Source organism: Tachyglossus aculeatus, chromosome X4, assembly GCF_015852505.1.
Source record: "Tachyglossus aculeatus isolate mTacAcu1 chromosome X4, mTacAcu1.pri, whole genome shotgun sequence".
NCBI lineage: Eukaryota > Metazoa > Chordata > Mammalia > Monotremata > Tachyglossidae > Tachyglossus > Tachyglossus aculeatus.
In genome coordinates, this window is record NC_052098.1 from 57,386,534 (window position 1) to 57,529,652 (window position 143,119).

Consider the following 143,119-nt stretch of genomic DNA (forward strand, 5'->3'; position numbering starts at 1 on the left):
ATAGTTTGCTCACTAAACCAGTCTCTCCCCTGAATCTGGGAACCACATCTTTCAGCAGTTGTTCTGTCACCTAACCTAAAGCTCTAAATAAACACCCTCCAGTGGGGGGAAAAAAAAAACTTCCTGGTTTTTCTTGGAATTAGACAAGCATCCGTCTTAGGGTGGGGCCAGGTCCAACCCTATTTACCCGGAAAATCGTACATCAGTGAATGTCCTGTTGTGCTGGGTGTTCCAGAGACACACTGAAAATGAACTCTTCATGGTTCCCGGGGAAAGTCATGGAAATAAAATGTTACTTTTTTATATAAATTTCAACAGAGAACATTCCTATGTTCAGCTTACTTTCAAGAAAAAAAACATCTGAGTCAGAGTTGATGCATATCTTCATTTAAAACTGGTGAGGCTTTTGTTCCTCAAGGCTCTCCATTTGACTTTAAATCTCCTTGATCTAGGTTCTCCCACAGGGACTGAGCTAATTGCAAGTTTCACAAACTTCTAAACCACACAATTCCTTTTTTAAAAACTGGATTTGGCTACTCAACTTTTCCCCCTCATCCTCCTCTCTTGGAGAGGAGAGACATGAAGGGGGTTTCTCTGTCCAGTCAACCATTCAAACAGTCAGTGGCATTTACTAAGTGCTTCACCCCACAGCACCCTCCTGTTAGCCCCCCATCTCCCTCCAAACTCCTTGAATGAGTTGTCTACACCCACTGTTTTACTTCCTCTCCTCCAATTTCCTCCTTGACCCCCTCCAATCTGGCTTTCACCCTCTCCACTCCGTGGAAGCTGCCCCCTCTAAGGTCACCAGTGACCTCTTTCTTGCCAAATCCAACAGCCTCTATTCCGTCCTGATCCTCCTCAACCTCTCAGTTGCCTGTGGCACTGTGGACCCCCCTACCCCTTCTTCTAGAAAGGTTATCTAACCTTGACTTCACTGACACTGGCTTCTCCTGGTTCTCTGCCTATCTCATCGGTCCCTCCTTCTCAGTCTCTTTCACAGGCTCCTCCTCTGCCTCCCACTCCTTACCTGTGGGAGTCCCTCAAGGCTCAGTTCTGGGTCCTCTTTTATTCTCCATCTACACCTGCTCCACTTCCTAGGAGAGCTCATTCGCTCCCACAGCTTCAACTACCGTCTTTGCATTGATGATTCTCAAATTTACCTCTCCAGCTCCAACCTCTCTCCTTCTCTGCAGTCTCACATTTCCTCCTGCCTTCAGGACATCTCTACTTCATGTCCTGCCTTCAGGACATCTCTATGCCCAAAACATATCTTCCTGCCCTTCCCCAGGATTTAATTGTGGTATTTGTGAAGAACTTACTATGTGCCAAGTACTGTACTAAGCACTGGGGTAGATACAAGATAGGTGTCCCACATGGGGCTCACAGTCTAAGTAGGAGGGAGAACAGGTTTGAATCTTCATCTTGCAGATGAGGGGAACTGAGGCCCAGAGAAGTTAAGTGACTTGCCCAAGGTCACACAGCGGGCAAGTGGTGGAGCTAGGGTTAGAACCCAGGTCTTCTGACTCCGAGGCCCATGCTCTTTCCTCTAGGCCAGTCTGCTTTCCCATAGATGTAATAATAATAATGATGATATTTGTTCAGCACTTACTATGTGCCAAGCACTGTTCTAAGCACTGAATAGTAATTGTGGTACTTGTTAAGTGCTCACTGGGTGCCAGGCATTGTACTAACTGCTGGGTTGGATATGAGCAAATAGGGTTGGAGACAGTCCCTGTCCCACGTGGGGCTCACAGTCTCAATCCTCATTTTACAGATGAGGGAACTGAGGCCCAGAGAAGTGAAGTGACTTGCCCAAGGTCACACAGCGGACAAGTGGCGAAGCCAGGATAAGAACACATGACCTTCTGACTCCCAGGCCTGTGCTCTATCCACTACGCCATGCTGCTTCCCGTAGACAACACCACCATCCATCCTGTTTCACAAGTCCGAAAATTTGGTGTTATCCTCGAGTTATCTCTCTCATTCAATCTGCATATTCAGTCCATCACTAAATCCAGTTGTTTTTACCTTCGCAACATCTCTAGAATCTCTTCCTCTCCATCCAAATGGCTACCACGATGATGCAAGCACTTACATCCTGCTTTAACTAGTGTGTCAGCCTACTCACTGATCTCCTTGCCTCCTGTCTTGACACTCTCTCCAGTCCATACTGCAGTCTGCTGCTTTGATCATTTTTCTTTACAACTGTTCAGTCCACATCTCCCCACTCCTCAAAAACCTCCCGGGGTTGTCCGTCCATCTCCGCATCAAACAGAAACTCCTTACCATTGGCCATAAGACACTCAATCAGCTCTCCCCCTCCTACCTTACCTAGATGATCACCAACTACAACTCAACCCACACACTTTGCTTCTCTAATGCCAACCTATTCGCTCTACCTTGATCTTGTCTATCTTGATACTGACCTCTTGCCCATGTCCTCCTTTTGGCCTGTAACTCCTTCCCCCTTCATATATGACGGACCACCACACTCTCTACCTTCAAAGCCCTACTAAAATCATATCTCCATCAACACACCTTCCCTAAGCCCTCATTTCCCCTCTTCACCTTCCCTTCTGTGTCACCTATGCACTTGGTATAACCCTTAAGCACTTGATAGCACCCCAGCCCCATAGCACTTATCTACATATTCTTACATTCTGCCATTTCCCCTATCTGTGATTTATTTAAATGTCTGTCTCCCTCTCTAGGCTATAACCTCCTTGTGTGCAGGGATCGTGTTTCCCAACTTTACCGTATTGTCCTCTTCTATGTCCCCCTCTCAGATGGCACCTGGAGAGTTTCCAATACTCTACCTGTCTTGATTATGGGAGGGAGAGTCAGGCAGAGGCATGCCCATTCCATTCCTAGCTTGGACAGTGGCTAGCGAGTGGAAGGCAATCTGTTTCAAGTCAAAACTCACCTGTGCTGGGCAGCAGCGGCATGAGAGAGCGTCGAGGGTGGAGATTTGTTTACTGCGCGGAAGAAGGCAATGGTAAACCACTTCCATATTTTTAACCAAGAAAACTCTATCAGAATGATTGCAGATGGAGGAGGGGCTTTCTGGGAGAGACGTGTCCATAGAGTCGCCATGGGGTAGAGACGACTCGACAGCGTAAGACAAGACAAGGCTCTTCTGTGTGCTTAGTACAGTGCTTTGCACATAGTAAGTGCTCAATAGATATCATCGATTGACTGATTACTGAACTGGGGAGGAGGTAAGGGACCAAGAGGGGTAGTGGGTGAGGTTGTCTGACTGACTTCCTCCTAAACTTGATTGCACTTAGCCCCCGTGCTAACGAGTGGTTGCAAGATGCCAAGCTCCCAACCAAAGCAGTCTGTGGCACTTATTACAATCGCCACCCCCTCAGCTCAGCCCATCTCCTGCTTCATGCCTCCCTTCCTTGTCTCCTTCCCCTCCCTCCCATTGCCCCAGCTCCACCAGCCATTTTTTCACCCTCTCATCCGTATAACTTTACCTACCCTCCAACCCTACCTGATTTCTCTGTGCTCTCCCCCAAACCTTCTTTCCATCTCCCCCTGCTGTTCTTCTCTCCCCCATTCCTCTTTAGTACCCTTTCTGTCCCATTCCCTCTCCCTTCCACCCCATTTCCTTCATTCCCTCCAACTCACTGGGAGAGAAAGTAGCTCTGCTGTGGGATATCAAACCATCACCACAGCTTTTTGTGAGTGATAGCAAGACAAGAGCGCAAACCAATCTCTTCCACCTCAGAAATGGCATGGCCTCCCTCAGAGATAGTGGGAGCCAGAGAGTTCAGAACAAACAGAGGGCTTTACCTTTAGCTCGCTGTCATGCTAAAACTTCTCATTCCCAGTAAGAGTAAATTTATCACTGTGGTGGCACAAGCTCTGCTTGTGTGCAATTTTCAGCCTCTCCACAATTTTAGACTTGACATTTCAAAATAGATTATTGATGCAACGTATTTTCTGAAAGCTGTATTCAGTGACTTTCTAGTGCCTAGCAGTTAGAGAACAAGGAGAATTGTAGATGATTATCAGCTTTACCACTGCCTCACTAAGTGGCCACTTGCAAGTCACTTAGCCTTGCCAATTCAACTGCCTTTGAGAACGATGATACATGTTTGTGCTGAGGCATTGGATGGAAGGCATTTTAGGAGTGTGAGATGTCAGGAATTTCTTTTCTGTTCCACTTTCTTCATCTAAAAGGAAACTAAAATCTTGAAACCATGACATTTGGACCATTTCTCAAAGTTCCATCTGGTAATAATAATAATGATGGCATTTATTAAGCGCTTACTATGTACAGAGCACTGTTCTAAGCACTTGGGAGGTTACAAGGTGATCAGGTTGTCCCACGGGGGGCTCACAGTCTTAATCCCCATTTTACAGATGAGGTAACTGAGGCCCAGAGAAGTTAAGTGACTTGCCCAAAGTCACACAGCTGACAATTGGCAGAGCTGGGATTTGAACCCATGACCTCTGACTCCAAAACCCGGGCTTTTTCCACTGAGCCACGCTGCTTCTCTAATGACTTTTAATCATAACTACAGCTTCCTTCGATTAGATTTTTCTATCATTTAAATGATTTATAACGCTCTTGTAATTGTTCCGTGCTGACTACATGGAAACTGTGCTTACCAAAAACCAGCCCGTGCTTGTTCCTATGTATTTCATTTGTTTTCTCCCTTTAGAGTAGAGCTTTAGAAACCCAGAACAAAAGAATACCCTTATTGGAAATGGTGAGGTGTCAGAGTCTGTAGTGAGTGATCATCGCCCCCTAACCACTTGATCCCTACTCTTGGGGTTATTAGCTATTCTAAACTGGGATGGGAAGAAGATGAATATATGAAGTCACCCCCTTCCCAGCTACCCCGACATAGAAGACCCTAGGAATATGGGATTGGTGGAATTTTTTGTGAGGAGAGTACAGTGAGAGCCATTTGGGTCATGCCATTGAGAGAATCTTCTGGGGCCCTGTGATGCCCTGTTTGGGGGCTTTACAAATAGATGAGAGATTCCCCAGTACTTCCTCTACATGTCATTTTACCTCAGCTACCCATTGTCCCAGTAGACAAGATTCCGAGGAGACAAGAACAGTTGTGTGGGTCTTAATTCTTGGGAACCTCTAATATTAACACTCCCCTTTCAGGATGGCACCTGGAGAGATTCCAGTACTCTACCAGTCTTGGCTAAGTGAGGGAGAGTCAAGCAGAGGTCTACCCATTTCATCCCTAGCTTGGCCAGTAGCTAGTGAGTGGAAGGCAATCTGCTACAAGTCAAAAATCACCTGTGCTGGGCAGCAGTGGCATGGGAGAGAGTTGAGGGCGGAGACGCGTGTTTACTGCGCGGAAGAAGGCAGTGGTAAGCCACTCTTGTATTTTTACCAAGAAAACTCTATGGGTACACTACCAGAACGATTGCCGATGGAGAGTGGGGCGTTCTGGAAGAGATGAATCCATGGGGTCGCTATGGGTCAGAGACGACTTGACAGCATAAGACAAGTATTAGTACTACCTACATTGAGGGATGACCTCATAGTTTGAAGTGAATCTTAGGGTGGCTGTCACATGAGTCACTCAGGAACACTTGCAACACCATTCTTGCACAGATTCAACTACAGCTCCAAGTGATAGGAGACACACATAGGTAAAGTAGCATGGCCAAGTGGATAGAGCACAGGACTGGGGGGCAGAAGGACCTGGGTTCTGATCCCAGCTCTGCCACTTGTCTGCTGTGTGACCTTGGGCAAGTCACTTCATTTCTCTGTGCCTCAGTTACCTCATCTGCAAAATGAGGATTAAAACTGTGAGTCCCATGTGGGAAAGGGACTGTGTCCAACCTGATTAGCTTGCATCTACCGCAGCCCTTAGAACGATGCTTGGCACAGAGTAAGTGCTAAACAAATATCCCTGAACCTTACCATCACCTCGATGATATTCACCATGTAGAAACTGTCTTCTCTTGGTTGTACAATCATTTGGGTCTTCCCCCATGCCTGTTGAACAAGAACCCCTTCCCGCCCTCCCATGTTTTTTAAGAAAGGTGGGAGTCAGGGATATGCATCTCTGCCACCCAAGTGGTAGTAATAATAATAATAATGGTATTTGTTAAACACTTACTATGTGCCAGGAACTGTACTAAGCACTGGAGTAGATCCAAGCAAATTGAGTTGGACATTGTCTCTGTCCCACATGGGGCTTACAGTCTCAATCCCCATTTTTCACATGAGGTAAATGAGGCACAAAGAAGTAAAGTGACTTGTTCAGGGTCACACAGCAGACAAGTGGCAAATCCGGGATTAGAACCCATGACCTTCTGACTCAAGCCCATGCTCTATCAACAGTGCTCTGCTGCTTCTCATGGTAAACCCCGTCCCATACCTCTGTGGAGGGGAACAAACTAGAGAAGTGGCAAGGAGTTTCGTTCCCACAATTTTGTGTCCGACTTCGTGATCATCATCATCAGTCGTATTTATTGAGCGCTTACTATGTGCAGAGCACTGTACTAAGCGCTTGGGAAGTACAAATTGGCAACATATATATGTGATATGCTCTGAAATCCTCTCTCTTTTTTTATGGTATTTGTTAAGCGCTTCCTCTCACCAGCTATTCTCCTGAAGTCATCTATCCACTTTGCAAGGCAATCCATTCCCCTGTACCTCACTCTCACCTCAACCCCTTGCTCATGGTTTCCCTCTTGCCTGGAACGCCATGCAGTCAATCAATCGATGGTATTTATTGAAAGCTTACTGCGTACAAGATAATGTACTAAGTGTTTGGGAAAGTGTAATACAATAGAGCTGGTAGGTGCCATCCCTGCCCACAAGGAGCTTAAAGTCTACAGCGGGAGACAGATAATAAAATAAATAACAGATGGGAAAATACTGGAGTATAAGGATCTCTGCATAAGTGTTGTGGGGCTGGGGTGAATATCAAAGGGGTACACAAAGAAGTGCATCGTAGACACAGAGGGGAAAGCGATCACATCCAATAGATCATATCTCCTCCCGGAAGCCTTACCTGATTAATCTCTCATCTTCCCCCGCTATTCTCCTTCCCTACCTATGCACTTAGCCCTAACCTCCTAAGCACTTATGTACATATCCTTATATTTAGTCGTTTCCCCCTACCTGTAATTTATTTTAATATCTGCCTCTCCCCCTAAACTGTAAAATCCTTGAGGGCGGGGATCATATCTACCTACGCTGTTGTGCTCTCGTAAGTATTCAGTACAGTGCTGTTCACACAGTAAGGACTCAGCAAGTATCACTGATTGATTAGGGGAGTGGATGCAGTTTGTGGTCACGTTCTTAATCCCCATTTTACAGATGAGGTAGCTGAGGCCCAGAGAAGTGAAGTGACTTGCCTAAGGTCACACAGCGGACATGTGGCAGAACTGGAATTAGAACCCAGGTCCTTCTGACTCCCAGGCCTGTGCTCTACCCACTAGGCCACACAGTCAGTGCTCATTAACTACTATAGATTGATTGACACTGCTGTTCCCTCTCCCATTTCACTAACCATTCTTGAGTGTGACAGTCATGTTTGTTGTACATAGGATAGGGCCTTTACTTCCTGCTAGAATAGTGAAATTGAGTATTTAAACAATCTAAGTGGGTACATGATGCCATAGAGACTGACGTGTACTTAGTTTACCTAACATGAACATTATTTGGAAAGTTTGAAAGGTGAATGAGGGATGGGTAGTGGGGAGGAAAAGAGGCTCCCATGCTTGGAATTTTCTTTTGACAAATCTAAGAGTGGGTGGGGACTGCATGTCCTCCTACTTTATATATATATGTCACCTAAATCTCTCTCTCATGCAGAAATTTAAGCCCATTCTTCATAGACCGTCTTCCCTAGACGTGAATAACTGATCTCCACCCTCCAGATAATATCTTCTCATGTAATTGAAGGTTATTAAGTCATCCCTCAGTCTTTGCTTCTCTAGGTTTTAATAATCCCATTTCTTTATACCTAATCCTATAACTATTTCCATTGCTTTCTCCTGAATCACTTACGCTGTTGTGCCTAAACTGGACACACCGCTGAGCCATTTTTTTATGGTATTTGTTAAGCACTTACTATGTGCCAGGCACTGTTCTAAGTGCTGGGGTAGACACAAGCTAATCAGGTTGGACCGAGTCCATGTCCCACATGGGGCTCACAGTCTTAATCCCCATTTTACAGATGAAGTAAAGCACAAAGTAAAGTACAGGTGAAGCAACTTGGCCTGGTGGCGACTGTGAGCTCACTGTTGGGTAGGGACTGTCTCTATATGTTGCCAACTTGTACTTCCCAAGCGCTTAGTACAGTGCTCTGCACACAGTAAGCGCTCAATAAATACGATTGATTGATTGATTGAGTAGAGCACGGGCCTGGGAGTCAGAAGGTCCTGGGTTCAAATCACAGCTCTACACCTTGTCTGCTGTGTGACCTGGAGCAAGTCACTTCACTTCTCTGTGCCTCGGTTACCTCATCTGCAAAATGGGGATAAAGACTGTGAGCCCTGTGTGGGACAGGGACGGTGTCCAACCCGATTACCTTGTAACTACCCCAGCGCCTTAGAACAGTGCCTGGCACATAGTAAGTGCTTAACAAATACCATTTAGGAGGGAAAAAAATAACTGAGGCACAGAGAAGTGAATTTGACTTGCCCAAGGTCAGACAGCAGGCAAGTGGCAGAACCAGGATTAGAACCCAGATCCTTCCGACTCCCAGGCCTGTGCTCTATCCACTAGGCCATGTGGCTTCTCATTTCTGGACACATAGCTCCACTGTCGATATTTAAAATGGAAATTACACGAACAGACTTGTTGCTCGAGGAGGTTATATGGGGTAATGAAATAATGGCCATAAAGAATTTTGAATACTGTTGATAGAGTGATGATGATGATGATGATGGTATTTGTTAAGCGCTTACTATGTGCCAAGCACTGTTCTCCTGATTTGCTATATTAGGGTTTCAGGGGGTGCAGCTAAGCAGGGAGGTGTTCAGGATCGCTCCTCTTCCCTCCTCCAATCCCTGTTGCTGTCACTGAGCTGGATAAACTGTGCATATCAAACGTTTCTGATCAAAGGACCCCCTATCGAGTGATCGGTGAGGTGGACAGGCTCAGCAGGGATCCTGAAAAATAGCAGGCTAATATGGGGCATGAAGACTGCCTTCTGGGTTATGGTGCTACGGCACATTATTGGCATTATGCTACAGTCACCATGGCCACGAATAGTTCATGAGAAACCTTGGCATGCATTTCACAGTGTGCTCTACCCTTGCCCACCTCCTTGCCCGTTGCACTCCATGTCCCAGCAGGAACAGGATTGGTGAGGGATGAGAGTGCAAGTCATGCCACACAAACCACTAGCACTATAATCAATTCCTTTGCTCGGGTTTCCATCCTGAAGGCACTCACTGTCACTCACTCACTGACAGTGTGGCTCACTGTCATTCTTGATGGAAAGCTCCATCAAACATTGAACTGCTACTAAGTATGGAACATGATTGGGTTGGGGGCGGGAGGGGGAAATCTTCCTCCTCCACCTCACATAACCTCTTCTCTTCCATCTCTCTTCTCCGTCTTCTGCAGGAGGTAGTCATTGAAGTGGAAAATTCAGCAATTCCTCCGGACTCCAGCACTCCAGAGATTTTGTAGACAAAGGTATTATTAAAAAAAAAAGTAGAGAGTGCAAAGAAAAAAGGCAGGGCTATAATCCAGCCTCGTTGGATAATTAAAAGGTTGCATTTTTTCCGAGGAAACCCAAACCCAAGGAAAACAAAGCTAGGCTTTCCCACACATCTTTTACCACCCTCAACCCCTCCCATTCTCCTTTAGAGAAAGGTGATTTAAATTTAAAATTTAAATTCAGCTTCTGCATCACTTGATCTAAATCTGAAAACCCTATCTCCCCATGTGATTACCCGCACTTACTGTCACAAGACCCACCTCCTAATAAACAACTTCAGAAAGGGAAAGCATTCAAATGGAAAATATGAAGAAGCCCTGAAATTCAGTTATGCTTTGAGTCATAAAAAAGGGGATAGAGATTCCTTCTTTAGATTATTTTACCATTCTTTCTTTAGCATTCTAGCAGGCCATTGGGAAAAGAATATTCCTTTGATTAAGTAGGAAAAATAACACCTATGCTTCCCCAGCCAAAGAGAAGTGAAATGCTAAGGATAATTCAGCTATAAAACTGACTTTCATTGGAAAGTTCTAGATAACTGGTGTGAACTTGAGTTTTTTGACTAAATTATACAACTTATGTAATTGCTTCAACTCCCTTAAAAGCTCTGTATTTTTATTGTTTTGTGGCTATCTCAGCTTGAAACTCTGAAATCTCCTCTCTCCTGAGCACCAATGCTAAAGCTCTTTTATCCCCTTTTCAAGTATATGATGCCCTCAATGCATCTTCTATAGCTTTTATTCTTGCAATTTAAGTCTTGTGCCCCTTCTCCTTCCCAGGCAAGGTCAGCTTTATGAAAGCTTGCTTTTCTTCTAGTCACGCCTTTCAGTCTCCTTTGTTTGATGTGAATTCTCTAGCAGGAGATGACCTACATCTCAGCATATCCTTTTCAGCGTCCTTTAACTTCACTTGACTTGCATTGAAATGCGTAAAATCTCAGGTCTCTTCCTGTCATTTAGCCTATAGAGGCTGCCCCCTCTACTTGTAGATTTACAGTGTCAAAGGGTGTGGCCAGGATTTGTTCCTGACCTGATGTAAAAATACCCTTCCCTTTCTCACTTCGTTTTATTACGCTCAGCACCTGGATGAAGAATGATGTCGGGAGCGATGATAGGATTTATCTTACCCATTCCCAGCGGGTAGCATAACCATTAGCATGGAGGTAAAATAAATTAAATTAACTTCAGAGGAATGGTTGAAATGAGTCTTTTCTGAGTCACTGATTCAGTAGGATCCCATGGACCTTATTGTTTGCTCAAACTCAATTCTAAAGGGAAGGTATAAACTCTTAAAAGCCTTCCATTAGAAGGGAAGTGGATTTTAAGGGAGAAAATCATTTCATACACGCTAACAAAATCAAAAATTGAGTTAACCTTAAGAGAGAGAAGCCATGATATGATATCCAGATAACAAATTTATAGAGTCTGGGTTTTTTTTACACAACTGTATTTCTCTCAGTCTTCTGAACTGTACACATGTTAACAATCAGTTGTTAACTAAGAGGCACCTACTCTTCCCACACAACTAAAATGAGCATTTGGGAAGGTGACAGAATATACTTGCCCAGATTGGTGGGGTGAAAGATTCTGCAAGGCCCAAACGGACATCTCCAACTACAGAGACAGTCTAGACCTAACTTCATGAGAAGCTTGGGAAATCACATTTCCTATAGTAAGCCTGCCATTCCCAGCTCTTCCTCCAAGGCCATGTTATTTAAAACAGGCCCACTCACAACCAGGGTCTTCTCTGCTTATAGAGTCTTCCGACTCAGGATCCAGGGTCCAAGTCCTTGCTGCTCTACTCTCTCAGGGTTTGGGAAAAACCCTCGTGGAGTGCCTTTTCCTTCTTTCAAACTTCCAACCGAATCACTATTCAAATCTTACTTAAATCTTTGCGCCAGGGTGCCAGTAAATAAAATGAATAAAAAACAAGGCTTATTCATTCAATTGTATTTATTGAGCGCTTACTGTGTGCAGAGCACTGAGGCACAGAGAAGTTAAGTGGCTTTCCCAAGGTCACACAGCCGACAAATGGCAGAGCCGGGATTCAAACCCATGACCTCTGACTCCCAAGCCCACACTCTTTCCACTGAGCCATGCAGCTTCTCTTATCCTGTTACTAATGCTTCCCCAGCTATCCAGGTATCTAATAGGAAACCTTTTACTCTTTCATTTGGTCCCAATTTGGGATTTGGTCCCACTGAAACCCACCTTTTGTTCTGGCCTGCTCTGTGGTCCGAGGACAGGTCTCCTAAATAAACAAGATAGAGGCCCTGCTGTGAGTGCTATGAGTCCTTATCTGCTGTGGTCAGGCTTTCACTGAAAGCCACTTGTCAGCACCCAAAATAATGGCAGCCATAAACGTTTGCACTTCAAAAAAATCCCCAGGGTTTCACATGGTAATTGGACAGTTGCTTACCAAAAAAAATGTACTTACTATAGTATATTTATAGTATAGTATATTTGTGGGAGAAAATGTATAGCTTGAACGTATGAGCAAGGGTTGAAGTAGAAATTTTTCAGTCCCAATGTGGAACGTAATAGTGTACTTCCGGCCCAGAGTCTGGTACTTCTGGAACTAGGGGACACCTAAGCCTCATTTTTATCCCTGCAGTGGAATCCAGGGGACCCCACTGAATCCAGAGACCTGGTAGTATACATTTGGTCTCAGAAGTCTGATATGGCATCCTTCGCATACCTCCTACTTTGGCCTCTGCAAGTGAGCAAATGCAAAAGCAGACGGGGGGGGGGGGGGGGGGGGGGGGGAAGGCTAACTTTTTAGTCAGTTTGTCCTTCAAAGGCCAAAGTCTGATTGAGTTATGGACATAGGTAGGCTTCTCTGACTAAGGCTGAGGCACATTAACTGAGCAATGTGATCTGTTTATGCCATGCTCTTCTCCAGGAACAGAGACAGAGAGAGAAACAGGTTCTCTAGCAGTCAAACCAGTATTCTTCTAGACACTTTGGTAATCCTAAATCTTTCTCTGCCAGAGGGCAGGAATACCAGTTGTATCTGTTTTAACAGCAGTGGTATTTATTAAGTGCCTCTTCTATGTAAAATACTGTGCTAAGTGCTGAGCAAAGTACCTGGAAGAATTAGTCACAGTCCTTGGCCCCCAAAAGGTCCATAATCTTGTTCCCACTCTGAACAATCTATGTCAGCCTGCCTTCCCCATTAGATTTTAAACTCCTCAAGGGAGAGGCTGATGTCTTTTATTATTTTCATTTTACTCTCCCAAGTATTTACTAAAATGTTTTGCAAAATAAATACCAATGATGATGATGACGATAATTGATGATACATTTCTACTCCATCCTAATCCTCCTCGACCCTTCAGCTGCCTTCCATACTGTCAACCACCCCCTTCTCCTGGAAGCATTGTCCAACCTCGGCTTCACCAACACTGTCCTCTCGTGGTTCTCCTCCTATCTTTCTGGCAACTCTTTCTCAGTTTCTTTCATGGGCTCCTCCTCTGCCTCCCAGCCCCTAATTGTTCGTGTCCTTTAAGGTTCAGTTTTGGGTCCCCTTCTATTCTCCATCTACTCCCACTCTCTTGGAGAACTCATTTGCTCCCATGGCTTCAACTACCATCTCTATGTGGATGATTCCCAAATTTACATCTCCAGCCCTAATCTCTCTCCCTCTCTGCAGTCTTGCATTTCCTCCTGCCTTCCAGACTTCTCTACTTAGATGTCCTATCATTACCTCAAACTTAACATATCCAAAAAAACCTCCTTATCTTCCCACCCAAACCCTGTCCTCCCCCTGACTTTTTTTCCATTGCTCTAGACAGCACTACCACCCTTCCTATATCACAATCCCATAACCTTGGCATTAGCCTTGAATTCTCTTTCTCATTTAACCCACCTATTCAATCTACCGCTAAATCCTGTTGTTTCAACCTTCACAATATTGCTAAAATCGATCCTCTCCTCTCCATCCAAACTGCTACCATGTCAATCCAAGAATTTATCCTATCCCACCTTGATTACTGCATCAACCTCCTTGCTGACCTCCCTGCCTCCTGTCTCTCCCCACTCCAGTCCATACTTCACTCTGTTGCCTGGATCATTTTTCTACAAAAACATTCAGTCCATGTTTCTCCACTCTCCGAGAACCTCCAGGGATTGCCCATCCATTGCGTCAAACAGAAACTCCTTACCGTTGGCTTTAAAGCCCTCAATCACCTTGCCCCCTCCTAACTCACCTTGCCTCACCTCTCCTTCTACTACCCAGCCCACACACTTTGCTCCTCTAATGCCAAACTACTCACTGTACCTCATCTATCTCGCTGTCGACCACTCACCCACATCCTGCCTCTGGCCTGGAACGCCCTCCCTCTTCATATCCGAGAGACAATTATCCCCCCCCCCCCAAAGTCTTATTGAATGAAGGCATATCTCCTCCATGAAGCCCTCCCTGACTAATCCCTCATTTCCTTTTCTCCCACTCCCTTCTGCGTCACCCTGATTTGCTCCCTTTCACCCCACCCTCATCTCCACAGCACTTATGTACATATTTGTAATTTGTTTATATTAATGTCTGTCTCCCCCTCTAGACTGTAAGCTTGTTGTGGGCAGGGAACGTGTCTACCAACTCTGTATGTTGGTAACAGAGCTCCCAAGCACGTAGTTCAGTGCTCTGCACACAGTATGTGCTCGATAAATACAACTGATTGATTGATTGAAAGACAGTCCTGAAGTCACAGAAGAATACCAACAGCATCCTTACCAACAGTTGGTGATCTCTGGGGACCAGTCCATGCATACTTTGCTCTAACTGCATGACTGCACAAGGGACTTGGCAAAGCCTATTGTAATTTTACTGCTTTCATGGTTGCAATTAATACTCTTCCACAAGGGACTTACGATCTAGATCAGGAAGGACAGGACATATAGAAAAGAACAATGAATCATAGACAGCAAGTAATAAACAATGAGAGTGTTTAAAATACAAGAATGAGTAACTAAGGGGTGCAAAGATAGGTAGGTAGATAAACAGCTCTCAGAGGAGGCAGCAATGACCTTCTTTTCCACTCCAGGCCACAGTCCTTGGTTCCAAATTGCTACAGCCTCCCAGTGGTCTAACACTTCTAAAGGGTGGCTTTTGTTGGACCCCATCCCCCTGCAGTGATGGGTGGGAGGAGAGAAGCTTGTGGCTCCTGGCTTCTACAGGGGGACAGAGTCTAAACTCCTGCAATGTTCTCAGAGCAGAGGGAGCTATGCATCTGGGAATCTGAAGACCTGAGGCAACATGGCTCAGTGGAAAGAACACAGGTTTGGGAGTCAGAGGTTGAGGGTTATAATCCTGGCTCCACCACTTGTCAGCTGTGTGATTTAGGGCAAGTCACTTAACTTCTCTGGGCCTCAGTTACCTCATCTGGAAAATGGGGATTATAACTGTGAGCTCCACGTGGGCCAACTTGATTATCTTGTATCCTCCCCAGTGTTTAGAACAGTGCTTTGCACATAGTAAGCACTTAACAAATGCCATCATTATTATTATTAGTGTATGTACCCCAATGGTTAAAACAGTGCTTGGCACATAGTAAGCACTTAACAAATAATAATAAATATTATTATTATCATTATCATTATTATTGTTATTATTATTATTATTAGTGCTAGCTCTGCCCCTGTCCTGCTGTGTAACTAAGCAAGTCATTTAAACTGTCTGCGCCTCAATTGCCACAAACATGAAATGGGGATTATAATATCTGCCCTTCCTTACTTCACAGGGATGTTGTAAGAATAAAAATGTCACTGATGTCAAAGAACCGTGGAAAAACTCCAAAGAGCTTAACAAATTTGAGATATCGGTATGATAAATATTTGATCACCATAAATATGAACACATGTAAACATTAATTACAAGAATGCAGGCTCATTTGAGAACAGATGAGATTAGGCTTAGTGGATAGAGCATGGGCCTGGGATTCAGAAGGTCATGGGTTCTTCACAGTAGAGAAGCAGCGTGGCTCAGTGGAAAGAGCATGGGCTTTGGAGTCATAGGTCATGGGTTCAAATCCTGACTCTGCCAATTGTCAGCTGTGTGACTTTGGGCAAGTCACTTAACTTCTCTGGGCCTCAGTTACCTCATCTGTAAAATGGGGATTAAGACTGAGCCCCCCGTGGGACAACCTGATCACCTTGTAATCTCCCCAGCACTTAGAACAGTGCTTTGCACATAGTAAGCGTTTGATAAATGCCATCATCATTATTATTATTATTATTCTAATCCCAGCTCCGCCATGTGTCTGCTGTGTGACCTTAAGCAAGTCACTTCACATCACTGGGCCTCATTTACCTCATCTGTAAAATGGAGATTAAGAGTGTGAGCCCTACAAGACTTTGTCCAACCTGACCAACTTGTATCTATCCCAGCACTTAGAACAGTGCTTAGCACATAGCAAGCACTTAACAAGTACCATAATTATTGTTATTATTATTATTAGTCAAGGAAGACTTCTTAGAGGGAGTGTGCCGTAGCTGTATTTTAAGGAAGGGAAGGATAGCTTATGAAGTATAGAAAGATAAACTTGGCTGGAGCAGAGTGAGGGCTGGGTATAGTGGAAAATGAAAATAGGTAGTTAAGGTAGGGTCAGCTGATGGCAAGCTTTGGACACTATAGGCAGAAACTGCCGTACTCAATTCTGCCAGAACATGTGTTTTCAATACGCATTTTGGCTAGAGTGCACCCTCAGAATTAGGAAACCTTCTTCCCAAAATGCATGCCTGTTTAGGTAGAGCCTGGTGTGGTGGCAGAAGAAATGGTTTGTAACAAGTGACCGACATGAGACGGGGAGTAAATACCAGAATGCGAGTTTTCCTTAATGAGGGGTTCTGGAAGAGAGCAAAATCAATGTTACAGGAGAACCGAATGTATTTGATCTGGAGGGTTTGGGGAGAGTACTGGAGAGATTTGAGTAGTAGGAAATGGAGATAAGCCATTTGTCAACTTGCAATTTAGAGCTAACTGTTGATGTGCAATCAATCAATGGCATTTATTTATTTATAATTTTTAATGGTATTTGTTAAGCACTTACTATGTGCCAGGCACTGTACTAACCGCTGGTGGATACAAGCAAATTGGGTTGGACACAGTCCCTGGGACCCACAGTCTTAATTCCCATTTTACAGACGAGGTAACTGAGGCACTGAGAAGTGAAATGATTTGCCCAAGGTCACACGGCAGAAAAGGGACAAAGCCGGGGTTAGAACCAGGTCCTTCTGATTCCCAGGCCTGTGCTGTATCCTCTAGGCCATGCTGCTTCTCTTTATTGAGCGCTTACTATGTGCAGAGCACTGCAGTAAGTGCTTGGGAGAGTACAATACAACAGAATTAGCAAACACATGTCCTGCTCATTTTAGCAGTGGTATTGTTTTTACCTATTGGAATAAATCACTGCAGCCAAGACATACCCTTCAATCATAGTTTCAACTGTATTGTTGCTGCCTTATATCACTGTCAAGCAGTTTTGCTTCAGTATATATTTGTGATGAATTTTTAGTGCCAATCTTTCTACCTTGAACAGTCACAGACCATTCCATCTCACCACAAGCAAAATGCCTGATGTTAAAACATGTAGAAACAGTTAAAACATGTAGAAACAGTTAAAACATGTAGAAACAGTTAAAACATGTAGAAACAGTTTCCTTTTATCAAAAGATTATAGTACTTCAAATTCATTACCTACAATCTACAACTAAAGACACTCATTTTAGCAAAGATGATTTATACTGTGAAAGGAATAATATAATAGCTACACAGGGAAATGATATCACAAAGCATACAATGCCCAAGTCATTAGGCTAACAGTGAACAATTGTATCTGAACATAAGCTATATTGATTTTCTAAAAGCCTGAGGCCCAACTTCCCTTTCATGTATATCTACTAAAGATTTGGAACGTTTATAAGATTGATCCTCCAGTTCTTAATGTTTTGCAACATGAACAAAGATGTCCACCATGTTAAAGGCAAGAAAGCAGAGGTTACAGTGGCAGCAGGTTGAGGGAAGTGAAATTGCAGAAAAGCTGTCTTCCATTAATGCCTGCTTTCACTTTACCTGGTATAGCAACCTAAGGGGCTGGAGGAGTTGATTTTGTTTCCCTGCCACTCTAAATGGTTGGATAAGGCTGTTCGAGTGATAGTGGTTGCAGCAGCCACTGGATAATTTTAGGTAAAGAGAACAAATGAGGAAGTCTCCCTCCCCCACTCTCTACCATTAAAATGATCTGGGAAGTGGAAATGTTTGCCATGTCAGAAGTGGATCAACTTTGAGAAATGATGGTACCTCCCAAACCCTTGCCCTCTCCCTGACTTTCCTGTCACTGTAGACGGCACTACCATCCTTCCTGCTCACAAGCCCGCAACCTTGGCGTCATCCTCGACTCTGCTCTCTCGTTCACCCCACACATCCAATCTGTCACCAAAACCTGCCGGTCTCACCTCCACAACATCGCCAAGATCCGCCCCTTCCTCTCCATCCAAATTGCTACCTTGCTGGTTCAATCTCTCATCCTATCCCGACTGGATTACTGCATCAGCCTCCTCTCTGATCTCCCATCCTCCTGTCTCTCCCCACTTCAGTCTATACTTCACGCTGCTGCCCAGATCATCTTTGTGCAGAAATGCTCTGGGCATGTTATTCCCCTCCTCAAAAATCTTCAGTGGCTGCCAGTCAACCTACGCATCAAGCAAAAACTCCTCACTCTTGGCTTCAAGGCTCTCCATCACCTCGCCCCCTCCTACCTCACCTCCCTTCTTTCCTTCTGTAGCCCAGCCCGCACCCTCTGCTCCTCTGCCACTAACCTCCTCACTGTACCTCGTTCTCGCCTGTCCCACCGTCGACCCCCAGCCCACGTCATCCCCCTGGCCTGGAATGCCCTCCCTCCCCACATCCACCAAGCTAGCTCTCTTCCTCCCTTCAAAGCCTACTGAGAGCTCACCTCCTCCAGGAGGCCTTCCCGGACTGAGCCCCCTTTTTCCTCTCCCCCCCATCCTCCCCGCCCTACCTCCTTCCCCTTCCCAGAGCACCTGTATATATGTTTGTACAGATTTATTACTCTATTTATTTTACTTGTACATATTTACTATTCTATTTATTTTGTTAACGATATGCATCTAACTTTATTTCTATTTATTCTGATGACTTGACACCTGTCCACATGTTTTGTTTTGTTGTCTGTCTCCCCCTTCTAGACTGTGAGCCTGTTGTTGGGTAGGGACCTTCTCTATATTTTGCCAACTTGTACTTCCCAAGCACTTAGTACAGTGCTCTGCACACAGTAAGCACTCAATAAATACTATTGAATGAATGAATGAATTATTTTTGCCGAGATGAGTGAAGGGAACAATTCACCAAAGCTCTTGTGATGGCAGCTGTTGCAGGGAGTTGTGGGGGGGGGGGCACAAGGGAGAGGAGGGGAAAGGGTTGAAGGAGGCAGGAGAGAAGGGTATGAAAGGGGCAAGGGAATGAAAGGGAGGAGAGGGAAAGGGATGAGGAAGTAATAAAGGAGAGACAGAGGCACAGGAGAGGAGAAGCAGTGTGGCCTAATGGAAAGAGCACAGTTCTGGGAGTCAGAGGACATGGGTTCAAATGTCGACTCCGCACTTGTCTGCTGTGTGACCTTGGGCAAGTCACTTAACTTTTATGTGCCTCAGTTCCCTCATCTACAAATTGGGGATTGAATACCCACTCTCCTTCCTACCTAGACAGTAAACCCCATATGGAACCTGATTACCTTGAATCTACCCCAGTGCTCAGTACAGTGCTTGGCACATAGTAAGTGCTTGACAAATACCACATTTTTATTATTAGGAAGAAGGTGGAAGTAGTGGAGAGAGACAGGGGAGATCGCTGAAAGGTGGAGGGAATGATGAGGCTGGAATGGATGTGGGGAAAGAGGATAGGTAGGAAGATAGGGAAGGAAGGAGATTAGGGTCAGGGAAGAGGGGAAAAATGGGAGAGAACAAGGCATGGCAGGGAGGGACAGGAGAGAAAGAAGGAAACCAGGTAATAGTATGTTTGTGTAGGGGGTACATATGGGGAGCTGGGAAGGGATAAGGAGCAAAGGGGGGAGACACAGGGAGAAGGAAGGACAAGAAATGAAGAATAATAATAATTATGATATTTGTTAAGCACTTTCTATGCGCCAGGCACTGTACTGAGTGCTGGAGTAGATACAAGCAAATTGGGTTGGACACAGTCTTCATCCCTATTTTACAGGTGAGGTAACTGATGCACAGAGAATTGAAGCGACTTGCCCAAGGCCATATGGCAGACGAATGGTGGAGCCGGGACTAGAACCCATGACCTTCTGACTCGCAGGCCCTATGCTATGCTGCTTCCCTGAATCCCCAAAATGTTTCACATTATTACTACAAATTCTCCTGTAGCTTGGTCTCTGCATCCATAACATGGGAACATCTGCCCTTGCCTACCTTGAGTAGGGCACAAGCAAGCAGGAACTTTGCACTCCTTGGAAGAAAGGCTCCATGTAGGGGCAAAATAGCCAACTACTGTAAATGAAGAACACAATCCTTGGTACATTAGGTCTGACTCAGTACTCAAAGTGTCAGCTTTTACAGTTTTCTCAAAATGAAAAGTTTGATGGGCATCAGTGGGTTGGAATCCCGGTTCTGCCACTTGTCAGCCATGTGACTTTGGGCAAGTCACTTAACTTCTCTGCGCCTCAGTTCCTTCATCTGTAAAATGGGGACTAAGACTGAGCCCCACGTGGGACAACCTGATAACCTTGTATCTACCCCAGTGCTTAGAACAGTGCTTTGCACATAGTAAGCGCTTAACAGATACCATTATTATTATTATTATTATTAATGGCACAGCATATGAAAATAAAAAAACTGAAAGGAAGTAGTATACAGTGCTTTGCATACAGTAAGGGCTCAATAAATACGATTGAATAATAACACCCTGCCTTCAATGAATATGTGGAATCCCACAGGGGAAAGACAGCTGAAATTTCAATTTTAGACCCTTTACTATCTCTTTGTGTAACATGGAAGAAGAATAACATTTTCTGGGAGGGGAAAAAAATCTAATAATCTGGGTCTGGTAGGGAGATACAGTCAGAAAAGGAAATTGCACTCAGCATTTTTCCCCCCTCCTCTGAACTACTGTTCACGAAGGGATATGTGAATGGCTCAGACTTTTTTTTTCCTTTTCTTTGCAGAGGGTGGGGCTTATGGATCTGGAAGGGAATTCAGGTGTCTATCAATGACTACACTGTAGCTGCTAAATCAAGAAAGCCAACAGCTGCTCTGCTCAGCGACTCAAGGCACACGTTGGGGCACAAAGCCAGAGCTTCAGGATGGGAACTAATGTGCATCCTCAGAAGGAGCAATGCTTTCGAGGACCTCATGTAAGTGAGATCTTGCTTTGTTTTTCAAAGTGCAGACAGAAAGGAAGTGGGGGGGAAAAGCTGGGGGAATGGAGAGGCACTAGAGAATCAAGCATTTAGTTGAATCTGGCAGCTGTTTTGGAAGAGGTTCTGTGACTGGAGCATTGGGGCTGTGCAGACTGTTTTTTTGCTCTGTATCACCGAGCTACCGTGCCGAAATGAAGCTGCAAAATTTGCATTTCTAGAATGGAGGCTCAGAAAGAATGAAAGAGCTTTTTCCTGTTTCCTGGCAGTTCTGTGTTGACAGTGTCTTGCCTTAGACTTTTTTGTCTTCCTTTCTCCTGCCTTTGTCTTCTGTTGATATAAAGCTGAGGAAGGTTAATTCCCAAACAAAGGAATGTGTGCTGGAGTTCTGGGGTATTTCTTTTTATGCTTCCCTTTTCAAACAAGTAGTGGGTTCTGGTTAACATCTCCCTGGGTTGCCCTTTTTGTGTAATGCCTGGTGACTTTTTTTTTAACCTCTCTACCGAGGGGGAGAAGAAATGCTTGTGTTTTGGGTTTTTATTTTATTTATTTATTTATTTGCAGTCAGTGGGCTCAACTCATTTAAATGGAATCCTAGACTTAAAGTCAATTGATGTGTAGAATGGCGTCTAGGAAATCCTGTCAGTTGAAATATGTACCACAGTGTATTGTATATTTTTAGGCAGAAAGTCATATGGGTGACCTTTTTAAATTTTATTTTTAATCCCTATAGATTAGAAAGTGACTTTGTCTTATTTACTCCGTGTAAAATTCTGGATGGCAAAAAGCGCATGCATTTTAAAAAATATTTGTATTAAACATGAGCACACTTAAAAAATGTCCCAGTAGGTTAACCCAATGATCTATCCAATGCAGTACCTTTATCTCTGAAAAAGTGTCATAGTTGCCCTCCTTGACACTCATCCTCACAGTTAAGGGTGTACCTTTTAAAAAGACTTTTAACTCACTAATTTATCCGAGCCTTTCTTGAATATATTGCTGTTCCCTGTCTGCACAAGTTATATGGTAGCAAATTTACGCATGGTAAGTACCCAGTGATACTCCCCCCCCACCCCCCTTAAATCTACCACCATCAGGCTTTAATGGAGAACCCCTGGTTCTAGGGTTATGAGGATTGGAGTGTAAATCTTTATTCAGCTGGCTAGCCCCTATCATTTTGTAAACTTAATTTATATTCCTTCTCAGCCTTTATCTTTCCAAACTGTTTGGTCTATTCCCCTATCCTCTTAGTTGCCACCTAGGCTCCACTTCTAGCCATGAAATGTTCTTTCTAAAATAGATCTGGAACTGTAAACAGTATCCCATGAGGGAACCTTCATGGTCTTTTTCTATCCCTTTTCTGATAATGCCCAGTATTTTGTGGACGTACTACCTGTCTCTATAAACTGGATAAATAGTTAATAGGGAAGTCCCAATAACTGCAAGATTCCTTTCACAAGTTGTAAACCTTAGCTCAAAGCCACTCATCCTGAAAGCTTGGTTTGGATTATTTCCCCCCCACACTTACTTGCTTGCTCCAGCTGAAGCTCGTCTGTCACTTTCTACCCACTTACTGTGAAATCATCCTACAGTTTATACCCATCAGTCTGACATTTCACAAGGACGGATCAGTTCCAAAATCATTACCAGGCAATCCTCACTTTCTTGTTGCAGACTAAGACTATTTTGCTACCAGAAGAGCTTACTGTCAGCTGCAAACCTGCACACTGTGTACTCCCTTCGCAGGTCACTAAATAAAACTTCTCCTAGTAACAATTCCAGGGGACTCCTCTATTTACATTTCTCCTCCTGTTCATTCCTTATTCTTTTTTTCCCCTACCCTTCATTCAGGTTTCTATATAAACCATTAAACACTTTTAAACACTCTTTTGAGCACTCGTTTTACAGTATACTAGTAGTTTTCCAGATAAAAGTGCATCATTTGCAAAAATGGATTAGAAGCAGTATGGTCTAGTGGAAAGAGCACTGGCCTGGGAGTCAGAAGGACCTAAATTCCAGTCCCAGCTCTGTCACTTGTCATTCATTCATTGTCATATTTATTGAGTGCTTACTGTGCGCAGAGCACTGTACTAAGCGCTTGGGAAGTACAAATCGGCAACATATAGAGATGGTCCCTACCCAACAACGGGCTCACTTTTCTAATGTGAGACCTTGGGCAATTCACTTCACTTCTCTGGACCTTAGTTACCTCATCTGTAAAATGGGGAGTAATACTGTGAACTCCATGTGGTACAGGGATTGTGTCCAACCTGATCAGCTTGTATCTACCCCAGTACCTAGCACAATGCCTGGCACATAGTAAGCACTTAACAAATCCCATTTTTTTAAAAAAAGGTAGCCAAGACTTCTATATGAATTCGTTAGAGAATGGATTCAATCAATCAATCAGTCGTATTGAGTGTTTACTGTGTGCAGAGCGCTGTACTAAGCGCTTGGGAAGTACAAGTTAGCAACATATAGAGATGGTCCCTACCCAACAGTGGGCTCACAGTCTAGAAGGGGGAGACAGAGAAAAAAACCAAACATATTAACAAAATAAAATAAATAGAATAGATATGTACTAGTAAAATAAATAGAGTAATTAATATGTACAAACATATATACAGATGCTGTGGGGAAGGGAAGGAGGTAAGGCAGGGGGCTGAAGAGGGGGAGAGGAAGGAGGGGGTTCAGTCTGGGAAGGCCTCCTGGAGGAGGTGAGCTCTCAGTAGGGCCTTGAAGGGAGGAAGAGAGCTAGCTTGGCGGATGTGGGGAGGGAGGGCATTCCAGGCCAGGGGGATGACGTGGCCGGGGGTCGACGGCGGGATAGGTGAGAATGAGGCACGGTGAGGAGATTAGCAGCAGAGGAGCGGAGGGTGCGGGCTGGGCTGGAGAAGGAGAGAAGGGAGGTGAGGTAGGAGGGGATGAGGTGATGGAGAGCCTTGAAGCCGAGGGTGAGGAGTTTCTGCCTGATGCGCAGCTTGATTGGTAGCCACTGGAGATTTTTGAGGAGGGGAGTAACATGCCCAGAGCGTTTCTGGACAAAGACAATCTGGGCAGCGGCGTGAAGTATGGATTGAAGTGGGGAGAGACAAGAGGATGGGAGATCGGAGAGGAGGTTGATACAGTAGTCCAGACGGGATAGGATGAGAGCTTGAACGAGCAGGGTAGCGGTTTGGATGGAGAGGGAAGGGTGGATCTTGGCAATGTTGTGGAGCTGAGACTGGCAGGATTTGGTGATGGCTTGGATGTGAGGGGTGAACGAGAGAGCGGAGTCGAGGATAACACCAAGGTTGGGGCCTTGTGAGATGGGAAGGATGGTAGTGCCGTCAACGGTGATGGGAAAGTCAGGGAGAGGGCTGGGTTTGGGAGGAAAGACAATGAGTTCAGTCTTGGACATGTTGAGTTTTAGGTGGCGGGCAGACATCCAGATGGAGTTGTCCTGAAGGCAGGAGGAGATGCGAGCCTGGAGGGTGTCATCAGCGTAGAGATGATAGTTGAAGCCGTGGGAGCGAATGAGGTCACCAAGGGAGGGAGTGTAGATCGAGAACAGAAGGGGACCAAGACCCGAACCTTGAGGAACCCCCACAGTAAGGGGATGGGAGGGGGAGGAGGAGCCTGCAAAAGAGACTGAGAATGAACGACCGGAGAGATAAGAGGAGAACCTCTTTCTTGTGACTTTTTTTCCCCTCTCAAAACATACAAGTCATTTAACTTCATAATAATAATAATGATGGCATTTATTAAGCGATTAATTAAGCACTTATTAAGTAGTTGTGATCATGTCTCTTAATTACAGTTCTTTTATGGAACCAATTTTCATAATCATCTTTAGCATATATGGAAATTAGTTCTGTGTGATATTGAATTTTCGTTGAAAGGAATAAAACATTTAAAATATTAAATTGTCCCCAAACTGTATTTAAACCTAGAACCAGAGAAGGCCTGTATTATGACCTGGTATCATGTTTCTAAAATCTTGGTGTTTGGTAGGAGGGGGAATTAGAGAATTGAGAAGCAGTGTGGCCTAGTGGAAAGAGCCCAGGCCTGGAAGTCCAAAGGCCTGCGTTCTAATCCCAACTCCACCACATACCTGCTGCATACCCTCGGGCAAATCACTTCACTTCTCTGTGCCTCATCTGTAAAATGGGGATTAAGACTGAGCACCTCTAATGGGACAGAGACTGTGTCCAACCTGATTATCCTGTATCTAGTCCAGTGCTTCACATAGTAAACACTTAACAAATACCATTTAAAAAAAATGAAGTGTGCTACATCCCTGGTCTTTGCTCTCTTCTTACGGGAAGACTCCATTGGCTCTGTGTGCATCTGAATCACCAGGCTATTCCTTTGCTCTCATAACATGGCATCTTGTGTAAACCTGAGTGGCATATGTCAGGCTGTTCCATTACAGTTTGCCATCCATAGGCACTATTTATGTTTCTGCCTTCTTGGTTTATTCATTGTAAAGTTTTAATATAAAAATAATCATTTAAACATTTGCCTATTTTAGGCTTATTATTAGGAATGTGAAAATTTCAGAACATAACGCCTTGCCTTTCAGCAAAGGAGTTCACGTTGCCCTCTTAGGTGACTGACAAAATTTCCTTTGCAACTCTTTTTACCTAGTTTTTTTATATTGTTTCATTCAACCTTTCTCTTACCATTTATTGAAATTAATAAAAACAAAACTAATTCTCTCTCGTGGCATGAAATCACACCACTTCTGAGGTGAGCTCATTTCTGGAAAACTAACACACACTTCATTTTGCAGCATGTTCATATATTTTTGTAGGATGCAGGTTTTTTGGAGAGGGGAAATATAACTACCTTGAGGGGGTTTTCCCCTGTAGAAAAATTACCACTGATCCTTTTTATCACCACCACCCCCACCCCCGAAAAAAATACGTAGTCATCCTGGGTTGGGAGGAGGGCTAAAGAATAATCTGCCACTGCCACATAGGCACCCTCTCTCTTCAGATCACCCACAAGCACCAATATGCATAAAAATGTAATGGAGAGGAACTGTAGAAAAGGAAAGGTGAAAGAGAAGACCTTGAAGCTAATAATAATTATGGTATTTAAGCACTTACTATATGTCAGGCACTGTACTAAGCGATAATAATTATGGTATTTAAGCACTTACTATATGTCAGGCACTGTACTAAGCGCTGAGGTGGATACAAGCAAATCAAGTTGAACACGGTCCCTTGTCCCATGTGGGGCTCACAGTCTCAATCCCCATTTTACAGATGAGGTAATGGAGGCACAGAGAAGTTAAGTGAATTGCCCGAGGTCACACAGCAGACAAGTGGCAGAAACAGAATTAGAGCCTTATCACTCCCAGGCCTGTGCTCTATCCACTAAACCAGGCTGCTTCTCTAATAATAGCATAGCAAGGTATGCTGCTTCAAAGGATAATTTGGGTGAGGGAAGAGAAAATTGAAGGAGGTGGAGGAAAGGCAGAGTTTACTGAAATTTCCAGTCATAATTATGCAAACATTCAACCTTGTATTCATTCATTCAATCGTATTTGAATGCTTACTGTGTGCAGAGCATTGTACTAAACACTTGAGAGTACAACAAGTAGACACATTCCCTGCCCACAACGAGCTTACAGTATGATTTCCTGTAACACCTGAGCAACCCCGAAGACTTGTTGATGATGATGATGATAATAATAATAATGGAATTTGTTAAGCACTATGTGCCAGGCACTGTACTAAGCACTAGGGTAGATACAAGCAAATCAAGTTGGACATGGCCCCTGTCCCACGTGGGGCTCACAGTGTCAATTCCCATTTTCCAGAAGAGGTAACTGAGGCTTAGAGAAGAAGTTGTGGGTTCTAATCCCAGCTCCGGCACTTAGCTGTGTGACTTTGGGCAAGTCACTTAACTTCTCTGTGCCTCAGTTACCTCATCTGTAAAATGGGAATTAAGACTGTGAGCCCCATGTGGGACAACCTGATTACCTTGTATCTCCCCCAGTGCTTAGAACAGTGCTTGGCACATAGTAAGTGCGTAACAAATACCATCATTATTATAATTATTATTTGCCCAAGGTCACACAGCAGACAAGTGGCGGAGTGTGTTTAGAACCCATGACCTTCTGACTCTATCCACTATGCCATGCTACGTCCCCAGTGGAGTACAAGCAGTGTTGAACTCAGCCAGTCCAGTTCCCAGGCCCAAAGGACCAATTTCCCACTTCGAAATTCCTTCAACTGACAATAGTTTTAAAACAATATTTTGTTGACCTCAACTGTTTGTTGTGTGGCCACAGGTTAGTGAGAAACAAGTCTAGCACTTTTCCAGTTCTTCTAGAATAACCATACCAATTACACTAGTCTCCTGACTGGCTATTAGTCAATAATTACAGGACTTTCTGGTTTATCTGAGATTCCCCAGCAGACAGGAATGCTCTTTTTACTGATCGGGCATTCTCTTTTTACAGCCAACATTGCATAAATGGAATTTTGATTTTTAGAACTCATTGTCTATCATTCTGACTCGCATCTCAGACTTTTTATTCCATGCTTCTTAGTTGTCATACGTCCTTGATGCGATGAGGCTAATCACCCCTTCTCTCAAAAATCTCCAGTGGCTACCAATCAATCTGCGCATCAGGCAGAAACTCCTCACCCTTGGCTTCAAGGCTGTCCATCACCTTGCCCCCTCCTACCTCACCTCCCTCTCTTCTTCTACAGCCCAGCCCGTACCCTCCGCTCCTCTGCCGCTAATCTCCTCACCGTGCCTCGTTCTCGCCTGTCCCGCCATCGACCCCCGGTCCTCGTCATCCTTCTGGCCTGGAATGCCCTCCCTCCCAACATCTGCCAAGCTAGCTCTCTTCCTCCCTTCAAGGCCCTACTGAGAGCTCACCTCCTCCAGGAGGCCTTCCCACACTGAGCCCCCTCCTTCCTCTCCCCCTCATCCCCCGGTCTTACCTCCTTCCCTTCCCCACAGCACCTGTATATATGTATATATGTTTGTACATATTACTCTATTTATTTATTTTACTTGTACATATCTATACTATTTATTTTATTTTGTTAATATGTTTGGTTTTGTTCTCTGTCTCCCCCTTCTAGACTGTGAGCCCAATGTTGGGTAGGGACTGTCTCTATATGTTGCCAACCTGTACTTCCCAAGCGCTTAGTACAGTGCTCTGCACACAGTAAGCGCTCAATAAATACGATTGATTCTTTCTGCAGAACGGGTGGAGTTGCAGGACTGATGCATCACAGTGTGCTCTGCAAGCAGCTGCTTGAGGTGGCATCCCAGATGTTAGTCCAGGAATGGCAAGCGATACCAAAACGAGAAATGCAAATGTGTTTCCTAGCCCCAGAAATCTTCCAAGTCACAGTCAAATCTGGAAGAGTTGGTGGGGGTAGGGGTGTGATGGTGGTTTCAGAGTCTGCTGAAAGTGATGCCACTGAGGGTGGATTTTTGAAATTACCTCACTTCTCCTTTCTGGGGAGTCTGGGGAAATTGTAATCACTCAGCAGAGGTGAAAACGAAGTAGTTCCAGCACCAGGATTATGGACTGTACTTGGACCAAAGCTTCAACCAGGTCCAACCTCACTTCATGAAGTTATTTACATTTTCCTTAGCACTCATGTATACATGTCCACTGTAATTTTTCATCCACTATACTTGTAAATAGTTCTGTTTGTCTTCCATGTTAGAGTGTAATCTCCTTGTGATCACGAAACAAGTCGCTTTGTTTCCCAAAGTGACTTCCCAAATGCCGAGCATGGGCCTGGGGCTCAGGGACTTGAGTTCTAATCTTGGTTCCACCACTTGCTGCTTTGTGACCTTGGGCAAGTCACTTAACCACTCTGGGTCCCAGTTTTCTCATCTGGGGGTTCAATACCTGTTCTTCCAATCAGTCTGCACTTGGGACAGGAGCTGTGTGTCTTGATCGTACCCCAGTGCATAGTACAATACATAGTACATACATAGTAAGTGCTTAGCAAATACCACTGTTGTTATTACCGACCAAGTAGGTGCTCAATAAGTCTTGCTACTTTTACTAGGTGGAAAAGCCAAGCCTTAGCAGAATGGTCCAGCCAAGAAGAACAGCCAAGCATTTCCACCTATTCATTCATTCAGTCGTATTTGAACCCTCACTTTCACACGTTCCTTATTGGGCAACTCCCAAAATGGGTTTAGAGATGCTAGTCCTGCCATTGTGTGGTCTGACTTCTGCAGGGCTGTGCCTCCGAGCGGGGCATTGAAAAGCAAGGCTACCATCATTGTAGAGCTGGCAATTTACCACATGACTTGCTCTACTTGACACTGCCCAGGAGTCAGGAAAAGGTATGTCTCACCCTCTCCCTATGCAGGCACTTTGGCTGCCCTTTTCAGGCTGCTGGCAACAGTTTCCTTAAGCAAGGCTTAGGACAGTGGCAGGTGCTGGAGATGGCCCTGGTTCAGTTCTACACCTGAAGGAAAGTCAGTTTCTATCCTTCTGTATGTTAAGAAGAAAAATAATACAAGTTCAAGCTCTTGTCCTCTTGATTCCAGTTAAATTTTAGGTTGGGTAAAGGTAATGGCCAAAATCCAAAGATGTTTACTGAGATATGCTAAGTAGTGTGCTATAGGGGTATTGCATCTATAACCAATGTCTATTTGAGGGTAAAATTAGATAAGTACCCTGAACTCTGTAGATGAACACCGCTAAATAAATATAATTGAATCTGACCTATAATGAATTAAGTTGGACAAAATGAAAGAAAACTGCTCACCCAAGCCAGGATTTAATTTGTCTAGCATCGTGGAAGAGCAAATGGACAAGTGCCTATTAACTTTGATTCGGAAGACAAAGGTGAAGAAAATGCTGGTGGGGGGAGTGGATGTACCATGCTTTGGGGTTATGTAGAAAGAACTGAAATGCAATTAGGGAAAATGATTCATTAAGCAAGCCACGCCACATCATTTCTGCAACTTTTCCCTTCCTTTTCTCTTGTCTTAATGCATGTCTATATTAATCCTTAGGAGCAGGTGCTGTGATTCAATGAATATATCATCTTGTAAATCTGTTCGTAGGCTAAGAACATGTTTGTCTGTCCTAAGTCTTCCCCTTAGATATCCAACTTCTCAAGGACAAGGTCTGTGCTGCCTTACTTTCTTCCTCTGCCGGCACCATAAATGCTTTTAAATAACGATGCCAGCATGAAGGTGCATTCATTCCAGGTGTATCAACTCTGAATCAGCATGTCCTGTTTCAGAGTTTTGTGTTTTAATGGTAACTTGAGAAGTGGACACAATGTACATAGTGTAAGGTATCATGGAAGTAACATAACTACCGCAGGCCAAGTATATCAGTAGGTTCAAGTGAAATTTGTCTAATTTCATGGCTAAGAGGTTCCCAGTGAAAAGTTAGGGAGGTAAAGGACATATCACTGAACATTAAGATGAGGGCCAACCATCACATGGTTCCTCTCAGGGCTTTGTGGCCACTGTGATAGAACAGATAAAACACTGCATTAGTTGGACCATTGTCCTGTCTCAGTAGTGACATTTGAGAAGAAGCATGGTGTAGTGGATGGAGCACGGGCCTGGGGGTCAGAAGGTCATGAGTTCTAATGCTCCACCACTTCTCTGCTCTGTGACCTTGGGCAAGTCACTTCACTTCTCTGGGCCTCTGTCACCTCATCTGTAAAATGGAGATTGAGACTGTGAGCCCCATGTGGGACGGGGACTGTGTCCCATCCGATTTGCATGTATCCACCCCAGCGCTTAGTACAGTGCCTGGCACACAGTAAGCGCTTGAGATACCACGATTATTATTGTAATTTATAATCTTAAGTTTTAATGTTTGTACTGTGCCAAAAACCTTGACTCCAGGCCACCACATCAGTAGAGGTGATAGCAGTACTTTATTTTCAGTTGCCACAAAATTCCAACTCCATGAAAATCTCCTGGGCTTATTCAGATGGCAGACTCTGGGGGAGTTGCTAAACTCTCAAGGGTTGTCAAAACAGATGGTGTAGTTCTAGAGCTCTAGCAGTAGGGAATGAGGTCTACAGGAAGCACTGGAGGCTTTGGAAATTCCCGATCTCTCCGGGTCCCTCCTCTTTGAGATGTAGGGGAGGAAGAGGAAGATGGAGGAACCCACAGGGGTGACAGATGGACCTTGGTCCTGAGATGTCAAGAACCTATGGAGCAGAATAGATGATAGTGCTAATGTCTTAGGCAGCGCCCGTCATGCTGCTCATTCATTCAATCGTATTTATTGAGCGCTTACTGTGTGGAGAGCACTGTACTAAGCGCTTCAGTGAATGCTCAGCACTGGGGCATGGAGTGTAGTACACTGCCAACTGCATGTGCGGTCTTTACCTATGTTAGCCAATTCCAGGCATTCCTGGGACTAGAACCCAAGTCTCTTGGTTCCCCTGGAACTTGAAAGGGAGGAAAACGCAGATGGGTCAAGTATATGGTTCCTTCACCTTGGGGCTCTATAATACAATAGAGTTGGTAGAAATGATCCGTGCCCCCAAGGAGCTTACAGTCTAGAGAGCAAGATGGGGGGAATTGCAGAGTCTAGGGGTGTAGACCTAAGTACTGTGGGGCTGATAGTGGAGTAAATAGACTGTAAGTGTCCTGTGGGCAGGGACCATGCCCTGCACATAGTAAGTGTCCAATAAATACCATCGATTTGAGTAGTAAGTACTTAATGGGCCCGGAATCCAGTGCATTGGAGATGCTTAGCTGGGGAAGGCCCCTTGTGGAGGAGATGTGATTTTTAATAAGGGGAGGGGGAGAGTGGTCCGTTGGATATAATAATAATAATAATAATGTTGGTATTTGTTAAGTGCTTACTATGTGCCAAGCACTGTTCTAAGCTCTGGGGTAGATACAAACTGATCAGGTTGTCCCAAGTGGGGCTCACAGTCTTCATCCCCATTTTACAGATGAGGGAACTGAGGCCCAGATAAGTGAAGTGACTTGCCCAAAGTCACACAGCTAAGTGGCAGAGTCGGGATTAGAACCCATGACCTCTGACTCCCAAGCCCGGGCTCTTTCCACTACACCACGCTGCTTCTCTGAAGCAGGGGGGAGGAGGGAGGGAGTTCCAGGACAGAGGGAGGTCATGGGCAAGGGGTCGGCATCGGGATAGATGAGATTGACGTACGGCGAGTAGGTTGGCATTAGAGGAGCCAAGTGCATGGGTGGGGTTGTAGTAGGAGATCACTCAGATGAGCTAGGAGGGGGAGAGCTACAGATAATAGAAGCAGCAGCAGAGCACGGGCCTGGGCATTTGGAGATCTGGGTTCTAATCTTACTCTGCCACTTGCCAGCTGTGTGACTTTTGGCCCAAATTGGGTTCACAGACTTTGAGGGTGAAGGGAGGCAGAGAAGAACCTGGGTTGCAAGGAGTTAATCAATCAATCGTATTTATTGAGCACTTACTGTGTGCAGAGCACTGTACTGAGCGCTTGGGAAGTCCAAGTTGGCAACATATAGAGACAGTCCCTACCCAACAGTGGGCTCACAGCCTACAAGGGGGAGACAGAGTTAAGGGAGAAGCTGCCTTTAGAAGCCGCATGGCCTAGTAGCTTGGGAGTGAGAGGATGTGGGTTCTAATCCCCCCCCCCCCTCCCCTTGTCTGCTGTGTGACCTTGGGTAAGTCACTTCACTTCTCTGGGCCTCAGTCCCCTCATCTGGAAAACGGGGATAGAGACTCTGAGTCCCATGTGGGACAGAGACGGTGCCAACCCGATCACCTTGTATCTGCCCCAGCGCTTAGACAGTCCTTGACATAAAGTAGAAGCAGCGTGGCTCAGTGGAAGGAGCCCGGGTTTTGGAGTCAGAGGTCATGGGTTCAAAACCCAGCTCCGCCGATTATCAGCTGTGTGACTGTGGGCAAGTCACTTCACTTCTCTGGGCCTCAGCTCCCTCATCTGGAAAATGGGGATGAAGACTGGGGGCCCCTCGTGGGACAACCTGATTACCTTGTACCTACCCCAGCGCTTAGAACAGTGCTTTGCACATAGTAAGCGCTTAACAAATACCAACATTAGTAGTAGTAGTAGTAAGCGCTTAAATACCATTATCAGTGTTATCATTTCGACTCGCCCAATGGGGGGCTTAGGGCGGCCCGAGGCCCGCGTGGCGTCTGACGTCTGCGGTGGATGATTCGGCGCTGCGCCCAGTCCCCGCTAGTGGAGTGCCGCATCATCCACCCGCGCCAGCGAGGCTGAGCAGCGGGGCGATCGCGGAGCCTTCCGAGGCGGCCAGTCCCCGGAGAGCGCCAAGTGCGGGGGAGCGGGAGAAAAAAAAAAGGCGGCGGCGGCAGGAGGAGAAGAAACAGCGCGGGGGGCTGCGATCGGGTGAGAACGAAGCGCGTGAGGGCCAAGGAGAGGAAAAGCATCCCCTCCCTCCCTCCCCTCGCCTGCATCTCCATCAGCCCAGCCTCCCGCGGTCCCTGTTTCTCCGGAGCCGGCCCCGGCAGGGAGGGAGGGGAGACGGGCTAAGGAAGGAGGTGCCAGCCGACACGGCAACGTGGCTATTCCTGGTGGGTTTAAGCGCCCGTGGGCGGGTCGCTGTCTTCAAAGCATCCGCCAAGCTAGCTGTCTTCCTCCCTTCAAGGCCCTGCTGAGAGCTCACCTCCTCCAGGAGGCCTTCCCAGACTGAGCCCCTTCCTTCCTCTCCCCCTCGTCCCCCCTCCCCATCCCCCCATCTTACCTCCTTCCCTTCCCCACAGCACCTGTATATATGTTTGTACATATTTATTACTCTATTTTACTTGTACATATCTATTCTATTTTGTTACTATGTTTGGTTTTGTTCTCTGTCTCCCCCTTGTAGACTGTGAGCCCACTGTTGGGTAGGGACTGTCTCTATATGTTGCCAGTTTGTACTTCCCAAGCGCTTAGTACAGTGCTCTGCACATAGTAAGCGCTCAATAAATACGATTGATGATGATGATGACGGAGACCGCTCTCCGTGGACGGGTCACGGCCCTGATGAGGCCGTGTGCCCCCCGCCGTTAGAGCTCCGCGGGGCCCGCTCGGGTGGAGGGCTCGAGGATTCAATCCTCGGAATGAAAGCGCCCTTTTTAATGATATTTAAGAGTCCACTGTGGGCCAGGCACTGTACTAAGCGCCGGGGTAGTCTTCAGGTTGAGCACAGGCCACACGGAATCCCCCATTTTACAGGTGAAGGCACGGAGAAGCGAAGTGACTTCATCATCATCATCCTCAATCGTATTTATTGAGCGCTTACTGTGTGCAGAGCACTGTACTAAGCGCTTGGGAAGTACAAATTGGCAACATAGAGACAGTCCCTACCCAACAGTGGGCTCACAGTCTAAAAGGGGGAGACTTTGGGACTTGCCCAAAGTCACACCGCAGACAAGTGGCAGAGCCACCTCTAGCCGTTGCCACCGTTTTGCAAAGAAGTTTTTTTTTTTTTTTAAAGCATTCCGATGGCTTCTAGCCGAGAGCAGGGAGATGTCACTTAGTAACCTTGACCCAGAAGTTTCCAAATGCCAGTCAAACGTTGATAAAAGCTTCATAACTCCCTGGCAAATTGGGTGAGGAACGACAGATGGGTGGTGACCTACACATGGCCCAAAAACCTATGGCTAGGATCATCTTGCCATTTCATCAACAAGTTTCCATTTTTCATCCAAGACCTGTTCTAAGTAGCATAAGTATAAAGGGGTAGCTCCCTAAAAGTAAAAAAATGACTAAAAGAACTGAGGTGAGATCATTTTACTCTAGAAGAAGACGATATTTCCTAAGTACGGTGGTCTGCACACAGTCAGCGCTCAATAAATATGATTGAATGAATGAATGTGTTATTGGGCATAAAACTTGGGGGATATGGAGAGAAGAGCTACTTAAATAGTTGTACACCTAAGCCAACTGAAAACAGCATTAAAGGAAATACTTTCAGAAAACAGTGGTGTGATGGATTTCTGTTTTTTGCTCCACAGTTTTTTCCCCCAAATTGATGTTTTTTTGCTTGTTTTTCTCTAGTATTTTCAAATGACAAGATTTTCTTGTTCCTAAACATCTATGACTTCTCAGTTGAAAGTTGTAATTTTTCCTGCATTTGTAGCTTAAAATTTTTAAAGCAAAACACTGAAAATGTTTAGACAGGGTAAGTGATCAGCTCTTCTGGCGGTCTATATGTTTCTGACTACAGATGTTGCATAGAGAAACCCAGGGTCCAGAATGTCACCTTCCTGAGTTGCCACTCCGCTTGAGGAGCACCACTGTGCTTTTTTTTCATTTTGCCACAATTCCTAGTCAGCTGCAGTTGTCTCAGGAAATTAAATGGACTAAATGAGCATCCTTAACTAATCCATGAAATGCTGATTTGGGCTGATTTTTCATTCATTCATTCATTCAATCGTATTTTTTGAGCGCTTACTGTGTGCAGAGCACTGTACTAAGCGCTGGGGAAGTACAAGTTGGCAACATATAGAGACGGTCCCTACCCAACAGCGGGCTCACAGTCTAGAAGGGGGAGACAGACAACAAAACAAAACATATTAAAATAAAATAAATAGAATAAATATGTACAAGTAAAATAGAGTAATAAATATGTACAAACATATGTACATATACAGATGGGGTGGGGAGGGGAAGGAGGTAAGGTGGGGGAGGAGGGGGAGAGGAAGGAGGGGGCTCTGAAAGGGGAAAAGTAGAATTTTTCTAAAAATAACTCTGAAGGAATAAGGATTAGGAGCAGACCTGGAAAATAGAACAGTGTGGGCTGGAAATCCAAGATCAGTTCTGTCCCATCAGCAAGCATATGACCTAACCAGACATGACTTCCCTGCTGAGAAGGAATGGACATCAATGTGCCCTGCATTGCTCATACCCATTTGTTCTGTGGCCTGCAGGGACTTCTGCTCGTCTGTGGCAGTATCAAAATCCCTGCACTTGCTGGGGATACAACAGTCCTCAGAGACTCAGAAAGGGAATGAGGGGACTTCGGAGGCATGGAGCCACCCTGGCCTGAGCCTGGCCTGCTATTCCATGGCTCAAGGGTCATTCTCAGCTCCTTCTGGGCTGTACCTGGAGGAACCTCAGGGGAATATTTAATCCATCTTGATTTTAAAGACTAGTTTCATAGCCTCCCCATCTTCCCTCTCCACCCTCCTCCAGTAGTAGGGAGGGAAGGCAACACGGTGGTTGCCATGATGTGAGCGGTAGCCAGAAGGAGCCGGCACAGGAGTGTTTGGAAGAGGAGAGGTGGAGGGGGAAGGGTGAGAGGTCGTCATTTTAATGAAATAGTACATTTCATCAGAAATAAGTCATTGGGTAACTTCTTGGCAAACAAAACATTTTAGAACTGCCAAAATAAACGGTTACTAAGGTGCTTGGTAAATATGACCAACCATGCAATATTTGCTCCATGTCAGACCTTGAAGGCAACAATCCACTTAGCCAAAATATTTCGACCAGTGGAAAAGCAGCACGTACTAACAGTTAATAGTCTGCATTCAGTTCAGGACATTTAAACATGCCATTTAATAACTGAGTAATTATGCCTTCTGAATACAATAATCAGTCAATATTGAGAGTGATTTTACTGTGCTTAGAGCACTGTACTAAGCGCTTGAGACAGTCTAGAGTGGGGAGGCAGGTATTAAAATAAATTAAGGGAATTGACAAAGTCTAATGATATGTACACGAGTAATCTGAGGCTGGGGTGAATATCAAAGTGCTTAAGGGGTATGGACCCAAATGCATAGGTGAGGCAGAAGGGAGGGCAAATAGAAGAAGTGAGGGCTTAGTTTGGGAAGGCCTCTTGGAGGAGATGTGATTTTAGGAGGGCTTTGAAGATGGGGAGAGTGGCGGTCTGTCGGATATGAAGGGAGAGGGCGTTCCGTGTCTGAGGGAGAATGTGGGCAAGGGGTTGGCAACAAGAGAGATGAGATTGGCGTTAGAGGAGTGAAGTGTGCGGGCTGGGTTGTTGTAGGAGATCAGCTCTCCCCACTATCTAACCGCGCTAATCTAGTGCATTAAAGCCGTTGGGTAAAGAGTTTCTGTTTGATGTGGAGGTGGATGGGCAGCCATTGGAGGATTTTGAGGAATGGGGAGATACGGACTGAATGATCTGTGCAGCAGAATCATTAGTGGTATTCGCGTGCTTACTATATACAGAGCACTGTATACTAACTGCTTGGGAGAGTACGAAACAGAGTTGGTTGGCGTGATCCCTGCCTAGATGGGGAGAGAGACATTAATATAAATATAGAATAGGTATGTACATATAGACTGCAAAGGGGAGAGACAGGAGGCAGGGAGGTCAGCAAAGAGGTGGTTGCAGTAGTCAAGATGGGATAGGATAAATGCTTGGATCAGAGCCATTCTCAAGGTGGCGTCTCTTGAGGCAGTTGTCCCCTATCCCACCAGGTGAATAGGACCCCAAGAGACACCGTGCTATACACTGTAGGGAAGGCAAGAGTAGAGTCCTGCCTAGACTGTGAGTCCCATGTGGGACAGAGACAGTGTCTGACCTGATTAATTTATATCTACCCTGTGCTTAGAACAGTGTTTGGCACATAATCAGTGGTATTTATTGAGTGCTTCCTATGTGCCAGGCACTGTACTACTAAGCTCTGGAGTGGTTGTGAGCTAATTAGGTTGGACACAGTCCATGTCCCACATGGGGCTCACAGAATTCATCCCCATTGTACAGACAGGGTAACTGAGGCACAGAAAAGTGAAGTAACTTTCCCAAGGTTACACAGCAGACAAGTGGCGGAGCCGGGATTAGGACCCCAGGTCTGTGCTGTATCCACTAGGCCACATTGCTTCTCTGGTTGTCCAGGCCATGCAGGAGCAAGGGGTGCTGATGATTAAGGCATTTGACTGCTCCCCTCTGCCACTATGTCCGGAATCCCTCCCATCTGGAAGGGTGAGGCTCTCTCTCTAGGGTTTGGCTCGAGGCATTCCAGATTCAGTCCCGGGTCTGGGGGTGGGGTGCCGGGGAAGGGGAACTTCCAACAGCACGTCCTCTCCCTTACCCCAGGCTGACTGGGCCTCATATTGGTTGACCCAGGCCCCACGTCCCCTAGCTTCTCACATTCTTAACTTAGCTTCTGACAAATATATCAGAAGAATTCACATTTTTTTTAAACTGTCATTCTTATGTCAACTTGGGGCATATTCTCCCTCCTCTAACCTGAGATTTATTTTCATTTCCTACATCTTCCTTTTTTAAAATTATCAACTTAAATGATCAGACTAGGCTTGGTAAAGTGGAAAGCTGCTAAATTGGCTTAAAGGAGGTTGAATTTTTACCTTTGCTCAAAGAAGGTTAATGTGTGTGACTTTTTTTTTTTTTTACCTGAAATGTATAAGAAGAAATATCAATTTAGCTTTTTGGAGCTGAGGAGTCATGGAATATGGTGGGAGAAGGAGAGGAAGCAATAGAGAGAGGAGGTGGAGGAGAACTGAAGGGAGGTTAGGACCAAATGACAGGGAAGACCAGGAAGTTGGAGGATGAGGGATGAAATTCATTCAGTTGTATTTTATTGAGCGCTCACTGTGTGCAGTGCACTGGACTAAGCGCTTGGAAAGTACAATTTGGCAACAGAAAGAGACAATCCCTACCCAACAGCGGGCTCACAGTCTGGAATAAATGCTAGTGTCAGGTAGGTAAGATCCCTTTTTGGGTCCAAATGGGCATGTGTACTTCCACAGTGTCTATTAAGTGTCACTACTCCTCAGCAATTGCTGCTAATAATAATAATAATAGTAATGATGGCATTTATTAAGCGCTTATACTATGTGCAAAGCACTGTTCTAAGTGCTGGGGAGGTTACAAGGTGATCAGGTGTCCCATGTGGGGCTCACAGTCTTAATCCCCATTTTACAGATGAGGTAACTGAGGCCCAGAGAAGTCAAGTGACTTGCCCAAAGTCACACAGCTGACAATTGGTGGAGCTGGGGTTTGAACCCATGACCTCTGACTCGAAAGCCCGTGCTCTTTTCCACTGAGCCGCGCTGCTAGCTGCCAGGCAGCCACAGGTGGTTACTCAAGTGCAAGAGTTGCTGAAGGGGTTTTTTGTCATGGCCCTCGGCACTCCTCTCTCCATTCTACATGCTTACAAACCACCACAATGGTGTCTCTTTTCCCCTTAACACAGCCCCCCCCCCCCCCCATATTTTTTCTTTCTTTTCTTTTTCCTTTTTAGGCTTTCTGCCCTGGTTATTCTATAGTCAGCTCCATTATTTGATGCATTCTGTTAATTTAAGTCATAAAATCACAAAAGATGACCTGTGAGACCACAAAACAATCCTTTGTATTAAATGTTTTCCCAGAATTTTCAAGGCTTGTCAATAAGCACTCTGTTTCTAATTGAATAATGTAGAGGACAAATTGGCAATAAAATCCCTGTGCTTCTGAAATTTGTGGTTCAAAGTATAAATGTTGAAATATGGGCTCTCCGATTTCAGGAACTCTATTTCAAGACTCTGTCAAAACAAAAAAAAGTGATGGAGAAGAATGGAAACAACCGAAAGCTTCGTGTTTGTGTTGCTACGTGTAACCGAGCTGATTACTCAAAACTTGCACCTATCATGTTTGGCATTAAAGCAGAACCACAATTCTTTGAACTTGATGTCGTGGTACTTGGCTCTCACCTGATTGATGACTATGGGTAAGTCAGACACTTGAGGTTTTTAAGTATTGTTTCTTTGAAACGAGGCAAAAATCACTTTCATGATATGCTAAGAAGGTTAATTTAATCATGGAACAGATTCTCATGTGTGTGTCATTACAAAGTGTCCAGGAATTTTAGTCATATAACAAAATATTTTACAAGCTTTATTAAAAGAATGAAACCAAGTTTTGTAGTGTTACCAAAATTATTTTGAGTATTATACAAAAGACTTGAAATTGGCCCTGTTCACAATCTCAAGTCAGCAGGCAGTGTAGATCAGAGACTGGGAAAACTTTTAAGGAAATAGGGCATTAATATGGTGTAAAGGCCAGGAATAATGGCTCACGTCATCCCCCGGGCCTGGAATGCCCTCCCTCTGCCCATCCGCCAAGCTAGCTCTCTTCCTCCATTCAAGGTCCTACTGAGAGCTCACCTCCTCCAGGAGGCCTTCCCAGACTGAGCCCCTTCCTTCCTCTCCCCCTCGTTCCCCTCTCCATCCCCACCGTCTTACCTCCTTCCCTTCCCCACAGCACCTGTATATATTTATATATGTTTGTACATATTTATTACTCTATTTATTTTACTTGTACATATCTATTCTATTTATTTTATTTTGTTAATATGTTTGGTTTTGTTCTCTGTCTCCCCCTTCTAGACTGTGAGCCCACTGTTGGGTAGGGACTGTCTCTATATGTTGCCAACTTGTACTTCCCAAGTGCTTAGTACAGTGCTCTGCACACAGTAAGTGCTCAGTAAATATGATTGATTGATTGAATAAAGCTGAAAGGACTCTTAGAGGAGGTCAGGTGCCCCAGCTGCCTGCTCCAGACTGATTACACCACCCAGAACAGATGGCTGTCTAATCATTTTAAGATCTCCTGGGATGGAAACTCCACAGTCTCCTTTGGTAGCCTGCCTTGGTATTTTTTCACCCTAACAAGAAAGTCTTCCCTGTGTATAACTGAAATCTCTCCTGCTTAAATTTTAAGCCTATTTGTTCTGGTTGGGTCTTCTGGAGAGAACAATCAATCAATGGTATTTATAGAGCACTTACTGTTTGTACAGCCCTGTACTGAGTGCTTGAGGGAGTACAATATAGCAGAGTTGGTAGATGTGTTCGCTGCCCACAGCAAGCTTGTAATCTAGAGGGGTAATAAGTTTCTTCCCCTATAACAATCCATCGCATAATTGAAGACAGTTTTTGTGCCTCCCTCCCTTTTCTGTGACAGCCACAGCCCCAGACTTCCATCCCCAACTCATTCCCAGCTGGAGACCCAAGCCCCATTTGGCAGGGAGCAGGAGGTGGAGCCACCATCTTGGCCCTTCCTCTGATTCTTGCCAAATTCAGCCAATCAATACTATTTATTGAGTGCTTGCTCTGTACAGAACCTGTACCGAGAACTAAGGAGCATACAATAGAGTAAGTAAAAATGATCCCTGCCCTCAAAGAGCTTACACATTTGAGGACAAAGCAGGCCAGTTGTTACCCTTCCAGCCTGAAAAATTAAACAGATGGCATTGCCCCAACGGTAAGAAGTCCATGGGAGCCATTTCACTGTGGGACAGTGAGAGACGATGGGGTCACACGGAACACAGGAGGCAGCTATTTTGGCCCTGTGTCAGGATAGCCAATTGCCTGCAATCGGCCCTGCCTTTGGCTGGCAGATAACAACCTTCTTTGTAAGACCTTAGGACAGGAATCTCTGATGAGGTTTCTCGATAAGGGAAGGCAGCAAATAAACATAGGGTGAAAGTGTGTAGATAAGCGAGGGAAGCAAAACAGTTTTCTTTTTTCACCCAGTTGTCTTAAATTTCTGTGGGTGCCCATTCTTTGTAGGCTCTCTGTCATGTGTCTTGGATTTAGGCCCTAGACCTATACCTTCACTTTTACATAAATATACCTATTGCCATCCATTCAGATCAAACTTGATTTTAGGGTTTTGCATAGAGAATAAAGGAGTAAGATAAGATTTTGGAGATTTAAAACATTTTTGCCTTGTTTTTGCATTTCATTTAATTGTTACAGAGCTCTTCCTCGAGCTCAAAACACCGAACAAAGAAATACTTTACCAAGAAATCTTTTCATAATAATATTCCCCAGTTCTGACGTTGGCAGTCCCTGCTCTATATGCCCAAGGGTGGTTTAGTAGGTAGCAGAGGTACCAGGCTTTCCTGACTGTCCTACCTCCTAGGGTTCCATGCGGCTTTTACCATGCCACCATTTCTTGGTCCTACCCTTCATTATGCCCTAACTGCCCCTCTCTCTTTGTTCAAGTTTGCAAGAGTGCTTTCAGGAGGAGTGGGCAGTGGTAGAAGCAATTCAAGAAGACCTTTTTTCTGTGGGAGACATGTCAGTATGCTAGCGATCAATCAATCAATCGTATTTATTGAGCGCTTACTGTGTGCAGAGCACTGTACTAAGCGCTTGGGAAGTACAAGTTGGCAACATATAGAGACAGTCCCTACCCAACAGTGGGCTCAGCACTGGCCAGAACTGCCCCTGCACCTCTGGCTTACAACACCCCCGTTTGCCTCAGGGAACGGCACAACAGCAACAACAGCAAGAAGTTGTTGTCTAAGCTTGACCTGAACAAGTATGCAGTTATTATAGGCTAATCAAAATCTTTGTGGGAAGTGGGGGTGGGGGCTGGGGTGGGGAGAAAGGAAAGGCTGGTGAGAGTGATTACTCCAGATGGAAACAAGCTGATGGTCAATGCACCTTGTAAATGTCATTTTAAAGTGACATCTCCACTGCTCCCATCAGTTTGGTAGGTGTCATTGAACCAGGGTCTCCTCATCCCCAAATTATTCTGTTTTTTTATATATAATTTCGCATCTTTGGAAGCTACGTGTATTCTCTTGGGTTGTTAGTTTGTGACTGGACCCCTGAAAGAGCTGTGCCCAGCCAATACTCCCAAACTCATTTGGCTCTTGGAGTGGACTGCCCCCACCCCCCCAACCAATCAATCAATCGTATTTATTGAGCGCTTACTGTGTGCAGAGCACTGTACTAAGCACTTGGGAAGTACAAGTTGGCAACATATAGAGACAGTCCCTACCCAACAGTGGGCTCACAGTCTAGAAGTCTTGCAGGCTGGGTGAGGGGACTTTCCCTCCCCCTCCTCTTTAGAATCTCTGGAAACAGGGGAAGCCACTTTGCCATGTATTGTTTTCACACATGTACAAATCATACTCAGCCTTATGGTCATGCATATATGAATGGCCATTATGTACGACTTACTATGTGCCAAGCACTGTACTAAGTGCTGAGGTAGATACAAGATAGTCACATCGGACACAGTCCTTGTCCTGCTTGGGGCTCACAACCTAACTAGGAAGGAGAACAGGAAAGAGCCCGGGCTTGGGAGTCAGAGAACGTGCGTTCTAATTCCGCCTCCGCCACTTGTCTGCTGTGTGACCTTGGGCAAGTCACTTAACTTCTCTGTACCTCAGTTAATCCCCATCTGTAAATGGGGATTAAAAGTGTGAGCCCCACGTGGGACAACCTGATTACCCTGTATCTACCCCAGCACTTAGAACAGTGCTTCGCACATAGTAAGCGCTTAACAAATACCATAATTATTATCATCCCTATTTTACAGATGAGGAAACTGAGGCACAGGGAAATTAAGTGAGTTGTCCATGGTCACAAAGCAGGCAAGTGGCAGAGCAAGGATTAGAACGTAGGTCCTTTGACTCAGCCTTAGCTCTTTCCACTTGGCCACACTGCTTCCCTAAAAACTGTATATTGCGGGGCATTCTTTGACTTCATGATGTTGTTTGTGGGAATTTAATTTGCAAGCATACCCCTTGATACAGCCATAATGTATTCTTTGAAAATGTAGATATGTTGTGAATGGCTATATCATGGGGTATATTTTCCTGTAGACTTGTCTGTAATAATTTTGGGTCTGTCCCAAAACCTCTGGAAAAATAGTACAAAATTCCTTAATGTGCTATAAATGATTAAACTTTACTATTGTTTATCTTTTTAGTATATCTTATATTATTATTATTATTATTGTATATCTTTGGTAAAGGAATTCAAAGCATAAGCCAACGTTGACTGAAGAGATAGAGTATGATTATGATTCTTTGGAGGAGGCTGCAAAAGTAGAAACTTGACCTGCTGAGTGTGGTAGTGATTTTTCAACCTTAGTGAAGAATGTGTCCAAATTAGGGTGCCACATAACTGTCTGCTTTTCTTCATAGAGTCTTATGTAGCAGACTAATGCCTTCTGAATGTCTTTGCACACTTTGGAACTCCATTATGGCCATCTTAAGTCATTTTTAAAAGTTTGTTTACTTTCTTAAAAACCAGTGCAAGGCTTCTTAATACCCACATTTTAGGTGGTGATGATGAGACCCTTTTTTTTATCTGTTCCGGCATCTTGCAAAGATGCATTGGATTGTCGAGGTGTCAAACCATAAATGCTGTATCTCCAGGTTGTGTCTAGCACCGGGTGGCTGTTACCTGGGGTAAAGTATCAAACTATAATGGCTGTATCTTCCAGTTGTATGTATTATAGGGTGGCTGTAACCTGGGGAATGCTTGCATTGACATTACAGTCAGTTCTGCTAGAATGTGTATGTTCATTTTGGATAGAATGTCATTGAGAAATTTTGCAACTTATGTCTAAGAACACACACGTGTCCAGATACTGTGTGGCACAGAGTAGAAAGAAACGGTTGTGCATTACTGCGCGGTGTTGGATCCGGGGTGGACACTGCAACACAAGTCTTCCTTAATGAGGCTTTCTTTAGGAACACAGCCTCCACATTAGCGGAGAACTGACTGTAAAGGAAATTTAAGTGTCTAAAGAGATAAAAGCCAAAATTGTAGAACACACAAATGTTGTTATTGTAAATGTGGGATTCCCTGCTTTATATTCTAATAGCCCCTTATTTCTCTCTGATTCAGAAACACCTACCGTATGATTGAACAAGATGATTTTGACATAAATACAAGACTGCACACCATAGTTAGGGGTGAAGATGAGGCTGCCATGGTGGAGTCCGTAGGCCTCGCATTAGTAAAGCTGCCAGATGTCCTCAATCGTCTAAAACCTGACATAATGATTGTGCATGGAGATAGGTTTGATGCACTGGCCCTGGCCACATCTGCTGCCTTGATGAATATTCGAATTCTTCATATTGAAGGTGGAGAAGTAAGCGGGACCATAGATGACTCTATCAGACACGCTATAACCAAGCTGGCGCATTATCATGTGTGTTGCACTCGAAGTGCAGAACAGCACCTGATCTCTATGTGTGAGGACCATGATCGCATCCTGCTAGCAGGCTGTCCCTCCTATGATAAACTTCTTTCTGCTAAAAATAAGGACTACATGGGCATTATTCATATGTGGCTGGGTATGTATCATTTTACATCTGCATGGGATACATTTCTGTAAGAAAATGAACTGGTGAAAGTGAACGGAATCGGTTATGGGAGATGCGATGACAGATTCTTCCAGTAACCATTTCTTCCTTTATTTCCAATGAGAAGCAAATATATGTCCCAGAGATAGAATTCCCAAGCCACTATGCTATTATCAGTTAAATGCTACTGAAGAGCTAGCTGTCTTCTTACTGTAGAGTTAGAGAAACCTTGTTTTCATTAGCGATGAAATCTCTTGCTAATTGAGTAAAGGTTAAAATGTCCAGCAGAAGAAAATCTAATTTGTCAAAAACAATCAAGCTGAATTTCAAAATTTTTGTAGAATTTCATGTTGGTTACTCTCCTACCATATTTCACTTTTTGAAACAAATCTTAATGATATCAGGTCTCAGGCCTTTGATATCAAATCTCTTAGAAGAGTGGTTTGAGAAGTCTTTTGTATTTTGGCATAAAAATTAGTGGGTGTGTTTTGTTTTTTGGGCCTGATCTGAATAGACCTGATCTCTATTCTCTGTCCTTCATTTTTAGTAAAAGCCTGAACATTGCTTTGGGCAATAAAAAAGCGAGTTTCGAAGAGGGAAGTATCAAAAGACTGACTTGGGTATAATCGGGAAGTCTAGGGCCAAAGTTCATTCATTCAGTCATATTTATTGCGGCTTACTGTGTGCAGAGCACTATACTAAGTGCTTGGGAGAGTCCAATCTGACAGTAAACAGATACATTCCCTGGCCAGCCTCTCCTTTTGTTTGGAGAAGAGTCCAGCCAAGAATAAATAGATATCACCACATTTATGGAGCTCTATTGTCTTATGCTGTGGAGTCGTCTTCAAGCCATAGCAACTCCATGGACACATCTCTCCCCAAACGCCCCACTCTCCATCTGCAATCATTCTGGTAGTGTATCCGAAGAGTATTCTTGGTAAAAATGTGGACGTGGTGGTTTACCATTGCCTTCTGCGCAGTAAACTTGAGTCTCCTCCCTTGACATTCTTTTCCATGCCACTGCTGCCCAGCACAGGTGAGTTTTGACTGTAGCAGATTGTCTTCCGCTGACTAGCCACTGCCCAGGCTAGGAATGGAATGTGTATGCCTCTGCTTGACTCTCCTTCCTGTAGGCAAGACTGGTAGAGTACTGGGAACTCTCCAGGTGCGATCCTGAGGAGGGATGGAACTCTATAGAGTGACTTATAGGGCCCTATGGGATGATATTGGAGTTAATGAGTCATAGAAATTGATGGAACTTTGTGTAGGAATTGACGGAGTTGTGTTGACACAGTTTGTTGTTTCCATTGGAAAAGTAAATTTCTTAAATCATTAGTGAACCTAAGTGTCAAAGAGAGGCAGTGTGGCCTACTGGAAAGAGCACAGGCCTGGGAATCGGGCCTGGGTTCTAATCCTAGCTCTGTCACTTACCTGCTGTTTGACCTTGGGCAAGTCATTTAACTTTGCTTTGCCTCAGTTTCCTCATCTGTAAAATGAGGATTAAAGACCTGTTCCCTCGCCCTCTTAGACTATGTGCCCCATGTGGGACAGGGGACTGTGCCTGACTGGATTATATTGTATCTACCCGGTGCTTAGCATTATAGTAAGCACTTTACAAATACCACAGTAGTTGTTGCTATCATTATTATTACTCCCTTGTGACTATTGTTGTCAACACTTTGCATTACCTTTCCCAATGGGAGTTTTTCCGATAATGTAGTTTATCCAAAAATTTTAAGAATATTTAAAAGGAAATTTACTTTTTTACGGTATTTTTTAAACCCTTACTATGTGTCAAGCTCTGTTCAAAGTGCTGGGGTAGATACAAGATAATCAGGCTGGACACAGTCCCTGTCCTATATGGGGCTCATGGTCTAAATTGGAGGGAGGAGGTTTTACTCCCCATTTTACAGTGAGGTAACTGAGACACAGAGAAGTTGTGATTTGCCCAAGGTCACACAGCAGACAAGCGGCAGAGCCGGGATTAGAATGTGAGCCCCTCTAGTCTGTGAGCTCGTCCCTCTAGACTGTGACCTCGTTGTGGGCAGGGATTGTCTATCTCTATTGCTGTATTGTACTTCCCAAGCGCCTAGTACAGTGCTCTGCACACAATAAATGCTCCATAAATACGATTGAATGAATGAATGAACCCCAGTCCGATGATTCCCAGGCCTGTGTTCTTTCTACTAGGCCATGTTGCTTCCCATTTATGTAGCCCTTCCCTAAATTAGAGAACTTAGTGGTTCACTCCCCAGTTAATTCAGTAAATTTCCATTTGAGTGCTGCTCATCATAGAGAAACCTGGGCAAAAGTCTGATCCCTAGGTGTTGGAAGCCCCTGATCTTCAGGGCTCAGTGCTTCCAAGGCCCTGGCATCTTCCGGCGCCCACTTGTTTGTGACACCGCTGTGGGTGGTCAGGACACAGTCAGGAGCAGAGGGAGAATAGCAGGCTTATCTGCTCTCTGAACTACCGACCTCTGGGACTCCCCACACCACCAACACGGAAGTAGATTGGAAATGGTGCCCCAAGAGCTTCAGAGGCTGCACCGCTTCTCCTGTCGCCTCTGGCCGTGCCCTCTGGCATGCAGAGGTGGCAGTGACAGAGGAGAGGATTGGAGGGTCGTTGGATCTGGGATGCGACTCCCTGAAGCTACTGTTTCCTTTTCCAGTCTCATTCTGGGTTGGTGGTGGTGTTTAAAACCTGGGGTAGAGCCCTTCTGTCTATAAACACGCTTCAGTTGGGGTGTGGGGAAGTAGGGGGTTGTAGGCAGGGATCAGGGCTGTGAGGTGCCCAAGTTGCTTCCTGGGCTGGTTGATATTTTTTGACATTAAGAACACAGGGAGGGAGTATTGTCCCACAAATGGAAGCGTACCATGTTTACTTGGTTATCCATCATATGCTTGTACTTAGGACTAGGGAGATGAATCATACATCTTTTTGAAATTTGAAAACATTCTTCAGATTTCTTTAATGGTATTTAAGTGCTTACAGTGTGTGAAGCTCTGTCCCAAGCGCTGGGGTAGATACAAGTTAATCAGGCTGGATACAGTCCCTGTTCCACTTAGGGCTCACAGTCTAAGTAGGAAGGAGAAGAGGTATTGAGGTCCCATTTTTGCAGTTGGGGAAACTGAGGCACAGAGGCAGCATGGACCTGGGAGACAGAGGACTTGGGTTCTAATTCTGGCTCTGCCAAATGCTTGCGGTGTGACCTTGGGCAAGTCACTTAACTTCTCTGTGCCTCAGTTCTTTTTTCCCATTCTACTTGGACAGTGAACCGTGTGGGGGCAGGGGCTGTGTCCATCCTAATTAACTTATATCTACCATAGCGCTTAGAACAGTTTGACACGTAGTGCTTAACAACTAACATAAAGAAAAAAGCTGACTGACTTGACTGAGGTCATTCAGCAGGCAGGTGATGGAGCTGGGATTAGAACCCAGGTCCTCTAACTCCCAGGCCTGTGTTTTAAGACATTAGGCTATGCTGCTTCCCAATTGTCATGACAGGAAATCCTTTGCCAGAAATCTGTTCCTGTGTCTAGTGAGTGCAGTACCAAATGCACATGTGACATTTTAGGATGGGTTGTGTTTATTGTCATCAATTCTTTTGTCATTTTTGCACCTGTTTTAGGAGTTCCCATAGCATCACAGCAAACCCAGGTGCCAGAAACCCATTTTTGATGAAGCGTTTTTAAAGCAATGGTTTAGGGATTTTTTTTCCTCAAGTTTTGTTCCGTCCTAACTAATGAAACCACATGATTTGAATTGTCTTGAAACAGGTGACGATGTAAAAGCAAAAGATTATATAGTTGCACTACAGCATCCCGTGACTACTGACATTAAACATTCCATAAAAATGTTTGAATTGACATTGGATGCCCTTATCTCATTTAACAAGAGGACACTGGTTCTGTTCCCAAATATTGATGCAGGTAGGATGCCCTTATCTCATTTAACAAGAGGACACTGGTTTTGTTCCCAAATATTAATGCAGGTAATTAAATTTAAAATGGAAAACCTCCCCACTCAGTTTTTCAAACCCTGTGCTTTGTTTCCCGTTTTCCTGATTAAACTTTTTTTGTTTCTGTTCTCCTCTGTTGTCTCTGGCAATCACACTTATTTATTTTATTCTTTGTTCTGAAACTCAAACCCTTGTTCCGCCAGGGTTTGTGGTGCATACTGTAGTTTGGAAAATTTGTATTTATTTTTTTGTGCTCTTTTAACGTTTTTTCCCCTCTCTGTTGATTTTGTATAAAAACTGCTATAAAAAAAGAAAGTGGATTCAGGCCTCAAGTCTCTATTAATATGGTGTTTGGATTTCACAGGGAGCAAGGAGATGGTTCGAGTAATGCGAAAGAAAGGCATTGAGCATCATCCCAATTTCCGAGCAGTTAAACATGTTCCATTTGACCAGTTCATACAACTAGTGGCTCATGCTGGATGTATGATTGGTAATAGCAGCTGTGGTGTACGGGAGGTGGGAGCTTTCGGTACCCCCGTAATCAACCTGGGAACACGTCAGATAGGAAGAGAAACAGGTAATCTTTATCCTTTTACTAAATTATTTTTTATGGTTGTTATATAAGTATGATCATTTTGGATGTTTTTGTGCAAATATGCACACTTTGGTCACACATGCAGTGTTACAGCCCATAGCATGCAGTATCTCTGTAATAACGTGGGATTTAGGGATTTTTGTAATGTTTAAAATTAGACTTATTTATCTTGGTTAAGCATATTAATAATGTTTAAAATTTATGATTCCTTTTCTCCAAAGGATTTGAGAAGGACTATGTGTAGTTCAGGGTTAGACTTTTGGCTCAGAGAGACTCATAATCATGTGATTACAAGAGGCTCCATCAGAGTGGTGAGGGGGAGAACTTGTCCACCCCCTCCACCTGCACTTTTGGCCATTGTGCATCATCGTGCCATCCTGGCTCATGCTTTATCTTCAGGACAGAGTTGGAAATTGAAGACAGTCAGAATTTATTGAGCACTTACTCTGTACCAAGTTTTTGGGAGAGGACGATGATAGTATTTGTTAAGCGCTTACTATGTGCCAAGCACCGTACTAAGCATCGGGGTAGATACAAGATCACCAGCTTGGACACAGTCCCTGTCCCACGTGACACAGTCTTAATGGGAGGGAGAACAGCTATTGCATCCCCATTTTGCAGATGAGAAAACTGAGGCCCAGAGAAGTGAGGTAACATGCCCAAGGTCACACAGCAGAGAAGTGGCAGAGTTGGAATTAGAGCCCAGGTCCTCCGACTCTCAGACCCATGCTTTTTCCATGAGGTTACTACAAGTACCATTTACTCCTACTTGGAAAGCATAACCTCACACTGCTGAAATAATCACCCCCTTACAAGTGGCAGCCCCTAAACCCATCACAAATAAACACATCCCTGCCCTCAAGGAGCTAATGATCTAGTTAAGGAACCAGCCACTAAGATTCATTCGAGGTAGGGGGAAGCAACAGAGTTTAAAGATATGTATCTGTGCTATGGGAGGTGTGGGGGAGGGACAGAGTATCCAAATGGTTAGGTGACATGGAAGTGCTGAAGTGGCAGGGGATGGGGGGATGAGAAGAGAGGGAGGAGATGAGATCGATCACAGAAGGCCTCCTGGAAGAGAGGTGACTTTAGAAGGGCTTTGGAGGTGGTCTGCCAGATGTGAAGAGAGGGATTCCAGGCAGAAAGGGAGGGTATGAGCTAAGAGGTTGACAGGGAGAGGGATGAAAATGCCTTGAGAAGAGTGATGTGTATGACTTGGGGTGTAGAGGGAGACAAGGGAGGATAAGTAGGGGGAGAAAACTAATTGAGTGCTTTGAAGCCGGTGGTCTGGAGTTTCTGCTTGATATGGACAGGAATAGGCAATCGTTTGAGGATTTTGAGGGGTGAAGAGATCAATGAATTAGTGGTATTTATTGAGCATTCACTGTATAGAGCATTGTACTTAGTTCTTGGGAGAGTACAATACAGTAGAGTTGGTAGACATGATCTCTACCCTCAGGGAGCTTACAGAGATGTGCGCAAAACAATGTTTTAGAAAAGATTTGGGCAGCACGAAGAAATGTAGACTGGAGAAGGGCAAGGCTGATGTAGTAGCATAGTCAGACTATGACAAGTGCTCGGACCAGCATGGTGGAAGTTTGGATGGATAGGAAGGGATGGTTTCTGGAGATGCGATGAAGAAAGAAAGAAAATATATAATTGGCATTTGTTAAGCACTTACTATGTGCAAAGCCCTGTTCTAAGCACTGGGGAGGATACAGGCTGATCAGGTTGTCCCACAGGGGGCTCACAATCTTAATCCCCATTTTACAGATGAGGTAACTGAGGCCCAGAGAAGTTAAGTGACTTGCCCAAGATCACACAGCAGACATGTGGCGGAGTCGGTATTCGAACCCATGACCTCTGACTCCAAAGCCTGTGGTCTTTCCACTGAGCCACACTGCTTCTCTAAAATATATATATTATCTTCCCAAATGGGAAGACTCAAATCTGGGGCTTGTGGGATGAAGCCAGTCCCCCCATCTTTATTGTTGTTCCTGGTGCCTGGGCCATGAAGACCCAACATATATATATATATATATATATATAAATATATAATATTTATATATATATATATATATATATATATATATAAAGTGTGGCTGCCTCAGTATGGAATTTGAAAGTGAGGAAGGAGTGAAGGATAATGTCAAGGCTGTGAATGTGGGAGACAGGGTGGGTGGTGGTGTCAACTGTGATGGGAAAATTAAGAGAGGATTTGGGAGGGAAGAGGAGGAGTTCATTTTGGAATGTTTTAAGAACATGAGGTTAAGGCCATTGTTGTCACCCCAGCAAAATAGATTCGTCACATGGGGGTGTGGTCCCTGCTGTAAAATTTGCTTATGGTATGGCTTTTCCAGTTGGGCAGTATAAATAAAGCACTTTATATAGTAAGTATCCATACTCATGTAGGTTTCTTTTTATTAGAATTCCGTTATGTAAAAGAAATTGAAACGTAGCAGTGGCTCTCTGAGGGGTCTATAGATCCCGAAGATGCAGTTAGAATTGGGTGTAATCATTGTTTATGCAGGGATTAGGAGTTACTTGTAGAGAGAAGAGGAGGGGTCGTAGGAATGTGAGGATAAAGAAAAGTAATCGTTTTGGGACAAGGAAGAGTTGGAGGCATAAGAAGAAAAAGAAGAGTCTATGAAACTTGGTCGTGTCCAGAGAATCTTTTGCAGAAAAAGTTAGGGAAAAACTAATCAACCGGTCAAATATTATAGCCTTTTAAAGATTAAATTTCTGTCTTGATATTCCTGTTGTGCTCCTAACAGTAATAACAGCAACAATAAAGAAGAAATTTGGGTAAAATCTGCAAAACTTTTATTTGATTTTAAAACCAACTAAAACAAACTATCAGTATGTTGACTTTTTTTTTCCTGTTTCTGGAAATCTCATCATGAGACTTAAGATGGACTGACTGACTTCTTCAGGGCAGGTGACGTTCTAATCTTAAAACTCTTCAGGAATGAACACTCCACAATCTTCACCCATTTCCTCTTGCTCATGACCTTGTTCAGAAGCAGAATGGCCTACTTGAAAGAGCCCAGGCCTGGGAATCAGGGGCCCTGGGTTCCAATTCCAGCTCTGCCGCTTGCCTGCTGTATGACCTTGGACGAGTCACTTAACTTCTCTATGCCTCAGGTTGCTCATCTATAAAAATGGGAATAAGATACCTGTTCTCCTTCCCCCTTAGTCTGTGAGCCCCATGTGGGACAGCACTGTGTCCAACCTTATTGTTTTGTATCTACCCCAGCACTTAGTACAGTGTTTGGCACATAGAAAGCACTTAACAAATACAGCAGTTGTCATTATTTGTTCAGTCCTCAGTGGACATGGAGAACAAAAGCCTATCCATCTCCCCATGTTCATATATGTGAGGCGTATGGAAATTTACAGACATCCTGCTGAATGCTTTAAAAAAATGTGGAGCAGCAGATATGATACTGTTTTTGTAAATTCTTAATAAAGTATTAAAAAGTTTTGATCAAAGTACTGACCCTCAAGAGCCCAGTACAACCATAATTATTTTGCTCTCTGTTTAGGTGAAAATGTTCTTCATGTTCGGGATGCTGATACCCAAGACAAAATACTGCAAGCTCTTCACCTTCAATTTGGCAAACAATATCCATGGTAAGTTTGGGGTGATCCATAGAGGCAAATGTCTCTCTTTGAAGGGCCTTGCATTTGCTGCCATTAATGGGCACCATGGCATATGGTCGTTCTGGTATGGCCCTCAGTGTTCTTGTTCCACAATTCTCTCATGGTACTTGGCTCTTGGATACAGAAGATACAGTATTTCTTCCTCTATGCCCTCGGGGGGCAGGAAGAATAGGACTCACTATTTCTCAAGATATTGTTGTACTAAAGGGCCATATTCCACACAGAAATATGATAAGAAGTTGTCAATCAATCAGTGGTATTTATTGAGCGCTTCATATGTGTGGAACAAAATGTTCTAAGTGCTTGGGAGATACCAAACCCAACCTTCCCCATGACTTTCCCATCACTGTAGACAACACCACCATCCTTCCTGTCTCACAAGTCCGTAACCTTGGCGTTTATCCTTGACTCCTCAATCCAATCCATCACTAAATCCTGTCAGTTCGACCTTCACAGAATCGCTAAAATCCGCCCTTTCCTCTTTAACCAAACTGTAACCACGTTATCCCAATCACTTATCCTATCCCACCTTGATTACTGTACCAGCCTCCTCACTGACCTCCCCGTCTAGTCTCTTTCCATTCCAGTTCATTCTTCACTCTGCTGCCCGGGTCATTTTTCTACAAAAATGTTCAGGCCATGTTTCCCCACTCTTCAAGAACCTCCAGTGGTTGCCCATCCACCTCTGCACCAAACAGAAACTCCTCACCATTGGCTTTAAAACACTCAGTCACCTTGCTACTCTCCTTCTACAGCCCAACCTGCAATAATGCCAACCTTCTCACTGTACCTCGATCTCATCTATCTCACCACCGACCTCTTGCTCACATCATGCCTCTGGCCTGGAATGCTCTCCCTCCTCATATCGGACAGACAATTACTCTCCACCCCTTCAAAGCCTTTTTGAAGGCACATCTCCTCCAAGAGGCCTTCCCTAAGTCCTCTTTTCCTTCAGCTCCCTTCTGCATCGCCCTGACATGTTCCTTTATTCATCCCCCCTCCCAGCCTCAGAGCACTAATGTACAGATCTGTAATTTTTATTTATATTAATGTCTGTCCCCCCCCTCTAGACTGTAAGCTCGTTATGGGCAGGGCATGCATCTGCTATATTGTACTCTCCCAAGTGCTTAGTACAGTACTCTGCACACAAGCTTAATAAATATGACTGACTACAATACAAGAGAAATGAGCAGACACGCTCCCTGTCCATAACGAGCTTACAGTCTAGAGGGGGAAACAGACATTAATATGGTATTCTCACGGAGCATCTACAGGTATTTAGTGGCAGGATTGCTGCAGGAGTTTATCCTTGTATCATTAGGATGACTTTCAGGGCATGAAATGCATTATGATGACACTTAAAAATATAGTAATCAATTTTTATTGCACTTGATTTTGTCTTTGTCTTCTGAATGTTACAGTTCAAAGATATATGGGGATGGGAATTCTGTTCCAAGAATTCTGAAGTTCCTTAAATCTATCGATCTCCAAGAGCCTCTGCAAAAGAAGTTCTGCTTTCCCCCTGTTAAGGAGAGCATCTCTCAAGACATTGACCACATTTTGGAAACTCAGAGTGCCTTGGCTGTTGATCTAGGTGGAACAAACCTCCGGGTTGCCATAGTCAGTTCCAAGGTAATGGAACATATTCCTAAGTACATTTAAGGAAGTGACCCAATCTTTTCTTCTAATCCTACCTCCGGGCTCTGGAAGTATTGTTACATTAAATTCGAACCTACTATTTTCATTTTTGTTAATAAAAAAAGAGCAGAATGATTATTTTAGAGTTCTACCAGGTTTGCCACTTGTATTTGAGCACCTACTGTGTGCAGAGCACTAAGGAGCCTACATAGAGATAATAATAATAATAATGGTATTTGTTAAGCACTTACTATGTGCCAAGCACTGTTCTAAGTACTTGGGTAGATACAAGGTAATCAGGTTGTCTCACATGGGGCTCACAGTCTTAATCCTCATTTTATAGATGAGGTAACTGAGGCACAGAGAAGTTAAGTGGCCTGCCCAAGGTCACATAGCAGAGAAGTGGCAGAGCCAGGATTAGAACCCATGTCCTCTGACTCCCAAGCCCTGACTCTTTCCAGTAACCCACACTGCTTCTCTGAGTTGATAGACATGGTCCCTGCCCTGAAGGAGCGTACAGTCTAGAGTGGGAGACAGACATGAAAATTTCAGTTAGGGGAAATGGCAGAGTGTAAGGATATGTACGTAAGTACCCTGGGGCTGATGGTGGGGGTGAATATGAAGTCTTAGGGGGTACAGACCCAAGTGTGTGGGCGACAGAAGGAAGGGCGAGTAGCGGAAATGAGGGCTTAGGGAAGGCCTCTTGTAGGAAGTGTGATGTTAGTAGGGCTTTGAAGATGAAGAGAGTGGTGTTTTTGTTATGAGGGAGGTGGGAGGAGGAGGAGGCATTTCAGAAGGGTTTTGGAGATGGGGAGAGCTGTGGTTGGTGGATTTGAAGGGGGGATAGGGGTTCCAGGTAGAAGGAAGGACATGAGCAAGGCACAGCTGATGCAGCCTTCCAGTCACTCAGCACCCACCGCCAAGCCATTTTACATTGTGGTGGTGGGCCTGGGAATCCCAGTGAGACTCTCCAGCTGGGAATGCTGTGAGGAAAGCTGGCCTCCAGCTCAGAGGCTTGCTACAACGCCCTCTTGTCGTCACATTTTAGAAAAAGGAGAGCCCAGCTAGGCAGCTAATTTGCTAAACTCTGTGGAACAGGAAGGGGGGGGGGGGGCGGGGGGGGCCTATCGCCCACATTCCATCTGGAATCAATCGGGAGACACAGTTTCTCTCCCTTGCCCTCACCACCCCTGCTGGCCGGAGCAGTGGCAAAGAAGGCTGTTCTTTATATTGGTAGGACATTTTGTTGACTGGGGGAAACTGATTGTTTTGAGTAATCTGCTATTTTGAATAAGCCAATGTGGCTTAAGGGCATTTTATCTTATATGCATGCAAAATGTTTCAGTGTGGAGAACTGATTTAGTATTTTCAAGGGAAGCAGCAGGACCTGGTGGAAAGATCACGAGCCTAGGAGTCAGAGGATACGGGTTCTAATCTGAGCTCCACCACTTGTCTGCTGTGTGATCTTGGGCAAGTGACTTAAGTTCTCTGGGCCTCAGTTCCCTCATCTGTAGAATGGGGATTCAATACCTCTTCTTCCTCCTACTTAGACTGTGAGCCCCATATGGCACCTGGTTGTCTTCTTTCTATCCCAGTGCTTAGTACAGTTCTTGGCACATAGTAAGTGCTTAACAAATACCACTATTATTATTATTATTAATAGAGTAGTAGTATTATCCATTCTGGCAGTAAGTCGAAATTCAGTATTTGGCTTTTGGTATTTTTTAAAAGGTACTTTTATATTTCCAGTTGTGAACCATGCAACAGACCTGGCTGTGTTTCTCTTTTTAGGGTGAAATAGTTAAGAAGTATACGCAGTTCAATCCTAAAACATTTGAAGATAGAATAAAATTAATCCTTCAGATGTGTGTGGAAGCTGCAGGAGAAGGTGTAAAGCTAAACTGCAGAATTTTGGGAGTAGGTAAGTGTGTGACTTTTTTTCTTTGAATTTAAAGTATTTCATTACAGGGAGAGTTTTAAAATGGTATGCTGAAATTCGGAAATATTTTCATGCATTATTATATAGCTCTTCAAATGAGTTTTCCACGGACATTTTACTCAAATATCATTTGGAGTATTTTTTTTTCTCGGTAGTAAAAATCAGCTTGGATTCTCATAAGAACGAGCAATTTATACTACTGGCTTTTGCAGTGGCATAGAAAAGCTATTAGATATTTTCTCTCTTGTTGTTCTGCCACTCCTCACTAGCTCCTGAATTCCAGCAATGTCCACAGTAAGACCAACAGTGGTACTTATTGAGACTTCCTGTGTGCAGAGCACTGTACTGAGCGCTTGGGAGAGTACAATGCAACAGAGTTGGTAGATCAGTTCCCTGCCCACAATGAGCTTACAGTCTAGAGACCAGTGACTTCAATTTGTTTGTGATGGCAGGCAGGGAGAGGTTGATAAAAGTAAATGTGCCAGAAATGTCTTGTCCTCTAGTCCAATTTTGGAGTGACTTTGAAATTTTGGGAATCAACTTTGTTTCCTTGGAGCCTTTTAAAAATGACCACAAAATAAAGCAGCATATGTGAAAAATGTTAAGCAAAGTCTTTGCATGCTGCACATTTAATGTTTCTCCAGAATGCGGAGGTTCCTCTCAGCCAACTGAACGCTAGGGAAAATGAATCAACAGTTGGCGCGGTTTGAGAGATGCTGGGTGTATGCCCACAGCCATTTCCTCAGGTATTGCATTGGGTTCTATCCAGCCGGGCTGGTGGTGTCCAATTCCCAATTCCTTAACAGCGTTCTCTTCAAAATGCAATGTGTGTTGGAAGAACTAAGTGTAATGAGCTGAATTTAGAACTTGCTTATCTGCCTCATTCCATTTTTCATAAAATTATGCTGTCAAAGCTGATGAAAATCATTTCCAAATGATTTATTTTGCAAGTAATGACTCACTTCATCCCCTGGTGGGCTTGAGTTTTTGCACTAACATCAAAACTGCAACCCACTAACTCCTCCATGCAATTTTGGTAGCATTTTCTATCACACTAGCCAATGGGCTCCTTTGAGTGACAGGAGTAGAGAGGAAACTGTTGTGGCATAGGAGGCAGCCAGAGAAAGCCCATATGTGGGAGTGTGGGGGTGGAGAGACATGGGTGCCAGTGAGAGACCTGGTTGGGGAAGTGAGAGGTTGGTGAGACACTCAGGGTTTCCCCCTCCTCTTCCTGAAGCCCCTCTCCCTGTTTTCTCTCTCTCCACCTTCTCCTGGCCATTGCTGGATGTGCAGTTTATGGTGCCGAATCCACATCTTTGCTTGTCGAACTATTGCTTTGTCAGTATATAGTTGTACATGCCAATAAATTGCCAGTGAATACATTTGTATTTTCCCATTTCCCAGAAAGTAGGTTTCCTGACCTTGGATATTGAAGTTCTGTCTTCCATGTATGTGTGGCCAGGTATTTCCACAGGTGGACGCGTAAATCCTCGTGAAGGAATTGTGCTTCATTCTACTAAGCTTATTCAGGAGTGGAGCTCTGTGGATCTGAGAACCCCAATTTCAGATACTTTGCATCTCCCTGTCTGGGTGGACAATGATGGTAACTGTGCTGCCTTGGCAGAGAGGAAATTTGGTCAAGGAAAAGGACTGGAAAACTTTGTGACCCTGATTACTGGCACAGGTACTGTAACAAGTGAAACAAAGAAAGGGGTGAAATTCTGAATCAGTAATGGCACAGTTGTGTTAAATCATTGCTCCTACTTGGTGATTTTATGCTCTTAAGACTGCAGAAAAGAGAAACTTCATTAATTGACTTCACTGAATCACTTTTGCACACCCCTGTAATTCTCTGCCAGGAAGCCAGATTTGACAGTGGCCAAGATGAACTTGTTATCAGAACCATGTATTCTCAATTGTTCTTGAGTCACGGGCATTGTGGGGAAGCATTACAGGATATTCATTTTGCCCCTTTGAATTGACTACTTAGATGTTTGTGAGTTGTAGATTTTGATAAGGTCAAAGATAGAGGACAGTGTTGAAATAATGTCATAGAAAATATTTAAAAACTATATTAATAATAATCATATTGAGTGCTTACTGCGTGCTTAGCACTTGGGAGAGTACAATATAATATCAGACACATTCCCTGCCCACAATAAGCTCACAGTCTAGAGGGGGAGACAGACATTAATATAAATAAATAGATAAATAAACCTTACATATGAGCTGAACCTTTACAGCACAAGAAAACTGAAATGTAAGCAATTTGTTAATACAAATGGAAAGTTGCCACTCCCCCACACTTTCTGAAAACATCTGGCTTCAAATGCTAGTACAGAAGTTGGTTTAAAGGATTTATTCTGAGCCACTAAACTGATTCTGTGCATTCAGCATCACCCCAGTGCATTTATGGGTCTGTATTTGTGGTAACTAATTTAGTGTTTCACATACTTTAATGATTTGAGAATGGGAGCTGCTCACTTTGTTCTGTGGGGAAAATCTGAAGGAATTATATGAGCTATTTTAAAGCCATTTATCATTATTTAAATACCAAGAGAGGGAAGGTTTTTTTTTGTTTTTGGCCAGTGTCTTGTAGAAATTAAGATTGTTTTTATTACAGGAAAGTGCTGTATTTCCTGGAAGTGCTTTTGGTTTTTTTTTTTTACAAAAGAAAATTGGCCTAAGATTTTTCCTTGTCATGTACTCCATTTGCAACCTCCATTCTCAGAGTAACAAACCTGCCTTAAATGGCTACCTCTGAGAATGTTTTTTTGGGTTTTTTTTTTTTTTTTGCCAAGCAAGGTGATCCTAAAGAAGCCCCCTTTCCCAGTTGTTGGTCACCTCAGCCTAACAGACCTAGGAGAGAGGATCCATGCATTGTGATTATCACCCACCCCCAGGTCGGGAGCTTAAAATGCAATGACAGCAACTTCCCTCGGAGCTGCAGAATCTGCATCCAAAGGGGGATGGCCTAAAATTAGCTCCCAGCAACCAGGAGCACTGAGATCTGCAGGATGATGCACCTCTGTGTGTTTGAAATGAATAATCTAGAGGAAATTCACCTGCATTTCTTCAAATCAGCATGGCCTGGTGGAAAGAGCACAGGCCTGGGAGACAGAGGACCTAGGTTCTAATCCTGGCTCTGCCACTTGTCTGCTATGTGACCATGGGCAAGTCACTTCACTTCTCAGGGCCTCAGTTACCTCATTTGAAAATGGGGATTAAATCCTCCTCCCTGTGATTTAGACTGTGAGCCCTATATGGGACCGGGACTGTGACCAACCAGATTTCCTTGTATGTACCCCAGTGCTTAAGAACAGTGCTTGACACATAGTAAGCACTTAACAAGTACCATTTAAAAACAAGACAAAAACCAATGCCTTTTGATTTACGGCTTATATCCCCTTTCCAGATCTGAATTTCTAATAAAGTGCCTGCTGGTGTTTCCTCGATATTTGACTTGTTAGTCCATAAATCATATGCCAAAGTCCAGTCCAAATTAGAAGCAAGCTTGTAATTTTTATAAACCTAAACATCAATATGAAATTTACTAATGTTTACTAATCAGTTGGAAATTAGCAACTCAGTTGTTCCTTGACAAGCTGTTTTGGATGGAGCTAATTCACCCGTTTTTGTAGGAATTGGTGGTGGAATCATTCATCAGCATGAGCTGATCCACGGCAGTTCATTTTGTGCTGCTGAACTCGGGCACTTGGTGGTGTCATTGGATGGACCAGATTGCTCATGTGGGAATCATGGGTGTATCGAAGCGTACGCCTCTGGAATGGCCTTGCAAAGAGAAGCTAAAAAACTACATGACGGTAAGTTAGCCTGTGTAGTTGAGAAAGCAGTCTGTTGTTTTCTTGGGCAAGGACATCTGATCTAAACCTTATGAAGCAAATAGTAAAATAGAGTAATATTGCTTGTAATATTGGCACCATCTTCCCAAAGAATCTATTTGAAAAGGTCCCATTCAGTATAGTTTAGTATTCTGGGACTTGAAAAACTATTTTAATAGAGTTAAAACATTTGATGGCAAGTAATGTTCTGTATTTTATTGGGACAAACCTTGGAGCTCAATGTCTGTTTGATCCATGCTACCCTAATGGCCTGGATCCCTGGATCCTCCCCTCCAAGGGGCTTAGCTTATACTCGAGCAAACATAGGAAGGTGCAATCTCTGGTTTCCAGGTATTTCCCCAGTCCCGCTGAGGGAAAGTTGATGGCCGCAACATCACAAATGGGAAGCAGCCTGGCTTAGTGGCAGGCGAGGTCAGTGGCCTGGGAGGTCAGAGGACCTGGGCTGTAATCCCAGCCCCACTACTTACCTAGACTCTGAGCTCACTGTGGACAGGGAATGTCTGTTATAGTGCACACTACATTGCACTCTCCCAAGAGCTTAGAACAAGTGCTCTGCAGACTGTAAGCGCTCAATAAATAGGATTACCAGCTCAATGTGACTTTGGCCAAGTCATTTCACCGTGCCTCAGTTCACTCGTCTGAAAAATGAGGATTCGATACCTGTTCTCCTTCCTACTTAGACTCTGAGCCCCATATGGGACCTTATTATCTTGCATCTACCCCGGTGCTTAGTACAGTGCTTGGCACATAGTAAGCACTTACTTAACAGAGATTGTTATTATTATGGCAAAACAGAACTATTAAGATGTGTTTTAGTGACTTGTCTGAAATTTATTCACAGCAAGTTTGTGTTGATGAACCAAAGGAGCAAGGATCTAATTTCCAGTTTAGTACTTTCTCCCCTCCACTGCAGGGTCACTTGCAACAATCTGTTTGGGTCTTTTTCATGTTTAATTCTTAGTACAATAGCAAGTGAAGGAGTTTGGTAATTTAGTTAATTTGAATTTTAGGGAGACTAGAATATAATCAAATAAAGCTTTTCAATGATTTGAAATGCATGTTATGTACATTACCTCTCCTTTATCTTTTGGATTAATTACTTATGAAATAGACATAAACTAGCCATTGGCCATCACCCAAAACCCATGGAGGATCGAGTAGGCAGGGTGACACCCGAGAGGCAAGTTCAGCTGGCCCAAAAAAGGAAAAGACTAGCCCAAGGTCACACAACAAGCTAGTGAAACTGCTGGGACCGGAACCCAGGTCTCTTAACTCTTTCCTGTCAGTAGATTTCTGCATTAGGGCATGCTGTCTTCCCTAGCTGGGGAGTAGCAGGTGGAGAGCAGATATGTAAGAAGAGAGCTGGTGGGGAGCCTTGAAGCCCATGGCCTGGAGTTTTTGTTTGATTCCAAGGAAAGTGGGTAGCCATTGGAAACTTTTGAGGGGAGAGTCATGTGATGAATGACATATTAGGAAGATGATCTAAGTGGCAGAGTGCAGTAGATGTAAGCAGGGAGAGGTTGAAGGCAGGGAGACCCGTAAGGAGGTCATTGCAGTAGTCCAGTTGGGAGACGACGAGAGCTTGAAGCGGCGTGCTGGCCATTTGGGTGGAAAGGAAGGGGCAGATCTGAGAAATACTGTGGAGAATGAACTGACAGGATTTGGTGACAGACTGAATGTGAAGGTTCAAAGAAGGATTGAAGATCACAACAAGGTTTGTGGTGGTGACTTCTGTGATGGAGAAGTCAGGAAGAAGAGTGTGTTGAGGAGGGAGAATGAGGAATTCAGTTTTATCCCCACCACTCATATACCCAGCTTTGATATCCCTCACCTAACAATACTGCAGCTACCTATAAGACCAAACTAACTGGGTCGGTAGGGAGTTGGCATGTAAAATGTAGTAGAGAGTGTATTTATTGAGCCCCTAATGAATGAAATGCACCAGAAGTACAAGAGGCATTCCCTTCACGTAAGGACTTGACATTCTAACTGGGGAGACGAACATAGAAGGGTTGAATGTACATCTGTTTCAAAGTGCTGAGGGTGGGGATAAAGTGCAAAAGGGGGCTGACTGGGTGGTAAGAATCAGGGGGGCTGATAAGATGGAGGGGACTTTAGGAGAATTTTGATGGTTGGGAGGGCTGAGTGTTGAGGTCTGGCAGGTGTGGGAGGGAAGGGAGTTCCAAACCCCAGGGTCTGTGTCCAACCCGATTTGCTTGTATCCACTCCAGTGCTTAGTACAGTGCCTGGCACATCGTAAGTACTTAACAAATACCACAGTTATTAGTATAACTTGAGCAAGAGGCTGGTGGTGGGCAAGGCAATACTTATAGACTGTGAGTCCCCCGTGGGACAGGGACTGTGTCCAACCTAACTACCTTGTAATAATTATGGTATTTGTTAAGCGCTTACTGTGTGCAAAGCACTGTTCTACGTGCTGGGGTTGATACAAGGTTATCAGGTTGTCCCACGTGGGGCTCACAGTCTTCATCCCCATTTTACAGATGAGGTAACTGAGGCACAGAGAAGTTAAGTGACCTGCCCCCAGTGCTTAGAACAGTGTGCGACACAGAGTAAACCTTTAACAAATACCATTTTTAAAAAAAGAGCAGGGTACAGCCAGGAACTGGGCTTGGGAAAGAGAAAAATGTGCGAGGTAGGGAATTGGGGAATGAGGAGAGCTGATAAATAAGGTGACAGCATGCTGATGGAGAGCCTTGAAGCAAATGGTAGAGTCTTTGCTTGATGCAGTTGGAGATGGGCAGCCATTGGAGGGTTTTGAGGAACGGGGAGACAGGAGCTGAGCAATGTTTCGGGAAAACGACCCAGTTAGCAATGTGTACTGTGGACTGAAGTGGGGAGAAGCCAGAGGCAAGGAGACTAGTGAGGAAGTTTATACAGTGGTCCCATCGTGATATGAGGAGCACTTGAACAAGAGTAGTGGCTCTGGATGGAAAGGAAGGGGAAGATCTGCAAAATGTTTTTAGGAAAAATCTTTCCCTCCCCCACTTTTAGGCCATCCCAGGCCCTGTCTTCACCAAGGCCAGCATAGGGTTCACGTTACTCTGGGCCACCTACCTGTTGCCCTTCCAGACCAGCATGACCTAGTGGAAAGAGCACGGGGCTGGAAATCAGGAGACCTGGGTTCTAATCCTGGCTCCACCACATACCTGCTGTGTGACCTTGGGCAAGTCATTTCATTTCCTCTGTGCTTTGGTTTCCTCATCTGAAAACTGGGGATTAAATACCTATTCGCCCTCCTACTTAGATTGTAAGCTCCATGTGGGACAGGGACTGTGTCCGGTCCGATTAGCATGTATTTACTCCAATGCATAGAGGTACAGTGCTTGGCTCATAAGCATTTAACAAAACCCATCATTCATTATTATTATAGTCATTATTATTGTTATCATTATTATTACTACTCTGGGCCATCCTGAACCCCACCAGGGTACCCTGAGCCCAGCCATTTCTAGGGCTTGGAGAAGGAAATAATTTTTTAGTATGAATCCAAGGTTTTTTGGGGGAAGGGATGGGGCAGGGGGGAAGGAGGAAAAGAAGCTGGATTATCACACTGCCTTGGCATCCAGGGGTACTTTCTGCGCTTTTCCTATGCCCACCACTAGCAACTGCACAACTTCCTTGAAAGCAGACCTTGAGTCAGAAGGACTAATGAAAGTTTGTCTTAAAGAAAAATGTAAAGAAATGGAGTTGTTTGAGGGATTAGTTATTTAAATGAATACATTTTGAAATAGTAAATAATTCATTCTGAACAGAAAGAACATTGCAGAGATGAGGTAAGGCATTAAAAATTTGTAGTTTAAAGTGATCTATGTGTTTGGGTAATTGTTGCTGTACTAAATTGCATAACATCAATGATGATTTTAACATCATCTTCTGGAGTGAATTTCTTTTCTATTCCCTCCTTTCCCGAAATAGAAGACCTGCTATTAGTGGAAGGAATGTCAGTGAAAAAGGAAGAAACTGTCAGTGCCCTTCATCTCATCCAGGCAGCTAAACTGGGCAACGCAAAAGCCGAAAGTATCCTCAGAACAGGTGAGAATACCTCATCTGGTTCACAGTTCTTAGAAATGATTCTGCATGTGGCAGGTCTTCCAGAAAGTACCGCGCCTCACAGAAGCGTAGTGCTGTGTTTTGAAAGTAGCTTTCCATGTAGAAAAACGTTGCCATCTTGGATGAATAAATGTATTTTATTCATCGAGCCTTGCTGTTGGCCCAACGGAAAGAGCACCGCTCTGGGAAGCAGGAGACCTGGATTCTAGTTCTGGCTCTGCCTGTAACTGGCTACCTCGGGTGAAGCCTGCACGTGCACTTGGCAGCGTGCTGCACCCCTGGCCGCCCACGCCCCAGTGGGGATATGACCGGCAGGGACAGGAGAATCCAAGCGGCCCCGTGCAAACCACCAGCTCTAGAATGGATTCCTCCACAGAGGTTCTTGAAGTCTCCGGGTCGGGGCTTCTCTGTTGTTCCCCCTGAGAGACTCCATCCTTTTTAGTTTATCGAGCAAGAGCTTCCCAGGTTCAAATAATTTGGAAATGTTGCCTCTTCCCAATCCTTATTTTGTTGTTGTTGTTTTTCTACAGCAGGGACAGCTCTGGGCCTTGGTATTGTGAATATCCTGCACACCATGAACCCCTCCCTCGTCATCCTTTCTGGAGTCTTAGCAAGCCATTATGTTAACACTGTCAAAGATGTGATCCGCCAACAGGCCTTGTTCTCTGTTCAGACAGTGGATGTGGTGGTCTCGGACTTGGTGGACCCTGCCTTACTTGGAGCTGCTAGCATGGTTTTAGATTATACCACACGCAGAATATACTAGAGATTTCGTTTGTGTAATTACTAAATAGGTTGGTTTTAACACGAGGGTTTTTGATTCAACTTTGATAATCTGTCTTCTGTTTTACCAAAACAAATGATACATCTCCTTAATTTAGCTAGCTTGGTTAGCCAGAGGTACCTTTTTGTCCCCTTTTTAGAGGCCTCAGATTTGCAGCTGTTGCTGGAATAAGTATTCATCGATATGGCTTTTTTTTTTTAAGTAGTAGTTAAGCACCTTCAAAGTTCTTAGTGACCACATTTCTCTATGCCTGAGACATTTAGGTGATGGATTGGGTTATCCAGGACCTCCCGAAGAAGCTCATTGCTAGGTAGATACATGCCCACCTTTGAGATGGGTACACCTCCATGTGTGAGTGTGTGTCCCCTATGTGTCCCCTACCCCCAGCATTAAGTTCTGCACATCACCTGGGCTGTGTGCAAGATAAGACTTCATCCTTGAACTGTCAAATTCCTGGAGTAATGTTGTGAAATTCTCTTGTTCTTATTTATCGTATTTTATTTTTGAAAGAAGTTTTTCCAAGTTACTGTTCAGAGGACAAACTGGCAAATGTCAGTTTACACTTCTGGGGCATGTGGTTGGCTGGAGGAGGAGCATTGTTTGAGGACACCTTGAAGGGAAGCAGGCTTGGTCCTTCAGGCTGAAGAGCAATTTTGATGTGGAAATTGTCAAGCAGAAAAGGGGAGCTCATGTGGAGTGTGGGGAGTTACATCTGGGATTGTCCCAGCCCTTTCCCCTCTTTTCCTCCTGCTGGCAAAGGACTGTCTGTGTAAGGTAATGCCAAATTGCAGTTGAATGTGGAGTCAGCAATGCAAAGTGAAACCTAACTTACCTCAAGTAAGATAGGGCAAGAGAACCAAATCTGGTTCAGTGGCAGTATCTACCCTTTTCAACACTACCCTAGCACTTATCATCTTGTATAGATTTGGATCCTTGTGCATTATCTGTTGCACCATTCAGCATTTTTTTCCATCAAGAAGTCCTGCACTGCAGCTAGATTTGATGAAAAAGTGTTATGCTGATGGCATATCCAGTGTGGATGAAACACAAATTAGAGATGACTGCCTAAGGAGCTAGATGGTATTATACGACTGACACAAGAATTAGTGTCTTGAAGCATGACTTCTGTAGCACTTGGACTATAAAGAAATCTTTACTTGTATTGCAAGAAACTGTAGGTCATCTGCAAAGAGGGGGGTGTGTGTGTGCACGTGCGTGCGTGCACACGCACTTGTATGTACATGGTAAATTCTCTCTAAATCAATGGTTCAAGCTTCCTGAAAATACTAGCCTGTTGGATCTCAGGTCTATTCACCTACTTGTTTGACAAATCTGGCAGAGAGTCATAGTGAGGCAGTCACATGACCTTGCCCTCAGCTTCTTCCCAGAAGCTCACGGCTAGCTGTTGGGACCAGTAGTTTCTGGAAATGAGTTGCCTGCCCTTTTAGGATCTTGCCACTGGCCAAAAGGTAACCCCCATTCCCTAAGTTTCCTGAGTGCAATAATTTTATGGCTTGCCATTTCTCCCACTTTTCTCACTCTTGGCCAACTTCTGATGAAACGTTAGTAGAACAGTGCTTGGCACGTAGCAAATGCTTAAATACCATCATTATTAGTAGTAGTTAATATAAGGAGTACCTTGTGTTCATAGAGTGTTGGTCTTAGGGCATGGTGGCGGGTAAACTGTTCGTTGGAAAAGCTAGACCAGTTTAACGGGTACAAGCAGTCCTCAGACTTACAACACAGTTGGTTCTTGAAAAAAACTTAGCCTGAAGTTGGAACCACTTTTCTCACAAGAACAATCTTACCATTGGAGGATTGGTTGCTGAACCAAGGTCAGATACCGAGTATTTTGTTTTTAAATCCAAATTACCCTATTACATAGTCAACCAGAGCCGAGTAATACGGTTAGAGTAATACGTTTATACTGAATTAGGTTTCATGCTAGGATAGCTGACTTATACTTTACTGAAAGTAAAATGGGCATGTTGGCCTTCCCTGGTGATGCTCTCCCCAATTTCAGCTTATAAAATTTTCTCTCTTCCTTATGGCTCCGGGGCAGCCCCGGAGCTAGTGCCATAATGGAGACTAGTGAAGTCAAAACTGCTGTGTGTTGTAAAGCTTAAATAGGGTATTTATTTAGAAACATTCTATATGAAGTAGAGGCTCTTTGTAACTCATAATGTCTGAAGTTGAGGACTGCTTGGATTCTGTTTTAAACCAGCACTCGCACTGTGTGTCTTATCAGTCTTGTCTTATTCAGTCCTCCTTATCAAGCCAACTTTCAGCTTTAGACAGATGCTGTAGTTGCTGTGTTCTATTGTAGGTTATTTTTGGCAAAACTGAGACAGCCACAATTATAACCTAATCATCAAATCAGTATTAGTCAACTCCACTATCAGCTTATATCCTAAGAAAGGAAAAGTGTGTCACATTTGAAATTCCTGGCTGCTTAATTTAATGAAGTCCAGAAGGTGTGTATGTTGTCCAGAGGGCAACCCTTTTACTGAAATGTTTTGGTCATCACATCCTACAGCATTATCCCGGGATGGAAGACCATCAAACAGGTGCTTTTAGGCAAGGCGGCGAAAGTGAGAACAACCACCGTTACCATATTTACTTACAAAACTGCCCTACTTTTTTCCCCCCAAAAAACTGTGCAACACCAACAGAGCTGGGGGTGGGGGGGATGCGGTGGTCTTAGAAGAGTTAAGTATAGCAATATGGAGAGCAGTTATTGCACTCTTCCAAGTGCTGCATTACATCCTCATGCACATACACTTCTCTTCCTATCTGGAGTTTGCAGGCACTACTCAAACTCCCCTTCCCCACTGTGAGCTGGCTGTGCTGCCATTATGTTCTGAGCCTTCTTGTCTTCCTATCCCTTTGCACTAAAGACTGCTCACAATTATGTATGAAAAATAATCTTTTCAAAAACTGGGGTGGAGGTACTCATCTAATATGGTATTTCACTTATGAAAAGCCTCAATGCCTGCATATGCCAATTAAGTGGACGGGGACAATGTCTACCCCCAGTTAGTGTACTCTCCCAAGCACTTAGTACAGTGCTGTGCACCCTAAGTGCTCAAGTGATTGAGTTATAGCTAGTATGCCAAGTGTTTACTAAAGATGCAATATTACGCCTAAGAATTCTGAAGTCTTCATGAATTTATAAGGCTAGAATTGACTTTTGTCTTCCTTCTTAAATGGCTTCACTTAAGAATGCTTTCTTTCCAATATTTTCAGGGCCTTTTCATTTGTAAATCTCCTGCTGACTCTACAGAATGTAGACTAGAGCAACTCCATGCTCTACACTTATGGCCGTGGCTTATGGTATACAGCACTTCTGGTGCCAGAGTAGGATAGCCAGACATTACATCTGCTGTCTTGCCTTCTACTTCAGAATGTTGTTTTAATCTAGTACTTCTAGTACTACTCTGCCTTGCTAGAAAATCATTAGAAGTCTGAGAGCCATTTCCAGCAGTCAGGCTGGCAAAATATCGGAGTTGTACTTTGAAACCAACTTGGTATGTTATTTAATAGTGAGATGAATGATGTAATAGCCACTTTATACTAGAGTTGTCAAACTGTAGTTTAGTGCCCTGCACACAGTACTCAAGTACCATTTGATGATGAAAATGCAGCTGAATAATCAAACAATTGAGGGCAAGTCCAGTCAAAAATCTCTCACTCCAGGAGTAAGGTGCAAGATTGTAAACTCCTAGAGTGCACAGATGTCTACCAATTGTATTGTATCGTACTCTTCAATGCACTTCAGTCCTCATATACCATTGATTAAAGCTAAAAGATGATCTATAAAGCCATCCCATATTGTAGTAATGTGCTGGACTGTGCTCTTAAGCTTAAGCATTCAAGAGCCAAGTCAAGTAAAAGCATGTCAGGATGTCCAATAGATGGACAGATTGTAGAGAGTACAGATTATAGTCACTCATTGGGCTTCACATGGTATTACACAGATTTAGAGTTAGTTATGCAGCTCAATATTGATTAAACTTAGTTGCTTTACTAATGATGAGAACACTCTGTGCATCTTTTACCTAATTACTATACCCTACACTTAGACTTTTCCAAGCCTACACACCACAGCATCCCTGGATGTTGTTTCCTTTACAATAAAATCCATCTTGACCAGTATCCTTTGTAATGTTGTGAATTAGGTCTTATTTCTTTACCCATGGATTGTATGGTCGATTCTTGTTATAAATTCTCCGATAATTTAAAACCATTAAACATACTTTTTGAATACTTTAACTGAACTCAGTCAATTTTATATTGCAGTCCCCATCAGGGACAAAGTGGTATCAGTACATGCACTTCACTCTTCTCCCCATGCCAGTTGCAGATCCCTGGCTGGGTTCCTTTCACACTGTTTGTAACTTCATAGGGGCCACATTTGAAGAAACTTATTTGGATGTGTGACTGACTCCACCTTCTAACACCAGGCTTTTTTGGGAAAAGCAGAGGCCAGAGCCCACTCATTGGAACAGAAGTTCTCACCTGTGTCTACATGTGTAAGTAATCATCAAATCTACTACTGGACTTTGGCCAAGATCTCTAAAGCCAGCATTTGTTCCTAGGCACTTCCTTTGCAGTGGCATCTATCAGACCTACTTTAATAATCAGGGGTGAGGCTGGTAGCGAGCCCAGGAGGCATCTTGAAGTCTGGTTTCTGAGCATGGCAACAGCTACCTGGGCAACCCATTTAGGTCATGGTACTTCAGCACAGCATTGGCCCCTGGCTGTGGCTACCTTCAGCCGTAACTGGGCCTTGCTTCCGTCTGCCTACTCATTGCACTTCATGCCCTAGCTTTGAACACAAGCAGCAGGGGCAAGAGAGGACAAGGGGTGAGTTCTAAGCCACTCACTGTAATCACTTCCTCATGGAGGTTCTCATAACCTAAGACTCCTCGGTTGGTCCCGGGTGGATATGCCACCCGTATCAGCCTTAGGACAGTGCTTGGCACATAGCGCTTAATGGATACCGTCATTATTATTATTCTCAGCAGCTGCAGCCAGTTCACAGCCTTAAATAGTAGTGGCCCAGGAGCCCACTACTTAAGGCTGTCTACACTGAAGTCCACAATGGTGTCTGGTGCTGGATTACCAGGCTACTTGTTCACCATCATTTACAGCTCGGGCAGCTCTTCTTTCCCACACCCAGTATCTTCTTGGGAAAGAAACTGACCTGTCTTCCTGGAATTACTGAAGAGTCTGTTAAGTTCACAAAAGGAGGTTGTGCTTTTGTTCAACAGAATTTTAATCACAGTTCAGTGAAATGAAATTTAAAGCACAAGTGAGGGCCCAGTTTGAGGCTCTTGCTCTCCTGCCGCTCATCTGCCTTGGAGAAAGTGGAAGAGGAAAACATGCACTCACAACAATCAACTTTAAAAGACATGAAGGTTGGGCCAAGAAAACAAAACCCAGCAACAGAACCAATTTACTGACCAACTTTTGGAGAAAATGAAGAGAATGCCAGTTGTGTTTCCACTCTACTTTAGCGAGACAGTGGGGCCTGCTTGAGGGAGATCAGAACGGAGCGCATACGAGAAACATCTTTCGCCTGCTTGCTAGACTTCGGGTTAAAGTCACACAGCCGAGCGAGACGTTCCCACTCCGTGCCCGGAGAAGTTTCTTCCATATCGTTTACAAAGGCCTCTTCAGCTGCCCTAGAAACATAGAACATTTATTTTAATATATATCAGTCACTCCTTTGCCTTGCCCCTGGCCAACAAGCGATGAATCGAGCTTGTCGCTTCATGTTTTGTGTCTCCAAACATAACCCCACTGCCAGGATGGATGTGAAACACAAACCTCATCCACTATGCATAAGCAGAGCAAGAACTGCTGTGTCAAATGTTGGAATACAGGTGTTTGGTTTAAGTTGATCTTTTGACCTTATTCCCTTGTCTCAAAGACTGAGGACACTGTCCGTGTCTTTGCAACTCTGAATTACACCATACTGTAAAGAGACTTCTCCTATGAGAACAGGCAAGTTGGGTATGCTCTGGGCAGACACTGCTAAGTTCTTGAAGATTTAGCCTCCCTTCACATCTCAATTTTAAAGAATTCCATGGCCAAACTGCTGATTTCCAAGCCTGTAAAACAGCAGTCAGAGCTCCGTTGCTTGTATAAGCTATGACATTTAAGGCATAGGAGGTTAGGGTTCATAAAGGAGATAACATTTCTCTGGGGGCTAGCTCAATACCCTGTGCACAAAACCACACACAAATATTAATGTTCTTTTTTGGCATGGTGTTGCTGCAAGCATTCTTTCAAACCAAGCACAGTCCCTCACTTCAACCAGGCAATTGTAGTGAGAATGTATACCTTACAGAATGAGCTAGGGGGGCAAGAGGGAAATACACCCATCTACTCCAACAAGCAATAATACCAATAAAATAAAAAGCCAAAACAAGAAAAAACAAAATAATGACAATGACTCTCCCATGAACAGGTCCAGCACACTTCTCCAGGGTGAGTCCATTACAAACGCCACTGAAGACACACTGCTACTTTGTGACAAGACAATTTAGGGGCAGTGAGAAGATTTTACTTAACTGTTCTAGGCTGTAGCAAGGATGATTTATGTTTGTGCTTAAAGGTGGAGAGGAAAAGAAAAAGGAGAGAAAATTTAAGTCAGATATAGAGAATGAAAATGAGTTTAATGTGATGGTACATACACCAGACAAACACTGTCTGAATTCAGGAAACATGCTGCCAGTTGTACTTTGCCACAATTACATTTGTTTTACATCACAATCAAAATGAAACAATTCAGTCTTTCCACTTTTGATGTCAATTTCAAATGTTTCAAAACCAAAGTCAAATACCACCTGTAAATCCAGCATTCCACAAGTCTTGTTTGATGTGTCAATAGATAGTCCATTAAAATTCAACTTTACTTTGCAACCAATTAATTCACAAAAGGATTCCAAAGCTTGGCCTTCTCTACACCCACTTTCACCAATGCCCCTCAAAAACTTTTACAGCTTAAGTTCTTGGTCCTTCAAGTATGACGGCGACAATTATTGGAGAATGTGATCTTGACAATTTTTAAGGTCATCAAAATTCATAACTTCACCAATTCTAGTATTATAGCAGGAATTGTGAGCAGTCACACATGCCCTCTTAAAATTATTAGTTTTACGGTGCTAAAAATAAGCACATTGTGCAGAATGAGTTCAAAAAAACTGAATGTTCTCTGAGACCCTATACAATCCAAATCTTTCAGTCCCAGCTTGCCAACCCTGCTAAGGGCTCGTTCCATCTGTTTAAATTCATCATTTTGGATAAAACAATTGCCTTTAAATCAACAATAACTGTACCAGAATAGAAAGAGAATTAGTTTTGCAACATACATATAACCAATCACGTCAGCGAAGGGTTGCTTGTAGAAAGCTTCATCTGCCACCCTAGGCAGCAAGAGGTCCAAAAGGCAGGCAAGCAGGCAGGAAAAAAGAGAAGATATTGAAAAGTCGAGAAGGCCAAATATCTTCATCAGGCAAGTGACAGTGATACCATATCAAAGTCTCCTATTAAGAGTAATTTCAGAGTGATTGCTTCAATTCATGGTTGGTCTTTTTCTAAGCCATTAATCAACTTTCACAGAGAAGGTCCCAAAGGCTTAGCCAGTTTCCTTTCACTAGCATTTGAGAATGGCTGAAAGACTAAAATGTCGCCAGAATCTGGTTGAGAGGGTCATTTCAGGGACCTACACATAGTCAAAAAAAAAAAAAGCCCCAGTCTTCAAGAATTAAGCACCACACACTAGCAAGCCATAAGCCAGAACCCTCTTACATAGCCAAGAGAGGTACCACTTGGCCTAAACCCAGTTTTCCTCAAACAGCTTCACAACCACAAGGGCTAGACCCAACGCTACCCAAAATGGCACACCCGGGTTCCTGACCTCACATCCGGGCAGGAGGGGCTTCACTTGGGCATGATGCATTCACACAGGCGAGGTTGTCTCAGGAGTTTACAGGGCACGTAGACGTACAGTAGCAGCAAAACCACATGGTCCTCTAAAGCGGGTTGGGGGAGAGGTGTGTGTGTATTGGTGGGGGGGAATGGGGGCAGAGGGACAGCATATGGGTCACTTCACTCAGCCTGAGTCCATTCCCCTTCACTTCCGGAACTTTCCTAAGTCTCAGGGTGGTGGAAGAACAACCCTAAAATGACCCACTGGCCTTACAGCAATTGCATTCCTCTTATTTTGACAATAGGTTTAGCTGGAAAGGGAAGGGCAAATATGTGCAAATGCCAAGGCCCTACAGGAACTGCATGTTAAATAGAAAGGAGGTGGAACAGTGCTGACTCAGGAATCTGCAAATCCAATCGACAGAAAGCTTGCCATTCATCAGTTTCAGCTAAAATAGAATAGTGCACCGTAAGGAAGTGTCAGATTAAGGTGTAATCACTATAAAAGATCAGCGGCAAATTGGTTTTAGTCTATAATGTTGCACTAACATCTGGACCCCTCTCACCAACACAAAACACTATGAAATTACAGCAGTGCTTTGGCATTAGAATTCACTAAGATCCAATTCAATTGATATGGCCAACTTACTTCCAATTTCAGAAGAGGCAAGTTGCTTTACAGAGTTAAAGCACAAGAATAAAGGAAAGGACTAATCGAATTTTTCTGCAGGAACCAAGCGACAAGTAGAAAGGTCTTCTAGTCTCTGGTGAATTACGTATTCCACTCAAGTGACCTTTGAAAGGCAACTTGTTTGGTTTGTAGACTGACAATTGTTCTACAAGTCATTGTCATCTCAATAGGACGTCTAACCCTCCCCACACTTCATGATCTTTTTATTCTCTCTCAAACGCCATTTCCATTTCACTTTTTCATGTTGAGTGGGATCATCGCAAATGAAAGCCAGAAGCCAATCAGGCCAAGAGGCACATACTGTCATTTTTCCCCTGCCTATCTACTCACTTGATGTACTCCATGCCCCAGTGGGAATATGACTGGCAGGACTTAGAGTGTGAATGGCACTGCATAAATCAACTTTTATGAAGATTTTCAGTCCTGAAGTCTCAGGACCGGGGTTCATTTGACGAGATAAACTCCACCACAATAATTTTATTTTATATGGTCCAAAGCCATGCTGGGGGCCAATCCCAAATTTTGGGAATCCCGAATGCACCCCTCCCCCCTGCAAAAATCTAGAGCCACGCTTAAACAGACAGAACTTTTCCTTTCCATGAAGAAGTGATAGGACAATGTGATTCGGCCTAAACCAACTGCCTAGCCTAGCAGTTCAGCTGAAGGGGTGAAGAGGACCCGTCTTCCCTTCAGGAAGAGGTGGCAAGCACACATGTGTGTTGTCCTTTTGCATTTCTGGGATTCTGTGACCCAGACCACACCTTCAAATGAAATCCTTATTTCCAAGTTATTTAATAGTATTATCCAAAATTGTCTTTGGATTGAAGTTCTACTTCCCCTTCATCGAGATAAACAACTTCAGCATTTGAACTAAAATAAAAGTAATGGTTTTTGGTAAGCACTTACTAGGTGCCAAGATAACCAGGTTCCACATGAAGCTCACTCCCTCTAAGTAGGGGGGAGAACAGGTATTGAATTCCCATTGTGCAGATGAGGGAACTGAGGCACAGAGAAGTTAAATCATTTGTCCCAGATCACACAGGCGACAAGTGGCAGAGCTGGGATTAAAACCCAGGTCCTCTAGCTCCCAGGCCTGTACTCTTTCCAACTAGGCAACATTCCTTCTTTGGAAGCAGTTCCCAAGAATTAAGCATTTTCAAGTGATTAAAGAGTTGTTTTTAGCTTCAGACATTTCGGGGATCTAATGTCCTTACTCTGGTCTTCAGAACCAGTTTTGAGACTGGTCCACCTTTCTAGAGAACCAGCTTGTTAATCAGTAGCAGTTGTTGAGCACCTATTGTGAGCAGAGTGCTATACAAAGCACAATTATCATATATAACCCCTTTTCTCAAGAAGTTTACAATCTATACTGAGGGCCCAAGGGGTTAGGCAGTGCACAGAACCTTAATTCCAGGTATTTACATATGTCTGCACACAGTTAGCGCTCAATAAATAGGACTGACTGAATTGGCACTGCCCACCACAGTGTTATTTAAAACACTCTCTTGGATAAGAGTTCCCCTCCTTTCAAAGATAATTTAGAATAGGCAAGAGTCCTGGAAGAAAGCCAAAGTTACCTTTTCTACAGGTGAAACTATTCATTCATTCATTCATATTTATTGAGTGCTTACTGTGTGCACAGCACTGTACTAAGCACTTGGGAAGTACAAGTTCACAACATATAGAGGCGGTCCCTACCCAACAGCAGGCTCAGAAGGGGGAGACAGACAACAAAACATATTAACAAAATAAAATAAATAATAGTAATAATATAATAATAATAAATAAAATAGAGTAAATATGTACAAGTAAAATAAATAGAGTAATAAATATGTACAAACATATATACAGGTGCTGTGGGGAGGGGAAGGAGGTAAGACGGGAGGGATGGGGAGGGGGAGGAGGGGGAGAGGAAGGAGGAGGCTCCTGGAGGAGGTGAGCTCTCAGTAGGGCTTTGAAGGGAGGAAGAGAGCTAGCTTGGCGGATGGGTGGAGGGAGGGCATTCCAGGCCAGGGGGAGGACGTGGGCCGGGGGTCGACGGCGGGACAGGCGAGAACAAGGCACAGTGAGGAGGTCAGCGGTAGAGGAGTGGAGAGTGCGGGCTGGGCTGTAGAAGGAAAGAAGGGAGGTGAGGTAGGAGGGGCCGAGGTGATGGAGAGCCTTGAAGCCGAGAGTGAGGAGTTTTTGCCTGATGTGTAGGTTGACTGGTAGCCACTGGAGATTTTTGAGGAGGAGAGTAACATGCCCAGAGCGTTTCTGCACAAAGACGATCCGGGCAGCAGCGTGAAGTATAGATTGAAGTGGGGAGAGAAAGGAGGATGGGAGATCGGAGAGGAGGCTGATGCAGTAATCCAGTTGGGATAGGATGACAGGATGATAGGATAGTAGCATTTGGATGGAGAGGAAAGGGCGGATCTTGGCGATGTTGCGGAGGTGAGAGTGGCAGTTTTTGGTGACGGATTGGATGTGAGGGGTGAACGAGAGAGCAGAGTCGAGGATGCTATATACCTAAGGATAGATAATTCTAAATGTAGATTTGTCACTGATACTTCAAATACAAGTATATTTCTAGAGTTATATGTCATTAAGATACAGCTAAGTTACAACCAGGTATCCATTAGGCCCATTCACATCATTTTGATGGCAAGTGATTCTTGAGGTCTCAGAATCCCAAGGCTGACCAACTGACATGGACGTTTTCATCCCCCCCAAGTATGCTGTCTACCTTGACCTTACCTGTTGTTCGCTTTTGTTTTTCGCAGCTGTTCATTCTGTCTTGCATACCATTCATTTAGTTCCTTTACTGCTTTATCTTTCCATTCCATTTCCTGCTTCCGGGAATTGGCATCTAATGAAACACGAGAAAGTCATTTTGTAAGTTAGAACTAATTCTGGTGTATTCCACCAAAGAAATCCTATGCAGAGATCGTTATCTGTGCTTCCCTTTGTTAGGCATAGCACACAGTTCTTGATCCTGCTATCCATGAAATATACAAAACCAGTCTTACAGCCTAATAAATCAACAAATCAATTTGCTTCTCAGGACCTCAGGACCTTTTGCTCTTCCTAGGTGTCTGCAACCTTCGAGAAGAACAGATTTTACAGGGCAATTTAATTTGTCTTATGGTGGCATCCCATTTAGAAGAGAAAAAGCATTTATTCTCTCCATGCCCCCCCACCCCAAACAAACTGGCCCATAGCTGGTTTGTCTATGCACTTGGGTCTCTAACCCATAAGGGTTAGACCCATAACCCTCTCTTCCTCCCTTCAAGGCCCTGCTGAGAGCTCACCTCCTCCAGGAGGCCTTCCCAGACTGAGCCCCTTCCTTCCTCTCCCCCTCGTCCCCCTCTCCATCCCCCCATCTTACCTCCTTCCCTTCCCCACAGCACCTGTATATATGTATATATGATTGTACATACGTATTACTCTATTTATTTATTTATTTTACTTGTACATTTCTATCCTATTTATTTTATTTTGTTGGTATGTTTGGTTCTGTTCTCTGTCTCCCCCTTTTAGACTGTGAGCCCACTGTTGGGTAGGGACTGTCTCTATGTGTTGCCAATTTGTACTTCCCAAGCGCTTAGTACAGTGCTCTGCACATAGTAAGCGCTCAATAAATACGATTGATTGATTGATTGATTGAACCAGCAGGGTAGCGTTTGGATGGAGAGGAAAGGGCGGATCTTGGCGATGTTGCAGAGGTGAGAGCAGCAGTTTTTGGTGATGGATTGGATGTGAGGGGTGAATGAGAGAGCGGAGTTGAGGATGACACCAAGGCTGCAGGCTTGTGAGACGGGAAGGATGGTAGTGCCATCAACAATGACCCAAGTTAAGGGCTGGCAAAGCCACTTCAAGCTATAGGACAACATCCACTTCCTAGTCTGGCTATTCAGGCCATTACTCTAGTTTCACAATTGTGGAAATGGCAACATCACAGTTACCAATCAATGATATTTACGGAGCACTTAATGTGTGCAGAGCACTATACTAAGCACTTGGAAGAGTACAGAGTTGGTAGATAACAATCTCTGTCCACAAGGAGCTAGAAGGGGAGACAGGCATTAATATAAATTACAGATAAGTATCTTGGTGCTGTGCGGTGAGAATCAAGTACTTAATGTCTCTAGACTGTAAACTCTAGATTGTAAACTCGTTATGAGCAGGGAATGTGTCTGCTAATTCAATTATAGTGTACTCTTCCAAGCACTTAGTACAGTGCTTTGCACATAGTAAGCACTTAATAAATACCATTGATCAAAGGGTACTATGCTGATGTGTTTTTGTGCGGGAATACTTAGTGAGCAGATTAAAGTAGGGTTTATCAAAGACAATCTTCTGTTGAAATGAAAGTGGTTTTTTTGTTTTTCTTTTTTTTGGGGGGGGGGGGTTCCTCCCATTTTATCACAATGTAGGAGCAAATATTTGTAAAGCAGCCTGGCCTAATGGAAAGAGTCCGGGAGTCAAATGATCTGTGTTCTAATCCTGGCTCTGCCTACTGGTCTGCTGTGTGACCATGGGCATGTCAACTTCTCTGTGCCTCAGTTACCTCATCTGAAAAGTGGGGATTAAGACAGAGCCCCACATGGGACATGGACTGTGTCCAACCTGATTATCTTGTAACTACTCCAGTGCCCGACATATAGTAAACACTTAAATTTCTTTTTTTTTTAAAAAAAAGGTCAGGCAGAGTGGATGATGAGAATAATGAACAGATATGAAAAAAATAGACTACTTTAATTCATAGTGATTAAGTGGGATGTTATAATTTGCAGCCATTTTCTTCAGCACCCAGGACAGTATTTGGCACAAAGAGATGATTAAGTGACTCATGCTTCAGAGAGACATGAAAGTCAAAAGCAGGGCAGCTTCCTATTAATAAATTCTTAAATAATTAAAAATGGAAGAGGAGCATAATGTAAGTAATTTGTAAATTCTCCCCCTTCCTTCCTCCACACATCCCACCGACCTGACCTCTTCTTTCAGCATCCTGGGCCCCAAAGCCTTAGCTTCCATCTTGCCCCCTGAGTGAAAAAGGAGGCTCCAGGAGAGAGATGAAAGAGAGTCAAAAGCAGGGCAGCTTCCTATTAATTCCTAAATAATTGAAAATCAGAGACACGGAGGTGGCAGGATTCCATGAATGATCACAGCAGCCCCAAAGTGAACTCAGGAGCAGTGTGGTCACATATATAAGATGAATATTTTTTGTTGAGTTTCTCTTAAGAGTGATGGGGGGGCGGGGAAGAGGGGTCAAGTGTAGCTCAGTATAACAAATGAAAAAAAGCAATCAAGATGATATTGTGATGGAATTACTGTCATCCATCTAAGATAATTCCTCTCCTGAAAGTAAGATGTGGCACAGCATAAGTTTCAAAGTTCATAATTACATTTTCATAATAAGTTTATACCAAAAAGTCTTACTAACAAATTAAGAGGTTGCAATTAGTTTAGTGTCCATGGATGGTAGAATGATAAATCCCCACTGTTGCAGAGAGTTCTATGGGCTTTAGCTACCTCATTCTAATTAGGAGCTAGGGGAGTTGATTTCCCCAGAGGAAAAATTAGAGTATAAAGCTTAGAGATTAGAGGGACTTGGTGACTGCCTGAACACTGAGGAGCAGCCCAGTGTCAGAATTGATGCCTAGAGAAAAGAGAACAGGTGAGTTGCAGGAATGAAGTAGTCACTTGTTTGCTTCTGTGTTGCTTGTGTTCAGATTTTATTTCATTCTTTGGGATGGAGCAAATTCTAACTCAGTAAGCAGCCCCAATTTTTAGTGCACCCATCTACTGAGACCCCAGAATATACATAAATTTGTCTTATCTGACATTTCTCAATCAGAATGCTGTAGTAGTCAGCACTGGAATCCTACGGGGAACACCTTCAACCAGTGGGGGTTTACAACAGAATAAATATCCAGGCCCTTCGCCACATAAGCTCTTCCAGGGAGTTTTAGTAGCACTATGTTAAGAGAGGCAGGGCAGCAAACTGCTCCCTCTAATGAAACTTCAGCACGGAAAAGTTTCCAAGGACTGGATAAGACTCAGCTAACAGGTTTCTCTAAGGACTTCACTACCCCTCTGTATGACCAATCTTCCTGGGATCCATCGACCAATCCTAAGCTCTTGGGAGAGTACAATACAGTTGATAGACACGATTCTTGCCTTCAACAGATCAATGGTATTTATTAAGCACTTACTGTGTGCAGAGCACTGTATTAAACACTTGGGTAAGTATAATAGAGTTGATAGACACAATCCCTGCCCACAAGAAGCTTACAACCTACAAGGGGTGAGAGCAGCAGAATGGCCTAGTGGAAAGGGCACAGGTCCGGGAATCAGAGGACCTGGGTTCTAATCCCCGCTCCACCACTCGTCTGCTGTGTGGCCTTGGGCAAGTCACAACTTCTCTGTGCCTCAATTACCTCATCTGTTAAATGAGAATTAAGATTGTGAGCCCAATCTGGGAGATGGACTGGGTCCAGCATGATTATCCTGAGTCTACCCCAGCACTTAGTACAATGTCTGGCATGTAGTAAATGCTTTAATACAAAAACAAAACAAAACGAACCCCAACAACCACCTCCACACACACAAAAAAAATTAAAAACTACCCCGCTCTGATCCACAATTGACTAGAACTTTTGACAACAGGAACCTCTTATTATCCCAGCAGGCCAGATAAAACTTGTACTGTGCATAAAATAAGACAGTCCCTTCCTGGGTAGCTGTAGCATGCTCACAGGCTTGGCTGGCCCATGACATTATGGCAGAATGACGGTGCATTTCTGCATCCAGGTACAAAGTGAAACAGTTTCCTTTATTCTTCCTGATACAGGATGGCGTGTGAATTAATAGTTCACAAAGAACAGTTTGCAGTAAGTTTTTCATCCTCAGAGAGACAGTTTCAAAATTTCACCCCCAAAACGAGAGAAGTTTGCATCAGGGTTTACTAAAGTTACTTTGGTACACCAAGAGTTTTAGGGGATTTTTTTCTTTCCTCCTTTATATTTCAGAGAAATACTTCAGGCAAAAAGTTGCGATTCATGTGAAAGGGTTCAAGAGTACTTAAACTTTGAATAGCTGCTGAATAGAAACCAGTGTTATATAATTAGATCTCACTGTGATCAATGTATAGGTGTACCATGCTTGTAGTCTCAGTTTACAGAATATTTTACTCAGGTTTCTGAGTGTTTCATTTTCCATTATAGACACAATTTAGATTTCTGGTACATCAGTGGAGAAAGGATTATGCTTCAAATAAAACTAATTAAATTGAAGAGATTTACATTGATATAAAAAATTTCACTGTAACCATAGGCTGAAGAGAATGACCAAATTCAATTACGGCTTTGGTGAGGCCTTGATCTAGGGAAGAGGAAAAAAGGCGGTAGGACAATCACAAGCAGGTCAGTTCCATTTTTCTTTAAAAGTTACAGAAAAACATGCATATTCACTTTATTTGCAAAATGGAATTCCTTACCAAGGATCTCCAGGCGTGTCATTTGTTGTTCTCTCCATTTACGGATGCTCTCTGGTTCTGATCTCACTCGACGTAGTTGTGAAAGAGCAGATGGTTCCATACTTTCCTTTCAAAACAAAACATACTTTAGTTATATAATCTACCTTTTGAGAACAGGTAATTCTTTTCAACACAGTACATTATTTGGGGTTAACGAGACAATATTTTACAGTGGCAGGTAAAGGCCAATCGATTAATGGCAGGCCATCAGAAGTCATTGGGGGTTCTATTAGGGTGTCCCAACTGCCATGTTCTTCTATCTTCAAAAGGAAAAATAAGGGCTTTAAGTGACAAGAATGTTCTGTGTGAACATCAATGTCCAAAATCACAATTCACACCTGCACCTCATTGCTTTGTAATGGAATAACTCAGAGTTAAATGCTTAGAATTCAATTTGACCTGTCGACTTGGTGAAAGTATATTTATAAAGTGTTTCAACCTTTAAGTGATCTTCCCTACCACCATTATATGATCTGCCCTTAGGAATTTGGGGAATTCTAGAAAAGAGCATGAATGGGAACACCTTAGGTTCTACGAACAGGTGGCATTCATCTCCCAAATATCCTTCTTGACTGCATTTTAGCCCTGGTTAAGGGGTTTTGCTAAATGCCGTCTCTACTTAGTTAACATTTTCTCTGGCCATTGCCCCCTTCCACTACATTCATTCAATCGTATTTACTGAGCGCTTACTGTGTGCAGAGCACTGTACTAAGCGCTTGGGAAGTACAAGTTGGCAACATATCGAGACGGTCCCTACCCAACAGTGGGTTCACAGTCTAGAAGGGGGAGACAGAGAACAAAACAAAACAAATTAACAGAATAAAATAAATAGAATATGTACAAGTAAAATAAATCGAGTAATAAATATGTACAAACATATATACATATACATGTATATATATATGTACATGTATATACATGTATATATATACATATATACAGGTGCTGTGGGGAAGGGAAGGAGGTAAGACGGGGGATGGAGAGGAGGACAAGGGGGAGAGGAAGGAGGGGGCTCAGTCTGGGAAGGCCTCCTGGAGGAGATGAGCTCTCAGTAGGGCCTTGAAGGGAGGACGAGAGCTAGCTTGGCGGATGGGCAGAGGGAGGGCATTCCAGGCCAGGGGGATGACGTGGGCCGGGGGTCGATGGCGGGACAGGTGAGAATGAGGCACGGTGAGGAGATTAGCGGCAGAGGATTGGAGGGTGGGGGCTGGGCTGTAGAAGGAGAGAAGGGAGGTGAGGTAGGAGGGGGCGAGGTGATGGAGAGCCTTGAAGCCGAGGGTGAGGAGTTATTCTTTGCAGCTTTACTAAAATGTGTGTTTACATTCTTGCCAAGCCTCGCATTAAGGAAAACTTGCTGCTTAAGTCCTCACTGGGTTGGGCGCACGCACATCCCGTTTCTTCAATACTGTGGTGCCTTGTATCCAAGCAGGTTCACATTGTTGCCCAAATGTTGCCTTATAGCACTCTAGCCAAAGACATGTAGTGAAAATACATGCTGTGGCAGAACTGAGTATTTCCTAGTTCACATGGAAAATAATTCTAAGGACCACCCACTGTTTGGCTTTTCCTGTTGAACGCCAGCTCTGCTGATTTTTCCAGCAAGTAGCTTATTTCTGAGCAGTGAATCTCAATTTCTAGTCCTAGTTTACAATAAATACATACTGACGGTTCTTACAAATAATGCAAGTGTGCTACCACTCAATTACTGGAAACTAAAATATTTTCCTTTTAAGTAGAATTCCTTAAAGCAAGGCAGGTTTCTAAAGAGTTCATAAAATGCAAGTTCTTTCTTATATTGATAAAATAAAGTCCTAAAACAGGCAAATGGGTAAATTAAGATGTACTTTTAGTATTGGGGGCCCTTGCTATGAAGTTGAGTACTTTATTTTGGCAATAAAGTAGCTTGGCACTACTGTCTATGAGATAGTTCCCTTTGCTGCAGATCATGTTACAGCTCTAGACTCCCTCTTGTTCTGTAACGTACCTTTTGGTTCATTACTACATCCCAACGTTCAATATATCATCTCAAGTCCAGATGTAGCAAGGGAGCCCTGTCCTTTTATAAATTAGTAACATTAATAGTGCTTATTTAACTAGGATAGTTTTACTTTGTTACCTGATAGTATTCTCCGTTCATCACTTCTTCATTAGTATCTGCAAGACAAAGGATCAGTGTAAATATCAAAGCTGATCAGAAATGCTATGACAATGCTTCATTTGAGTAAACTGCTAACAGATGGACAAGCTGGCTTCTTGGAGCCAACTGTTTTAGTGGGGGTGGGGTGTGTGTGTGCGCATGCATGCGTGCAATTATATCAGTTATACATGGAAACTCTTACTCAAGGAATGCAAAATGCACGAGTCTACTGCACAAACACTGCAGCGGGGGTGGATTATATGAATTATATATATTATATATGGATGTTCTTATTCAAGGCAACTCAACATGCAGGAATGTACTGCACAAACATGTAATGAGGAGGGGTTTTTTAAAAAATCCCAACTAAATCACCACCCTATCCTCCAGCCAATTCAGCAGCAGAGGCAGGAAGTCAAGAAGCATTAAGATGTGGCATACGGAAGCCCCCCTGTTGAAAGAGGATCAACCCAAGAATGGCTGCTTAACAATCCAACTAAATCTCTTGAAGACATTTAGTATTTTAGATTTGATGGCTTTATATAGGAAATCCCCCTATAATTCCGGGTGCCCTCGGAAGACCACTCTTGACATGTCAGCTAGCTAAAAGAACTATGATTTAGGGAATATATTTCACTCTACTGACTGTCTACTTGGTCAAAACTAATCGAGCAGCTGACTTGGTCTTTAGAAGTCTTATCTGCATTGTTTTTGAAGTAGTTCAAAGCCCCCAGTGGTCTTTTTCCTGGCCTCGCACTGAATTCAGTAAACAAGAGATCCATTTCACAAATAGGAACTCAAGGGATTTTACCTGGAATAGCCCCTAGAAGCCTTCAGCTTTCCTCGGAATGCTCTACCCCTAGCCAACACTGCCTCCGGGCAGTTAAACTCTGGTAACTTTATTGACCCATGGGCCTTGACTCCTACTTTTGTTATTTTGTGGCTCTGTCTTATGGGCTGTAGGTGACAGGGAACATCATGGCCTAGGAAGAGCCCTTCTCCAACCAGCCTCCTTTTCTTCAAATAGTAAGAGACAGGGAACTAAGACAGAAAGCAATTGTGGTAGGCTGTGTCATCAACTAATGGCATTTACTGAGCAGTTACTATGTGCAGAGCACTTGGGAGAATACAACAGAACAGACACATAAGCTTACAGTCTAGAAGGACTGACCATGTTACAGTTATACCCGCACCACAACAGTAACAGTATTCATTGAGCACCTACTGTGTGGAATGCACTGTTCTACAGCCCTGGGAACATATGAGTTAAAGAAAACAAAAAGGCAGTCCCGTACTTAGTGTTGGGGGTACATGAGTCCCACATTACATTTGGGAATGAATATGCTCGATGATGTAAACTCCCCTTAATGGAGCTTAAATCATCTGGTTGATCCTACTGACCATAAAGGCATCTCAATACTACAATCTGGTAGAGTTAAACTAATTCAGATTATCTGGGGGTGGGTGCGGCAGAGATGGGGGAGTGGGGCTAAGAGTATGTCAATAATTCACTTCTAGAATTCTCTGCTGCTTATACAAGTCAAAGAGAATTTAGGAACAGTTTTTAGCTATTCGTGAGCCCTCCCGAGACAAAACTATTGGATAATATGTGGGTTTAAACTGTTCCAGCTTGCAGGGGAAAACGGATTCTTCGTAGATAAGCACCAACATCATTTCTTTAGTATAGGCTAGATGGACAGTCAAAACTGGAAGGGAAGATTGGGAAGGAAGGAGCAAGAATGACTGAACTAGACTCCCAGAGTGGGGTCACGCTGCCACTACTGCAGCTGGATTTAGGTCTCAGTTGTTTCATCCACAAGGTTAAAAAACAAAAACAAAAAACCAACCCAAAGGCAACGATGCAATAGATGCCAAGCTTCTTCCCCCATTTTGGAAGGGCATTATTTAGGAGGCTGAATAAACAGGCCAAGTTTTTCAAATTAGGTTTTCCTTCATTCAAGGAAAACAGCTACTTGAAGTTTAATGGCCACAATTATCCACGACTATCAATCATATTTATTGAGCACTAAGTGCAGAACACTGTACTTAAAGGCTTGGGAGAGCACAACAGAATTAGCAGACACTAGTGCTTTATTTCGAGAGTCTGGTACTAGATCATTAAGGGACCAAACAGGTACTACCAACTAGGCAAGCGTGATTAAGTGAGCAATTAGCCAGGGGAGGGAAAGTACTTACCTGCCACTGATGCTATGACTGCCATCGGCATACAAGTAACCACAGCCATGTTACTGGCCCCATGTGGGCTAGCTGAGCCAAAACTGCTGTTATTTGGGCAATAGCACCCTGGGAAGCAGCGTGATCTAGTGGAAAGAGCACAGGGCTGGGTTCTAATATCAGCTCCGCCACCTGTCTGCTGTGTGATCTTGGTCAAGCCACTTAAATTCTCTCTGCCTCAGTTACCTCATCTGGAAAATGGGGATTAAGAGTGAGAGTCCCACAAGGGATACGGACAGTGTTTAACTTCGCTAGCTTATATCTACCCCACGGGCCTGGGAGTTGGAGGACCTGGGTTCCAATCCCAGCTCTGCCGCTTGCCTGCTATGTGAAGTTGGGCAAGTCACTTCATTTATCTGTGCCTCAGTTCCCTCACCTGCAAAATGGAAGTTTGAATCCTGTTCTCCTTCCTAGATTTCCTAGACATGTGGGACCTGATTATCTTGTATCTATCACAGCACTTGGCACAAAGTAACCACTTAAAATACCAAAATTACAGTGCCGGCACATAAGTGCTGAACAAATACTTAAGCAAGAGAATATCGCCAATTAGAGGATGGACTTTCCCCACCGATGCTGATTTTTGTGGGATTTCCACAGGATACCACTGTTCCCCACCTGCAAAGGCCAATGCTGACTTTTGGTTTTCCCAGGCCAGCTGCTGCTGTTTTGTTCTCTATGGTGTGCTTTGTTTTCTGTTCCTCTCTCACATTGTATCCAACACATCATGAGAAGAAAACAGGGTGCTATGTCTGGTTTATCCTGCTGAAAAAAATTCTTTCTGTGACTGCCAAATTAACTCTCTCAGAACACTGCTGTTAAAGTGCATAGAGGGGAAAGAGACAAGCGAAGGAATATTTAGACAGGATATGGAATGAAAGAAAAAAAAAAAGAGGGAAGTGAGGGGCAAATCCAGAATAGCTCTACTGATTTTTAGGATCAAAAAACTGGTAGCTTTTTGACTCCCTTGTGAAGTAAAACTTTTACAGGACCCAAATGACAAAAATTACAGATGAATGTTAAAAAAAAATATATCAGTTAAAACCGAAAAATAGAATCTTATGAGGGGCAAAGTAGAGACTAGGATAGGAGAATTTGGGCAAGGAAGAAATCTGCAGGCTAACTGGGCACACAGTAAGCACTTAAATACCACATACCAAACTACTCCAAGCACACGTGAGGCAACTCACAGATCCCTTACCTCTGAACCAAGAGTAGCCAACTCTTACTTTCCTGGGATGAGGTAAAAGATTTTGCATATTTTATACCCAGTTTGGATAACTGTTACAATGGAGGGTCTGAACCAAGTCTCTCCTAATATGCCTGAGTATGTAGGAATTGGCTGTAGTACCTTATCTAGTGATCATTTTAAAATTTCCCTTCCTCCCTGGAAACAGGGTCTGTTTTAAAAATTAAAGATTGGTTTAAACTATTTTGGTCTTGTCTCTAAATAATAGTACTGGTTAAGTGCTTACTACTGGGGTAGATACTAGATAACCAGGTTGGACACAATCCCTGTCCAACATGGGGCTTACAGTCTAAGTCAGAAGTAGTAGGATTTAATCCCCATTTTACCATGAGGTAACCAAGGCACAGAGAAGTTAAGAGACTTGCCCAGTCACACAGCAGGCAATTGGCATGGCCAGAATTAGAACCCAGATCTTCTGGGTTTATTACAGCAGAGCATCAGTTTTCCAGTTGAGGACATACGCTTAATCTTTAGATTCTTGGAAGGACCTTAACAGTGGAGCAAGCAGGTGAAGAATCCCATCACCTCAAGTCCCTGAGAAAGAAGTTCTAGGTTCTCTAGCAAGCTAGGAGGGGATTAGGGAGTCCAAGCTCCTCACATACTTCCCTCCTCCCAACTCAATTCTCAGGTAAACCAGCCTCCTCCTAGGTGGGTGAGAGGGCCTGCATTATTCAGCATGCAGGGTGATCTACTGAGTAATAGAAGCAGGAAGGCTCTCTCCCTCCTCTCCATTCAAATTCACACAACTCTCTGCCTTGCTGGGCAGTCGGAAGGAGGTGTCTCCTGCCTCTCAGTAAGACAGAGGTCCATGGCTGAACAGCAGCAGAGAGGGAACTGGGTTCACGCCTGCGTTTTGGTCAGCTAACAAGACATTTGGCTGATCGTTCTACCACATGACGCTTGGACATCAAGGTGACATCTGTTCTAGTGCAGTGCTTCCCCACTGGTGTGCCAGTTTTTATTCACTGTCATCTAATTAGCCACACTGTATGTGCTGGTACTAGAATGGCCATCTGTCCAGTTGCCCTCTGTACAGTCGTGGACACCTTCCTGCCTGATATTTTTCTTTTAAAGCACTAAGCCTCTTCACACTTCCATTCCTACCACCAATCTGAAAGCAGCATGGCCTAGTGGAAAGAGCACAGGTCCTGTAGTCAGAGGGCCTGGGTTCTAATCCCAGTTCTGCCACTTAGCTGCTGTGTCATCTTGGGCAAGTCACTTCATTGTGCCTCAGTTTCCTCATCTGTAAAATGGGGATTACTTGTTCTCCCTTCTACTTAAGACTGAACCCCACATGGGACAGGGACTCTGATCTGATTATCTTGTATTTACTCCACTGCTTTGTACAGTGCTTGGCACATAGTAAACAGATAAATACCACTAGTATTACTATGGCCAGGCAGCAGAGACCTAGAAGGAGAAAGCAAAGACTCTGGAGTGGGAGGTGAAATAAGACTGGGGTTTTCCCCTCCTTCTAGAGAAAATGTTCTAGATTCTGCAAACTCACAAAAGGTCCTGTATGATAACATTACATAATGTTGCATAACCCACATAACGCACGTAACAAAATGAAAAGATCACTTCCAGGTTTTCAAAGAGGCATCATACTCACAGGTGCTGTCAATGGTCATCCCCGTTGGCACACTGTTGAACCTGCAAGGTTTCCCAGGCACGAACCTGGGAGAGACCGATGCACAGGGCCTCCAGAACCAAGGCTGTGTAGCTGCTGCTTCTGCTGCCATGGATTTGGTGGGGTGGCACTCGTACAGACACAAACAGCACCAAAGGATACAACAATGGGGGTATCGGACAAGAGCGATGGGAAGCACTAGCCTACCAGAAAGGGCATTAGACTTCCAATAAGTCAATGACTGGAAGCCCAATGTTAGCTCTGCCAATAACCACGGGAAGCAGCATGTCCTAGGGGAAGGGGCACAGGCCTGGCAGACAGAGGCCGTGGGTTCTACTCATGGCTCCGCCACCTGTCTGCTGTTTGACCTTAGGCAAGTCACTTAACTTCTCAGTGCCTCAGTTACCACATCTGTAAAATGGAGATTAAGACTGTAAGCCCCATGTGTGACTTGGACTGTGTCCAACCTCATTAGCATCTATCTACCCCAGCGCTTAGTTCAGTGCCTGACATAGCACTTAACTTGAAATAACATTTAAAAAAAGAAAAAAACGGTCCTGAAAGGACTGGGCAGGAACAGTAAAGTCAGCCTGGAACCATCTCAAACCCCAAAAGGGCACCATGAGCCCAGGAATGCTGGCTGCTCTCAGTAGCCTTAGGCTCCAGGTTGACACCCAACCCTCTGCTGCTGGGTTTCAATCTGCTTGTTCAATTAGCTCCCTACCTTGCAAAACAGATGCCCTGTAACATCCCACTTAATCAGTACGAATTAAAGCAGTCTTGTTTTTTTCAGCTGTTCATTATTCTGACCAACCATTCGTGCCAGACCTTATTTTTTTTTATTTTAAATGGTATTTGTTAAGCACTTACTTTGTGCCAGGCACTGGACTAACTGCTGGGACAGATACAAGATAATCAGACTGGACACAGTCCCCATCCCACATGGGGCTCAATTATCCAAAGTCACATAGCAGACTAGTGATGGAGCTGGGATTAGAACCCATATCTCCTAACTTCCGGACCCGTGTTCTTTCCACTCAGCCTTGATAAGAGGATAAAGTGAGATGGGAAAATGTTCCTCGGGAAGATATTCTATGGATCCTGGATATCACTAAGTTAGAATGTCTTTCAGATCCAATGGGTCTAAACTCAAATATTTCAATTACTGAGTATTTCCTTCAGTCAAAAACCTAAGATGGATTTACATTTCAGAGCTATCAGCTTCAGTGTTGAAGATAGGGTTTAAAAATCACAAATTGGATAAGATAGTTCAAAAGGTCAGAGTTTGAAAAAGTATATCTCCCTCAAAGACTTGTTAAAACACACCAGATATGAAATGAACTTGCTTCTGGAAACAATTTAAGCTATACAACATCCAGTAAGAGTGTTGGGAGTGAATAGGGAATGGGATGGGTGTCAAATTTATGAAGTTGTTGTAAGTACAGAAAAATAGTATTCCAATAAAACATCTCTATCTAATTTTCAATTTCACAACTCAAAGAGGAATAGCCTTCCTTCAGCTGTTCATAGCTCAAAGGCCAGTGTGCAAGGTAAAACCTAAGGGCAGGTTGAAAAATTTCATGAAGTCTACTGGTAGCTGACTCATTAGCCAGATAATTATGGGACAAAGTACTAACAGCAAATCCCTTTAATTCAGCACAGCCAGCTGTAGATCTGTTAACTAACCATCTTTTTTTTTTGCTAAGGGCCAACTCCAGCCCTAAGAGTTCCTCTTTGGATAAGTGAGCCCCATGTGGGACGGGGACTGTGTCCAGCCTGATTATCTCGTATCTGTCCCAGCAGTTAGTCCAGTGCCTGGCACAAAGTAAGTGCTAAACAAATACCATTTAAAATAAAATAAAAATTAAGGTCTGGCACGAATGGATGGTCAGAATAATGAACAGCTGAAAAAAACAAGACTGCTTTAATTAGTTCCTCAAGGACAGGTATTGAGCCTTTCACTTCTATTGCATGTTTTAAAGTACCTAGTAGGTTGTTCTGTCCTCCTCATAATCCACAGCATTTATTTTGAAGACAGGGTATTGTTTCAGTGAGTTCATGTTCTCCTTTTTGCATCTTTATTGGAACAGATTCCACCCAACTAAAGCATCTGCTAGGTCATTCAGGGCTCTTGTATGGAACCAATGGCACAAAGTACCAAAAGGGGTTTATTTTTGCACTAAGATTGCTCCTTTGTATGTGTTGGGCTTGCCTTGGTCAGTTCAAGCTTTGGTACTGAAGAATTAGCTTAAAAAAAAGCTTGACCCATGCACACACATGTTGGGGCTTTTTAGCCATCTCTTACTGCTGAGGCTTTTCCCCTGGCCAGAATTATGAAACCAAACTCCAATATCCAATGTAAAAATAATTAGAATAGACACACACACATACAGTTTCATAGGTTTGATATGGGAGGGAGCAGAGAAGAGTTTAAGTCAAGGACTTTTAAGAGAGCTCTTTGTCTTAGAGAACTTGACTCTTTTTTAAACTAAAGCCCAAGAGTGTTTTGTAATCACTGTCTTCCCAATACTTCCTGGAGGTTAATTTTTTCCAGTTAACTTGCATACTTTTAAGGGTCCTGCTTAAGATAACTAAACTGAACTTTTGACTAGGAACGTACCTTCTTACTCAAACTGGATTAACCTTACACCACCTTCTCAAAATGCACTGAGAAGGTTTACTCTGGCTTGGGAAGGGGAAAGCTTCCTCAATCAATCAATCGTATTTATTGAGCGCTTACTGTGTGCAGAGCACTGTACTAAGCGCTTGGGAAGTACAAGTTGGCAACATATAGAGACGGTCCCTACCCAACCGTGGGCTCACAGTCTAGAAGGGGGAGACAGAGAACAAAACCAAACATATTAACAAAATAAATACAATAGATATGTACAAGTAAAATAGAGTAATAAATATGTACAAACATATATACAGGTGCTGTGGGGAAGGGAAGGAGGTATGGAGAGGGGGAAGAGGAAGGAGGAGGCTCAGTGTGGGAAGGCCTCCTGGAGAAGTACTTGGGGAGAGGGCAAGATAGTCTTAAGAGTACCCTTTGGGGAAAGGATGGATAAGTCCATTAAGAGAGCAACAAGCCACCTCATACACTCATGGGATTTTAGCAGCACAAAAAAGTGTGTAAAGTTTAACAATTTCCAGATATTCAAAAAGTTCCAAAAACATCCCACAATCATAACAAAGTTCATATTAAAAATACCCCAATTTATATTTTCAGTGTAATAAATTCAGTGACAATTTAAGTGATCTTCAAAATAACCTAGACTGCCAAGATCGCAAGTTTAATGCCTTCTCAAGTGTACAGTAACAAATACATTGTTGACATTTTACACTGTTGGTGAATTTACCCTAACCTAGAGCTCCAACTTCACAATCCAGTAGTTCAAAGAAACTGATCAAGGAATTCAAATTGCTTAAACCAACTTCTGGGCTACAGTGAAGGCTGTGCTCCTGACCATTTCAACTTACCTAACTTTTCATTCTAAATGCAATATGCTGCTAGTTTCCCCACTTCCTTTTAGTTTAAAATTAGAATATATTAAAAGTACAAAGGTTATCAAGGAATATTTAACTCCAGTAGCTAATGTTTACTACATTCTTTCCTCCCACACCCAAGTATCTCACCACTATACACCCCCCTCCCCAGATAGCACGTCTTTGCTGGAAACAAAGTGTCTTTCAGCACCTTATCTTTAAAGCAGTATCTGCAAATCTGTAGAGTGTGTTGGCTTCCAACAAATACAAGCAGCAGCGTGGCTCAGTGGAAAGAGCACGGGCTTTGGAGTCAGAGGTCATGGGTTCAAATTCCGGCTCTGCCAATTGTCAGCTGTGTGACTTTGGGCATGTCACTTAACTTCTCTGTGCCTCAGTTACCTCATCTGTAAAATGGGGATTAAAACTGTGAGCACCCAGTGGGACAACCTGATCACCTTGTAACCTCCCTAGCGCTTAGAACAGTATTTTACACATAGTAAGCGCTTAATAAATGTCATCATTATTATTAAGTACAGTTGTTCTCATATCTTCACAATAAAAACATAAAAATGGCAACAAACTTCCAGGGAATAAGTGAAAGATTCAGGGGGCACTAGTGCAGTACCGAAACAAGCAATTAATAATGTGCCAAGTAAGCACTTAACAAATGCACTTTGTTAAACACTGAAAAAAGGGTACGCGGCTAATCAATTTGGACAGTCCCTGGCCCACAGGGGACTCACAATCTAAAGAGAGGGGGAGGAACGCAGACGAGAAACAAAAATAAATGAATAATACCAACCCCCAAAATAAGAGCTGTGATAGCATAACTCATAGTGAGCAGTTTTCAGGCCCCTTCTCTGTTGCAGTAGAGCCTATCTGGAAGTTATGGTGCTGCTCCAGCTTCTGCCCATTAAGGCAGCTCTTCCTAATGTGGATAAAGGAAGCCAAATGATCTTGCCAGGGGAGTAATCATCATCAATCGTATTTATTGAGTGCTTACTGTGTGCAGAACACTGTATTAAGCTCTTGGGAAGTACAAATTGGCAACATATAGAGACAGTCCCTGCCCAACAGTGGGCTCACAGTCTAAAAGTAATGGTAATACTCCAGTCGAGCAGACTGGCTTAATAGGTAGTATGCTCACATATTTCAAGTTCCTTTCTGAAAAACCTAGCTATGGTTTGTTGGCAACAGAGAGGCTGCAGATTACATTCGGGGAATTAAGTAGCTTAGCTGGGGAAAACTAAGGCTTTGCGAACTAAACAGATCACACACATCTTTATCACGACCTTGGAGTGTGCTGGGATACCACCTAGTCTATAAAATGCAGGTCAGATGGGCAATGCTCAAAATTCCCCTACCTGTAATTTACTTCAATGCCTGTCTCGCCAGCTAGGCTGTAAGCACCACAATAGTAGGGTTTGCATCTACTTTACTATACTTTCCCCCAAGCAAATACTACAGTGCTCTCTGCACAGAGTAGGCGCTCGATAATTGAACGAGGCTGGTTAGGCCTATCTTTCCAATCCGGCAAAACGACGGTTAAGTGACTCGGGCCGGTAACGCCGAACTCTAGGTAATAAGTCACCGTTGCAACAAAATTAACTGGTGGCGATCGCAACTGTGGGCCATCTTAGAAACTGGAAGGGCGGTCCAGCTCGAAAGCAGAGTCAGGGGCCAGTCCACTCGATCCCAAACTAAGATTTAATATAAACGAAAACGTCCTCCCCTCCCCCTGAGTACTGTGAAAGGCATTGAAAGCACCACGACCCCGTGGGATGGTTAGCACCCACCCTCGGAGATTCCTAAATAATCATCACGGCATTTGTCAAGCGCGCTCACTAGGTGCCTGAACAGGTTGCGGGAGACGAGGCTCTCGACTCGTTTTTGCCAAGTGGCAGCCGCCACTTCATCATCATCATCATCAATCGTATTTATTGAGCGCTTACTGTGTGCAGAGCACTGTACTAAGCGCTTGGGAAGTACAAGCTGGCAACATATAGAGACAGTCCCTACACAACAGTGGGCTCACAGTCTAAGCCACTTGCCCGTCGGCTCCGCGGAGCCCCTTTTGGGGTGGGGGGCGGGAAGAAGGGGGGAGCGAATCGGCCTCTCACCGGGGCCCCCGGGCGGCTCTCCCTTCATGGAGGTGGGCATCTCGCCGCTCTCCAGGATGCCGAAGCCCTCGTCATTCTCGATGCCCGCGATCTCACTCTCCTGCTGGGCCAGGAACGCGGCGGCCGGATCCTCTTCTCCGCCGTCGGCCACGCCGTTGGCCATCAAGAAGGTCGATTCGAACTCGGTCATGGTGAGCGAGCGAGCGAGCGGCGGCCGGGCTCCAAACGGGCCACAAGCAGAAGCGGCAAACCGAGCCCGGCGGGCGGAAAAGCCAAGCCGCCACGGGGACGGGGAGGAAAAAGTGGGAGGGAGGGGGGGCGGGCGACGAAGATACTCGAGGAGGAGCTCGGCCAATGAACGGCCTCGAGGCCCGGACGGCCACCCAATCAGCGACAGGGCGAGGGCGGGCTCCGGCCCAACCTCGTGATTCTGGGGAGTCCCGTGAAGGGCGGCCGTTTGGACCAATCACCGCCCGGGTGGGCGTTGCCTAAGGGATTGGGAGCGCGCGGAGCGGGCCGAGCCGGGCCTGGAGGGACCAGTAAAGGGAAATGCGGGAATTTGGGGTTGGTGGCCTGATGATGCTGCTGCGCTTTTTTTTTGTTAATCAATCAATCAATCGTATTTATTGAGCGCTTACTGTGTGCAGAGCACTGTACTAAGCGCTTGGGAAGTCCAAGTTGGCAACATATAGAGCCAGTCCCTTCCCAACAGTGGGCTCACAGTCTAAAAGGGGGAGGCAGAGAACAAAACCATAGCAACAAAATCAAATAAATAGAATAGATATGTACAAGTAAAATAGAGTAATAAATCTGTACAAACATATATACATATATCCAGGTGCTGCGGGGAAGGGAAGGAGGTAAGATGGGGGGGGATGGAGAGGGGGATGAGGGGGAGTAATAAATCTGTACAAACATATATACATATGTACAGGTGCTGTGGGGAAGGGAAGGAGGTAAGATGGGGGGATGGAGAGGGGGACGAGGGGGAGAGGAAGGAAGGGGCTCAGTCTGGGAAGGCCTCCTGGTATTTGTTAGGTAATCATAATGATGGTATTCGTTAAGCGCTTATTATGTGCCGGGCACTGCACTAAGCGCTGGGGTAGATACAAGATAATCCATCGTATTTATTGAGCGCTTCCTGTGTGCACAGCACTGTACTAGGCGCTTGGGAAGTACAAGTTGGCAACACATAGGGACGGTCCCTACCCAACAGTGGGCTCATCAGGTCTTTTTTTCTTTTAAATGGCATTTATTAAGCGCTTACTATGTGCAAAGCACTGTTCTAAGCGCTGGGGAAGTTACAAGGTGATCAGGTTGTCCCACGGGGGCTCACAGTCTTTATTCCCCATTTTACAGATGAGGAAACTGAGGCCCAGAGAAGTGAAGTGACTTGCCCAGAGGCACACAGCTGACAATTGGCGGAGCCGGGATTTGAGCCCATGACCTCTGACTCCAAAGCCCGGGCTCTTTCCACTGAGCCACGCTGCTTCTCGTCTTACATTTAGCAGATGAGGTAAATGTGGCAATCGATGGTGTTTAGTCAGCATTTACTATGTGCGGATCACTGTACTAAGCACATAATGATATGTTAGACTGTAAGTTCATTGTGGGCAGGGAATGTGTCTGTTATATTGTACTCTCCCAAGCTTTTCGTACAGTGCTTTGCACACAGTAAGCGCTCAATAAATACGATTGAATAATAATAATAATAATGACATTTCTTAAGCACTTATTATGTGCCAGGTACTGTACTAAGTGCCAGTGTGGATAAAAGCAAACCAGCAGGACAAAGTCCCTGTCCCACGCGAGGATCACAGTCCAGATCCCCATTTTCCAGATTAGGTCACTGAGGCCCAGAGAAGTGAAGTGACTTGCCCAAGGCCACACGGCAGACAAGTGGCGGGGTCAGGATTAGAACCATGCTGCGTCTCACTTGGGAGAATACGATACAACAGAATTAGCCCTTAATGAGCCTGCAGTCTAGAGCGGGGAGACGGACATTAATATAAAATAATTTACAATACAGAGAAGTTAAGTGACTTGTCCAAGGTCACACAGCAGAAAAGTGGCAGAGCTGGGATTAGAACATAGGTCCTTCTGACTCCAAGACCTGTGCTCTACCCACTAGACCACAGTCATTCTCCACCACTGCTGACCACCCTTCCCCTTGCCTCCCTAATCATTATATCCATTACATTTGCTAAGCACATTGCGACAAACACCTGATTAAGTGCTGGGACAAGATACAAGGATACTGACTCAGAAACAGCCTCTGGCTCAAAGAAGGATCACAGGCCAAAAACTGGGGTGGACAAAAAGCAGAGAAAGAATATAGCTAGGCAAATTCAGTTCACAAAAGCTACATCGCTACAATAACACAAAAACAGCAACAACAATGCATCACGACTGGGAGGGAACAACAAATACACTTTAGTTACAAATATCTGGATATTTAAGGCAAAAATGCAATTCATTCCCTAGTTATGTGTGGGGATCATGTCTTATACCTTTATTGTACTCTCCAAAGTGCTTAGGACAATGCTGTTATATTGATTGATGATGGTCCTTGCTCTCAGTGGTATTTATTGAGTACCTACTGTGCACAGGGCACTGTACCAAGCACTTGGAAGAAACGGAAATAGTAAACATGATCCCTGCCCTCAAGGAGCTTACAACATAGTACACAGGCTGGAGAGGGAGAGCCTGGAGGCGGTGATATCAGCCAAGTGGCTGACCGTCATCAAGCCCCATGGCATATGACAAGTGCCTGGACCAGCACAGTGGCTGGATGGAGAGAAAGGGGTGGATTTTCTGTCATGGAAGGAGAACTGCGCCCATCTCCTCACTCCTCAAAAACCTCCGACGGTTGCCCATTCCGCTCCGAATCAAGCAGGGACTCCTGACTGTTCACTTTAAAACACTCACTCAGCTCTCTCCCGCCTACTTATCTACTTTCTTTTCCCACTGCACCCAAGCTTGCACTCTCTATTCCTCTCAAACTAGCTGATGGAGGGACAAAGGAAGACATAAGAATTTGCTCGTGTTTATACGATTTTTGTTAGAGCCGGTGGAATTCTTGGAGTAGCCCAATACAAGGATGGGTATCTCCATGGTTCATGTTACTCCTTTCTCTTCGATGGGATCAGGTCTAATCTCTCTAGTGCAAAGTTCAGGGCAACGCAGTACTTATCGGGCCTTTCCCCTAAAGAGATGTTAGCTTTGCTTGGGCTTTGTCCTGTAGAAAGCGCTAGGGTGATCTGACAGCTTTGGTACAGAAATACAGAGCTGTTGAATTTACTAAAAGGATGACATTGGTTTATGGAAGGAAATGGAATTCTGACCAACAAAAATTCTGAGATAAAAGATCCAGTCTTTATTTTAAAAAATTTGGGATGCAACTTCTATTGCTGTTAGGGTCGTCATTAGCTTTCACTCCCTTCCAGTCTCCTAAGATGACTTTATTCACCATTTTTTTGGTGAAGGTATGATCTCTTAATTAGATCAGGCTTTGGCAACCTACTATGTACATTCTGGGCCACCCTGCCCCACCAGACTCTAGCCTGCAGCCTCAATCGTTTTGGCTTGCACGTTGCTTCAGAGACTGTGAGCCCTATGTGGGACAAGGACTGTGTCCAACCCAATTTGCTTGTATCACCCCAGCCCATTGTACAGTGCCTGGCACATAGTAAGAGCTTAACAAATACCACAATTATTATTATTATTATCCAAAGATGCTATGGTTTTACCTCATTCATGGCTGCCGACTTAGACTTCAGGATGCTCTTTCCCACACCACCCCCTGCCCCCAATTTCCATTAAGCAGCTGAATCGAGGGTGGGAATTCTTGAACCCCACTGATCTATCTGTCCAGCCCAAATCCCACGCTCTCTCTCCTCCCCCTATCATAGTTGGCACAGACAGGGAAAAGGGTGGCCAATGTCTAATTTAGACTGTTTAAAAAGCTATCGGTACTGCTCCCTGACTAGCTAGAATGTATCTGCTAAGACAGTCTTTTCTAAGATTCTCTATCTACTTTACATTCTGTTGAAACGTAGAATGACAGCATAACTTAATCTTTAGTTACTGCGGATACGATTATGATGGCTACAAGGGCAAATCAATGGGGGCACACAAGGTTCTCTAAAAACAGAGGAAAATATTTTTAAAATCTGTATAACAATCTTGCAAAAAGACACAAAAGTTGCACTAACCTCCCACTCCCTATAGTAAGTGCACACATTGTAAATTATGTCTCCATTATGTCCTACTTTCGTAATATAAATTGTCACTCATCCAAGGCAAGTGCCATTTCCAAGGCCGTTAAAAGGCAGATTAGCTTTTTCTGCCATAAGGTTAAAAAAATCTAAACAGAGTAGAATGATCTCTCTCCAACCTGTATTATTAATGAGTGGTGGGCTAATGTAACCAAATTCCCTCCCTGTGGGGGTTTAACATCACTAGGATCCAAGGATCCACCTAGAATAATCTAAAGAGCCTGTTACATAAGATAAACCTCAAGTTACATAAGATAGGATCCAAATATTAGCCTTCTTAATTTGGTATTTCTATACTGCCATCATAGACTAATGATCTGGCCACTTCCAGCCTAATGACGAATATCTTCAACCCAACTAGCAAACACTTATTCCGGCCTCCTTTAAAGCAGGAGTTGCTTTCTTGAAAAAATTGCATCGTTGTACTTACGCACCGACTGGCAGGTGTCTAGTGCCCCACTGTATCTGCCACCCTCAGAGAGAGCATCATATGTGAATAGGAGGGGTGAATGCCAGGTCATAAAGACCTTTCGTGGCCTAACAATAGTGACGGTATTTGTTAAGTGCTTACTACATGCCAAGCACAATACCAAGGCGCTTGGGTAGGTGCAAGGTAATCAGGTCGGACACAGTTCCCGTCCCACGTGGGGCTCACTGTCTAAGGGAGGACAGGCCTTGAACCTCCATTATACAGAAGAGTCGACCGAGGCACTAAGAAATGAAATGACTTGCTCAAGACCACACAGCAGACAAGCAGCACAGCTGGCACTAGAACCCAGATCTTCTGACGCCCAAGCCCGCGCTTTTCCCACTAGGCCACGGTGGTATTAGAGCTTGTTATGTTGCAGATAACGGGACACAGTGAATTCTTGAGAATTCTTAAGAATCATACGTACAATTATTACCTAATTCCATTCTCTAGCTTTTCATGTTTTTCTATCTTTTACAGCCATTCACTTATCCTGAAAGTACATCTTTGAATTTTGATAGGATCACTGTCAGAAAACCCCCTCCCAAACAACTCCTCTTCCCAAGCATGCTGTTCGGCTCCAAGGTCAAAATGAAAACTCAGCCCCCGTGGCAGAAAAATAAAGTGGCCTTGTGCACAGTGACTGACCGTGCTAGGTAAGTAGCCAGTTACTAAGGGCAAGGCTTCTATATTATCAGTCAACCTCATAGGTCTTCAAATTGTTATATAAAAATTACAGAAAGAGAAAGATGACCATATTTTGAAAGGGCAATCTGGTCTGATATTAAGCATTAGGCATTAGTAAATCACTCTTTCTTCCGTGTCATTGAAATTGCATAAATGGCCTTAGAGCATCTTAACAGAAATATTTAAATATACCAGATTTCTTTTTCTTCATGTTTTTTTTTCTCTGGAGGTATTTCCTCTTCTCTAAATGAACTGGCAGTTTCGTTCATTTTGATAGCTTCCACTGAGCCTGGAGTTGGCAAGTTGGAATTATGGTTTTTGTTTAAATCATGTTCCTCTCCTGCATGAGAAACTCAGAGTGGGTATGACTCTGCTTTCAAAATAGCCTCATTGTTCAAGTTATCTTATCACAAAAAAGGAATTCTTTGGAAGTTTTTACTCATGTACAACTTCTTGTTTTTCAGCTACAATTGTGCAGTCAGGGATACTCCAACAGGAAATTCAGGCTTGTGGAACTTCCGAAGGCCGTAAGTTTTGTTGCTTCAGCATTCCTTGACCAGTGTCAAGAAATGTTTCAGTATTATAACAACTTTGAGGAACAGTCTGACCTCCCCCAAATATTCCTCTCACTTTCCCAGTTCCCCCCCTACCCTCACATCCATTCTCTCACCCTTCTTGGCCACCTCTCAAGAGGAGATCTCGTGTCTGCTTCGGAAACCTAACCCCTTCATGTGCACCTCTGAATCGATCCCTTCACGCCTAGTTAAAACACTTGCTGGGCCCACTCTTCTTCCCTCCCTGACCGCCATCCTCAACCACTCACTCGCTGATGCCTTTAACAAGGCCCACCTCTCCCCATCTTAAAAATCTTTTCTGGACCCAACTGCACCATCCAGCTGTCACCCCGTATCTCTCCTCCCATTTCTGCCCCAACTCCTCATATACCTCCGGCCTCCACTTCCTTTCTTACCACGCCCTCTTTAATCCTCAGAAATCAAGCTTTCAACCCCTTCCTTCAACTGAGACCACTCTCTCCAAGGTTGCTAATGATTTCCTTCATGCCAAATCTAATAGACCCTACTCCATCCTAATCCTCCTCCCTCTCTCAGCCGCCTCTGACGATGTGGATTAACCCCTTCTCTTGGCAACAGTAACTTTGTTTTTCCCGACAGTTCTCGCACACCCAGCAGATCACCACTCTCCCCATATTCAAAGCTCCTTTTAAAAAAAAATGGTTTCTGTTAAGTGCTTATTATGTGTTAGGCCCTGTACTAAGCACTGGAGAAGATAAAAGCTAATCAGGTTGGACACAGTCCGTGTCCCATATTGGGTTCTCAGTTTTAATCCCCGTTTTACAGATGAGGTAACTGGCACAGAAACGCAAAGTGACTTGCCCAAGGTCAGACAGCAGACAAGTGGCAAATTCAGGATTAGAACCCAGGTCCTCTAACTCCCAGGCCCATGCTCTAACCACTAGACCAACGCTGCCTTCGAAATCACATCTCCTCAAGAGAGCCTCCCTGATTAATCTCTTTGCTTCCCACCCTAGATCTCCCCCAACTGCCATATTAGCACTTTCAAGTCACCTAAGCATCTGGGTACTCGCCCCCTCCTTCCCTCTTTCTCCATGGCACTTATGTAATAATAATACTGATGATGGTATTTGTTAAGCGCTTACTATGTGCCAAGCACTGTTCTAAGCGCTGGGGTATTGTCCCACATGGGGCTCCATTGTTTACTTGACTAATCGATTGATCTCAAGGTAGTCACTCAACCACAATGTTTCACCTTGGTGGGGCCCCAGTTGTCTGCCCAAGACCATTTTTTTTAAATGATATTTGTTAAGCGCTTACTAGGTGCCAGGCACTGTACTAAGCACTGGGGTAGAGACAAGCTAATCAGGTTGGAACAGTCCCTGTCCCGCATAGGGCTCACAGTCTTCATCCCCATTTTACAGATGAGGTAGCAGGCCCAGAGAAGCTAAGCGACTCGCCCAAGGTCGCACAGCAGACAAGTGGTGGAGCCGGGATTAGAAGCCAGGTCCTTCTGACTTCCAGGCCTGTACTATAATAATAATAATAATAATAATAATAATAGCATTTATTAAACTCTTACTATGTGCAAAGCACTGTTCTAAGCGCTGGGGAGGTTACAAGGTGATCAGGTTGTCCCACGGGGGGCTCACAGTTTTAATCCCCATTTTACAGATGAGGTAACCGAGGCCCAGAGAAGTTAAGTGACTTGCCCAAAGTCACACAGCTAACAAGTGGTGGAGCCGGGATTTGAAGCCATGACCTCTGACTCCAAAGCCCATGCTCTTTCCACTGAACCACGTTGCTTCTCTAGCCACTTCTCTAGCCACTAGGCTACACTGTTTCCCATCTACATATACATTTGAATGTATCTATGTATGTATATTCGTGTATATCTATATATCTTCTTTTTCAAGATTGTTTTTTCTTGACTGGAATGCTTTTGTACTTCTGTTGCATTTGGGGTGGCTCAGTTTCCCTCTTCCAGTTACCCTATAGCTGCAGCTTCTCTCTCTGCTCCTGGCTGTCCCCTGCTGAGGCCTCTGTTGGTTTTCCAGGAAGCCAGGGACAGAAAATCACCTCGCTTTCCTCCTTCGGATCACTGGTGCTCTGCCTCCCAGCAATCAGAAACATGCCAAAAAGAGGAGTTACCCTGCTCAGATTTTAATTCACTCTTCTAGGAAAGGCATCTATCCATTTGCCAGTGACGGTGGAGCACAGTGAAGGACTTATCAAGGCACCTTTTAATCTTTGTGAAAAACCCCAAACAGAAGTGTCTTCAGTTTTCCTCTGGGGTATCCTCGGTCTTATGAAGAAGTTTGCAGGGCAGCTTGGCTGAGCAACATGCTGGACAATCCAGAGCTTCGGGAGGTGGAGCGAGAATCTTCCATTCTTTCTTCTTCTGGTCCAACAGGTAGGCATTTGGATTGATAATATAATTTTTACCCTGGCTGTCTGTCACAGAAATGACACCCCCACAAACAAACACCAGGTTGTCCCCAACTGAACACATCGCATGGGAGACATCCAGAGCACAGTCGTTTGGCAGCAAAGGGACCGTGCTCATTGACTTGCTGGCTTTAATTTTTTGCAGGTTTATATCCACACTCTGGTTGTGACTGTACACACTCAGAATGTTATCCTGCTGTAAAGACAGGAGGGGTCTGTGGTTGAACTCAATGGGAAAGGTGATGCACTGCACAACTTTCCCAGTTTTGATGTCGAAACAATCCACAACCCCTACGCGAGAAATGAACCCCTTTACCACACATCTGCCCGTCACAACATACATGGTTTTGTCACCCCTTGTTATCACTGCGGTCCCATCCATGGGGATGCTCATTTTCCCGGCCAGGCACCAGTTTTCTTTCCTCTCATCATACCGGAAAATGTTGGAAACATATTTCCTCGGAGCGATGCTTCCTCCCACAGAGTACACAGAATCCCCACAAGTCACCATTGTGTGAAATACCAGCCCTATGGGCAGGTCGGGCAGTTTAGTCCAAGAGTTGTCATCCACGTCATACCTCCAAGCAGTCTTCAAGCCCGAAATCTGCTCCGTGGTTCCACCAGAGATGTAAATATGCTTTCCGATAGAAGTCGCCCCCAGAGCTGCTGCTCTGTATGGCATTTCTGTGAGTTTTAGCCATAGATCTTCCTCAATGATATAGGCATAGACGCCATCGTTGAATTTGCCCTGGGCTTTCTGACCCCCTAAAATGATCACAGCATCCAACAAGGCACCTTTTCTTTGGAAATGAAGCAAGCTCTGAGGTTTTTCCTGCTTCCTGTCGAGCAAAATGTTCTCTATCTGGGTCTGGAGTTCCACGTGGTTTTCTACCAGCAGCATTTTGTTGCTGGCAAAGAGCAGAGTCTTATCTGAGACTCCTTTTAAGTTGATATAGGAGAAAAACTCCATGAAATATTTCTCCCGATCTTTTCGGAACTGCAGCCAGTGAAGCAGCGAGACAAGGGCCTGATCCTCGTTCTGTACGTGCAGATTTTCATCTTTGAGTAGCCTCCCAAACACGAAGGCGGGGCAGCACAGGAAATTCCCCGATGCTTCCGAGCCAGCCCAGTAGTAGAAGTTGTCCCGGATGTTCACAAAGGCGCTGTCGATGACCTCACTCAGATGAAAAGCCTCGGCCAAGATTAGGTAATGCAGGCAGTTGGTTTTCGTCAGGGTCCTTACGAGGAAATCGGAGCAGTGGACTTTCAGGCGTAGTATGTTGAAGTATTGGGCACCCCTCAACATCTCCTCCACACTTTCTTCGGAAATGACCACTTTCCCACTGTAGAAATAGTCTAGTATCCGTTCCACAGTAGAAGGGCTTAGGTAGCCAGCATCGATAGTGATGAGGAGCTCATCTCTAGCTTTCATTTCATTGCATAAGACCAGACCCATCACAAGTGGTGAAACGGCAGCTAGCACGTTGCGGTGGGCAAAGAAAACGTGACGGCCTACGTTAAGTACTGTGTCCCAGAATTCCCTCCTTTTTCTCTGCTTGTTGAGACTCTGCAGGATGAAACTATTATAGTTCTTCTCCACAAATTCCAGTTTCATATTCCTTTTTTTCACACTATAGTGAAGTTGAAAGGGAGAGCCTGTGATTTCATGAATTGCTGCTGTTCAGAATACCCACTCCGAAACCCGGAAGGTGATAGAACAAAGGAGCGTCAACATAATCCAACAACTGTGACATGCCCCACACTCTCGTTCTTATCCTGGTGCATTCCCTGCCGTGTTTCCTATCGATTCATTCATTCAATTGTATTTATTGAGCACTTACTGTGTGCAGAGCACTGTACTAAGCGGTTGGAAAGTACAATACGGCAACAGAGACAATCCCTTACCCAACAACAGGCTCACAGTCTAGAAATCTCCACCTAACCATACCACTGTCACGCACGGGAGGTTTAGAGGTTCAAAATGAAAAGAAGGTTCCTTTTTGGCTTAAACAGGTAACCTCCCTGCATAAATAAGAACAGGTGACTTGTCTGATTTACCACCTTGAACAGGGTATTGTTCAGAGACCAAAATCAAACATTCCTTTTCTTAAAATTAGTGAATTTGGCCAGGTTAGATTTACTTCGATAGCTAAGATCCTTCAATGTTCTCTTGCCAGTAATATTAACTCATTCTTACGTACTCTTCCTCGGTCCACTGCTTCTCCTTTTTTCTCCGCATTTATGTGACTTCGGATGTTGACTGCGAATGGGTCCCTAGACTATGAGCCTCTTGAGGGCAGAGGTGCCAACTTCTCATTTTGAGAGGGGAGGTGAAAAGGGTGCATGAAGTGTGTGTGTGTATGTTGGGGGTGGTGGTGGGGGGGGTGGAATGGAGACTGGGAGAGGGCGGACTTCAAAGATCTATTAGGTCACAAAGCCATCATTTTGGGTCTTCTGAGCTCCGACTGGAAACTCTCAGGCCTCATAAGAGACCTGGAATAAGCAAGTCTGGAAGTCCAACTCAGAAAACTATTTGGGGATGGGGGAAGGGGGGCACAGCCTCCTGTGGAGTGGGCCCTTCCATTTGAGGGCTGGGAACCATGGATGACTCTCACCTGGGAATTTTTTGTGTTGACTACTTTGCCTAAAGTATGTGCTTAATAAATACCATCACTAATGGAATTAGATTAGATTTAGGGAAGCAGCAGGGCCTAGTAACTACAGCACGGGCCTGGGAGTCAGAGGGACCTGGGTTCTAATCCCCATTCCACCACTTGTCTGCTGTGGGACCTTGGGTAAGTCACTTCACTTCTCTGGGGCTCAGTTACTTCGTCTGTATAATGGGGATTAAGACTGTGAGCCCCATGTGGAACACGGACTGTGTCCAACCCAATCACCTTATATCTCCCTCCAGCACTTGGTACAGTGCCTGGCACATGGTAAGTGCTTAACAAATAGCACAATTATTGTTATTATCATTATTATTAGATAGGGTCAATTATAGATAGGGTCAGTGAGGGGACATGCTATCTCTGTACTATATTTATTTATATTAATGTGTGTCTCCCCATATAGACTCTAAGCTCATTGTAGGCACAGTCTACCAATTCTGTGGTATTTTACTCTCCCAAGTGCTTAGTACACTACTCTACACACAGTAAGTGCTCAATAAATATGATTGAATTAATGAAATAAATATGATTGATGATGATGATGATTATATTGTACTCTCCCAAGTGCTTAGTACAGTGCTTTGCACAACAGTAAGTGCTCAATAAATACAAATGAATGAGTACTGAATGAGCATAAGCAACTGGAACAGTTTCCTCCCCTTCAGTGGTTCATTCAGTTGTATTTATTTAGCGCTTACTGTGTGAAAAGCACTGAACTAAGTGCTTGGGTGGGGGGCATTTGAAGTGGTAGAAGTATTGAATTTGATTTGTAGAAATGTTGACAAGTGTAATTTGTCAATGATTGCCTTTTAGATGTCTAAGATGATCTGTTACTCGGTTACTCTTCAATCTAGAAGAGTAATGGAGGTTATTGCAAATTCTTCTAAACTGAAAGCTCCTTGTGGGCAGGGAACATGTCTACCAAATCTGTTATATTGTACTCTCCCAAACAGTTCAGTGTTCTGCACAGAGTGAGCGCTCGATAAATACAATGGATCGAGTGATACCTTGTGTACGATTGCTTGAGTGATTGGTTAACAAATTGAAATTTAAAGAAAGTGGCCGAACTTCTCAAACCTTGAAAAGAGCATAACTAATCAGAATGGGGTAAATCTTTCCTCCGACAGGGACTGGAAAGTAGCCATAATTTTCGGCCCAGGACAATCGGCTATCCTACTGTCATCCATCCTGTTCACCTGTTTTATCCGGTGAAGCTGTGTTGAGGTGAGCATAGCTTCAATGCTGTGAGAAGCAGCAAGGCCTAGTGGATAGAGCAGGGGCCTGGGAGTCAGAAGGTCATGGGTTCTAATCCCGGCTCTGCCACTTGTCTGCTGGGTGACCTTGGGCAAGTCACTTCTCTTCTCGGTGCCTCAGTTATCTCACCTGTAGTAGTAATAATAATAATAATAATGGCATTTGTTTAGCACTATGTGCGAAGCACTGTTCTAAGCGCTGTAAAATGGGGACTGAGACTCTGAGCCCCACGTGGAACAGGGGCTGTATCCAACTCGATTTGCTCGTATCCACCCCGGTGCTTAGTACAGTGGCTGGCACATAGTAAGTGCTTAACAAATACCATTATTATTATTATTATTATTATTATTATTATGAGTGACTTCACTCCAGAACTTCCTTGTTTGTGATCCTGTTTTACCACTTGATGTAGAATATAGGTAGTTGGTGGCGGGGGGGAGGAGGTGGGGGGCAGAGGAAACATTTTAGGGGTGCAGTGAAGCAGTGCCTCCTTCAGACAATTTTAATAATTATTAATAATAATTGTGGTATTTGTTAAAGTGCTTACTAGGTGCCAAGCACCGTTCTAAGCACCGGGGTAGAGACAAGGTAATCAGGTTTTACACGGTCCCTGTCCCACACGGGGCTCAAAGCCTTGGTCCCCATTTTACAGATGAGGTAACTGAGGCCCAGAGAAGTGAAGGGACTTGCCCAAGGTCACACAGCAGGCGTGTGGCAGAGCCGGGATTAGAACCCACATCCTCTGCACTCCACGTCCACACTCTTTCCACTAGGCCACGCTGCTTCAGCACAAACCAGCACGGCAACTACAATCAAGAAACTACATACTTCACGCCGCTGCCCGGATTGTCTTTGTGCAGAAACACTCTGGGCATGTTACTTCCCTCTTCAAAAATCTCCAGTGGCTACCAATCAACCTACACATCAGGCAAAAACTCCTCGCCCTCGGCTTCAAGGCTCTCCATCACCTCGCCCCCTCCTACCTCACCTCCCTTCTCTCCTTCTACAGCCCAGCCCGCACCCTCCGCTCCTCTGCCGCTAATCTCACCGTGCCTCGTTCTCGCCTGTCCCGCCATCGACCCCCGATCCACGTCATCCCCCTGGCCTGGAATGCCCTCCCTCCGCACATCCGCCAAGCTAGCTCTCTTCAAGGCCCTACTGAGAGCTCACCTCCTCCAGGAGGCCTTCCCAGCCTGAGCCCCCTCCTTCCTCTCCCCCTCCTCCCCCTCCCCATCCCCCCGCCTTACCTCCTTCCCCTCCTCACAGCACCTGTATATATGTATATATGTTTGTACATATTTATTACTCTATTTATTTTATATGTACATGTTTATTCTATTTATTTTATTTTGTTAATATGTTTTATTTTGTTCTCTGTCTCCCCCTTCTAGACTGTGAGCCCACTGTTGGGTAGGGACCGTCTCTATGTGTTGCCAACTTGTACTTCCCAAACGCTTAGTACAGTGCTCTGCACACAATAAGCGCTCAATAAATACGATTGAATGAATGAATGAAGAAAGGGGCAGTTTTATTTGAGTAGATTTGAGCAGATCATTGAAACAAGGAAGCGAAGTGAAAACAGCACCAGGCCCCGCAAGCAACAAACCCAACAGCACACCACAGGACAGTTTTTGTGTGTGCATGGGGTGGTTAGGACTGTGACTTTCACTTTTTCTGCCACATGCACCTATGCATCACCCATTTCCAGAAGTGTCTTTTTCCAGAACAAAGGCAAAATATCCTTATGCTATTCCATTATTTCTTGCATTACTAACTTCTTAAGTTCCTCTTTTGCCCGTGCATTACTAGAATATGATCTTTCTCAATTTCAATTTGATATCTGGTGTGTAACTTCTCTGTGCTTTCAACTACCTCTTGATATCTCTCTTCAACATTTTCACCCCTGTCCTCACCCATATCATAAGTTGTCTTTGAGTATAACATTTTCACTTTCTTGTGAAAACCAGGGAAAAGGCATAGTAAAGAAATGGACAGAAGACAAAAACAACAGTACAATGTACTGTTGTCCTTCACCCAACTAGGAAGACAAGGTCAGAAAATCAAAGGAGAGTCAGATTGGGGCATATGCACGTAAGCCTAGTGGAAAGAGCATGGGCTTGGAAGTCAAGGAACTTGGGTTCTAATCCTGGCTCCACGACCTGCTTGCTCTGTGACCTTGGGAAAGCCACTTCACTTCTCTGGGCCTCAGTTTCCTTATCTGTAAAATGGGGGTTCAATACCTGTTCTCCCTCCTACTCAGACTGTGAGCCCTGTGTGGGACAGGGACTGTGTCTGACCTGATTATCTAAAATCTACCCTAGTATTTAGTACAGTGCTTGACACATAGTAAGCACTTAACAGATATTATTATTATTATAATTTATCGTTAGCTTCCAGGGGTAGCTCAGCACCGCCAGACGGTCACTTCTTCCTCTGAACACATTTGGAAAGCTTGTTTCCTTCCTAACCCCTCTCTCATGATAATAATAATAATAATAATAATGGCATTTGTTAAGCGCTTATTATGTGCAAAGCACTGTTCTAAGCACTGGGGTAGATACAAGGTAATCAGGGTGTCCCACGTAGTGCTCACAGGCTTCATCCCCATTTTACAGATGAGGGAACTGAGGCTCAGAGAAGTTAAGTGATTTGCCCAAAGTCACACAGCTGACAAGTGGCAGAAGCGGGATTAGAACCCACAACCTCTGACTCCCAAGCCTGGGCTCTTTTCATTAAGTCACACTGCTTCTCCAAGCCTTCTTTATTCTTCCCATCCATTCCTCAAGGGATTTCCCACTAACTTTCCCAAAACTAAGCCCCCTTCTCTAGCTCCCCCAACTTCCACGTCACCTCGATTCGCTCCCTTTGCTCTCCCCCCCCACCCCACCCCACAGCACTTACGGATAAATCTACAATTCTACTTATTTGTATTGATGCCTGTTTACCTGTTTTGATGTCTGTCTCCCCCCCTCTATGCTGTAAACCCGTTGTGGGCAGGTATTGTCTCTATTGCTGAATTGTACTTTTCAAGCGCTCTGCACACAGTAAGCACTCAATAAATACGACTGAATGAATGAATGCTTTCAAAATCTACCGCCTCATTCATTCATTCATTCAATTGTATTTACTGAGTGCTTACTGTGTGCAGAGCACTGTACTAAGCGCTTGGGAAGTACAAGTTGGCAACATATAGAGACGGTCCCTACCCAACAATGGGCTCACAGTCTAGAAGGGGGAGATGGACAACAGAACAAAACATGTAGACAGGTGTCAAAATAGAACATCATTAACAAAATAAATAGAATAGTGAATATGTACAAGTAAAATAAAGAGAGTAATAAATCTGTACAAATATATATACAGCTCTCTGTGCCACTGAATAAGGGTTTGCACCTCTCCCAATGCTGGGATTTCAACTCTACCATTAGTCAGTCCATGAGTAACAGGTGATGCCACCCTTTCTAGTTGATAATAAATAGTCAAGATTATATAGCAGTCATTTCCACTCAATTGTACATGTAAGGGTTGGATTCAGCTGTTGGCATTTTAATGCTTTTGTTTAAAATCCAGGTCATCCATTTCCAGCAATTTTTCTCATATGATCTTATTTCTTATTCCAAACAGTAGTTGATCTCAATGAAGAAATCTGATAGCATTCCAAAATTACAGCTGTGACGTAAATGCTTTAATGTCCCTTGATTAATTACAAAAAAATCATCTTTTCCTTTCCACTTCAAATCCACTAGGCCATAACGCTCATCATCTTCACAACCCTCCTGAAAATCCCATCACCTCCAGGAGGCTTTCCCCATTTAGGATTAAGCTCCACTCCCTGGGTCGTGTCAACCCAACGCATGGCCACCTTTAGACAACACCAAGCACAAATGTATACGTTGATTTACACACACAGCCTCTTATACATTCATCTATTTATCTGTCTGTACTCCTGTTACTACCAGCTGTAGGTTTATTCTTTCCCAGCTCCCATTATTTGTAAAGAATTTGTGTCTGCCCATATCCTCCATTAAATTGTAAGCTCCTTGAGGGCAGGGACCATATATTTTGCTTTTACTCTACTCCCCAAAGTGCTTAGTACAATGCTCTGCACCCAAGAGACACTCAGTAAATGCTATTTATTGATTCACAATGCCCACAACTTTAAATATAATAAACTCAATCTCTCCTAGCATCTTTGGATTTGGTCTGGAGGGAAATTAAATGTAGTGAACTTGAATATTTGGCTTCTGGATCATATTTGGCTTAGTCCAGTGCTATATAATAATAATAATAATAATAATAATAATAATAATAATATTTGTTAAGTGCTTAATAAATGCCAGGCACTGTAATAAGCGCTGTGGGTTGATACAAGCAAATCAGGTTGGACGTAGCCTCTGTCCCACATGAGGCCCACGGTCTCAATCCCCATTTTACAGATGAGGTAACTGAGGCACAGAGAAATGAAGTGACTTGCCCAGGGTCACACAGCAGACAAGTGGCAGAGCCAGAATTAGAACCCGTGGGCATTCTTGAGGGGGAGTGAAGGTGGCACTACTAAGTGTGGGACCAGTGGTGAGTTGATTTTTTTTACAACCTATTTGCAAAGTCTATGTGCTCTGAGGGCCACCTTTCCCCTCCGCCCTTCCACGCCCCCAGGAGACTTCCCTCCCCACCATTAGGTCCTAACGTTGCCCTCTCCCAACTAGCCTCTCTCATATCCCACTGGTCCCAAGGCAGCCACTCCTGCTCATTTATTGTTGTATTGTACTCTCCCAAGCGCTTAGTACAGTGCTATGCACACAGTAAGTACTCAATACAGTTGAATGAATGAATGTACCTTGATTCTATTAGGCTAGCGTAATAGATTCTGGGTAACTATCAACGCCAAAGGATCCAAATTCCTGTAATGGGAAATGTGACAAGTTAAGTGACTTGCCCAAGGGCACACAAGCAAGTGGCAGAGCTGGGATTAGAACCCTGGTTCTTACTCAAAGGCCCATGCTTTTTCCACTGTTACGCTTTTTCTGAGAGAGAAGTGCCTTAATAGTAAATCCTGGTCTAAAACCAAAAACGATTTGATTCTATTTCCACCTTATGTTAGGGGGAACTTGAAAGACTGTAGACTAAAAAAAAACAAACCCAAAAAACCCCCAACCCCCCTGATATTACAGGTGTACAGATAGACTGTAATTTCCTTGTGGACAGGGATCGCATCTACCAACTCTGTAGATGGTGGTGTGTTGATGGAAATGGGCAAGTTGGGAGGCGGGGCAGGGTGGACGAAGGAAAATGAGCAGCTCACTTTTGGATACTTTGATTTGGAATTGCCAGCAGACCATCCAAGTGGAGATGCCCTGGAGGCCAGAGAAGAAATGGTATCGGAGAGAAGTCGGAGCTAGAGACGTGAGTGGATAAAGCTCCCGGAGAGAGTGAGTGTAGAGCCAAAATAGGAGAGGACCTAGAGCAGGGCTTTGAAAGACAACCAGAGTTAGGGGATGAAAATTGGAAGAGGGGCCAGCGAAAGAAACAGGGATATCTAGAGTACTGTATTAGCAAAACCAAGATCTGATAGTGCATGTTCCAAAGAGAAGGGGGTGGTCAGTCTACTGGGTTTGGCTATGAAGAGATCATTGGGGACTTCATGGAGTGAGGTCTTTACAGAGTGAAGGGGGTGAAAAATGTTCTGTAGTAGGTCAAGAAGAGAATTGGCAGAGAGGAAGTGAAGGCATAGACAACGCTTTCAAGAAATTTGGGCAGGAAAAGGTGAAGGAAAATAGCATGATATATGGAACACCTTTCCTCTTCTCCCACTCCCTTCTGCATCACCCTGACTTGCTCCCTCAGTTCTTTCCCCCCACCCCCAGCAACGCAGCAGTTATGTACATACCTGTACTTTTTTTTCTTTTTTACATTAATGTCTCTGTCCCCCTTTCTAGACTGTAAGCTCACTGAGGGCAGAGAATGTATCTGTTTACAGTTATATTGTACTCTCCCAAGCACTCCCAAGTACAGTACTCTGCACCCAGTAGGCGCTCAATAAATACGACTGAATGAATTAACAGCCTGTGGGACCCAGTGAAGACTTTTTTTTAGCATAGAATCCACGAGTATGTTTGAAGGTAGCAGGGGAAGCCCGTTGTTGGGTAGGGACTGTTTCTATATGTTGCTGAATTGTACTTTCCAAGTGCACAGTACAGTGTTCTGTGCACAGTAAGCGCTCAATAAATACGATTGAATGAATGTTGTTTGGGTGGTCGGTTTTGGGATCTTAGGAACACAAGTGCACTTTTTTTAGTGACATGTAAAGGAAAGAATTAATTTACCTATTAAATGATCACTGACAAACTATTTCTTTGAAATGAATATGCACTTTCCAAACAAAGATCATGACAACTGGAAGTTTTAACACATTTGTAGTGGATGGATAGAAGACTGAAATAGTTGATAATTTTTGTCTCCTGTGATCGATCAAGAACTAGTAGTCAAGAAATACACCAAAGATTAATGTTAGGAAGACTTACTATGATGGGCCTGGGAAAAAGTCATTAAATGTGCTGATGTAACAATTGCCACAAAAATACAAATTGTCAATTCCACAGTGTTTCCAGTGACAATATACAGCTCCAAAAGCTGGACAGTGAAAAAACAGGATAGAAAGAACATCAATTCTTTTGAAATGTGGTGTTGGAGCGGGCTTTTGTGAACACCATGGACTGCCCAATTTGGAGCAAATTAAGCCAAAGTGGTCTTCCAAGGCCAAATGACCTGACTTAGATTAGTATATTTTGGACACATAATCGGGAGGACTGATTCTCTGGAGAAGACACTAATGCTAGGAAAAGTCCAGGGAAAACGTGGAAGAGGCAGACTGGCAGATAGGATGGATAGAAACCATAACAATGATAACGGAAGAACCGTTAGAAGAGGCTGCGGATTTCGCCAGAGGACAGGACGTTCTGGAGAAAATGTATCCATGGAGTGGCCGTGAATCGGATACAACTCGATGGCACATAATAATAATAATGATAATAAAAAACTTGGCCAGTGAAACTCTGCCACACCCGTAGGGCAGAGCTGTTAACACACATACATTGCTCATTACTTTAATTAGCATATCTGGCACTAACCGCCGGCTTATTTTGACTCTGACACTCCTTCGCCTTTATAAAAATAACTACCACTTTATAATCTCCTGAAGTTACCACTAATTACAACGCCCAAAAGTGATACACAGAAATGATAAATGGAACCTTTTGCCCTATGGGCAAACCTAAAGACTCGATGGAAATCTGAATAGGCCTTACGGTGACAGCTTTATTTTCTAGTACTTCTTTTTCTTCTCATGGGCCAAACACTAAAGTGTTGATCATTTCAGTTAGTTACTGGGAATAACATATTTGACGAAAATGCTAAAGGTACGGCAAAATGCACGAACCTCAAAATTAATGAGTACCAAATAAAACAAAGTCAAACTCACAATTCATAAGAATATGGGCCTTGTCAAATGGGTAATGGTTACGTGAAGTTGAGGAACGGAAAATAAGATTCAGGAAAAGGAAAAAAGAAACAAGTCAAGATAATTTAGTATTCTGTTTCTAATGAATACTTCATAAAATGGAAAAAAAACCCACTTAGTGTTCTCTATCATTATTAGGATAACTCCAAATCCCAACCCTATTTAAGACGGTTTTGAATGTAATGATTCATTTTTATGTTCTACGAAATGACCAGGGTAACTTCATCTTAGGGGATCGTTCTATTTCTTTTAGACTGTGAGCCCACTGTTGGGTAGGGACTGTCTCTATATGTTGCCAACTTGTACTTCCCAAGCGCTTAGTACAGTGCTCTGCACACAGTAAGCACTCAATAAATACGATTGATTGATTGATTTCTGAAGACTTCTTTTCTTCTCATCCACTTTAAAGCCTGTTATTATTACATTAGAAAATCGTAGTATAGACACGCCAACGGTCATTAACTGCTTTTATCCTAGGTAACGAAGAGGACTAATTTAGAAGACGATTCGTTTTTGGTATTTCCTCGGGAAAAAAATACCTAGAAAGGGGGAAGGGGCTAGGTCTCGTCAATTTGGGGTTTCCCAGATGCCTATTAAAAAGGGGGGGCATTAAAAGGCGATGACTGTGAGCCCACTGTTGGGTAGGAACTGTCTCTATATGTTGCCAACTTGTACTTCCCAAGCGCTCAGTACAGTGCTCTGCACAAAGTAAGCGCTCAAGAAATACGATTGATTGATTGATGACTAGTGACCAACACCCCTCCCCCCACCCCCATTTGGGTTTCCTCCCAATCAATGAATGGTATTTTTTGAGCGCTTACTATGTGTTGAGCACTGTAACCTCCCCAGCGTTTAGAACAGTGCTTTGCACATTTCCCTCATATTTTACTTGTACATATTTTACTTCTACATATCTATTCTATTTATTTTATTTTGTTAGTATAGTTTTGTTCTCTGTCTCCCCCTTTTAGACTGTGAGCCCACTGTTGGGTAGGGACTGTCTCTATATGTTGCCAACTTGTACTTCCCAAGCGCTTACTACAGTGCTCTGCACACAGTAAGCGCTCAATAAATACGATTGAATGAATGAATGAACGCCGGGGTGGCTCCCAAGGAGATCGGGTTGGACGCAGGCCTTGTCCCGCAGCGGGACCTTACCATGTGTATTACTCTATTTATTTATTTATCTTATATTACTCTTTATTTACTTATTTTATTTGTACATGTTTATTCTATTTATTTTATTTTGTTAATATGTTTTGTTTTGTTGTCTGTCTCCCCCTTCTAGACTGTGAACCCACTGTTGGGTAGGGACCGTCTCTATATGTTGCCGATTTGTACTTCCCAAGCGCTTAGTACAGTGCTCTGCACACAGTACGCGCTCAATAAATACGATTGAATGAATGAATGAACATAATAAGCGTTTAATAAACGCCACTGTTATTATTATTACCAAGCGTTTGGGAGAGTACACTACAGCAGAATTAGCAGGCAGGTTCCCTGCCCAAAACGAGCTTGCAGTCTAGAGGGGGAGACGGACATTAATATGAAGATACAAGTACCTTCTAATATATAATTCAAAGATATGATCCCGTTCAGATCACCAAAGGATGGGTTGGGGGGCGGGTTCTCTACGAAATAGACCGACTTGCCGCAGCCGTCTGGAGGGAACTGGAAGCGGGGGTTGAGTTTAAGGCCCTTCTGAGAGCTCACCTCCTCCAGGAGGCCTTCCCAGACTGAGCCCCTTCCTTCCTCTCCCCCTCGTCCCCCTCTCCATCCCCCCATCCTACCTCCTTCCCTTCCCCACAGCACCTGTATATATGTTTGTACATATTTATTACTCTATTTATTTTACTTGTCCATATCTATTCTATTTTATTTTGTTAGTATGTTTGGTTTTGTTCTCTGTCTCAATCAATCAATCAATCAATCGTATTTATTGAGCGCTTACTATGTGCAGAGCACTGTACTAAGCGCTTGGGAAGTACAAACTGGCATCACATAGAGACAGTCCCTACCCAACAGTGGGCTCACAGTCTAAAAGGGGGAGACAGAGAACAGAATCAAACATACCAACAAAATAAAATAAGTAGGATAGAAATGTACAAGTAAAATAAATAAATAAATAAATAAATAGAGTAATAAATATGTACAACCATATTTATGTTTGTATTTATGTCTCCCCCTTTTAGACTGAGCGCCCAATGTTGGGTAGGGACTGTCTCTATATGTTGCCAATTTGTACTTCCCAAGCGCTTAGTACAGTGCTCCGCACACAGTAAGCGCTCAGTAAATACGACTGATGATGATGATGAGTTTACAGGGTCCACTGGGTGTACTGAACTCAGACTCCCCGCCTCGCCCCACCTAAAAAAATGGAAGGAATAATCCAAGTAATGGGGTTTGAACGGAAAGACTCCCCCCACACCCCCCTTGTGCGTTTTGGGAAGTCAAATCCCACCTGACTGGCGCCGGAGGAACAGCGTCCTCCTGCCGAGCGAATGCCACAGACGCCCCTCCTCATCCACGCCGCCGCCGCCGCTGGGCCGCGCTTCGGGCCCGCCCCTCCCGCTTCCTATTGGCTGGCTGGCTGGCTGGCTGGCCTCCGATTGGCCGCCGAGCGGGCGCGGTGGAGACGTGGCGGTGGCGGGCCTCGGGGCCTGGAGGGGAGCGCAGGCGGCGGTGGGCGCAGTAGGCCGGCAGGATGCCGCTGGAGCTGGAGCTGTGCCCTGGCCGCTGGGTCGGCGGGGCCCACCCCTGCTTTATCATCGCCGAGATCGGCCAGAACCACCAGGGCGACCTGGACATCGCCAAGCGCATGATCCGCATGGTCAAGGTGCCGGATTGGAGGGGCCGGTCACGGTGATGGGGGGGTGGGGCTTGGGCCGTGAATGGGAAAGAGCGGCGAGGAAGGTGGGTCGCGCCCATCTGTGTAATGTAATGTAATAGTGGCATTTGTTAAGCGCTTAGTATGTGCGAAGCACTGTTCTAAGCGCTGGGGGGGGATACAAGGTGATCAGGTTGTCCCACGGGGGGCTCACAGTCTTCATCCCCATTTTACAGATGAGGGAACGGAGGCTCAGAGAAGTTAAGTCATAATGTAATGTAATAATGGCATTTGTTAAGCGCTGACTATGTGCGAAGCACTGTTCTAAGCGCTGGGGGGGATACAAGGTGATCAGGTTGTCCCACGGGGGGCTCACGGTCTTCATCCCCATTTTACAGATGAGGGAACGGAGGCTCAGAGAAGTTAAGTGACTTGCCCAAGGTCACGCAGCAGACACGTGGCGGAGTCGGGATTCGAACCCACGACCTCTGACTCCCAAGCCCGGGCTCTTTCCACTGAGCCACAGTGTGTGTGTGTGAGAGAGGGGTGGTGGTCGTGTCCGTCCCCGACCGGTGTTAAAGTAGAGGGCCGCCCGGCCCAGGTCTGAGAGGGTCTCGGGGTGGAACCGGACTGAACCAGACTGTCATGGTCAGGGCCATCATCGGCCAGAATTCGGGGGGGGCCTGGGCGGGGGACCGGCATCTGGCTGTCAGAGAGGTTTCCTGCCCCCGGAGGCCCCGGAAACTTGGGATCGGACAGGGTGAAACGGGTCTGACCGGAAGAGCGCTCTTTTAACCGCAGTTTGGTGGTGGTGGGGGGTTAAATGGTATGTGTTAAAAGCGCTTACTAGGTGCCAGGTACTGTTCTAAGCGCTGGGGCAGATATAAGTTAATCAGGTTGGACACAGTCCTTGCCCCACATGGGGCTCATAGTTTTAATCCCCATTTTATGGATGAGGTAACTGACTTGTCCAAGGTCACACAGCATACAAGTGGTGGAACCGGAACCCAGGTCCTTCCGACTCCCAGGCCCGTACTCTAACCATGAGGCCACGCTGCTTTTCACCCTTCCCTCCTCCATCCACTCCGAGAGCAGTCACTCTCCGGGGCTGGGGGCCCCTGGAAGATGCTGTGGGCATGCAGACATCCTTTCCGGGGTGAAGAAAGAGTAGCCCAACATCCTCTTAAATGCATAACTCCAAGAAGCCTTCCCTGGTCGAGCCCTCATTTCCCTTCTCCACTCTCCCCTCTTCACCACTTGGCTTTGATACCCCAGCCACGCAGTACTTATTCTTAGACTCTACCATTTCCCCCAGCCGTAATTTATTTTAATCTCTCTTTTATAGTCTGCCACCCCCTCTGGATTGTAAATTCCTCGTGAGCAGGGTTCATGTCTACCGACTCTATTGTACTTTCCTAAGCGCTTAGAACAGTGCTCTGCACACAGTTAAGTGCTCAACAGATACAACTGATTGATTGCCTAGGGCCCAGGTACCTGGACTGAAGGGTCCAGCGCTTAGTACAGTGCTTTGTACACTTAGGCATCCTTCACAGTGCTCTGTAGGCGGTAAATGCCCAGTAAATATTTATTGAAGTGGATTGGGTGTGTCCAGTTCACTGTCCGGCCCTTAGAGTACAGGTAATGCAAACTATCTAAACCCTGCCCCCACGGGTTCCACCTTTCCTATCCCCAGGGTAATTCATGTGTAGTAGTATTATCTCTATGTATATTTGTCTTTCAGGGTGAAAGCTCTTTATGAGCAAAGGGGTAAAAAGTACGGTAGTTTCATCTGCTAAACTGTAGTCTTGTCCTTTAGTAGGGAAGACGTAGCAGAGTAGTTGTTGTAGTAGTAGGTGCTTGGGAAGTACAAGTCAAAAAGGCGACATATTCCCTACCCACAAGGAGCCAGCACTCGAATAGGGGAAGATGGGATGTAATTGAAGTGTGCAAAATCGTGGACAAGGCAGATCTTTAATGGTCATTCACCTAATAATCATGGTGTTCTCCCACTCCCTTCTGTGTCACCCTGACTTCTTTAATTCATCTGAAATGGAACCCTGCCGAAAAGCAGCGTGGTCTAATGGAAAGAGCACAGGCCTGGGGGTCGAAAGGCCCTTGGTTCTAATCCCGGCTTTTCCACTTGTCTGCTATGTGACCTTGAGCAAGTCACTTCACTTCTCTGTGCTTCAGTTACCTCATCTGTCATATAGCAATTAAGACTGTGAGCCCCACATGGGACAGGGACTGTGTCCAACCCGATTATCTTATGTCAGCCCCAGTGCTTAGTACAGTACTTGACACACATGCCATTTTAAAAAAAACCCCAACCCTCATTTCCTCACCTTTTCCTGTGATCCTGCTCTTAATTTTCCCATATTGGTTGATAACACCACCATCCTCCCAGTCCCAGAAGCCCACCACCTCAGCGTCATCCCGGAGTCCTCGCAGATTTCAATTCTCACATTGAATTTACTGCCAAAATCTGTCAGTTCTTCCTCCACATCTCCCAAATCCGTCTCTTCCTCTCCATTCAAACAATGACCACCCTGGCCCAAACTCTTATCCTCTTATGGGTAGACTGTTCCGCCAGCCTCCTTGCTGGTCTCACTGCTTCCCGACTTTCCCCTCTCCAATCTATACTACACACTGCTGCATGGATAATCTCGGAGCAGTTCTCAGGCACACCTCTCGATTTTTCAATCTCTTGCTACTTCTCTCCGTATCAAGCAAAAACACCTCACACTCTGCTTCAAGACCCTCCACCGGTTTGCCCCATCGGACGCAACTGCTTTCTTCTCTTGAGAAGCAGAGTGGCCAAGTGGAAAGAGCACGGGCCTGGGAATCAGAGGACCTGAGTTCTAATCCTGCTCCACCACTTGTCTTCTGTGAGACCTTGGGCAAGTTACTCCACTTCTCTGTACCTCAGTTCTCTCATCTGCAAAATGGGGACTCAATAACTGTTCTCCCTTCTACTTAGACTGTGAGCCCCATGTGGGACCTGATTATCTTTTATCTACCTCAGTGCTTAGTACAATTCTTGTCAAATGGTAAGCGCTTAACAAATACCACGATTATCATTATTATTATTATCAGTTGCTCCGCAGCTTGCTGTCTTCACTCCTCTCAAACTCACCTTCTGGCTGTACCTCGCTCACATCTTCTGCCTCTGCTCCCCTTTGCCCACACTATTCTCCTCACCTGGAACTTCCTGCATCCCCAAATCTGACAGACCACCTCCCCACATTCAGAGCCCTTACAAAATCCTACTTCCTCCAACAAGCCTTTCTCAGTTTCCAACACCCCAAGTTGTACAAACCCCCTTATGTACTTATTTATACACATTCTGAACACCGCTTCATCGGTTAATTATAAATTCAATTGCTTGAATGAATTTGTAAATATTTTGCTGTCTCCCCCCCACCCCCGCATTAAGAGTGTAAGCTCCTTGTGGGCAGGGAACTTGTCAACTGTTCTATTTTGTTCTCCCCAAGTGCTTAGTACAATGCATTGTATCCAGCGGGTGTTCAACGAATGCTATTAGTATTACTCAATGAAATGGGTGTCATTGAATGGCTCTCTGTTGTGTCTTTCAGGATTGTGGGGCAGACTGTGCCAAATTCCAGAAGAGTGAGCTGGAGCATAAGTTTAATAAGAAAGCCTTGGAGAGACCATACACTTCTCAGCATTCTTGGGGGAAAACCTATGGAGAGCACAAACGCCACCTCGAGTTCAGCCATGACCAATACAGGGAGCTGCAGAAATATGCTGAGGAGATAGGGATTTTCTTCACAGCCTCTGGCATGGATGAGGTGAGTTCTGTGTTATTACATGCTAAAGAAATTGAATAATAGTAATTGCGGTATTTGTTAAAGCGCTTTCTATGGGCCAGGCACTGTACGAAGTGCTGAAGTAGATACAAGGTAATTAGGTCTGACACAGTCCCTGTCCCGACAAGGGGCTCACATTATAGAGAAGCAGCGGGGCCTAGTGGCTAGAGAGAACGGGCCTGAGAGTCGGGACTTGGGTTCTAATCCCAGCTCCACCACCTGTATGCTGCGGGACCTTGGGCAAGTCACTTCACTTCTCTGGGCCAATCCTGGTCCCACTGAGCAGTGCTATGAACGCTTGGAGGAGCCACAGAAGTGACTTCAAAGCCTTGTCGAAGGCATAGCTCCAAGAGACCTTCCCTAAGCCAGCTTTTCCTCCTCTCCCCCTCCTTTCTGTGTCACCCTAACTTGCTCCCTTTATTCATCCCTCCTCCCAGCCCTACAGAACTTATGTCCATCTCTGTAATTTATTTATTTATATTAATGTCTGTCTCCCCTTCTAGGCTGTAAGCTCGTGGTGGGCGGGGAATGTGTCTGTTCTATTGTTATATTGTACTCTCCCAAGCACTTAGTACAGTGCTGTGCACATAGTAAGTGCTCAAGAAATACAATCGAGTGATTGATTTTGATTGACCTGGGGTCAGGTTGCCCCCTCAGGATAGTGCTGGGCTAGGCTGATCTTGGCCCAAACCCCAGGGACGCACCTAAATCAGTTTATGTACTCTGGTTCACCTTTTAAAAGGCTTGCAGTACTCACCAAATTCGTACTTCTTTTTCTTGCGTATCCCTTTTTCTGAGTCCCATTTACTGTTCTCTGACTCCTCTTCCAGTTGGGAGGCCCTTGTAAAGATTGTGTGGGTGGCTGGATTTCAGCGAATAAAGAGAACTCCCTGTTCTTTTTGTAGATGGCAGTTGAGTTTCTGCATGAGCTGAATGTTCCGTTTTTCAAAGTAGGATCTGGGGACACTAACAATTTTCCATACCTGGAGAAAACTGCAAAAAAAGGTGAGCATGTATTTCAGTTTAGAAGTACCAGCATCTGCCAAACAGCACCCCTCCCCACCACCACAATCTTGCATTTTTCATACCTTAAGAGGAGACTTTTAAAAAACTCTTTTTCAGGAACGGAACACTCTGACTTCATGTATCTGTTGACTTTGTGTATTTGTATTTGGGAGGCAGACACAAAGTCTGCCACTTTGTACTGCCTACTGCTCCTTTTCAAAGTTCCTTTGCGAGCGTCTAAGAGCTGGCCCTGACGTTCCTGCTAGGAATGTGAAATTCTTCTTCATCGCTTTAATTTGATCTTGGCTTTAGTCAATAGTACAATAGTATCGCTCAGGCCATCTTTCTCTGATTAGATACTTGGGGCGAGTGTTTACAAGAGTGGAAGCAGGAACAAAGAATGTAGCAAAGTGATCGTATTGGTGGGTTTTTTGTTGTCGTTCAGGTCGTCCTATGGTTATTTCCAGTGGTATGCAGTCAATGAACACGATGCGCCAGGTCTATCAAATTGTGAAGCCTATTAATCCCAACTTCTGCATTCTCCAGTGCACCAGTGCATACCCACTTCCGCCCGAGGATGTCAATCTTCGAATTATCACGGTCAGTGATTGCGGTATCAGGTGGCACCCCGAGTAGAAAGTCCATCCAACGGCCTGAACTAGTTGGGAGAATGACTTTTCTGTTGACTTCCTCTTGGGGAATGGCAGGGTGGTTGGCTTGACCAGGCTTGTGAGATGAGTTTTTCCCCAATGCTGATGCTTTGCTCACATTTTCATGCCCTTTGCTGTCTGGATTTAGAAGAGATTTGAGGTACCCCTGGATGGTGGCATCTTGCTAGGGCTGGAATAGGAAGGATGACTCCGTTCCTGTGCCGAGTTTGGCTGTACTGGCCGAGACTCAACCTCAGCCCCACGGGGACCACGGCACCATCAAAGAGAGCGCTGTTTTGCCCTGTTCTGTCTTGGAAATTTTCTCTTTGGCTAAGGCTACTCACTCTAGCTCTGGAGCTTTCAGCTACTCGCTCATTTGCCTCTGGCCAATTTTTCAGTTCCCAAGTGAGGGCAAGCAGAAATTTCCCTGAATGTTTTTAATGCTATAAGATTGAATTTTTTTTTTAAAGGATCATACTTCTTATCATTGGGTATGGTTTATTTTGGCGCCAAAGGCAGCTCACAGATTTAAGGCAAATACTTTTTTACAACAAGACAAGATCTCCTCATTAGAGCTAGGACCAACATCGTACTTATCAGCTTTATCATTTCACTTTTTAATCGGATTTTTGGCCACCAAAATACCACTTAGTAAGTGGCTAGCAGTGGGAGTTTGGTTTCCTAGTAGCCTGAAACCATCAGTGCAACACAGTAAGCTCTCAATAAATACCATTTGAATGAATGAACATACTCCCTAGTGGGATCTGAATGATTACATTCTGTGGGGGGTGGGGAAACCTTTTTTCCAGTTATTCTCATACCAAGTAATTCAAGCTGGATTGTCTGGATCAAGGCTTCAGTGGGCCCAGCTTCATGCTCGCTGAGGCCACACAGGGATATACTTTCTTGCTATGCTCCCTCCCCAGTTGTGTGATGGAAGCAGGGCCCCCCTCGCATGGACTTAAGCCAGTCGTATTGAGCACTTACTGTGTGCAGAGCACTGTGCTGACCGCTTGGAAGAGTTCAGTATATCAAACGCAGAATCCCTAAGCAGTTGGGAGTGCAGAGGAGTAAGCTGTTTCCAGAATCACGAGCCTGCTGTTGCTAGTAGTGTCCAGAGAACATTTGGGAAGTTGCTGGCTGTACTGATAGCAGGATTATTGCCAGAATTTAGCTGTCACCTCAGCCTACTCCTAAATAGCATTGTACCCACCCTGGGAGTGGTGTCCAGAGAGAATGGGTTACATGCCTCCAGGTGGGGAAGAGAAGAGAGTTGTCTAAACTACAGTTAATTATGTTGGAAATGCTAATGTTAGGCAATTCAATGAGGGGATTTATCATCATGTTAATAATGATATTTCCTCAAATATTCGCGCTGACTAAACACAACGAACCCCTTTTTTGGTTTAATTTCTGATGCTATTCTATGATTCCTCCCACCCCCCTTTTCCTCTCCCACACTCCCCATTCCCCATCTCACCATAAAGGAATATCAGAAAGCATTTCCTGATATTCCCATTGGATATTCTGGACATGAAACGGGCATAGCAATTTCAGTAGCAGCAGTTGCCCTGGGGGCTAAAGTTTTGGAACGTCATGTGACTTTGGATAAAACCTGGAAAGGGAGTGATCATCAGGCTTCACTGGAGCCGAGCGAACTAGCCGAGTTGGTGAGAGCCATCCGCCTAGTGGAGAAGGCCATGGGGTCCCCAGTCAAGCAGCTTCTGCCATGTGAGATGGCCTGTAATGAGAAGGTAAGTTCTCTGATGAATTTCTGCCCTCTGCCGAAAGCCAGCCACACTTAGAGAGCTAAAATGAATCTACGGCTTTTGTACGACAATTTCCCAGTTCTAGTCTCCGGCTACCAAACTTCTTCCATCTGTGCTCTTCTCAGGTTTCCTCCCCGGGAGGTTCTCAGCCACAGGTTGTCATGGTAGCAGTGTGGGCTAGTTCTCTCTGCCTCAGCCTTAATTGGCTTTCTTTAAGCAACTTTTTTTTTTGTAGCAGCATTTGCAACTTTTTCCAAATGGGTAGTTTTTAGCATTATAAACGCTTACATTATTTTTTCTTCAAACTTATTCTGAAGAAAGGCAGAGAGGGGAGATGATACAACCTTATTCCAAGGAAGGAAATGGGTTTTTTTCAAATCTTTCCTTGGAAGTTAGGCAGTAGACCGCTTGCTGGGAAGTTAAAACACCAGGCCAAGCCTGCTTGCAGGGACCAGCAGTGTGGAGGCTCAAATAATAATAATAATAATTGTGGTGTTTGTTAAGTGCTTACTATTTGCCAAGTGCTGTTCTAAGCGCTGGGATAGATACAAGCTGATCAGGTTCGACACAGTCCCTGTCCCACATGGGCTCACACTCTTAAGCCCTATTTTATAGATGAGGTAACTGAGGCCCAGAGAAGTGAAGTGACTTGTCCAAGGTCATACAGCAGACGTGGTGGAGCCGGGATTAGAACTCAGGTCCTTCAAATTCCCAGGCCCACGCTCTACCCACTAAGCCACGCCGTTTCTCAAAGACCACAAGGGATAGGCAAGTTAGAACACAGACTTTCTCTCAGCTGTCCAGCTTCCCCTCGGGCTGCCTCTACTGGTCCCCTGTCCCTTGGGTTTCTGGGAGCCTGGCTGGACCGGAGAACTGGCCTCCATGCTTCAGAAATGACCACCACCTGCTGAGGACCTGGCTATGAGATCCTGGTCGTAGGTAGGGCTGCCCCAACACCGATACTTACCTAAAGCATTTGTATAGTAGCTGTTGGTTCTAGGCAGATGAAAGGGCTGCAGAGTCCCGCTCAGCCCTTTCATTGTTTCTTTTTTTTTTCTTTTTTACAGCTGGGCAAGTCTGTGGTGGCAAAAGTGATGATTCCTGAGGGCACCATGCTGACACTGGACATGCTCACAGTGAAAGTGGGTGAGCCTAAAGGATACCCCCCTGAAGACATCTTTGATCTAGTAGGCAAGAAGGTCAAAGGCAATATCGAGGAGGATGAGACCATCACTGAGGAGGCAATAGAAAATTATGTCAAAAAAATAAAATGCTAAAAGTGTAATGGCATGTACTTCGATATATTGCTCTGAACCTCTAATTGGAGACTGCCTAGCAAATTTTGGGGGGTTACCAAATGGAGGAGGGAAAGCATTTTTTTCTTCTATAATTAGGAAAAGGATACTTCCTTGCAGGAGATAGAAAAAAGTAATCCAAACATTAAGCCAAGATAGTCTAGGTTTGTCTCGTCTCTGGAGGCCCCTTCCCAAATCCACAGATTACTGTTTGGGAAAGTGGACCTGCTCTTCAGCAGAAGGGGGATGATAGAATAACCCCTGGGTAAACTTTTTCAGAGGGTTTCAATTTTCTTTGTGAGCTTTCATATAAAAATCAATTATATCTAGCTTTTCTAAGAAAATGGGGCTGATGTGACCTACCGTGAGAAATACTGAATGCTGCTCATGAATCAAGTCAGTGTGGTGTGGTAAAAAATAAACTGGATTATTGATGACTACTGGGAATTTGAATTTACAGTAACTTGAGATGATCTTGGGTGGGTTCTTGTGTGTGCCTCAGTTTCTCCACCACCTTTATTTGGAGGGCCCTTCTGTGTCCCCAAGTCGCTGTAAATGACACTTTTCTTTTTCACTAGATGGCCTGTTGGGAGTCACTTGATGGAGGTGGAAAAGGGCGCATTTAAACAATGAGATCTAAGATAATAAACTCTTTTCCTAGAACTAGCTATGTTGTTCACTTGTTATTGGGTGTACTGAAGATATTTGTGTATTCTTGCGACGTTCTCTTTCTGATGCTTACTAGGGTACCTCCCTGTAGAACTGTATATGTGAAAGGGAGAAGAAAGGGCATGTGGCATCAAGGACGCTACTTTAAGTATCTGAAATGTGTGTGCACTATTTTATTTACACCAGGATGTATATTCAATACATAACCCCGCCCTTCACCTCCCAAAAGAGAAATGCCAAGGTAACATGATTTTTAAAAGAAATGATTCTTTTAATAAAACTTAGCAACGTGAACCAGGCATGAGAAACACGCATTTCAGTAACATCAGAAAAGCAGTTAAATACATCTGAAATTAGTCTATCTAACCCCTATGCCCTGCCCCTAGCTAAATGATTGTTGAGAAGGCCTTTCCACATCAAATCTTGAACTCCATTTCACAGAATTAATATTAGAACACCCAGCCCAATGGTCTCCATTGCAGAATCAATCAACATCCAAGGGGAGATTAACATTAAAATAAATTACCAATAGGGGAAAATTGAAGATCTACGGATATGTACATCCAGTGCTGTGGGGCTGAGGTGAATATCGAAGTGCCGAAGGGGTACAGATCCAGGTGATGTGCAAGGGAGGGCGAATGAGGGGAGATGAGGGGGTAGAATGTCTGCTAGTCCTTGAGTTGCCCTGGAATGTACAACCAGATAGAACAGACCCAGTTAATGTCACTGATGGAAGTGAATATTCATATCAATAAGTGCCTCCCAACCCAAATACCATCTCTAGCCATGCAGGCCTTGTCCCAACCTCTCTGGTGTGTGGCTGGGGAACAGAGAAGCTGCTCACAGGAGCCAGGCAAACATGAATGCAGTTAGGGTCTAGAGGGAAGGAGGAAGAGACATGACAGGAGAAAGAATGAGTGTCTTGGGATACAGTTGGCTGAAGGAGAAAATCAATCAATCGTATTGAGCGCTTACTGTGTGCAGAGCACTGTACTAAGCGCTTGGGAAGTACAAGTTGGCAACAACTTGTTGTGTTATGAGAAAGCCTCTCATAACTCAGAAAGTGACGAGTGGAGGGGGAAAACTGACACTAATTTTACAGGGCTGCTTATCCATGGTGTGGATAAGCAGGTTCAGCTCAGTACGTGAGGAAAAAGAGTAGCCCGGAAAGCACTTTAACATATGGGAAAATACGTCCCAAGTTATCAACTCTGATCCACATCTCAGAGAAGTGTGTCCAATCATGTGACATTCTAAGTAAAAGGTGCTATAAGGGCAAGATGAAGAAAAGTAGTAGTACAGTCAATTCTACTGTAATGTGTGTTTTCATTATGTTGTTTGGTTAGAACACTACTGGAAGAACGAGAGCAGGTTTTTTCCTACCACGTGTGTTTGGATAGAACATAACAATAGTGATGGCATTTGTTAAGCACTTACTATGTGCAAAGCACTGTTCTAAGCACTGGGGAGGATTCAAGGTGATCAGGTTGTCCCACATGGGGCTCACAGTCTTAATCCCCATTTTACAGATGAGGTAACTGAGGCACAGAGAAGCTAAGTGACTTGCCCAAGGTCACATAGCTGGCAATTGGCAGAGCAGGGATTTGAACCCATGACCTCTGACTCCCACGCCCATGCTCTTTCCACTGAGTCACGCTGCTTCTCTAACATGATCCACAAGTTGGTACAAGTAGAGGCAGTGAAAGAAGAAATAGTTGTGTGCCTGCACGTGGTGTTTATTGTAATCCAAGGTTCTTTGAGAACACAACTACCACATTATAGCAGAAATGACTGTACTTTACTGGGCATCTTTAACACTCTCATGGGACAGAAGCTAAGATGAGGGCCTGGTTCATGGTATACTGACACTATTCCCGTATACTGTAGTGGGAAGTCCTTTTAACAGAAAAATTACATTTATTCAGGCTTTGGGGGTGCGTTTGTTGGATTTTGGTCTTGGTGGAGGGGTATTTTGGTTTTTTTTTTATGTTTTGTGGGGTTTTGTTAAATCATTTGAATTTGCAGGTTTCTACTGTTGCTAGGACATTACATTTTTTAGAGTGGTGTTCCACTCCCATGCACACATCCTTAGATCCCATGGTGAGGGTACAATATTGCTATTTATTGAGTACCCACTAGGGACCATGCAGTATATTAAGTAAGAGTCTAGCGGTATTGAGCCAGCAATCAATTCATAAATTAAAGCAAAAATCTGCTGACTGGCTGCCTGGGGAGGTTCTGGGCCATGGCACATATTACTAATACTAATTCATCTCTTCACACATGGCCTAAAATGGATAGACTCTTTGGGTCTCAGAGAATCTGGTCGGAGGAAAAGAGGATGGAAAATACACCCTTGAACCATGTGGAAGAGAGGGGGCACCCAATATGTATTTCTGTAAACCATTAAAACCTTGTCCCAAGATGAAAAGTACAAGCTAGTTTATAAAATAACAACTGGGCAACTTATTTAAATGGCCATTTTTCCAGCTAATGAACCAACTAATTTGCCAAAATGTCCTACAAGAATTGTTCCCATTAAAGAAGTCTAAATCTGGCTATGGGGCCAGAGAGTATTCAGAAGAATAACGCACAACCGAGTCCAATATTACAGGATTATGGCCCTTTGAGTCTTTTAGGTAACTGTTGGATGTTGAAGAAACTATGGTTTCCATCGTCAGAACAGGGCTACAAACAAATGCCTTTGGACGCAGAACAGAAGGCGGCATCTGTACCAGCAGTAGGTTCACATGGCAATCAAATTTAACGTGCGTTTTTACCGTTTTGAAGAAAGCATTGCTAAGGGCTGAAGGAATATTATTCCGAGTACATCCGGATAGAAGAGAATGGAATGTCAGAAAAAATAGTTGGGTGTGTGCAAGAGTCGCTATCGAGGCAGGCGTACTACATTAGTTTTCCCTAATGCAAGGCTCTTCAATAACATAACCTCCACATTCCAGGAGAACTAACCATACAGTACTCGATTTACTGGTGTGTGGGAATAATTCTGGAAACTCAGAGTCACTTCAATAATAACCAGAGTTCCCAGAGTACATAATTGCCATTGCTAAACATAATTACAGCAAGTCAAGAGGAGTTTGATATACGTTAATAGGAATGACATTGTGGCCAGAAAAGGAATTTAATCTCGGGTTTAGAAAACAGATTGCACTCCCTGAGGCATCTACATTGTTCTTAAGTAGGGCTGGCCTTGAGGGAGCTGTCGGTAACATTGTATGGTGGGTTCTGAGCTCTGGCCCCAACTGCAGCTAGCTGTAGTGAAACTGTGTACCACCTCCACCTCTGGCTGGGCTGATTGGAGTAAAGGGTTGTGCTAATTGTGCTAATCTGTTTAGGGGGAGCCATACCACTGGTTTAGCAGTCCCAGAGAACCCCACTTCTTCATTTGCTCTGGACCCCATTCTTAAACGAGGGTCAACTAAGGCAATTTGCATATAGATATTGATCCTTCTTGTAGCCTCAAGGCTGGGTACAGTGGTTCTTTGAACTTGGAGCAAAATGTGCGTAGGGGGTACATGCCAGTTGTCACATCATAAAAAGAGAGGATTCCTGCCTCATAATCTAGGAAAATTCCGATTCCCTCAGGATCACCCTCTGGTAGCACCTGGGTCCTATCTCCATTGTGAAATGCCCAGTATTCAAAATCAAACCTTTTGAGGCACCAGGACTCCCTATTAAATCCCAACCGATTCATTTCTGAGTTCCCTTTGCATCTGAGAGAAGAATAGGCCACTCCAATCCACCACCCCAAGCCAGGTTTGAGCAAATCCACCTCCCAATAATGGCTCCCAGAAAAGAAAGAGTCCCTGCTCAGCACCTGCCAAAGCTTATCAAACCTCTGGGGGTTATAAGACTGGAATTTTCCCGTCCACGCACAGGTCTCTGTAAGGCGGTCATCACTCAATCGCAGCTGAGAATGCATAGGCTCAGGATTCAAGGTTGGAATTCTGGCGTCTGCAAGAAAATTTCAGATGTTCATTCTTATCACTGGGGCAAACCCAGGGGACAATGAATGCGGTCAATCAATCAATCAATCGTATTTATTGAGTGCTTACTGTGTGCAGAGCACTGTACTAAGCGCTTGGGAAGTACAAGTTGGCAGCATATAGAGATGGTCCCTACCCAACAGTGGGCTCACAGTCTAGAAGGGGGAGAGAGAGAACAAAACAAAACATATTAACAAAATAAAATAGAATAGATATGTACAAGTAAAATAGAGTAATAAATACGTACAAACATTTATACAGGTGCTGTGGGGAAGGGAAGGAGGTAAGGTGGGGAGGATGGAGAGGGGGAGGAGGGGGAGAGGAAGGAGGGGGCTCAGTCTGGGAAGGCCTACTGGAGGAGGTGAGCTCTCAGTAGGGCCTTGAAGGGAGGAAGAGAGCTAGCTTGGCGGATGTGGGGAGGGAGGGCATTCCAGGCCAGAGGGATGACGTGGGCCGGGGGTCGACGGCGGGACAGGTGAGAACGAGGCACGGTGAGGAGATTAGCGGCAGAGGAGCGGAGGGTGCAGGCTGGGCTGGAGAAGGAGAGAAGGGAGGTGAGGTAGGAAGGGGTGAGGTGATGGACAGCCTTGAAGCCGAGGGTGAGGAGTTTCTGCCTGATGCGCAGGTTGATTGGTAGCCACTGGAGATTTTTGAGGAGGGGAGTAACATGCCCAGAGTGTTTCTGGACAAAGACAATCCGGGCAGCGGCGTGAAGTATGGATTGAAGTGGGGAGAGACAAGAGGATGGGAGATCGGAGAGGAGGCTGATACAGTACGGTCCTCATACAAAAGCATAAACTAGAAAACCTTCCTTTCAAGGGGTCTGGAATTTATCTCTCCTGGAAACAGGGGAAACAGTGTAGTCTAGTCGGGGGATCACGGGCATGGGAGTAAGAGCACCTGGGTTCTATTCCCAGCTCCACCGCGTATCTGCAGAGTGACCTTGGGCCAGTCACTTCACTTCTCTGGGCCTCAGTTTCCTCATCTGTAAAGTGGGGGTTCAATACCTATACTTCCTCCCATTGAGACCGTGAACTTGATTATCTTGCATGTGCTTGAGAACTTAGAAAGCGCTTACCAAATACCACAATTATTGCTAACAGGGTCTGAATGCCTTCCTGACAGAACAACTCTTTTTTTCCAAAGGATTCCATGGAAAGTTACATTTTGTGGCCTTCAGATGCAAGAATGTTCCTAAACTAGAAGAACTGGGTGGAATTTAAACTGTGAATATTGTTTTAAGGAGATTGCAACCAAGGTTTCCACCCACCCCTGGGGTGTATTGAAATGAAGCTTAAACTCTCTGCTGCCCTTTCCCTGCCTCTGAAATGGGAAATGGTATTTGTGAGCGAGAAGGAGGGAGTGGGGAAGGAAGCTACCCAGCTTTGTTGTATTGTACTTTCCCCCACACTTACAGTGCTCTGAACACAGGTAAGCACTCAACAACATGGTCTAGTGGATAGAGCATGGGCCTGAGAGTCAGAAGGACCTGGTTTTTAATCCCACCTCCACCATTTGTCTGCTCTGTGACCCTGGGCAAGTCACTTAACTTCTCTTTGCCTTGGTTACCTCATCTGTAAAATGGAGATTAAGACTGTGAGCCCAAACAGGGATTCTGTCCAACCTGATTTGCTTGTATCCACCCTAGCACTTAGTACAGTGCATGGCACATAGTAGGTGCTTAGCAAATACCGCTATTATTATTATTACCAAATGTGATTGATTGATCGATTGATGGGCCTAGCCTGTGAGCCTCAACCCTTGCACCAGGTCACCCTCCTTCCCAATTCGGGGCCACTGTGAGCCAGGGGGTTTACAGCCCCTAGCAAAGGTGGTGGCTGAAGTATCGGCATGACTGTGAATTGATAATGGATTGGGTATGTATAGGAAGGGCATTTGTCTGCTTTTCAATCAATCAATTGCATTTATTGAGTTCCTGTGTGCAAAGCACTGTACTAAGTACTTGGGAGAGAACAGGACTGTGTCCAACCTGATTACCTTGTTTCTACCCCAGTGCTTAGAACAGTGCTTGGAACATAGTAAGCACTTAACAGATACCACAATTATTAATATGATTAATAGTAATAATATAAATGAATATACATGCTCTCTGCCCTCCAGGTGCTAGCAATTCAGTGGATGGGGCAGTCCGGTTTTCAGCTGGCCTGCCCCCTCAACACTTAGGTCTGGTTTACAATGTGTCCAGCCTGCCTCCGCCGCAGTTCATGCTGCCGAGTTCTGTGGCTCTGATTCATTCATTCAATCGTATTTATTGAGCGCTTACTGTGTGCTGAGCCATAGAGCACTAGAGCACTCTGATGCGGCACTAGAGTTCACAGAGACACGGGAGGGCCGTGCAACAGCTCCAGACCAAGTGGGGAGGGTCAGGGATTCCCCCCAGAAAAACATTCTAGGATTGGCCATAACCGGGCTCGCTTCTACAAAATGGTGCCTAGGCCACGATCGAGTTACGTGGCATGTCCGGCTTAATGCACCTAGTGTCCACTGGTGACCATCCCTTAACCCCCTGAAATCTGAGGTCAAATTTGGTTGGCTACGGGACCCCGCCCTCCTTTGACTTGCCAAACCAAGCCTATGCTGGTTTGGGATGAGTTCCGCCCCAGACTTTTGACTCACGCAGGGCTTCGGTGGCCACAAATTGTTTTGTTTTCGGTTCTGCTCCTCCCGGGGCTGGGCAGATTGATGATAGAGTGTTCACGTTCCGCCTGGAGCCGAAGTCCAGGGATCCCGTCGCTCCGGCCTATTTGACTGATGTTTTGGCTACTGCAGAACTCAATTATTTTGAAGAAATTAAAGGACAGCAGCAGTGTTAGAGTGCCTTCGGTCAATCAAGCACAGTGGACCATTAAACGGCAAGTCGCTACTGCCATCTAGTGGTCATAAAAGGACATCTTTTATAGCGCCGTCTTTACTAAAGTCTCCTCTGAGTGGCTTTGCGGCGAAAGCAGCTCCTTGGATCCCAATGCTGGGCAAACATTTTCCCGGAAAACCTTGCTGCTTATTCCCTCCCAGGCTTCAAGAGCCAATCAGAAAGCCAGCAAAAATTTCCTGTCCATTAGTTTTTGGCTTTTTTGAAAAAAAAAAATGATATTCCTTAAGTGCTTACCATGTGCCAGGCACTGTGCTACGTGTTGGGCGAGATCCAAGCAAATCGGGTTGGACACAGTCCATGCCCCACAAGGGGCTCACACACAGTTTTGATCCCCATTTTACAGATGAGGTAACAGGCACTGAGAAGGTAAGTGACTTGTCCAGGGTCACCCAGCAGGCAAGTGGTAGGTCCTTCTGACTCCCAAACCCACGTTCTATCCACTAGGTCATGCTGCTTCTCAATTAGATGGGGAATTAATTCAATTTCCTCACTCCTACCCCTGAGAATTGACCGGCAAAAACACAATAGTAATGATGGGACCAACTTGGAGGGACTGTCTATTGGGATTCCAATCTCCCAGGTCTCCATATGACTTCAGGGAAAGGAGCGGAAGGTTCCGGATTCTGCCACCCGCCTGCTGCGTGAGCTTGGGTAAGGCACTTCATTTCTCTGTGGCTCAGTTTCCTCATCTGTAAAATGGGATTAAATACCTGTTCTCCCTCCCCCTTAGACTGTGAGGTCCAGATATGGCAGGGGCTGTGTCCAGCCTGATTATCTTGTCTCTACCCCAGAGCTTAGTACAGTGCTTGACACATAGTAAGCACTTACACACCACCATTATTATCAATAATAATATAAGAACTAGCAATATCTTCTATTTTGCCAAAAAAATTGGTTGGAACATTCGAACCTTATTGTTACTATTATTGTATTTGATATTATAGTATTAATAATAAACTCTAATGATTGAATAATAATAATAATGTTCAAAAGCTCCAACCATTTTTTGGGGGGGGGGGGGGGACTACAATACATTGCTAGTTTTGATATTCTACTCTGACATTCTACAATGAATACAAGAAACCAATATTCTTCACTATCTTTCCTAGGGCACAGAAGCAATAATGTAGCTATTTAAAGATACTACATTTCGCTGGAGGGGAAGAGGTAAAGATAGACATTGTACAAAGTTCATAATCTGAAGGTTGCAGCGGCAGCTATGTGATATCGAAAACCAAATTCAGGTCAGGCATTTCAACAATTTAAAGAAATGGAAGTTGTGTTCTCAAAAATATCGGAAACCCCCCAAAGGCCTCCACCAGTGGTGATCCCTAACAGTTGATTCGGTTTTCAGTCAGCACAAATGGAGTTCAAGGTTTGTCTGCCACCAAGTAGGCAGCCAGCAAGCAGCCAGAGCCTGAGAAAAGACACCCAAGCACTCCATTCAAGCACTCCCCTTTCCAGCAAAAGGCCCAAACGCTGACACACAAATGCTGGCTTTTCAGCACAGCCTGACCTTTGCCAGACAAGCACCCAGCAGTAACATCTAGAAGCTATGGATCTTGGCCCATGGTAGAGGGTTCTGGGGCTTCTCCTGTGGGCTAGGTCCCAAAGACCACCTTGGCATTCATGCCTCAGAGGCAGGCTGACTTGGGACATTTGGCAGCCCGGGACCGCTCCTGAAGCTCCCTCTTCACTCATTCCAAGCCATCATATGGAAGTCCGTTCAAACACCAAAGGCCAGAGTGCTTCTCTGGGGGCCCCCTGACCAGCCCCTTGTTCCAGAACTATTGTGCTTCCCCCACCCCCTTTCTCAGATCCCTCTCATCAGAGGCCCCATTTCAGACTTGGGCTGGGCGCTTTGATGTTTTTAACCACCACATCTGTGCCAGCTCCACCCCTGGGTCCTCACCCCGGCACTAACTCAAGATCGAGCTAGGCCTCTATCTCGCTGCCAACCCTAGCCCACATCCTGCTTCTGGCCTGGAACGCCCTCCCCTCCTCAAATCCGATAGACACTCTGCTATTGTTCACTCTGCAATGGCTTTTTCCCCTCCGCATTCAGGCATGCTGATTTCTCCCCCGTCCTAAAAAAACCTCCCTTGACCCTATGGCTCCCACCAGTTATCACCCCACCTCCCTCCTACCATTTCTCTTCAAACTCCTTGAGCGAGTTGTCTACACCCACTGCCTCCACTTCCCTCCTTGACCCCCTCCAATCTAATTTTGTCTGTTTCACTCCAGGGAAACCGACTACTCGATGTCACCAGTGATCTTGCTAAATCTCACGGCCTCTACTCCATCCCAATCCTCCTCGACCGCTAAGCTGCCATGGACACAATGGACCAACCCCTTCTGGAAACATTATCTAACCTTGGCTTCACTGACACTGTCTTCTCCTGGTTCTCCTCCTATCTCTCTGGCCACTCATTCCCAGGCCTTTTGGCAGGCTCCTCCTCTGCCTCCCAACCCCTAATCATGGGAGTCCCTCAAGGCTCAGTTCTGGGCTCCTTCTATTCTCCTTCTACACAGACTCCCTTGGAAAACTCATTCACTCCCATGGCTTCAACTACCATCTATACATGGATGATTCCCAAATTTACCTCTTCAGTTCTGGCCTCTCTCCTATTTCCTCCTGCCTTCAGGACATCTCTACTTGGATGTTCCACCAACACCTCAAATTAAACATTACTAAAACAGAACTCATCTTCCTACCCAAACTTTATCCTCCTCCTGACTTTCCCATTATTGTAGACACCACCACCATCCTTCCTGCCTCACAAGGCTGTAACCTTGGCATTAGTCTCGAGTTATCTCTCGATGTCACCAAATCCTGTTGGTTCTACCTTCACAACACCACTGAACTCTGCCCTTTCCTCTCCATCTCAACTTCTACTACGCGGATCCAAGCACTTATCCTATCCCGCCTTGACTACTGCATCAGCCTCTTTGCTGCCGAGAGATTTTTCTAAAACCTTTTTCAGTCCATGGTTTCCCACTCCCTAAGAACCTCCGGTGGTTGCCCATCCACCTCCTCATCAAACAGAAACCCCTTACCATTGGCTTTAATTGGTTCTAATCCCGGCTCTGCCACTTGCCTGTTGTGGAGCCTTGGGCAAGTCACTTCACTTCTCTGTGCCTCAGTCACCTCATCTGTAAAATGGGGATTGAGACTGAGTTCCACATGGGACAGGGACTGCGTCCAACCCGATTTGCTTGTATTCACCCCAGTGCTTAGTATGATGCCTGGCACATAGTAAGTGCTTAACAAATATAATTATTATAATTTAAAGCCCTCAAGCAACTTTCCCCCTCCTGTCTTACCTTGCTGATTTCCTACTACAACCCAGCCTGCACACTTCACTCCTGTAATGCCAACCTACTCACTGTGCTTCGATCTCGTGTATCTCACTTGCCTCTGGCCTGGGACACCTTCCCTCTTCATATCCAACACAATCACTCTGCCCGCCTTCAAAACCTTATTAAAATCCCATCTCCTCCAAGAGGCCTTCCCTGACTAAGCCCTCATTTCCCCTACTCCCTCTCCCTTTTGCATCATCTATGAACCCTTTAATAACTTGATATCACCTCACCCTCAGTCCCACTTATGAACATACCCATAATTTACTTTACTATCTCTTCCTCTATGCTCTTGGTGGGCAAGGAATATATCCACCAACTCTGTTGTACTCTCCCAAGCACTTAGTATACTGCTCTGTGTACAGTAAGAGCTCAATAAATACCATTGATTGGTGTAGGGAATGTCGGCAAAGGGTCCGGTATTCTTGAGTGCCTGGACAGCACACACTGGGCCCATAGCAAGCGTTGGAACTGTTCCACACCCTCCATTCCCTCCCCAAAGTGGAATTGGCTTCCTCTTTTCCCATATTCTCTAGGATGGGCATTGGCACCTCCCACCCAAAGTAACTTTTTTTTTTTCCCCCTCACTGCTCTCATTGGAATTGATTTCCATGTACCTCCCACCCAAGTGAGCTAAATATGCTGACTGGTCTCTGGTTCCTGGAATACTACCCCTTAGCCAGAAGCCAGTCAATCAGGCAGCGTGCAGGAGAGTCTCAACAAGCTGAAGAGGTTGCCTGCCTTCATGAGCCAAGTCAACAGGCTGGAGTGAAAACAAGTTCCCATGAAATCCAACTGAACAGATGGGAAGTGTGTGGTGCAGTCAAATATAAAATCAGCCCCACACAATGGAGATCATTAAGACATATTCAGCTCTGGTTGCCTTTCTTTTCTTCTTCAGCAGCAGCATTTTTTGTATAGAGACCCGTAATTGTAGGTATCAACAAGACTGAAATAGGTGCAAATTTGGGGAGGCCCATGTTTTATAAATACCTGCAGACCAGGTATTTTATAAATATCTACAGACCCCGACTCCTGGTCCTATTCTTTCCACTAGGCCACCTCTTTTCCCCCAGTTTTGATGGCCACTTTAAGATAATCTAGTTCCAACCTATTATCACTATTATTATAATTATTATTATGGTATTTGGTAAGCGCTTACTATGTGTCAAGCACTGTTTTAAGTGCTGGGGTAGATACAAGTTAATCAGGTTGGACATAGTCCCTGTCTCACATGGAGCTCCCAGTCTAAGTAAGAGGGGGGACAGGTATCTAACCCTCATTTTACAGTTGAGGAAACTGAGGCCCAGGGACACTAAGTGACTTGCCCAAGGTCATACAGCAGACAAGTGGAGGAGCTGGGATTATAACCCAGATCAATCAATCAGTGGCATTTACTGAGCATTTATTATGTGCAGAGAACGACACCATGCACTTACTTGGGAGAGCACAACTCAACAGAATTAGCAGAAACGCTCCCTTCCCACAACGAGTCCACGGTCTAGAGGGGGAGACAGAAATCAATATAAATGAATAATTTATCATCTATAATTTAAAGGTATGTATAAAAGTGCGGTGGGGTGAATATCAAATGTCCTAAGTTCACAGATCCAACTGTAGAGACAATGTAGTAGGGAGAGCAAGTTGGGGTAAAGAGGACTTAATCAGGGAAGGCCTCTTGGAGGAAATATGATCTTAACAATGCTTTGAAGGTGGAGAGTGGTGGTCTGGAGTAAAATGGAGGGATTTCCGAGGCCAAGGGGATGATGTGCGGAAGGGGTCTTCTGACTCCCATACCCTGACCCTTTCCACTTGGGGAAAAGGATCAAAAAAGACCTTCTGATTCCAAGTTGGTCCAAAAGACTTCTGGCTAGGCTCTTGCCAGTAATGGAAAATGCAACCCCATAGTATTTCCCAGAGTCAGTTCATTCATTCATTCCATCGTATTTATCGAGCACTTACTGCGTGCAGAGCACTGTACTAAGCATTTGGGCAAATGCAATACAGCAATTAAGAGAGACAATCCCTGCCCACAGTGAACTCATAGTCTAGAGGACGGCTAAGCTCTGTTCTTGAAGATGTTCTTTAAATGTTGAAGCATTAACAATTACGTAATTGGGGGGAGGGAGATTTTTTTGAGTAAAAATCCCCACGGGCCTACTTTTCATTTTGAGCATGATGGTAAACTTGGAATGAGCCTGCAGCTGGATGGCTTTATAGTGGCTGCTGTCTTCCCTTGGACACCAAAAAGTCCATAAAATCCTCCTGGCTGGCCCCAGCTAGCCAGGCAAAAGGGAGAGGAGCCTCAGTTGATTAGGGGCAGGCTCCTTCCCAACCTTCAAAAAGGCCCAAATTCTCTCAAGTTAGTACCCAGGTAAAAACAGACTTAACTTCCATAATTTTTCATTTTCACTTACATTTGTGTGAATAGTATCTGCACTGCAATTGTTCCTCCAAAAATATTGCTCCTGGTGTTTTCAAGAGACACAAATGGGTAAATGGACACTCAGAGTTACGTGTTTACATACATGAAATTAAGACATCCTTGTTTCACTTTGGGTATAGAAATCCAGGACTAATCCAAAACTCAAAAAATACACGACTTTTGGTTTTGAGGAGAGGACTATTTAGAGAATATCACTTCCACAAGAGATAAACAAAAACCTACTCTGGCTGCCGGTTACCCTAGAAAACGCTGCCCTGAATAGGGTGGGGAGAAAGGAATCCCCACCCTCTAAAAATTGAAAATGATATATTTTAAACAGACCAAAACCTTCCAGAGATATTATTCCAAAATATACATTAATTCTGGTGATGGCAGCAGAGATATTAGCTATTCATCACACAATGTGATAAATCATCTTACAATGAATGTGGGAGAATTAGGATGGATTCATATATCAACTTAAGTTCTTTTTGGCAATGAAAATGCTAGTAAAGGCCTAATTTTTTTTAATGAAGTGCTGGAGACTTAGGGGATTTGGGGGGAGGCGAGGTATTGGGTTTAATTACGTAAAGACCTAAATATCCCTACTCTACTCAGGGGTGGGGTTGATTGATGAACTACTCTGATATCCCTCGAGGCGAGGTGTCTGTAATAAGACCACGTCTCATACTCACTCTAATGGTCTGAAATACCTCATTGTCCTCTGGGTAGTCTAACCAGGCAGTGAATACAGGAAGGCAAACAATGCCCCATTCTTATATCTATAATTTTATTTATTTTGATGCTACTGATGCTTGTCTACTTGTTTTGCTTTGTTGGCTGTCGCCCCCCTTCTAGACCGTGAGCCTGTTGTTGGGTAGGGATCGTCTCTGTCGCCGAATTGTACTTTCCAAGCGCTTAGTACAGTGCTCTGCACCCAGTAAGCACTCAATAAATACGATTGAATGAATGAATGAATCCTACATGGGATTCCTCCAGTCAGCACTGTCATTCATTAATTCAGTCAGGCAGTTGTATTTATTGAGCGCTGTGTGTAAAGCACTGTACTAAGCACTTGGGAGAGTACAATAGACATTCCGCTCACAGTGTAGAGGGGGAGACAGACATTAATATACATAAATAAATGCATACACACACACACACACACACACACACACACACACACACACATTCCCCCCCCCCCTCCCCCCCAAGTGCTGTGGGGCCGGGAGAGGGGATGTATGAATGGAGCAAGTCCACCTGAGGTAAAGATGTAATGCTTTAACTCTGGCCCACTCACTCTTTATCCAAGCTTTCTGTTAGCTGAGATAGAGGCAACTGGAAATTCACAATCTTTGTTGTTCCCAGATTATTTTTTTCTTGCTTGCTTTTTTGTGATATTTAAACACTTATTATGTTCCAGACACATTAAGCGCTATGGTAGTTACAAGATAGGTTGGACCCAGTCCTTGTCCCAAATAAGGCTCACAGTCTTAATCCCCATTTTACAGATGAGGTAATTGGGGCACAGAGAAGTTAAGTGACTTACCCAAGGTCACACAGCAGGCAAGTAGTGGAACCAGGATTCGAACCCAGGTCCTTCTGACTCCCAGATCCGTGATCTTTCTACTGGGCCACTAGGTAAGGTTCTTCCTTTCTCTTCTCCTGGTCGACTCCCTCATCATTCACTCAGTATGTGACTGGTTGAAATAGTAATGTTGGGGTTTACTAAGTGCTAACTGTGTCAAGTACATTAATGCGCTAAGCAATGGGGTAGACACAAGATAATCAGATCAGACAAAGTTCCTGTCCCACACAAGGCTCATAGTCTTAAGCGGAGGGAGAACAGGCCTTTTATCCCCACTGGCAGAGGAGACAGGCACAGAAAAGCAAGGTGACTTGCCCAAGGTCACATTACAATCAATCATATTTATTGAGCACTTACTATATGCAAAGCACTATACTAAGCCCTTGGAAGAGTAGAATATCACAGACACATTCCCTGCCCACAAGAAGCTTACAGTCTAAAGGGGGAGATAGCATTGACTTAAATAAATTACAGATATGTACATAAATGTGGGGCTGAATGGGCAGGGGCGGGGGGTGGAGCATAAATAAAGGGAGTAAATCAGGGCAACACAGAAGGGAGTGGGAGAAAAGGAAATGGCTTAGTCAGGGAAGGTCTCAGAGGAAATGTGCCTTCAATAAGGCTTTGAAGGTGAGGAGAGTAATTGTCAAATATGAAGAGGGTGTTCCGGGCCAGAGGCAGGCCCTGGGGCGAGGGGTCGGCGGTGAGATAGGCGAGATCAAGGTACAGCGAGTAGGATGGCATTAGAAGAGTGAAGTGTGCGGACTGGGTTGTAGTAGGAGAGTAGTAAGGTGAGGTACTAGGGGGGCAAGGTGATTGAGGGCTTTAAGGCCAACGGTGAGGAGTTTCTGTTCGATGCAGATGTGGATGGGCAACCACTGGAAGCTGTTGAGGAATGGGGAAACATGGACTGAACTTCTTTGCAGAAAAATGATCCGGGCAGCAGAGTGAAGTATGGACTGGAGTGGGGAGTGACAGGAGACAGGGAGTTCACCAAGGAGGCTGATACAATAATCAAGGCGGGATAGGACTAAGTGTTGGGTCAATGTGGTAGCAGTTTGGATGGAGAGGAAAGGGTGGATTTTAGCGATGCTGTGAAGGTTGAGCCAATAGGATTTAGTGATAGATTGAATATGTGGGCTGAATGAGAGGGATGAGTTACGGACAATGCCAAGGTTACGGGCTTGTGAGACGATAAGGATGGTGGGGCTGTCCACAGTGAAAGTCACGGGGAGGAAAGGGTTTGGGTGGGAAGATAAGGAGTTCTGTTTTGGACATGTTAAGCTTGAGGTGACAGCAGGACATCCAAGTAGAGATGTCTTGAAGGCAGGAGGAAATGTAAAACTGAAGAGGACAGAGATCAGCACTTAATATAGTGCAAGCGCTTAGTACAGTAAGCGCTCAGTAAATATGACTGAATGAATCAGGGCTGGGGATGTAGATTTGGAAATCATTTGCATAGATGTGGTAGGTGAAAGCATGGGAGCCAGTGGGTGTAGATGGAGAATAGAGGGGACCCAGAACTGAACCTTGAGGGCACTCATAGTTAGGGGGTGGGAGGCAGAGGAGGAGCCCGCAAAAGAGACTTAGAACGAGCAGCCAGAGAGATGAGAAGAACCAGGAGAGGATAATGTTTCCAGGAGAAGGGGGTGGTCAGCAGTGTCAGAGGCAGCTGAGAGGTCAAGGAGGATTAGGATGGAGTAGAGGCTGTTGGATTTGGCAAGAAGGAGATCGTTGGTGACCTTTGAGAGGGTGGTTTCTGTGGAGTGAAGGGGACAGAAGCCAAATTGGAGGGGGTCAAGGAGAGAATTGGAGGAGAGGAACTTGAGACAGCGGGTGTAGACAACTTGCTCAAGGATTTGGAGAGGAATGGTAGGTGGGAGGATGGGGCAATAACTGGAGGGAACTGGGGGTAAAGGGAGGGTTTTTTAAGGACAGGGAGAAACGAGCATGTTTGAAAGCAGTGGGGATGAAGCCACTGGAGAGTGAAGAGTTGAAGATGGTGGACAGGGAGGGAAGATGGGAAGTGCTTTGATAAGGTGCAAAGGGATGAAGCGTGGGCCTGGGAGCCAGAAGGACCTGAGTTCTAGTTCTGGCTTCGCTCCTTTTCTGCTGTGTGACCTGGGGCAAGCCATTTCACTTCTCTGGGCCTCAGTTACCTCCTCTGTAAAATGGGGATTAAGACTGTGAGTCCTTTGTGGTATAGGGACTGTGTTCAACTGATAACCTTGTATCTACCCCAGGGCTTAGAACAGTGCCTGGCACAAACGCTTAAATGCCATAAAAAAAATAGAGTTGGATGCATAGGTGGAGGATGCAGCAACAAGCAGCAGAGCTTGAACTAGAAGCTAGGTCTTC

General features: G+C 44.5%; 4 protein-coding genes, 1 long non-coding RNA gene and 3 other non-coding genes across 14 annotated transcripts; 5 read left to right on the plus strand and 3 right to left on the minus strand.

Moving 5' to 3' along the window:
- Positions 1–2,776: 2,776 nt before the first annotated feature.
- LOC119948599 lies at positions 2,777–2,913 on the plus strand. Its single transcript, XR_005456984.1, has one exon. It is a non-coding gene; the product is annotated as a small nucleolar RNA SNORA7 (small nucleolar RNA).
- A 2,208-nt stretch (positions 2,914–5,121) lies between these two features.
- Positions 5,122–5,259, plus strand: LOC119948424. The gene has a single exon (XR_005456820.1). It is a non-coding gene; the product is annotated as a small nucleolar RNA SNORA7 (small nucleolar RNA).
- A 15,603-nt stretch (positions 5,260–20,862) lies between these two features.
- On the plus strand, positions 20,863–69,857 carry GNE (glucosamine (UDP-N-acetyl)-2-epimerase/N-acetylmannosamine kinase). 3 transcript variants are annotated; one of them, XM_038769861.1, is made up of 12 exons: positions 20,863–21,051; positions 39,483–39,685; positions 44,610–45,061; positions 48,848–49,000; positions 49,394–49,606; positions 53,170–53,257; positions 54,709–54,919; positions 56,717–56,846; positions 58,327–58,548; positions 60,506–60,688; positions 64,667–64,783; positions 65,332–69,857. In XM_038769861.1, the coding sequence occupies exons 1-12, from the start codon at positions 21,001–21,003 to the stop codon at positions 65,565–65,567; spliced, it is 2,259 nt and encodes a 752-aa protein (XP_038625789.1). In that variant the 5' UTR covers positions 20,863–21,000; the 3' UTR covers positions 65,568–69,857. The 3 variants fall into 3 exon arrangements, with proteins under 3 accessions (XP_038625789.1, XP_038625790.1, XP_038625792.1); XM_038769862.1 differs by lacking the exon at positions 20,863–21,051 and adding an exon at positions 33,254–33,389; XM_038769864.1 differs by lacking the exon at positions 20,863–21,051 and adding an exon at positions 33,554–33,574.
- LOC119948453 lies at positions 46,116–46,253 on the minus strand. Its single transcript, XR_005456848.1, has one exon. It is a non-coding gene; the product is annotated as a small nucleolar RNA SNORA7 (small nucleolar RNA).
- Positions 69,858–70,845: 988 nt separating the features above from the next.
- CLTA (clathrin light chain A) lies at positions 70,846–94,837 on the minus strand. Of its 4 annotated transcripts, none has more exons than XM_038769867.1 (7): positions 94,591–94,810; positions 83,850–83,887; positions 81,695–81,800; positions 76,951–77,062; positions 72,965–73,018; positions 72,165–72,200; positions 70,846–71,272 (listed from the first exon to the last, which is right to left on the minus strand). In XM_038769867.1, the coding sequence occupies exons 1-7, from the start codon at positions 94,778–94,780 to the stop codon at positions 71,101–71,103; spliced, it is 708 nt and encodes a 235-aa protein (XP_038625795.1). In that variant the 5' UTR covers positions 94,781–94,810; the 3' UTR covers positions 70,846–71,100. The 4 variants fall into 4 exon arrangements, with proteins under 4 accessions (XP_038625795.1, XP_038625798.1, XP_038625796.1 ...); XM_038769870.1 differs by lacking the exon at positions 94,591–94,810 and adding an exon at positions 86,067–86,213; XM_038769868.1 differs by lacking the exon at positions 72,965–73,018 and having other exon boundaries at positions 94,591–94,837.
- A 5,083-nt stretch (positions 94,838–99,920) lies between these two features.
- On the plus strand, positions 99,921–106,869 carry LOC119948041. Its single transcript, XR_005456618.1, has 4 exons — positions 99,921–99,992; positions 100,488–100,550; positions 102,737–102,969; positions 106,804–106,869. It is a non-coding gene; the product is annotated as an uncharacterized LOC119948041 (long non-coding RNA).
- Positions 102,681–116,960, minus strand: CCIN (calicin). Of its 2 annotated transcripts, none has more exons than XM_038769866.1 (2): positions 116,908–116,960; positions 102,681–104,635 (listed from the first exon to the last, which is right to left on the minus strand). In XM_038769866.1, the coding sequence occupies exon 2, from the start codon at positions 104,617–104,619 to the stop codon at positions 102,835–102,837; it is 1,785 nt and encodes a 594-aa protein (XP_038625794.1). In that variant the 5' UTR covers positions 104,620–104,635; positions 116,908–116,960; the 3' UTR covers positions 102,681–102,834. The 2 variants fall into 2 exon arrangements, with proteins under 2 accessions (XP_038625794.1, XP_038625793.1); XM_038769865.1 differs by lacking the exon at positions 116,908–116,960 and adding an exon at positions 105,206–105,349 and having other exon boundaries at positions 102,682–104,635.
- A 146-nt stretch (positions 116,961–117,106) lies between these two features.
- Positions 117,107–126,485, plus strand: NANS (N-acetylneuraminate synthase). Its single transcript, XM_038769990.1, has 6 exons — positions 117,107–117,282; positions 120,867–121,082; positions 122,006–122,105; positions 122,551–122,705; positions 124,243–124,509; positions 125,592–126,485. The coding sequence occupies exons 1-6, from the start codon at positions 117,151–117,153 to the stop codon at positions 125,799–125,801; spliced, it is 1,080 nt and encodes a 359-aa protein (XP_038625918.1). The 5' UTR covers positions 117,107–117,150; the 3' UTR covers positions 125,802–126,485.
- The last annotated feature ends 16,634 nt before the right edge of the window (positions 126,486–143,119 follow it).

What these genes read in the sequence shown, in the direction of transcription:
- GNE (XM_038769861.1), top strand. Translation starts at nt 21,001, where the DNA reads ATGGGAACTAATGTGCATCCTCAGAAGGAGCAATGCTTTCGAGGACCT. An exon ending in TTTGGCAAACAATATCCATG is followed by an intron (nt 53,258 to 54,708) that starts GTAAGTTTGGGG and finishes TGAATGTTACAG; the next exon opens with TTCAAAGATATATGGGGATG. An exon ending in AGCTAAAAAACTACATGACG is followed by an intron (nt 60,689 to 64,666) that starts GTAAGTTAGCCT and finishes TTCCCGAAATAG; the next exon opens with AAGACCTGCTATTAGTGGAA.
- CCIN (XM_038769865.1), bottom strand. Translation starts at nt 105,243, where the DNA reads ATGCGGAGAAAAAAGGAGAAGCAGTGGACCGAGGAAGA. An exon ending in AAGCAGTGGACCGAGGAAGA is followed by an intron (nt 104,636 to 105,205) that starts GTACGTAAGAAT and finishes ACTTCACTATAG; the next exon opens with TGTGAAAAAAAGGAATATGA.
- CLTA (XM_038769867.1), bottom strand. Translation starts at nt 94,780, where the DNA reads ATGACCGAGTTCGAATCGACCTTCTTGATGGCCAACGGCGTGGCCGAC. An exon ending in GCTGACGTGATTGGTTATAT is followed by an intron (nt 72,201 to 72,964) that starts GTATGTTGCAAA and finishes TCCACCTTTAAG; the next exon opens with CACAAACATAAATCATCCTT. An exon ending in CCTTGCTACAGCCTAGAACA is followed by an intron (nt 71,273 to 72,164) that starts GTTAAGTAAAAT and finishes CTATGTTTCTAG; the next exon opens with GGCAGCTGAAGAGGCCTTTG.
- NANS (XM_038769990.1), top strand. Translation starts at nt 117,151, where the DNA reads ATGCCGCTGGAGCTGGAGCTGTGCCCTGGCCGCTGGGTCGGCGGGGCC. An exon ending in GGAGAAAACTGCAAAAAAAG is followed by an intron (nt 122,106 to 122,550) that starts GTGAGCATGTAT and finishes GTTGTCGTTCAG; the next exon opens with GTCGTCCTATGGTTATTTCC. An exon ending in AGATGGCCTGTAATGAGAAG is followed by an intron (nt 124,510 to 125,591) that starts GTAAGTTCTCTG and finishes TCTTTTTTACAG; the next exon opens with CTGGGCAAGTCTGTGGTGGC.